The sequence below is a fragment of the Salarias fasciatus genome, chromosome 15, assembly GCF_902148845.1.
Source record: "Salarias fasciatus chromosome 15, fSalaFa1.1, whole genome shotgun sequence".
Lineage (NCBI taxonomy): Eukaryota > Metazoa > Chordata > Actinopteri > Blenniiformes > Blenniidae > Salarias > Salarias fasciatus.
The window spans coordinates 932,867-1,077,045 of NC_043759.1; the positions used below are offsets into that span (position 1 = coordinate 932,867).

At 45.4% G+C, this 144,179-nt stretch overlaps 3 protein-coding genes, 1 long non-coding RNA gene and 1 gene segment (V, D, J or C); 1 reads left to right on the forward strand and 4 right to left on the reverse strand.

Annotated features, from left to right (window-relative positions):
- Nucleotides 1–7,482: 7,482 nt before the first annotated feature.
- Nucleotides 7,483–14,290, reverse strand: LOC115402477 (uncharacterized). Its single transcript, XR_003933126.1, has 5 exons — nucleotides 14,237–14,290; nucleotides 8,151–8,307; nucleotides 7,971–8,035; nucleotides 7,707–7,759; nucleotides 7,483–7,582 (listed from the first exon to the last, which is right to left on the reverse strand). It is a non-coding gene; the product is annotated as an uncharacterized LOC115402477 (long non-coding RNA).
- A 16,919-nt stretch (nucleotides 14,291–31,209) lies between these two features.
- LOC115402249 (uncharacterized) lies at nucleotides 31,210–38,180 on the forward strand. The gene is made up of 5 exons (XM_030110762.1): nucleotides 31,210–31,260; nucleotides 31,551–31,698; nucleotides 37,427–37,528; nucleotides 37,599–37,956; nucleotides 38,159–38,180. The coding sequence occupies exons 1-5, from the start codon at nucleotides 31,210–31,212 to the stop codon at nucleotides 38,178–38,180; spliced, it is 681 nt and encodes a 226-aa protein (XP_029966622.1).
- A 131-nt stretch (nucleotides 38,181–38,311) lies between these two features.
- On the reverse strand, nucleotides 38,312–40,279 carry LOC115402454 (Ig kappa-b4 chain C region-like). The segment is given in 2 exon segments: nucleotides 38,312–38,689; nucleotides 39,659–40,279. Coding segments are annotated over 2 exon segments (498 nt in total).
- Nucleotides 40,280–44,828: 4,549 nt separating this feature from the next.
- On the reverse strand, nucleotides 44,829–64,108 carry LOC115402448 (uncharacterized). Of its 4 annotated transcripts, XM_030111017.1 has the most exons (7): nucleotides 58,322–58,414; nucleotides 58,132–58,157; nucleotides 53,286–53,477; nucleotides 52,778–52,980; nucleotides 52,473–52,530; nucleotides 50,817–50,932; nucleotides 44,829–46,890 (listed from the first exon to the last, which is right to left on the reverse strand). In XM_030111017.1, the coding sequence occupies exons 1-7, from the start codon at nucleotides 58,351–58,353 to the stop codon at nucleotides 46,870–46,872; spliced, it is 648 nt and encodes a 215-aa protein (XP_029966877.1). In that variant the 5' UTR covers nucleotides 58,354–58,414; the 3' UTR covers nucleotides 44,829–46,869. The 4 variants fall into 4 exon arrangements, with proteins under 4 accessions (XP_029966877.1, XP_029966876.1, XP_029966875.1 ...); XM_030111016.1 differs by lacking the exons at nucleotides 44,829–46,890; nucleotides 58,132–58,157; nucleotides 58,322–58,414 and adding exons at nucleotides 63,781–63,806; nucleotides 63,925–64,108 and having other exon boundaries at nucleotides 49,078–50,932; XM_030111015.1 differs by lacking the exon at nucleotides 44,829–46,890 and having other exon boundaries at nucleotides 49,078–50,932.
- Nucleotides 64,109–65,966: 1,858 nt separating this feature from the next.
- Nucleotides 65,967–117,080, reverse strand: LOC115402434 (eukaryotic translation initiation factor 5B-like). 8 transcript variants are annotated; one of them, XM_030110980.1, is made up of 10 exons: nucleotides 116,973–117,074; nucleotides 116,813–116,838; nucleotides 116,028–116,132; nucleotides 115,534–115,725; nucleotides 113,729–113,925; nucleotides 99,253–99,366; nucleotides 94,412–94,693; nucleotides 93,787–93,891; nucleotides 92,776–93,054; nucleotides 81,672–83,039 (listed from the first exon to the last, which is right to left on the reverse strand). In XM_030110980.1, exons 1-10 carry the CDS (start codon nucleotides 116,996–116,998, stop codon nucleotides 82,812–82,814), a joined length of 1,554 nt encoding a protein of 517 aa, XP_029966840.1. In that variant the 5' UTR covers nucleotides 116,999–117,074; the 3' UTR covers nucleotides 81,672–82,811. The 8 variants fall into 8 exon arrangements, with proteins under 8 accessions (XP_029966843.1, XP_029966847.1, XP_029966842.1 ...); XM_030110981.1 differs by having other exon boundaries at nucleotides 93,787–93,888; nucleotides 99,253–99,369; XM_030110979.1 differs by having other exon boundaries at nucleotides 99,253–99,369; nucleotides 116,973–117,072.
- Between the last annotated feature and the right edge of the window lie 27,099 nt (nucleotides 117,081–144,179).

The following is a 144,179-nucleotide window of genomic DNA, read 5'->3' on the forward strand; positions in this document are numbered from 1 at the left end:
TGTGAAAATGGACAAGTTGATGAGAAATGAATTAAAAATGCTGTTAGATAGGTAACTACACCAAATCCTTTCTCACTTGCATCTGCAAAATGATGCAGCGGGGCAGATGTTACATTTCCAAATGTGACTAGTTTAAAACATCTATCCACTGAAAATCCCTCAAGTTTTGTAAAATCTGGTACCCACAGTTGTGACTTGCGACTCAAATCCCTTGGAATATCCTCATCCCATGAAACTTTCTTTCCACACAGTTTCTGCAGAATCATCTTAGCAGGGAGAATAACTGGGGACAAAAATCTTAAGGGATCATGGATGGAACTCACCAAACACAGAATGCCGCGTCGAGTTTGTGTCATTAGTTTTTCATCAATTCTGACTTTGAGAGAGTCTGTTTTAATACACCAGTTCACTCCTAAAACTCGTTCATCTGGCAGATTGTAACGACAGAGATCTAAAGCCTTAACCTCTTATGCTCTTTCTGTTTTAGGAATGGAGGCCAGAAAAACTCTGCTGTTACTGTTCCGTTGTGTAAGACGAAAATCTCCATTTGCACACAGTTCTGTCAAACTCCTTCACTATAGTGCAGGCTTCACTTTCATTTGACACTGACAAAAGACAATCATCCACATAAAAGTTATTCTGCACCGCATTAATGGTCATGGGTACATGTCATGTGTGGCATCCTCTGCTGTTTTCTTCAATGCAAAGTTGGCACAACTTGGTGAGGATGTCGCACCAAACAAATGCACTGTCATTTTGAACTCCTGAAATAGTTCATTCAGTTTCCTCCGGGCCACCAGAGAAAGCGCAGCAAGTCTGTGTCCTCTGGCGGGACTTTAACTTGATGATACACAGCAGCTATGTCTGAAATTAGAGCAATGTTATCATGTCTGAAGCGAGTTAAAACTCTGAGTGTCTTCGTCAAATCAGGACCCTGTAACAATTCCTCATTCAGTGACTTGCCCTGAAATTATGCTGCACAGTTATAAACAACGTGGAGCTTTCTTTTCTGTGGATGGACTTAGCTAAATTAGTACCGGCATCATCCGAGATTTCTTGTTCTAAGATAGAAACTCTATTCCGATGTATCTCAATATCAATCTAAGGATACACACACGAGCAAATACCATAGAACAAAAAGAGCTAAAACAAGTATAGGTGAACTGAATAAGGGGCGAGATGGTCGTACTGCACTGATCTCTGATTCAAGAGGGATTTTCATGACATCGATCCCTTCCTATGGCACTGCTTATCTGACACATCCTGTGAATGATATGTTCTGGGATCTGGAAGATCTGATGGAAGTGATCCTTGAGCTGGCAAAGCTGGTGCCCGATGACTACTTGCTAGCATCCAAAGCGAGTGTCTGTGAAATTATTGGAGATCACTGTTGTACGTATGTACCCGACTCTTCTACTAACTATACTGCTGTCATGGATAAACTGAAGAGACTGTGAGGCCATATGACTGCGAGAGAGGATAAGGTTTTAACTGGACAAGTGATCCCCTGAGTTTGTTCATTAGTGGATCATGGACTTCTATCCTTTTAAAATACGTACCCCAGTTTTAATGATTCTTTTACTATTCTGTGTTTTCACCATATGCGTTCTACCTTGCATTAGATTAATAGTTTCTAAAATGATTACCGGATCAGTTCAGGATGTAATGATGAGTGATGAATTCCATACATTGCTTTCTCAGATTTGTGAACACTTTGATGATGAAGAAAATAAAAATACTGATGTGTAACGTAAAGGCCATTTTCACCTCTCAGTGTAAATCGATGAAGGTGCTATAAAAATGATCATGTTACAGACAATCGATAGAAGTTGTAACGTGTGACTATGAGGTTTTGGCATTCATCAATGATAAACAGGAGGGAAATGTTGGGAATATTATGTTAGACTATCATTGCTAAATGCTTCTATTGCTAAATGTATTGAAAACTCCATAGGAAACTGAAGGTTGACTCAGTGAGAGGTGCACAATGGATCAACTGCCTGCATTCGACAAAATGCTGACTGGGTGCGTCTTATCTATGCTGATGAGTGTAGGTTACCCTTTTCCTGTTGCAACTGATGCATCTGTTGCATTGTTTCCATTCAAGCAGGACATTAAAGGAGCTCTCCGTGATTCTGCACAGTTCTGAGCCTGACTTCAGTTTGAAATGTTGGCTCCGCCCCCGAGCTCTCTGACTGGTTCCTCACATTGAGAAAACCCTCCCACTCCCCCACCGCTCTGCTCCCGCTCAGCGTGCACGACGCTACGTGCACATCCCGTACGCGTGCACAATCCTCCGGAGGAAACACAGCAGAAGCCACTTCGACTCTTTTTTGTTCAAAATAAACGGCCGCTTCGTCTCAGTGAACCAGATGTTACCTCGTCACCACAGGTTGGATGCAGACAGTAGCTGCAACAATGAATTTGTAACAGCAAGTGGAGGTATCGGTATCGCCACTTCCCTGTTGCTCCTTCAGCTTCCATGCTGGTCTGTTTACCGCTGTCGTGCACGCGCTGCAGACGGCCTGGCTCCGCCCCCGCCCCGCCCCCCTGCTGCTGCTGCCAGTGGAGCAGAGAGGTCTCCCTCCCTCCCTCCGTTTATGCTGCTTTAAAATGTTTGTTCGGGTTGCTGGTGTTGCCACAGCAGCGAATTACCTTCCTTCACACATTATATGATGCAGTGTCTTTGTCTGAAACTATGAAATAAGTCCACGCAGCGCCTCTTTGTCCGTTCACCATCCTTTTCCTCTCTCTCTCTCTCTCTCTCTCTCTCTCTCTCTCTCTCTCTCTCTCTCTCTCTCTCTGCTCCGACACAGTGAAGAGCAGAGGGAGGAGGAAGCGGCGCAGAGCAGCTTAACAAGCGACTGACCACTGAAGTGAGCTGAGGGCCAACAGAGAAGCTGCGCTAACTCTGCCAGAGCAGAATTAAAAAAAAAAAAAAAAAAAAGAATCGATCTCAACGTGCTGGTATCGATCCGATACCAATACTAACTTTGGTATCGATACTATCGATATTTGGATCGACCCGCCCACCCCTACTCCGTAGTACATGATGTAAAAAGCATTTTTCTCGTCCTGGTTAAATCAAAGTCCCGGATAGCGCCTTTAAAACCAATGTTATCTCAAGAAACACTTGTACAGTAAGTCCTACCCTGAGTTTGTGAATTAAAGTTGGGAGAAAACTTGCTCCAACAGAGGAAAAAGAAGTGAGCTCTTGAGCGAAAGGGTTTTCCTCTTCTGGCAAGTAATCTTGACTCTGCCTGATTCATTCTGTGTTCGTGTCCTAATTGTCTTTAACTATTTAAAGCAGAACTATGCAACTTTTGCTCTCGTGCTCCCCCTGCTGGTCTCCTGTGAAAGCTCACTGTCGTAAATGTTCTCCGCACCCCCTCCCCCCCCCCCCTGCAGAGAGCGTCGCACTCCTCTTTCCTTTTTTTCCGCTTGTCAGACAAAGGCTTTTTTCTGTCTTTTTGGTTCTGCCATCCTTGATCACCTAGGGGTGGTGTTGCTAACGCTAGCGAGGGTTTCATGTTTGTTTTACGTGCTTTTATACTTGTACTTCCGTATGAGTGCCGTAAAGACATGTGAAGCATGGACGGGCCTTAAATCTTGTCGGTTAACGGTTATTAACCGGTTAAAGGGCGTCGGTTATCGGTCATAGAAAAAATCTAAAATGTGCATCCCTATTCTTTATTAAGCAAAACAAAATGCATCTGTAATTTTGATACTGCTGCATTATTTTTAATGCTCTGAGAATGTAGGTATCAGATTGGATCGGTATCTTCAAACCACATCATTCAAAAAATCAGATCGAATCGGAAGTCAACAATTGTGTATCGGGACATCCCTGATACACACACACACACGGTAAACACTGCTCATGCTCCTGTGGTAAAGTTCCAGCTGTTGGTTCACGTGTGTGTGCTGTAACTATAACTGCAGCAATGTCCCGTCGCCCCCCATCACCACCACCATCAGTCAGTCAGTAAGTTTATATTCACATTCAGGAGTTTCTCCTTTCTCACTGCTTCAAAATCCTAGCCTCATAAACCAGCCCCGCCCACTCCTCATCCTCATCTGGATTTGGAGTTAAGCTCAGTCTGGACAGGAGCCCATTGAAACTTCTTGCAGGGGGCGTCGGTTACTCCTTTGACTGACAGGCACTTCAGCTAATCAACGCTTCAAAACAAATACGTCATCCAAATGCATTAGCTTCTCTAAGGGTTAGCATTAGCTCATTAGCGCTAGTTTCCCAGACACGCGAAAACGTCTTTTCCTGTAAGAAACTCACCAGGCGCAGACTCTTGCTCTTGCTTGACTGTTGTAATTCTTGGTGTTTTGGCCATAACTTTACTGATTGCAGCTTTCAGACGATGGTTAAAGTTAAAGTCCGTCATCTCCGCTACGCGCAGCGATGGCGTCACTTCCGGTTTAGCCACCGGAATTCGCCAAAAAAAATTTGAAAACAAAACGCGGCAACGCTGACTGGCTCGGCTGTTTCAAGACTGCGTGAAATCCCCTTCTTTGAGCTCCGACCCAGACTGAGCTCAACTCCAAAATCCAAACACCGATGAGGAGTGGGCGGGGCTGGCTTACAAGGCAATCAAAATCCCTCATCACACACTGAACCGTATAATTGACCATTTCCTGCCCAAACACAGTCGGTACACACTGGAATGGATGAAATGAAATAAAATCAGTTTTCTTACTTTGTGTCTGAAGGTCCAGGTTCTCCACTGAAGGTTATTAGCAAACCTCTGGACCGGTCACTCTTCAGAGACAACCTGAGAGTGAAACAAGAGGATTCAGAAACAGCTGGAACGGTTCAGTCACTTCACTGTAAACTCAGTGGCTGTAAAGAGATGAACCGTGACAGGGGTCAAAGGTCACACCCTCACAGCCCAGTCAGGAGTTTCAGATGTTCTGTTGGCTCGTTGCCAGATCAGGGAGGTTCTGACAGTTTACACACATTCATTCAACATGAGAGACGGACATGTCCAACCTTTTTTTTTCTAGTTTTTATTGCAGAAATGAACAAACAATACAGACAGAGACAGAGACATGTAGCACGACAAGTTACATAACAAAAAACAGAGGGGAATTAAAATAATAATAAAAAAAAAAAAGAAACAAAAGCGAGAGGGGTCCAGCTGCAGACCTCCACTCTCAGGACCCTTCCCTGCAGACAGCTCACCTCCGCTCTCAGGACCGGAAGTTGATACGAAGCCTTTCAAAATAAAAGCGAGAATATCGGAATCGTGTATTCGTACTTCCCCATGAAAATACGGTTTATTTCTTGTGGTTTTATTTTTATGTTTGTAATGTAAATATGATTTAAAAGCAAGTAAACTAACAGTCTGGTTGCAGACCTCCACTCTCAGGACCCTTCTCCGCAGACAGCTCACCTCCACTCTCAGGACCGGAAGTTAATAGAAATATGAAACGGCATGACTATGATCATGAGTACTGTCATGATCCCCTTAAAACAGTATTGTTCTTTGCTGCATTAGTTTACTGCAGATAGTATTTTGATGTAATTGACTATACGGACAGCTGTTAGACTGCACTACATACTTTTTGAAACAATACATCTGTGTAAATGAAAAAAAAAACTCTTCTACACTGAAACCTATTTGAGTTGTCTTTGCTTCAATAGCATTATTGTAAATGTACAGCTTCCTGCAGTGTTGCAGCTTTTAACATTGTTTTAATTCCACTAATTTCATATAGACATATGTTTATACGTATATATATTTTGTATAGTGTTTACAATTCTTATACTTCATAATTCATCTAATAAGTCCTCCATATTGTTTGTGCTGTTCTTACCTTGTGTTGTTGGACCACATGGATTTGCCACTAGAGGATGTGAGGACTGATTAAGTTGTGTGTTCAATTCACTGGATTACTGAATATCTAGTTACATGATCTAGATTGCCTATAATCCCTGTTCAGGAGAAAACAGACACAAAACAAACTTCCAAGTTGTTTTATTTTTCTTTGCGCTCGCAGTTTGCTATGCACCCTCCTTTGTCCATGATCTCTTCACAAAAGACACACATATCTCCAATGTTGTATAACAAAAACTTAAAAAGCTCCAGAATCACTTCTCTTTCCTCTTCACCAAAATCCAGGGTGGCGTGAAAGAGGTTTTCCAGCTGCTGCACAGCCTCCTCAGTAGGGATGGGTACCTTTCACATCTGAATCGATACGATACCGATACTCGGTACCTGCGAATCGATACCGGTATTTTTCGGTACCTGTTTTCGATACTTTTTTTTTTGGGGGGGGGGGGGGTATGCATTTGGTAATTAAAGTTATTTTGTATATTTAAAAAAATTGTCAAAACTTCAGAATTTTAAACATTTATGCTTCAATAGCATCAACTTAAATAACTCCAACATAGAACTTGAGAAAAATGTGTTTGGGGATAAAGTAAATAATTTAAATAAATAACAATAATAAATAACATAATAAGAATAGACTCAAAATAAATAGCTGTAAGAAATGTTTCACATTTGCACCTGCTACCCATACAGTAACAAACAACTTTCAAAATAAATAACTGTATAAAATGTTTCACATTAGCAGCACCAGGCACCTCTGCAGTAAACAAATACTGAAAAGTATACTGGAGGATCAGAATTGTCTGGTTCCAACTCGTGATCGGGCAGTCATAATGCCAATCAAAAGCCACGTGGGACCGCTTTTGCGTGATGACATATCATGTCGAGTCGCCGCCTCATGCGCGCTCTTGTTTCGAGCCGCGCATGCGCAGAGCATTGTTTAGGAAGTGACATGCAGCGGGAGCGACCATCGCAGAAGCAGAAGCCGCAGAAGCGGCTCGTTCCTCCCGCGAACAACTCCGAACAGGGGCGGGGTGGCCATCGGGAGGTTTCCCGAACGGCCGGTGTGTTCCAGGCCAGTGGGGTCTATTCCGGCCGGCAGCCACGAGCGGTCGCCCGCCTCCCCCCCCCCCCGCTCTCACGGCCCGTGTGTGTGTCCGCTCTCCCGGTACATTATATATTCGCTCCCGGTCTGCGAGTCAAAATACTCCGAAGATTTTGGACCCACGTAACCGCGTCACCGTGTCCTCCGCTCTTGCCGATGCATAATGTCAAGGTGCGTTCAGGGTCAAAAAAAAAAAAGAAAAGGTGCGTTCAGGTACCGAAATGTGGTACCGACGGATTTCACGTGAATCGATACTCGGTACTTAAGCGGGAATTCGGTCGGTACCAAAAAATTACCGAAATTCGGTACCCATCCCTACTCCTCAGTGCATGATGTGTCGTCCATGCTCAGACCGTCAGGCAGCTCCACCCTGCTGCTGACAGCTGTGGGTTCATCTCCACCCATCCTGCTGCTTTCCTGCAGTGCTCCACAGCTCGGGCCACCACACTGGTCTAAAGAAAATTAAAAGCGTCAAGTTTTTGTGAAGACATGAAAGCTCAACTCACAAAATGTAACAACATGGAAGTGGAGGTCAGGCCCACCTCTTCTTCAGTTGTCTGCATCCCCTGCACAACTGGAGCAGCTGTTTGACGACAACTTTTCTTCCTCTCTTCAGCCTTAAAAGGCTGTACTGCATTAAATAAAAGCATAGCTCACAAAATCAGTTAATGAATCATGTCCAGGGATGGGAAACCTGACATAACATTGACTAAAAACAACAAATAAATACTGAGACAAAAGGAATGCAGACTGACCTCTGTCATGTCATCCAATTTTCCCTTCAGGCGAAAAACTGGTGGCACCTCACCTGCCAGAAGAGATTTCAACTTGAATGTTAAATGAGCAAGCATCTTGCCATGGCTATAACAGTAGGTAAAACAATTAAAATTACACATGCTGCCCTGAAATTAGTCAATTGTGGCAATAAGTAAGAGAATGGGAAGACAACAGGACAGATGACGACATTTCAATGTGCAAATCATCAATCATATCAGTTCAATCAAATTATGACATCCTACCTTCCAAGATCAAAGTGTTCCATGAGCATGACACGCCGCCATTTTCACAGAGTTCGCTTGTTTGCCTACAAAAACTTCAGACATATTATTCCATATAAATCAAACAATCAATTAGGTTACTTTTCTGAATAAGCAGGTGAACAGTGTGTACAAACACACTGACAAATATAGTATGCTTACCTTTAAATGAAATGCCACCTTTTTTATGTGATTCTATGTGGTTCTGCAACTTGAACACTTTCAGGTTTGAACTTTAGGCACAGTGGAGGTGAAACTGCTTGCAGCAGGTCCTGCAGCGTTCGGTTTCTGAGTCCACTCTGATAACTGAAATATGCATCTGTAAGAGAAATGATGTCGTGATCAGTAAAACAAAATTTAATAAAAATATATGGTGACTCAGTTTTCTTGGCTTTCTAGCAGGAAGACTGCATGATTAAGTGAGCACGACCACGAACACAAGACAACTTCGACATGTTATTAATATGCCCCGGACAGAATCATTTCTATCCAAATGCTATTTGCAAACGGCAGTGAAAGCCTTCTGATGTAAAGATAATCACATAGACAAATATAAATAATACACACAGTGCTTTTGTGCTTTCAGAGGCTAATAAAATTACCGTGGTCAGCGCTAGCCACTGTTAGCCTAACTACCATTACGCTACAAATCACGGTAAAGTGGAAACTCTATGAGTTCACGGGGCAATGTACAGTGTGCAACGTCACGTTCTACTGAATAAAGGCAATTTTTGTTTTTGTATAACGAAAAGGTGTCGCTTGATATTTCATCTCATCTCGAGTGGCGGGGGGCGGCCGGCGGCGAGCGTTTCCAGCGAAAGAGTCGCGCGCCCGTCGTTTTTCACACCGTCAGCGAGTAGCGTGGCGAGGGCGGCCAAATTCAGCGAACTCAGCTGAGGCCGCTCCACTCTCGCCGCTGAGAGAAGACACTGAAGTGATCAGCGCACGGCTAGAAACCAGTCAGATGCTTTGTCCAAAGTGTGAAACACTTAAGGCCCGCCCAGCTCGCTCTGATTGGCTAAAACTCCTGAACATTGAGCATCACTGGTAGTTAGAATGGTCACTTAATGACGGCTTACAGAGAAGGAAAAAAAAAAAAAAACCTAAAATATCTCCACGCCGGATTTCCGGCACTGTGCCGGAGGTCTTCAAGCCCTGCTAATGCACAGACGGAGCAGCGTCTTCACTTCCGTGTGAGAGAGAAAAACGGGATAGAAGGTATGAAAACTGTACAATGTCGCAGTCAAACTGAGAAATGAAGAAGTTGTTGATACCATGCTCCGAAAATTCCGTTTCAGAGAGAAGAAAAACCGTCGTTGAAGCACTTTCTGGCCACGTTTCTCCTGAAAAAACCATTGGTAAGCTAGCCGCCATGTGTTTCAATGTGTGTGTATGTGGAGATGTCACGAGGCGACCATGCTGTTTCAATTAAGGCTGTTTTGTACATCTTAAGTTGTTTTTGTTTCATGTTTTGCACTTAAAAGCATTTCTATTAATGGATTGATGGTGAAATTTGACTGGAATGAGCACATTATGAGAGTTTTGCTGTGTGAAACGCCTCATCTTTTGCACATGTGATGGGAAGTTAAAATGTGTTCAGGAGTACAAGAAGTCATTTTAAGTTCATTTAAGTTGCATAGAAGCAGCAAAGCTGTAAGGTTATGAGAACTGATGTATTTCAGTGAAAATCTCTTCTCTGATGTTAAAAAAATGAGAAAATGAGAGAAACACGAGGAAGCACATGTTATGCCTTCATGTAAGAATTAATTGAATGAAATCTTTAAAACATTATTCCTTTTGATTTGAATTGATTAAAATACATTTTGACATGATAAACCCTTTATTGTTAAGATTAATTATGGTTTTCAGCAGTAACCCATAGTATTTTGATTCCTGTTTCATAAAGATTATCAGTGTTGTACAACCACCTTGAACTGAACATTGAGGTGATCATTTGAAGAGGTTCTATGCATTGAATTGGATTGTAAACCTGTTTTCTAAATACAGGTCAGGTTCTGTTGTGATGCTTGGAAAGAGTGAAGCTTCAGCTTTAGTGTCTGACGAAGCTGATGAGCGATCCAACTGATGGCGAGCTCCCAGTCCACCTTCGGTGCTTCAAGCAGAACTTTTAATTCCGCCACACCATTGAACGGATGAAGTGGTAGGATTTGTGTCAGTCCAACTGACCGGCACCAACGAAAGCCTTCCTGCGATATCCTCGAGTCTTGACTTTTGACTTTGACTTTTGGATCCAAACCACCGAGGAACACTCCCATTTGGACATTTATTTTATTTTATTTCTTAGTTTATGGGCCCAAGGTTGTAATGTTATTGTGTTTTGTATTGTTAAGATCTTTGTGGAACTAAAGAGTTTCAGATCATTCTGCCTCTGTGTCCAGTGGTTATTGTTTCACTCCTACGGCTCCTACGAATCCAGTATGTGACGTGTACAGACCCTGAAGTGGGTTACATTTTAAAAAAAAAACAAAAAAAAACAACTTTTTTTTTATATTTTATGTCGGTAGTTTGTATTAGTTTGTGCTTCTCTTTTCAAGTGGTGTAAAGAAATTAAAAAAATTTTTGGACATTCATATTTTTGAATTTTATTTAAAAGGAATTGGTTTAGATTACAGTACTACTGGTTAAAAAGGAGATCAGATTAAAAAAAATTTAAAATACAGGTTTGTGGTGAATAATTAAAAAATTGCAATGGCTGCATTTTTATTCAAGTATCCTATACGTTCAATAGACGTCTACAAGACGAGTGGTTTCTGTAAGGGGTTTAAATTTGGTACAAAAGTAAACGTCCAGCAAACGTCTAAATTTATACGTCTAAATAGACGTTCATTAACGGTTATTTAAACATCTAAGATCAGAAGAGGCGTATAAAATTGGTATATAAATGAACGTCTAATAAACATCTAAGTTTAGACGTATATTAGTGGTTATTTAAACATCTAAGATCAGAAGAGGCGTATAAATTTGGTATATAAATGAACGTCTAATAAACATCTAAGTTTAGACGTCTACAAATAGACATATATTAGTGGTTATTTAAACGTCTAAGATGAGACGAGGCGAACAGACTTAGACGGCTAAAAGACGGCTAATAGACAGCTAAAAGACGGCTAATGCTTAGACGTCTGAAAGACATCCAGCTGAGACTGCTAAAAAACTTTCATTTTTAGACCACTGGTGGACCAATTTTAGACTAGACGTTGAAGAAACATTCAGACATCATTTAGACGTCATTTAAACCGAAAAATGCTCAGTGGGTATAGAGAGAGGTGCAGTAGGCTTTAAACAGGGCCACCTTAACATTGTTGGTGCACATATGAAACTTTCGTGCCAACATGTTAGCCTGTGCGTACAGTTTGCAGTACTGCCTCTGGATGTCATTGTCATCACTCAGGTCATCACTGAGAATGTGACCGAGATATTTGACCTTGTCAACCACCTCTAGGTCGCCTCCAGCCAGATGAAAAACAGGAAACAGCCTTTAGGTGCCCTTTGGCTCTCACTATCATCACCACTCTATTTTTAGAGTTAAATTTGATGTCATATTGCTCTCCATACTCAGAGCAGACTCTCAATAACTGCTGCTGACCAGCAGAGTAAGGAGACATAATGACCAAGTCATCTGCATACAGTAGGTGGTTCAGTAGTCTCTCTCCCACCATGCAGCCTGTCTTTCACTGACTAAGTCTCTCAGATAGCTCATTCATATATAGATTGAAGAGCAGAAAGGACAGAATCCCACCTTGCCTCACTCCATTTGTCACATGGAACTGTTCAGAGGTGACAGATCCCACCTAACTTGCATAGTTTGGTGAGTATACCGAAAATGCAGAGCTCCGATTAGATAGGTAGGAGCCCCCCTTTGTTGTCATCAGACAGTTTGCCGTGATTGATGCGATCGAAAGCTTTAGAGGCATCCAAAAAGCACAGAAACATAGCGGAGTTCTGCCCTCTGTACCTGCTCACCACTTCCTTTAATGTGTAGATGCACATATCAGTCCCATGTTTACTTTTAAACCCAAACTGCTCATCAGAAGTACCAATATATTGCTGGAATTGCTCTAGAATGATTATTTCTAATACCTTTGAGATCACACTGGCTAGAGCTATGGGCCTGTAGTTATCAATGCTGAGATCTTGCCAGTTTTATCCTTAATTACAGGTACAAGTAGAACAGACAACATAGTAGAACTCGGCAATGTCCCATGCATTAGCATAGCAGTGAAACAGCAGTATCCCCAGTCTGTGGCTCGCATATTTCAAATGCTCTGCAGTGATCTTATCCAGGCCACAGGATTTACCTAAGGCCAGTTTCTTAATTGCAGCAACAACATGTTCAACAGTAACAGACACATTTTCACAGGACACATCAACAATATCAAAATCTGCGCTCTTCACACAATTGAATAGTTCACTGTAATGTATTTTCCAGAGTTCAACAATATTATCCGGTCCAGCAACCCCTTCAATAGTAGAAGGCAGAGGGATTTTAGAAACATTCATATTGTGTACTTCTTTCCAAAACTCAGTAACGTCCTTATGTAGTAGTTTTTGGGCTAAAGAATTAGCACTGAGGGTTTCCTCATTCCGCTTTATGAATCGAACAACATTTTTTAATTTTCGACCAGCTTGCTTCTTTTTCTCACACTCAGGACCCCTCCTGGGCCTACCAGCAGAGACCCATTGACAAAAGGCCTCCCTGGCTTCCTGGTCAACTTTACTCACATGGCCACTCCATCCTGGTCTAACCTGGTGATCCTGATTTGGTTTGAGGAGGAGTGAGATGGAGGCTGTGTTCATGTTTGGAGGAAATCTAGAGTTCTGTTGTATTTCAGATAACATGTTCTGGAAAAATGGGGCCAAGATGGACCAGAAGTGTTTGTAGAACTCAGCAGGGAAACCATCAGGTCCAGGAGCTTTATTGTTGGGCATTTTATTGAGGGCAGAGTGTATTTCTTTATTTGTTAGGGGGGAGTCTAGTGTATTTTTTTGTTGATTAAAAAGCTGATTTTCTTATTCAATATTTGGTTAATTTCTTTTTTATACTGTCTTAATTTCTTCTCATTTTCTTTTGCTGGGTTAGTTGCATTGGTGATTTCAAGTTGTTTGATTTTTTCTTCTAACTCAGATTCTTGTTGTCTTTCTTTCTTTTTTTTAAAGGCAGAGTATGATATGATGATTCCTCTTAGGGCAGCTTTACCTGTTTCCCATAAAAGTGTGGGTGATGTCTTTGAGGAATCATTTATTTCAGGAAGGATGCCCACTCTTTTTCGATGAGGTTGTTAAATTCATGGTCTTTCAGGAGTGATGGGGTGAAGCGCCATCTGGGGGCTGGTTTGTGTGGTCTTGGGTGATTCCATTTGAATGATACTGGGGCACGGTCAGTGATGATAATGGAGTGGATACAGTGTTCAGAAATGTTTGGAATCATTGAATTACTGGTGAGGAACAAGTCAATATGTGAGTATGAATGATGTACTGGTGAGAAAAATGAGAATTCTTTTGCTGTTGGATGTTTAAGGCGCCAGCTGTCACCAAGACCAAAATCTCTCATGAACTGGATTATTGTTTCTGTAGATTGCCAGGTGCGTTTATTTCCGGATGTATTGGATCTGTCTATTGATGGATCTAAAACTGTGTTGAAGTTGTCGCCAATTAATATTTGAGAGTCAGAAAAAGCTGCACAAGGATGAAAAGAAGTTATTAAAAAAAAGATGGGTCGTCAGTGTTTGGGCCGTATAGATTACCTATTGTGAGGGAGCTATTGTTGATTGATATGTTAATGATTACGAATCTTCCTTCTGGGTCAGTGATGGTGGAGTTATGGATGAATGATATAGATTTGCTAATTAAAATACAAACTCCTCTTTGTTTTTTATTGTAGTGAGATGAAAATGAATGGGTGAATTGGGATGATAGTAGTTTCGTGTTGTCTCGTTCTGAGAGGTGTGTTTCTTGTAACAAACATATCTGCCTGGAGCGAGGTGAGGTGACTTATCTGGACATGACCAACCTGGAGAGGAAGGTTCACACACACACACACACACACACACACACACACACTTTTGTCTTTCTATCCTCGCGGGGACCTTCCATTGACTCCCCACGACCATACGAAAACCCGCACGCACACACACACACACGACAGCAACATCAGAAGAGTCCGTTTCCTCTGTGGCGGCAGGAAGACACACTGAGAGACACTGAAGAGGACAGCTGACGGCTCTTACCTGTCCACACCTGATCTGCCCTCCTCTTCATCCACACCAGACATCTTCAATCTCTGAGGCACGCACACACACACACACACACACACACACACACACACACACACACAGAAATTAGAATAAATTATCGATTTTCATTTCAAATCCAGTGATTTAGTTCTGACCCCTTAAACATTGGACGTCGTATGGACGTCCAGATCATGTCCATATTGCGTCCGTCCGTCCAAGACCAATTATAGACCTATTTTGGACGTCCAAAATAGGTGAGGTATTTGGACATCTTATTATTACCCAATTTCGAGATGAAGTTGAAGATCTGGACGTCTAAATTAGGACCCAATGTCGACGTCTACATGCGGTTGAACATTTGAAAGTCGAGGAAACTTTATGTTCCTTGATTAAAAATGTTTACCATCTGAACGAGATGATGAATAACGTATTATGTATGAAATGGGTTTTGATGTATTTTATTTTTGTTTTATTTTGAAGGGCAACCGACAGGAAGTTCTGTGTCTGTGTTCACTTATTGGCTGCTATTCACCTTATTCAGGCCCGCCCACTTCTCTAGGGGCGGGACTTCCGCTTTGTGTTTGCACTTCCGGTTAGCGACAACTGCGGTGTAAACAGACGAGAAGATGGAGTGGGGAGAAACTAAAATCTCTCTTAAAATCTCCAATGAAACAAGTCTGCCTCATCCGAGGCTTTTAACAGAGAGGGAGGAGGACATGCGGAAGTGGTCTCCAGTCCTGTATGGTGATATTTTTAATGACTTTGTGCATCGCTGGGTGTGGATGGTTCAGCCTGGAGGAACTACAAGAGCAGGAGAGCTTACAAATATCTTCACAGTGGGAAAGTCGGCTGTTTTTTTTTTTTTTTTTAATCATCAACAGGGCTATAGGTTTTTAAAGCCAGTGTTAGCCCCAGTCAGGCCAGGACCTCTTCATATTTAGCAGGATGTTGGTGACAGCTGACAGCGACAGAGAGCCTTGGAGACCATGATGCTGCTTTTATCGCAGGGTTGGAACGGTCCTGAAAAACTACTGAAGTAAAATCTGGCTCAAAATTCAGAATGAGGTAAGAGCTGAGTACCTTCTTTGTTTTTATTTTTATGAATGAAGTCCTCTGTCGTGCACTGTCGCTGTTCGATAGCTTAGCATGTTAGCCTGTGGTGGCTACGAGCTACTGTTAACCTACAACCCTGAGTTTTAAACACAACAGAGACATATATGTTTGTTTTATCTCTCAGAAGACATAGTTAGATTTGTTGAGGAAGGAGGAGCGCCCTAATCCAGCAGCAGAGGTCCTCTTCTTCAGACGGAGGTGGGTGCAAAGTTTGCTGGCCCGCAGCATTCAGACCTGGGTTTCCCCTGCTCTAAACAATTTTGAGAAAGCGAAAGCTTCATCTTCTTAAAGTTGTTGTGGCGTTCATGGACGGAGCAGATGAGGCTGGTCATGTTCAGACTTAATAAAAGTGAGCAATCTAGCAGGTGAACTCGCTGTCAACACAGCGCAGAGCCGGCAAACCGGAAGTTGCAACACATAATGGCGCCGCCCAGCAGCACTTCCTGAATAAGGTCAATAGTGTCATAGATATCATATAAAAACTAGATGCCTTAAGGCGGAGTCAACAACGTCGTTCACTGGCGGCCATCTTAGGACAGTGGACCACTCTGGGGCGCTCTGTGTAATCTAAGGGAAGGTGAGTGATTTACACTAATTAAAATACTCAACTCACTGAATTCTTCATGGATTTACAGACAGTTTGATTCATTACTAACGTTACGTTGCTATGATGCAGACTAAATTTTAATATCACAGCTTTTCTTTTTGCATGCAGTTAAATGCCTACATGTCTGACGTTTATAACAACCCAAGTCGTTTGAAAATCGATTGAAAATTGAGCAATCTATAGCTATTTCAAAGTTGACGCTCAATTGACATTAATGTGATGAGTGAGTGAGCGGCCCTGTACCAAGATGGCCGCCATGTGACGACGTTAGTCCCCATTGGGTTACAGCGCGCATGAGCCATCTAGTGTTTCTATATATATCTATGAATAGTGTATATTAGTTTGACTGAGTGAACCAGGAAGTGGAGGTGTGTCAGATGTGAACGCTTTACTGCGGAAGCCACGGAGCGGGAGACGCTGCTGTCGGGCTAATTAAGTGTTTTTTCCTTAATCGCTCGTCCAGCGGTTGTCGGGGAACCCTGATTCCTGTTTTGTGGACCGACGGTAGTCTGGATCCACCTTGGACCGGCCGGTCTCAGTCTCTTTTGAGGGCCATCAGCACCATGGCAGGCTGACACTGTGGAACACCAACAAATAATACTGTAGCGTTACGACACTGAAGCAACTACTGGGAACTACTTTTTCTTTTGAGATCACTACGCCCAGACGCCATGTTTAGTAAGTAGTTCCGTCTTAGCAATCTTTGCATGAACAACTCAATCTGGTAATTTTGCATTAATATTTCACAGCGTAGTGAATGTGTGGATTATAACGTGTCCACCAAAGTGTTTTGGGGTTGTTGGATTGTGTATTTGATGAGTTTGACGAGGGGGAACAAAAATACCGTCCACTTCCATTGTGTCCGTCCTGAAAACCTTCCCCGACTCACCTCTGAATAAACAACAGCTCGCCTCACAAAAACAGTAAGTATGCTGTTAGAAGTGACTAAGGAATTGTGCTAAATGGGCCAATTTGCCAAAATGTTGAAGTATACCTTTAAATTTGTGATTTTGTGTTGATTATAAGTTCACCAATGATGTCATTAATCACAATTAATTGTGTAGATTAATGAGTTGAAAACATTTAATCAGCTGACAGCACGACTTTGTTCACATTGACAGCTCTTATTTTTCCAGAGTGGCAGTTTTTAACATTTGAAAACCTCATTCCAGACCGACGACTGCTGGAGATTCTGCTTCACTTTGACACATGGACAACTGTCCCTGTGGACAGACAGCCGGAGACACAGAGAGACAACAGAGACAACAGTGAAGACGCACTGACAAATAGTCCTGCTGCAATAACACCCCCATAAAAATGGGACACAGCGAACTGTCCTCCTCACAGCGATGGACAGAGACGTCTTCTGTGTGTTCAGGACGTTTTGCTGAAGAGTTCCTGACACTGAAACTCCCAATCTGAGAATATCAACCCCCCTGATCAGACCCCCCCTCCAGCCACTTCTGTCTCAGAGTCCATGGAGCTTTGTCCACAGAGACAATCAGTGAATTCTGGTTCTGATGTCAAACTTCCCTCCAACACAAACTCTGAACGTCCTCAAGCCTCCAACTCCTGATTCCAGCAGGAAGTCACCATCCAGTCATTTCTACACCAGGTGTGTGTTCAAAGGTCTCAGCACAGAGCGGAGGGTCACCTGATCACACTGAGCTGAAGACTGACGCCAGCATGAGCCAATCAGAGTGGAGGAGGGCTGAAGCCCCGCCCCCTGCAGAAACTAAAGCCTGAACAGCAAGAAGTGAAGAAAGCAGCGTTGAGCTGTTGTTAAATATTGGTTTAAATGTTAGTCCAGCAGGTGGAGGAGGAGACAGCAGCTGTCAGGTCTGTGATGGAGTGAATGAAAGAGAAGAAGAGAAGTGAAGAAGTCTCTGCTCCGCTGTGGAAGCTTCTAGAGAGCTGACAGATTCTCACCTCAACTCTCTTCACTTCTTCTTCACACTCTTCTCCATGTGAGGAAGCTGGAGGACAGGAGAAGCTGCTCGGTGTCCCTCTCAGTCCGTCTCTCACCTCTGATGAGGACAAAGTCCTCGTCTCTGCTCTGACTCACCCAGAGCAGCCAATCACTGACAGAGTCTGTTTACAGCCTGTTTCAGGACCTGAGTCTCAGCCAGAAAGTCAAGCTGGAGTTTTAACATCAAGTCTGAACATTTATTTGGTGTCAGAAGTTTTCTCTGATCACAGCGGTGTTCAACCTGTGACTCTGGAGCCCAGAGGGACTTCAGAGCCTCCAGAGAAGGACAGGTTTCTTCCTGCTCCTCCACTGAAATGTTTCTGGCTCCTCCTCTTCCTGCTAAACAACAGCAGCTGAGGAGTGAGGAGGCCGCTGCCCTCCATCATGTTTCCTCCTCTGAGTGAGTCAGAGGGGAGGAGGCGGAGCTGCAGGTGTCACCAGGTAAAGTGTCCTGCAGGGCTGCAGGGACAGTGTTGAAGGTTCCTCCCAGAACCACAGCCTGCTGCATGGGGGGCGAGGACTGAGGCCCCCACGGCCCCCCAACGCCCTGATCCTGAGACAGAGGTCTGGAACCTTCAGGACCACCAAGAGACTTTTTTCTGACTTTCCACCAAATCAAACTGACTTTTAGCCACAAAACTTGTTGAAGCTTTAAAACGCAGCTGATCAGGTTTCATGTCTGGTCATGATTCACACACAGAACCTGAAGCTGATGCTGCTTTCGTCACGTTTCAGTCAGAATTCAGGACGGGAAACATTTCACTGCCAACTGCTTTTCAACCTGATTTTAATGGTTTCATCCTTTTTCAGCAGTTTAGAGAGATTTTCAACATTTTACCTGTTAAAACCTTTTTAGCTCATTTCTGAGCAGCATTGCTTTTCTTTTTCAATTTCAAACTTCTGTTTTTAAATTCATTCTATGATTGTTTTAAACTAATTTGAATTTTTTTTTTTGTTTTACATGTTTTTATTTGTTTTCCCGTTTTAGTGTGTGTGTGTGTGTGTGTGTGTGTGTGTGTGTGTGTGTGTGTGTGTGTGTGGGACTGAGTGGTCACCAGGGGGGTATTGCACAAAAGTAGGATAAATACATGCAGGATAAATGAAAATGCACGGCTTCAGCCTAGTCGGTGTTTTCTCGGATTAAAGCAACATTAAGGAACTTTCAGTTTTCGTTGATTTTGGCGGCACCAGTGGACAAAAGCGGTAGTGTTTTGCCTGAAGGAATACTACAGTTCCCATGAGGACTAGCTGTAAAATGAGGTTGTAAAATGCTGCTCCCGGTGGCATGCTGTCGGACTGAACTCGTTTTCATTTGTTTCCAGTGGCTGTGTGAAGGACCGATAGTGATGAGGTCATGAATCTAATGATGGCTAAACAATGTTATATCATGATGTGACGCATGCCGTAAAGCAGTCCGCACATTTGGAGTTTTTTAGTGTGCAGGGTTCCTACCACCCTCCTCACAGCTGCTTAGTCCAAGTGAAAGCAATACTGACGCCCTGGGGCCGTAACAGAGGGGTCATTCAACTAGTTGTAAGTCAATGAATCATCACAAAAGATATTAAAATGTTTTATTAAGGTTGAAAAGTTCCTTAGTGTCGGTTTAATCGGTTGCACGTTTGCCGAGCCAGGATGAAAAGACGCGGCTTCCTCCAGCCAGGTGAGGAGCATCAGGATCAGTGGCGTCACGGCGTTCTTCAGAAGACCACGACATCGATCACAGAATCACAGATTGAAGATGGAACAAGGACGAGCGTCTTACTTCACAGGGACGAGCAGCAGTGTGTGGACTGTACCGCGGCTGCCGGGGGGGGGCTCACCTAAAAGGTGGGTGCCCCAGAGCGAGGACTTTACACAAAACACGTCCATTAATTTCACTCCATATATTCCAGCCTGTACGTCTGCTTTAAGTGACGTTTAAGGCACAGCGCCCCCACGCTTCAATGGTGAGGACAGGTACTGCACGCAGGCCGCAGCTTTATTACAGTGAAACAGTGACGCTCAGATCAGACACTAAAAATGACCTCATTCTGCACATGATCCATGATTATGATCATGCAAAAATGATAATTATAAAATACAGGAAATACACGGGGGAAACAGCATTTTGCCAATATTTAGGATATTTAAGAATATTTCACCTCTGTGTCGTGTTCTCTATTGAATCAGCTGTTCTCCTGCTGTGTTCTGTTTCATCCTCATCTGTCATGAAGAACAAACCTGTCGGCCAGAAAAGAACCTGCAGCAGGTGAAAACCAGACATGAATATATTCTGCAGTCTGGTCAGTTACTTTAGTGTAACCCAAAGAGCAGTTATCACATGAAGTGATGAATCTGTTTCTTCTGAGAAAGAATTTCTGTCTGATTTTAGCCGTTAAAAAAGTGAAGTCAGAATGATGTGGGACCGTTCACTCCTAAAGCTGGAGTCCTGAAATAGGAGGATTTTCCTATTTTCAGGAGACAGTTCAGACAAAACGATGCTGTCTGTTATATTGTGTCCATTTCAGTGGTGTGAGACATTTATTTTTCCTTTGTTTCTCATTTTACTCATTGTGCTGCTTCAGGGTTGTTTTATTTTATTTTTTATTCTTTATTTTTGACATCAGTGTGGTTTAGTACCAATTTCATTAAGGTTTTTTTTTCCATTGTCTTTACAATAATTGTGAACCTTTTATTGTAGGACTTGTATTAATAAAGAAAGGATTCTGAAACGTCTGTGTTGAAACTTATGTTGGTCTTCATATAATCTGAGCAACAAAATAATCCTAAAGTCAACCAGACCCTGCAGATGCAATGACTACAGTAGTAAGATTTGGCTGCAGAATCATTAAATGATGTTCTGTGTCGTAAAATCCAGGAAATGCTGTAAGCCACGCCCACTTCTCACATTGCTGACAGCAGTTTAATCTGATCCTGGTAGTTATCCTGCTGTGGAGCAGCGAGCTGCAGAGGATAAATCACCATGGTGACTGGTCCGGGATAAACTTGGCAGCTTTTGTGCAATCGACTTGAGGCTAACTTCGTCCAGGATAACCACAGGATCACCACAGGATCACCACAGGATCACCACAGGATCACCAAAGGATCACCACAGGATCACCACAGGATCACCACAGGATCACCACAGGATCACCACAGTTTGCCGGCTTAATCCCTGATCCTGGTTTTGTGCAATAGTCCCCTGGACGTCAGACAGAGCCTCCAGATCAGCCCCATAACAAAGATGGAGCCTCTCAGCAGCTGCAGGACTGCTATGGAAACACAGACGGGGACATGGTCTTCCTCCAGGACCTGGAGACGTCCCCCTCAGCAGGACTTGGCTCCATGAGACACTGAGTCAACTCCGTCACAGAGGACGAGCACATCCAGGTGTTTCTACCCAGAAGCCCCGGATGAACAAGGAGGTCCAGGAACTGCTGAGAGGGAGAACCAGAGCCTTCAGGTCTGGGCTCAGACAGCTGGACAGGTGGGCTGGAGCTGCCCTGAAAAGAGGCCTCAGCAGGGCCCAGAGGACTCACTAGTCTGGATTAACCCTCCCCCTAATCCGGGCTGTCAGGAGGAGCGACATCCCTGCTTGCTGATTAACCTGCATACTCTGCCCCCTGCTGGCTGCGCAGGGAAACAAAGCAACATGGCCACGAGGGAAGATGCTGATTGGACAGAGCTGACTCATGACTGATCAATTAGGTGCTTCTTATTTTTTATTTTATTTATTTTTGTTGTTTATGTAACGAAGCCTTACAGATCAGTAGAGTCTAATAGGATCCAGTTTTCTATTGAACTATATTTAAATGTCCTGCTCTGAGGCTGCAGCCGGATCATCCTATTGGTTAATCCGCTCCTGTCTGTGAGGAACATCAGCCAACAGTGACCTGTATGAATGAATGAAGAGGATTAATCCAGACCCCGCCCACACAGGGGCTTCAGCACCGCCAGCCGTGGACAGCGCCCAGACGCCTTCCTGGTGGAGCGGGGCAGCCGAGGCACACGGTCAACACGCGGCTTGATCATGTTACCGTGACGGGAGCTCGGACCACGGCGCTGGTCCGGGGGGAAACCACCTCATCCTGATCTCCAGACTGGATCCTCACCACGTGAGGTCCACGATACCGAGCCCGGAAGCTGGAGCCAGGCTCAGGCAGCAGGACCAGCACTCTGTCTCCGGGTGAGGACTCACCATTCTTGGCACGTCTGTCAAACCACGTCCTCATCTTTACCTGCTCCCCCTCCAGACTCTGGTCAGCGATCTCGCTGCCCGGCGCAGTCTGGACACAAACAAGGACACACACTCCAGGAGGTTTGGTTCCTGTTTCAGCCACTGGTCTTGGAGACGCTTCAGAAGACCCCGGACTGTGTGACTCAGGACCTGGTCAGGGCTGGAACACTCATGTTCCACGCTTCACCATTTCATGACTTAGGCAAAACAAGGAGACATGAAACTGGGGCCACGGTTTGGACCACCTGAGGCAAACCAAGCAGTGAAAGAAACTTCATCAACGCCTGAACAATAGATCTGCGCTGTAGTTCTTTGCAGGGGAAACATCTCAGGGAATCCAGTGGACGCACATCACCGTCAACAGGAGCTTATTCCCACATTTTGGTGGTGGGACAGGACCCACCAGTGGCGTCGTTAGGCCTATTTTAGGGGGCTGAAGCCCCCTGAAAACATTCTTAAACTCCCCCTAAATAATTTGGTGCCAAAAAAAATATAAAAAAAATTCTACATAAAGCGGTTTGAATATGAGGTTAAATTAATAATACCAGTTCATTATTTACTTAAATATGATTGATAATCTGTCCGTTTCCCCTCACTTCACAGTGTCAACTGGAGCCCTTCTATGAATCCATTCCACTGGTTCACATGGAGAACGACCACGTCACTGAGAATCCAGTCCAGGTTTTCTCTGTGACCTTACAGTAACGGCTCCTGCAGGCTGCAACACAGAGGATGGATGAAAGATGAAGATGAGAGTTTTTCAAGACAGTCAGTATCGATCACTGCTGGTAGTAACAGCTGGTTTGCTCCAGATGACAGCAGAAAGTCCATGTTAGTAATAAACCAAATGATTTTTGTCTGACATATAAAAACCTGGTTCAAACATCTTAGACCAGAGTTCTTAAACATTTAGGATCCAGGAACCTCTTCAGGGGAGAACATTTTTCAAGGACTCCTCATAATCCTCCTGTTAATTAAACACAATATGCCATTTTTAACCCCAAATGCCAAATGGGTTATCTAATTGTTGAACACTGAAATCGAAATATTGAAGATCTGTGCAGGAGAAATGAACATAAATGTCAATACAATTTCTATCATTTTAAACACAGGCCAAGTCTAACTGAAGCTACATGCTCACTTCACAGCATTTAGAATCTACAGATACTCCAGCTTTCAGAACAGGAGCAGTGCTGTAATGTGGATGTTATGTTCCAGTCAGGCAGGTCAGAGGTCAGCTCTCATGTTCCAGTGGGGTCCTGGAGTTACAGCAGCTGCAGGGAGTTAAGGAGTGAACCAGGTAGTGTGAGCAGTGAGGTGTGCTGAGCAGCAGCTGGTAATAAAGTGTGGAGTTCTGGAGCTTCATTCCAGAGTTTCCTTCATCTTCAAGTCAAACAGTCTGAACTCTGAACCCATCCTGAAGAACAAACAGCTCAAAACCTCTGAAGAGCTTCAACACTTATCACCACGCCTCTGAATCTCTGGCAGAAAACTGACAAACATAACAGAGTCATCCAGTAAATACATATATGTAGCGGAGGAAACTTGGTAGGGGTTAGGGCTAGTCCCGGAATTATCTCCCGTTCATGTCTGGTGTGTCGGCCAGAACACCGCTTGTGGCCACTTCAGGTGAGGAGTAATGAGGATGGAGGCAGATTGCAGATGAAGGCTTTTACTCATAGCTCAGCAGGTCTACAGACTGTACTTGTGAGCGTGGATGTGTGGGTGTGTGAGTGTGTGTGTGGTTTCCTAACCAAAGGAAAGAATAAACAATTACCAAATGACATTGAGGTGAATACTATTTAAAATGAACATCAAGTTACAGCATCCACCGCACTACAGGAAATACAATAAGAAAAATAAACCAGCACCCGTGATTACATAGGCACGGAGCTTTAATGTGAAGGGGACCGGAAGTCGCATATCGCCGTTAGCCCGTAGCTTGACAGTCATCCCTGGAGATACTGAATCGCTCTGTACACGTAACAATTAGGAAGCGATCAGGCCATGTTCTGCCAGCCATGCAGCATCTGAACCTGCGACCGGATCACCGTTAGCAGACAACTAACAGATGGCAGGGGACGGCGGCCCGTCCGCGCCGTGCTACTAGTTAGCCACGACATGCCCGGCGCTAACCCGACTTCCCACCGGAGCCGAGATGCGCCCGGCGCCGGGCCAACTTCCTGGTTCAGATGCAAGTCGCTCAACAAGCAATCCGACGCACTTACGCTGACAGGAATCACGGATCATGAACCGATGGCAGTAACAAGGAATGAGTGAACTTACTTTTCACTGACGCACACAAACTTCACGATTGATCCTTTCACGATTGATCCCTTCTCCCCGTGCACCGCTGCTCGGTCGTGTCGGCGCTTAACGACAGGTAAGGGGGGCGTGGCGGCGTGACTTAGGCACCTCCGTGAACTATAACCCCGTGGCAACCGAATACGCCCATTCTAAACATATACAAACTATTAACAAACTTTGTGGCCTTTTCTACAATATAACTAGTCTGATCACAGTCATCTCAGTCACTCTCACCTCTAACAGTTTGAAGTAGTGAGAAGGAGAGTCTGTTTCTCTCAGTTTGTCTGTTCTGGACTGATGGTTGTAAAAGAACAAAGTGAAATAATAAAGAATAATTTGTCTTTGTTAGCGGTTTGTAGAGTTGTGTGCTACATTCGCTCACATCCTGAGCCTCTCCTGGGGCTGAGCCCCCCTGCTGATGCCCCTGAGGTTCAGGATCAACACCTTCAGTTTGTGCCCAGATTTCAGAATCCATGGCCAAACACACTTTAGAGAAAAACCAGGAACAAACAGATCACTCTGTTCCTGGAAACACAAGTTCACTGAAACACCGAAGCAAACAGAAATAATTCAGAAGTTGTTTCAAAAGTTCAAACCCCCTCAGAAACTCTGTCCCTGAAAATAAAGTCTCTTCTCTGAAATCAAGTCCTGGACTGGAAGTGAAGCTGATTTCAATAAACTCAGTTCATTGGTAGCTTCAGTATCTGTGTGCACACTGTGAGTTCAGGCCAGACTGTGTGTGTGTGTGTGTGTGTGTGTGTGTGTGTGTGTGTGTGTGTGTGTGTGTGTGTGTGTGTGTGTGTGTGTGTGTGTGGTGCTACCGGTTCCTCCTGGACATGATCTCCTCTCAGAAAGCTGTACTCGTCTGTCCGCTGCTCCGATATCCAGCAGATCAGCTGATTCCGTCCATCAGGTCCTCTGTTCTGATAGAAAAACTTCAGCCAGTGTGGACCACCTGTCATCACCTGAAGCTCATCACCTGTGTGCTCCTGAAATGCATCCCCACACATCCTGCTCCCCCTAGCGGTCAAACCATAGAAATGATCAATGGCTCCTGTGGAGACACGCATTCTCACCTTCAACGACGTCGCTCCGTGGGTGCCGTTTCAGAGATCCCGGAAGTGCAAATGTAGACTGACCGATATTCTGAAGAAAGATGTGATTATTATCCAAAGCAGTGCAGCCATCCGAGGCAGACTGTGTAGCAGTGGTCTGAGCTTCTGCTGAGTCAAAAAGCACCCTGAAATATCAAGTCTATTTTAAGAAAACACGTTTTATTGTCAATGTAACATCACGGAGAAGGACTACAATACCCATAATCCTCATGTTTAACAGCAACGTGTCTGATTGGTCCAGCCTGCAAAAAAAAATAAAAAAAAATTGAGCTTTTATCTTATTCCCTTGGTCCTTTTTGTTTTCAACATTGATTTTTCACTTTCTAATTCAATGAGTGATTTTTTTTTTTTTTTTAATCTGAAAAACACTGGCGTTTCCCGTTGCCTAGGTAACGCTGTCTGCGTATCCGCATGGGGTGGTGACAGAAAGAGAGCGAAAAATTTATTTCCTGGTCGGTCCCGGTCATTCTATGTTCTGAATTACACATATGATGTTTGTGGAGTTAAATGATAATTTGTCGTGTTGAGAGTCTGATGGTTTGTTGCTCTGATTGGTTCCCTCCACTCGCTCGCGCTCGGTGCAGGACGGTCGGAGCATGACGTCACATAATGCCGCTTGGAATTAGTTTGTCTTTTCCCTCAACCTTTTACAAAGCGATCGGCGAAGCAAACTTCAAACTCTCAACGCGAAAACGGATCATTTAATCCCACAAACATCATGTGTAATCCAGGATATATAATGACCGGGACCAGGAAATAAATATTTTTTATTGGAGAGGACCCATGGGCTCCAGCGGAAGGCTTCGCCACTCCCCGTTTTCACCCCGATTCAGACGAGGGCTGTTTTGGAGCTAATAATACCCTCCTGATGGATTTCTAACATACCTGTTTTTCAGGGGATTTTTTTTTTTTAGAGCGACTCCAACATGATCTGCCACCAGAGAAGACAGCTGCAGCTTCTCCCACGCTGCACTGCGCGTCTTGATCTCCATGGAAACCAAGACGCGATTCTGGATCATCTGGAAGTGATGACAACATTATGGTTCTTAGCTGTTGTTTATTTCTGACAAAATAAATGTGTATTTTACCCTGGCAGTGGGCTGCATGCTCCTCATTACTTCCACATCGCGAAAAGTCCTTCAAAAAGGACCCATAGCTCAATAATTCATATACAAATATTAATTCATGATCCAGATGATCAAGAGCTACATTTTAAAATCAAGTGTCTCCTATTGGTCATGTAAATATTACCGGAGCATCACGGACTGAAGGAGTGTTTTTCTTTTCGCTCTTTTTTTTTTTTTTTTTACAGAGGGCGTTGCTCTGAGAAGTAGTTAGTTTTAATAAATGTACATTTTATCTTCATATTTTCCTCTCAGTTTCTGGATGTGATCTGTAGTTTTTTTGTTTCAACGCACAATCTGTCTATTTTGCCTGCTGAACTGCCGTCAGATTGGTTGTTAGACTGTTGCTCGGGACTCTGACCCCCGAACCGGAAGGAAGTTGATGTGCGTCACAGGCTGCATTTTTTTTTAACGGAGCGAGTTTTTGCTCTTAAACTAATGATTGACCACAAATGCGCCTCTTTGCATTAAACTTCAACAAATTGCGTGATTATGGTGACTGACAGGCTAGAGGTGGATAATGTGCCTGCTTGCTGTTCTGTTTGAACTGGTTTGAACCGACGATCAACCAGGCCGCAAGGTATTGTAGCAGTCCAGGAAAAGGAGGCTCAGACGTATATCCAGTTTGTGGCTAGTTTATTAGCACAAGTGGTCCAGTTAAAGGCGTTTCAGTACATGCGCGTCGCTCGCGCCCGAAACAGAGCAACAGGAACTAACTTTCGCCCCGGAAACCCCCCTACCCCAGAGTCCTTCCACAAAAGTTCCAGGGGAATCCGCCTCTCAGGGAGGCCCACTATATAAGTCCGCTGCAGCAGCCGCTACACCTCGGAACAGATGTGCATATGAGACGCACGCGGTGGATTATTATGCGTGGGACCACCGGTGTTGCTTTGACTACGATTCCTATAATACTGTAGCGGCTGCTGCAGCGGACTTATATAGTGGGCCTCCCTGAGAGGCGGATTCCCCTGGAACTTTTGTGGAAGGACTCTGGGGTAGGGGGGTTTCCGGGGCGAAAGTTAGTTCCTGTTGCTCTGTTTCGGGCGCGAGCGACGCGCATGTACTGAAACCGAGGTGGGAGAGGGAGGCCCACCCCGGTAGGGGGCCAGTCTGTCTCTGTGGAGGGCCACACTCCTCTTCCGTGGGGGCAACTGCACTCGGTACACAACCTCTCCCAACCTCTCCAGCACCCTGCAGGGACCTGTCCACTTGCAGTCCAGCTTGGGACTACGGCCTTTCTTCCTCACTGGGTTGTAGACCCAGACAAGCTCACCCACCGTGAAGTCCCTTCCCCGAGACATCACGTCATAGTAGCGCTTCTGTTTCACACCGGCCTCCTGCAGCCGCTCCCGAGCAAAACTGTGTGCTGAGTCCAGACGGTCCTGCAGTTTCCTTGCATATTCCGGCCCGGCGGGAACAGCCGGGGCATCAGGTGGGCGACCGAAGGCCAGCTCAGCCGGGGTGCGCAGCTCCCTGCCCAGCATAAGGAGTGCCGGCGTGCACTCTGTGGACTCCTGTACTGCAGAGCGGCAAGCCATAAGCACGAGTGGCAGATGTTTGTCCCAATCTCGCTGGTGGCGGGAGGTGACGATGGCCAGCTGGTCTCCGAGGTTCCGGTGGAAACGCTCCACCAGTCCATCACTCTGTGGATGCAGTGGGGTGGTGCGAGTCTTGTGGATGCCCAGGCGTTCGCACACAGCCGTGAACACCCTGGATTCAAAGTTCGTACCCTGATCACTATGTAGGGACGCCATCACACCAAACCGACTTATCATGCCTTCCACCAGGGCATCAGCGACTGTCTCGGCTTCCTGGTTTGGGATGGCGTACGCCTCTGGCCACTTAGTAAAGTAGTCAATGACCGAGAGGACGTAGCGGTTACCGTCGTCAGACAGAGGGTACGGTCCTGTGATGTCGATTCCCACCCTGTCCATGGGGCATCCCACCGGGAACTGCTGAAGTGGTGCCTGTGAACGCCCAGTTGGACCTTTGCGGGCAACGCAGGGGTCACAGCGACGGCAGAAGTCCTCCACGTCTCTCTTCTGCCGCCCCCAGTAAAAGCGTTGACGCAGGCGCTTCAGTGTTTTGGTGACCCCAAAATGTCCACAGCCGCCTGACCCATGCATGGCCTTAAGCACCGCCTCCTGCAGGCCCCTCGGCACCACCACCTGCCACTGCTCCTCTCCCGTGGCCGCCGTCTTGAATGCACGCTGCAGCACACCTTGTGCCACCCTCAGTGAGTCAAACATGGCCCATAGACCTCTGGTAGCCTTGGAAAGTGGCGCCACTGCCTCCCACAGAGGACACTGCCGGCACTCTACCCACTCCAACACAGGCAGTAGGTCTGCGTCGCACTCTTGTTTTTGTCTCCACTCTTTGTCCGACACCGCCTGCACTTCCCTACAGATGACCAAGTCGACTTGACTGACAGCCGCACATTCACCTCCCTCCGTCCGCCGCTCCTGCTCCCGTGTCTCCCTGCGCTCGCAGTATCCGCATCCTTCTGCTGCACACGGGTGGCGCGAGAGGGCGTCGGCGTTGGCATGGCGAGCCCCAGGTCGGTGCTCCACCTTGAAGTTGTATCCTTGCAGCTCTTCCAACCACCTGGCGACCTGCCCCTCAGGCTCCCGGAAAGTCATCAACCACTGTAAGGCAGAGTGGTCAGTCCTTAATAGGAAGGGGAGGCCGCATAGGTAGTATTTGAAGTGTCTGACAGAGAGCACCACCGCCAGGAGCTCACGGCGGGTGATGCAGTAGTTCCTCTCTGGCTTTGTGAGCCTCTGGCTGAAGTATGCGACTACCCTCTCCCCCCCGGGCCATGGTTGGGATAGGACACCTCCCACCCCCGTACTGCTGGCATCGGTATCCAGCATGAAGGGCAGGGCGGGGTCAGGTGGGGCGAATACTGGGGCCTCGCACAGCGCCCGCTTCAGCCCGAGGAACGCCTCCTGGGACCCCTCCGACCACACAAAGTCTCTGTCTTTCTCAAGCAACCGGTACAGGGGCGAGGCAATAGTGGCGAAGCCCCGCACGTGTCTCCGGTAGTAGGAGGCCAGCCCTAGGAAGCTTTTCAGCTGTCCCTGGTCACGAGGGGTGGGCCAGTCCCTCACAGCCTGTACTTTCTCCCTCATGGTGCCGATGCCATCCGCGCCCAGGACGTGCCCCAAGAATGTCACTGTTCGTCTCATAAAATGGCACTTTTCCGGATGTAGTTTCAGGCCTGCCGCCCTGATTCTCTCCAGGACCCGCCTCAGGGACCCCAGGGCGGCCTCGAAGGAGCGCCCGTGTACGAGAATGTCATCCAGGTACACCAGGCACTCCTGGCGGGGGATATCGGCCAACACCTTGTCCATAAGCCAGGCAAAAGTAGCTGGGGCATTGCACAACCCGAAGCTGAGGACCTTGAACTGCCACAAGCCCCGGCCGGTACAGAAGGCGGACTTGGGGCGGGACTCAGGGGAGAGAGGCACCTGGTAATATCCGCTCTTGAGGTCCAGAGTGGTGAACCACGAAGAGCCGGACACCAAGTCCAGGGACTCGTCAATGCGGGGTAGGGGGTATGAGTCCTTTGTGGTCACATCATTCAGCCGTCTGTAGTCCACACAGAAGCGCCAGTCTCCAGCATTCTTCTTCGGGACCATGACCACTGGTGCCGCCCAGGGGCTGTCAGATGGCTCGATAAAGTCAGCCCGCAGCAGTCCATCAACAGCTTTGTCACATGCTTGCTGGCGAGCAAGGGGAATGCGGCGTGGGTGGCCCTTGATGGGCCGCGCTGACCCAGTATCAATGGCATGTTCCGCCAAATGGGTTCTACCCACCTCGGTCTCGCTCATTGCGAAACTGTCCTGAAACTCCCCCAGCAGCTGTCTCAGCTGCTCCTGCTGCTGGTCTTCCAGGTCTCCATACTCCTCCCTCCACACCCCCGCCACAGGACGCATGGTGGCAGGCTCGGTAGCGGGGGAAGAGACAACAGGGGACGGATGAGGGGACAGGGGCACTGGCCCGGAGGACAGGGCTGTGAGGGTAGGCAATGGGGTGAACACAGGGGCCAGGGGAGACAACTGCTGAAAGGGGGCGGGGCTGGTGGGGGAAACGGGCCTCATGGAGGGGGGCGCAGGGGCGAAGGAGGTCAGGGAGGGGTCCATGGGAACAGCAGACTTCGGGGTTTGGCTAACCACGGGGGGGGTCGGGGCGGGAGGAATGTTCAGGGGCTCTCAGCGTCTGGACGAGCCGGGCCGAGGGTGGGGGCCCAGGAGCTAGGGGGCCCATGGCAACTGTGGGGCCTCCTGGAAAGCTAAGCACACCCCTGCCTATGTCCAGCAGACACCCAGTGTCCTGGAGGAAGTCCAGCCCCAGGATGCAGCAGTCCTGAACATCTGCCACCCAAACCGGATGGTGGACACACAGGCCTCCCACACACAACCACAGGTACCCCCTCCCCGCCGTGGGGGCCAACTGGCCCGTGACCGTGCGGAGCTGGACTGTCGTGGGTTCGAGTTGGGTCCCCCTGGGCAGAATGTCTGGTGTCACCAGCGTCACCGACGACCCCGTGTCCACCAGGCCCACAGTCGGTACCCCCTGGACAGAGACAGCTCCATGGCAGGAGCCCCCGCTTCCGGAGCTCCCACGAACCCACCCCACCACCACCGGTGGGACACCGCCATCGTCTGCTTCTGGGGGGATGGAGCCCCTCCCCCCTGGCTGGGCCGTTGGGCTCCTCCCACTGGTTGACGGGTGCAGGTTAGCGGAGTCGGGGTAGCGGCGACGACGGTGGTCCGCATGTCCCCGCCAATGCGGACCCAGCGCCGTTTCCCTGCTCTCGACGGGTGTTAGGGCATTCTCTGCGGATGTGGCCAGGCTCACCACATCTCCAGCAGACCCGCACTCGACCTGGGCCTGAGCCCGGCGGGCCCTGCAGAGTCACTGCCCTCAGCAGCTCCGTCATCTCAGATGCCCAAGCCGGCGTTTCCTCACCAGCTGGGCGCCCTGACACAGACCGCACCAGGTGAGCCCCTCCTTCCTGTCCACCGCCACCGGCTGCACTCTCCAGGCTCTCCCTCTCCACAGCGGCCTCCAGTGCCCCCTGCAGTGACTTAGGGTGCAGGAGCTGTACCTGTATACGCAGGCTAGGCGGGGAGATGGCTCCGATGAACAGGTCCGTGGCCAGCTCGCTTCGTGTATCCGCGGACAAATGACCATATGCGCGCTGCACCTGGCCCTCGATGTCATTAGCCAGCCCCCGGAGTGACTCTCCGGGTTTTCTGCACCTCCCCCTCAGTTCATTTTTTAACAACGAGGGCTGCGACCACCTCCCGAACCTCCTCCCGAGGGCCCCCACAAGGGCATCATAACACTGTCTCTGAGCAGGGTCGAGAAGCAGCAGACAGGACAGGGCATCTCCCTCCAAGCACAGAGCCAACTGCAGCGCTTTATCTTCTCTTCCCCACTGTCTAGCATCGGCCAAAAGTTCAAATTGAACGTGAAATGATTCCCAGTCCGACCCACCGGAGTATTTTGGCGTCCTCACCGAGTTAGCCGACGGTGGCGGAGGCGCGTCGCCATGGCAACCGCCCGACGCCGAGGAAGCAGCGGAGGATAGCGGTGTCGTCCCGACGTCCCCGCGGATCACCGTATCACTCATGCGTGGGTGGGAGTGCGGCTGCTCAACGATCACACAGTCCAGAGCTGCGTCTCGCGGCTCGGCTTTAATCTTCGCTCCGGCGCTGCTAAACATGCTACCAAACTGATAGCCTGAAGCTAACTGGCTAGCGGTCGAGGCGTGATGGGATCTTCTTACCGCAACAAAGTCTCTCGTAAGTTTTCCAGTCGCAACTTTTTCTTCTGACACCAATGTAGCAGTCCAGGAAAAGGAGGCTCAGACGTATATCCAGTTTGTGGCTCGTTTATTAGCACAAGTGGTCCAGTTAAAGGCGTTTCAGTACATGCGCGTCGCTTGCGCCCGAAACAGAGCAACAGGAACTAACTTTCGCCCCGGAAACCCCCCTACCCCAGAGTCCTTCCACAAAAGTTCCAGGGGAATCCGCCTCTCAGGGAGGCCCACTATATAAGTCCGCTGCAGCAGCCGCTACAGTATTATAGGAATCGTAGTCAAAGCAACACCGGTGGTCCCACGCATAATAATCCACCGCGTGCGTCTCATATGCACATCTGTTCTGCAGGTGTGTGTGCCAAATCATCCGTGCTTCCACATCTGCCTGGGACGCTGCGCCACAATCCTCTTTTAGACTGTCACTGGACAAAAACCCACTGATTCTGAGAGCGGGATTGTTGGTATCGCGAGAACACAAGATCTCGCGGGAATTGCAGCATCTATCAGTCACACAATCGCTGGCAAATCAAAGAAATAAATCCAGAGCGATGAACTTTTTCATACTCAATTCATCAGACACGCATTACACTTTGCCAGCAGTACGTGTTGAGCTGTTCATATGTACGGAGCCCCGGACATGACATGGTAAAAAAAATTTTTTTTTACCATGTCATGATGCGAGTGGAGGGAACCAATCAGAGCAACAAACCATCAGACTCTCAACACGACAAATTATCATTTCATTCCACAAACATCATATGTGTAATTCAGAACATAGAATGACCGGGACCGACCGGGAAATAAATGTTTCGCTCTCTTTCTGTCACCACCCTAAGCGGATATGCCGACGGCGTTACCTAGGCAACGGGAAACGCCAGTGTTTTTCAGATTTTAAAAAAATAACCTTTCACTCATTGAATTAGAAAGTGAAAAATCAATATTGAAAACAAAAAGGACCAAGGGAATAAGATAAAAGCTCAATATTTTTTTGCAGGCTGGACCAATCAGACACGTTGCTGTTAAACATGAGGATTATGGGTATTGTCGTCCTTCTCCGTGATGTTACATTGACAATAAAACGTGTTTTCTTAAAATAGAGTTGATATTTCAGGGTGCTTTTTGACTCAGCAGAAGCTCAGACCACTGCTACACAGTCTGCCTCGGATGGCTGCACTGCTTTGGATAATAATCACATCTTTCTTCAGAATATCGATCAGTCTACATTTGCACTTCCGGGATCTCTGAAACGGCACCCACGGAGCGACGTCGTTGAAGGTGAGAATGTGTGTCTCCACCACGCCACGGATTCTAATTGACTTTGAGTGGAGACTGCATGCGTGGTGACAGCACGCATTTTCAGCACTTTGCGTGAAATAAGCAGCAATCTGGGACCCTCTGGTTCTAACAATGCGTGCTCATTTCACGCATTTGTGTGAGATCAGGTTGGCAGTGCGGCTCATTGTTACCGGGGCAACCTAAGGCTACACACGGTGCTTTTTTTTCCCCAGTGTAGTGTAAAATGGACGGATATCTTTCGGATGAATATGTTGTGGACGAGAACTTTGAATGATTTTCTCTTTAGCAAAAGCAGCATAAGCATTTCGTATTGGCAGTCGAAAAAACACACACACAACACTGCGGCTTCCATAGCTCTCGTCACACTACCGGCTAGACATATAGACATAGATATCTAGATGTAGGTGTCTAGATACGCGTGGACGCCAGGTAGTACATTCAAATCGAACATATATCTGCATATATGACATATCTCGCGACACCGGACTGTCGTGGAGGAGAGGCGTGAGCGGACCATGATGAAATATTGGTGAAACTAATGAGTTTTTGGATGATAGGAGTGGCTATACAGAACTATAACAGAAAGAACCCTGATGGGACAAATGCAGCAGGTTATGCAGTCGTGACAAAAGACAAAGTCCTTAAAGCAGCCCCCCCCTCCCCGCCTCTTCGGACAGCCGAACAGACATACAAGCTGTATGGCGTGGCAAATGAGGGCACCCCAGCGCTCACACCACTAACTTGATATGGAAATGAGAGCAAGTCTGGAATACTGACGAGTTTTTTTTGTTTTTTTCCACATCGGATTAAAACACATTTGCAATCATGTCGGATTCTTCTTCCAATCATCCACAAGAATACGATCCGGAAAGTAATGTCTGTTTATGCAACAGAAACACATTTGAATGGGATAATCAGCAGGTTACCTGTCCAGCAGAAACTTCCCCACGTCGTGATCAATCCTAAATCCCTTTTGTGCTTTGAATGTCCGCCACCTCGTAAAGGAATCTCCGAGTAAAACACGGGTTTTGCCCTTCTTTTCTATGGCCTCTCTTCTATCCTCTGTCATTTCAAACAATATTCTTTTTTTGTGGCTGCAGTGGCGATTTTAGGGGGTGGCCTGGGGTGGCCCGTGCCACCCCTGAAATCTCATGGTAGCATATGCTTCCAGTACTCCTAACCCTAACCCAGTTTTTTTTTTTTTTTTAAAGAATCTTCTTGCGTCTTCCTCTATTTTTTTTTTTAATCAACATTGTGGAGGAGCATATTTTGATAATACAATACATATAAAACACATCAAAACTAGCTGGAATTAATGATACGGGGGTATTTGGGGTGAAAATGATTAATTCGTGCACTGAGTACTGGGAGCAATATCTGATGGCGTGCAAGTGAACTATAAAAATTTGCTCCTGCATAAAAGTACTGATAAAACATCAAAACAAGCTGAGATAATTACACAGGGCTATGATATAGGATGCTGGGACATATAAATTCCAGTTTTATAACACAAAGTACTTAAAGGGCAACTCCGGTTTTTTGACACCTGGACCTTATTTATAGGTGTGTCATGCTCATTTACTCACTCAGACAAACATCGTGCAGCTCGGAGTCCTTCAGAAGTTATTTAGATCCAAACGATGTAGCCGCACTAGCGGGGGCCACAGCAATGGAGCATTCGCACTGGACATAATCTCTGCAAAGTCGCTCATTTTGGCTCTATTTTTCCTCCATCGGCGCTGGGGTGCCTTTCGGTCGGAAGGGGGGCCTCCGGCGGTGTCCCGCGGCCTGGCTCGGAGCGCGCATCCGCCGGGGAGCAGAGATACGCTTCCTCCCGGCGAGGAGAGACATCCAGCGGCCGCGCGTGAGCCGTGCGTCTTCGCCGGAGCCTCCGTGGAGCAGCTGAGGGCCGTTTTCCAACTCGGCTCCTGGAAGTCAGACGCCGGGGCACCGTGACAGCCGAGGCCGACTCAAAGTGCCTCTCTGCTGGGGAGAGGAGCGCCGCAACGTTCCCACCCGAGCTAATTGTGGCTAAGTTAGCGAAAACTGTCAGCTCTTCAGATGACCCACCTGAAGACGGTAGACGAGCTGACTTTATGATAACACTGGCGATGGATGAAGAAATACAGCCGAAATGAGCGACTTTGCAGAGATTATGTCCAGCGCTAACGCTCCATTGCTGTGGCACCCCCGCTAGTGCGGCTACATCTTTTGGATCTAAATAACTTCTGAAGGACTCCGAGCTGCACGATGTTTGTCTGAGTGAGTATATGAGCATGACACACCTATAAATAAGGTCCAGGTGTCAAAAAACCGGAGTTGCCCTTTAACAGTTCTCTGAGAGCTCTCCTGTCCTGCTCACGATGCTCACTCAGCGTGAACTCCGACAGGGAGCAAATAATTATGGGTGTGACTTTAATGACGTGGAACGCATGTGCAAAGCCGCAAAGTAGCAATTTCTGATGGGTAGTGTACAGCTCTTCTCCTATAGGGCTGCTACACTTTGAGTCCTTTGAGGGTGTGGAGGGCGAATCGTCTTGGACCCGTGCCCACACAGCGAGTCAGTCAAATCAAATATCACGCTTTCGCCGTTTCGGTGCGGTGATCCATTTATTCTCTTTTGGTGCATACACACATCCACCGTCCGCACGCCGCGTAGAAGCAGGAAAGCTTACACATACAGTTCAACTTCCCTAAGCCGGACACACACCATCAGACACGGTGAAAGACTGTTACCTGTCCCTCTATGCACACCTCCCTAATCACTTGTGTGCTCCTAATGTACCTCCCCATGCTGCTCCCCCTGGCGGTGGATTAAAGAAATGATAAATGGCTCCAACAGGTAGCAAAATCTGACAGAACACCGGCGCAGAGCTCAGAGAGGCGGACAGAGCAGCGTGGGACACCCGGAAGTTCTGACTCGCGGTTGATTGTTTACCTTCCGCTCCCAGAATGTGAGCATGCGCAGTAGCTGTCTGTGCAACAGCGCCGCCTGCAGGACCGGAGGACCGATCAGAGCCAGAGAAACTGAGAAGAGTGAGAACACGATGAAGGCATGAATCCAAGAGAACAGATCAGCGTGAGGAACCTTGATTTGTTATTGAAGAAAATCCCAGATTATTGTCTGATTTCTGTTTTAAGTAAGTTTGAAAACGAGTACGTCACGTGTTCTCCTGGTCTTCATTCAGAGGTTCTGCAGGTTTCATTTACATGTTCTCCTGGTCTTGGTGGTTCTCCCTCAGGGACTGTCACATCTTTATCTGAGCTCACAGCTGGATGTGAGAACTACAGGGTTTCAGTTTGAGGAGGAACATCTGGACAGAACGGTTCTCTGAAGCACTGAAGCAGAACAGAGTAAATCCAAGGAGCCGGTTCTCCTGTTGTGTTCTAGATCCATGCGAGTGTTTCTGGGAGGTGACTTTGTTCTGCTGGTTCTTTGGGGAACAGAAGGTTCTCCAGTCTCTTTGGAGCCTTCAGCCTGTGCAGTGAGGATGATCCTGATCCAATGTGGATCTTTAGTGGTGAAACCGTGTTCTCCCCCGAGAGGACCCGGCAGCTGCTCCACGCTCCACTGACCCAGAACGTTTTATATTCCCGCCGGCTGCAGAACAGCGGCTGTCCGAACGACAGGAGTCTCCGGGACGAGACGGACAGCAGACAGACATGTTCCTCATCGCCCTCATGGCCGCCGTCCTCTGGTCGTCCTCAGGTACGGTTCTCACGGCCCGGCGCCGTCCACGTTCCACCCGGTGCTCACAGTGTGTGTGTGTGTGTCCTAGAGGTCAGAGGTCGGGTCACCGTGGTGCAGCCGGCGGCGGTCAGCGCCCCGGTGGGGGGTTCCGTCGTCCTGAGCTGCGACGTGGAGCCGGAGGTGTTCGATAACATCCGGATGGCCTGGTACTACCAGCAGGCGGGGGGAGGCGTCCCCCCCCGCCTGCTGGTGCTGCTGGCCCGCCAGCGAGCCGACGGCCTCCCTGAACGCATCGTCACCGGCGGCAAGAACCGCCGGTTCCACCTCAACATCACCGACGTCCAGCCGGAGGACGCCGGAGTTTACTACTGCCAGAGCTACCACTACAGGGACCGGCAGGACCTGTTCCCACGGCGGGAGGGGGCCGCACAAAAACCTGCTGCTGGGTGGGGTTCTTCATTTGACACTTCGTTGTTTTCTTCTTCTCTTTTGATCAATAATCAATTATATTATATACAGTACATATAAACATCTTTTTGTGTTTCTCACATTTTCTATAATATTGTACATGTGTGTCTGTCTCAAATTTAAATTTATTTTTCTATGTTTGGCTTTTTAAATTTCAACTGTGCTTCTGAAACTCTGCAGTTCCCCTACGTGGAACAAATAAAGGACTTTACTTCAATTCAATTCAGTTCAACAATCAGCTTCAATTCAAGTTTTCAGCATTTCAGGAGCTTCAGGAATCATCGTCACGGAAACAGATTTGAACACCAAAGCTTTTATTTTGAAGGTAAAAAATAAAGAATCAGGTCCTGCTGGGCCGGGTCCTGCCGGATCAGGGCTGCTGGCACTGCTCCCTCCTCAGGGTCTGTCTGACGGGGGTCTGGGAGCCCTGGCTGGCCTGGCAGGTCACAGAGACCGTCTTCCTCCAGTGGACTGCTGGGATCTTCAGGGTGCTGGTCCAGGTGTAGAGGCCGTCCCCCATCAGGGTCCCGGGTCCAGAGACCTCCTCCAGGCCGCCGCTGCCGCCGCTCACCTGGAACCCGTCCACCTCCCAGTGCAGGGTCCAGTCTGAGGGGAAGCCCCGCTGGGCCAGGCACAGCACGAAGACCTGGTCCTGCTGCTCCAGGGCCGAACCATCAGGGGGCAACACGGTCAGGGATGGGGGAGCAGAACCTGAGGACCAGAGCCAGGACCAGGACCAGAACCAGAACCACAAACAGAACCAGGAAGGATCCTGTTACTGAACGTCAACAATCACTGACGGCTTTTCCAGAGAACTTCAACACTCAGACTCACAAACACACGAGGACGAAAAATCTGTTTACTTCATGTTCACTGAGAAAGGAGGGAGAGAGCGAGAGAGGAGAGTGAGAGAGCGAGAGAGGAGAGAGAGATGAGAGAGGGGAGTGAGAGAGGAGAGGGAGAGAGAGAGAGGAGAGAGAAGAGAGTGAGAGATTAAAGAGAGAGGAGAGTAAGAAGAGAGGAGACAGAGCAGAGAAAGAGAGGAAAGTGAGACAGGAGAAAGAGAGAGAGAGAGGGGAGAGAGAGGAGACGAGCGAGAGGAGAGAAATATAAGAGCATGATATGAGAGGAGAGACGCCTCCCTGGGGAGGAGTTCCGGGCATGTCCCACCGGGAGGAGACCCCGGGGACGACCCAGGACACGCTGGAGAGACCATGTCTCTCGGCTGGCCTGGGAACGCCTTGGGATCCTCCCGGAGGAGCTGGAGGAAGAGTCTGGGGACAGGAAGTCTGAGCATCCCTGCTGAGACTGCTGCCCCCGCGACCCGGCCCCGGATAAGAGGTGGAAAATGGATGGATGGATGGATATGAGAGTGAGAGCAGAGAAAGAGAGGAGAGAGACAGGAAAGTGAGAGGAGAGCGAGAGAAAAGAGAGAGATGAGAGAGAGAGGAGACGAGAGAGGAGAGCGAGAGAGGAGAGAGAGGAGCGGGAGAGAGGAGGGAGAGAGAGGAGAGCAGAGCTCTCATTTCTTGCTTTCCTCTCTCTTTCCTTCCAATTCAATTCAATTCCTTCCTCTCTCACTCTCCTCTCTCTCTCTCCTCTCTCCTCTCTCTCTCTGAATCCTCCTCTGGGTTCAGAAGCTGAAGCTGATAATAAAATGTTCCAGAAAGAGAAACTTGCCTCCAACGTCCAGCCTGGTTCCAGGACCGAAGGTGAACCACAGTGACTCAGAGAGCCTGAGGAGCCGTACAAGAACCCGAGAGCAGGAGAACCCAGGAACAGCTGGAGAACAGCTGGAGTCACAGTCCAGCGAGCAGGAACCACGTGAGGAACACATGTGGAGACCCGGTCTGGACCATTGGTCGTGTAAATAATGGATCCAACATGTGACTACAAAACATCAAGCCAACCCGGAAGTGTCAAAAACTGTCAATCTCACAGTGTCCACCAGGGGGGGCTCCAGAAAGGCCGTGATTCCATGAACTCCAGGTCAAAATGAAAGATCAAAAAAACTGATCGGCGGAGTTTCTACAGCTCAGAGTTGTTCTTTTCATTGCATTTCATCGTCCTGAACAGGGATCTGAAAACATATCAATATAGAGTGTTCAAGTTTTCATAATGAGGGGGCGGGGCTACGTGATTGACAGGTCTGCCCTGTAATGATTGACAGATCCTTCCAGCGGATTTCAGGAGGTTTACATTAAAGGTGCATTAAGGAGTTTGCACGTTTTATGCGAAACAGCGCCCCCTGCAGGCCTTGGGCGTAACTGCAGCTGAGGTCTGTGCTGGAGCTGCAGTGCCAGAAGCTGGTCTGTTTTTACTTTCTGGAAGATCATCCTCAATACTGCTCAATTGTTGCTCGCTAAGCATCTGGCGGAGTAATGGCGGACAAAACGAAACCTAACTCATCAGGCCAGCCGGAGCGCGCATTACGTCACATCATCTCAAATTCTCCCCAAAAAAATTCTGGTGCCAGACCAGCACTGCAACTTTCAAATGACAATTTAGCGCTGTTAGCGGTACTTACAGTGAACATGTCAGGGCACATTGTACACACCATTGAATATTTGTAACATATTTATGGTGGAAAATAAGTATTTTTGAAGTTGAAAGACTCCTTAATGCACCTTTAAGGATCTGTCATTAAAATTAAGTTCTCCCATGACTGTTATTTTCCACAGTGACTCAGTTTGTTGACTAGTTTTAATAAGTTGTTGATTCATTGTAACCATGACTAGTTCCTGGATTAACGACTCAAAAAGACCCTCAAAAGATTCTGTTATCCAGCTTTTTCTGTAATTTTTGCATCTATATATAGTATTAACAGTGAATATGACGTGTTGTGTTCACCAAAACAAATCATTTTTCGGAGGTGCTGGGAGAAAGCAGCGCCAGCAGCCAGAGAGGAAGCACTGTTCGCGCTGGCTGGCCGTGCTGGAGACAGAGCGCCGCTTGCAGCTGCTGTCAGTGCCGAGCGGCGGCCTGGCGGCGCTTCCCTCCATGAACCCCCCAGCCTGTGAATCCCTGAAAAGAGCCAAGATGCTGCTAGCTGCCGGCATGTTCCCGGTGTTGCTTGGGGTTCTGGTCAAATGAATAAACACTGTAGACGTTATTATTGACAAGTGATATGAAAAACCATGGAAGCAGTTTACACCAAACCATGACACAGTCCTGGGCTCTCAGTCAGCCCCGCCCCTTGTCGCTCTCTGCCCCCCGCCCACACACACACACACACACACACACACACACCCGCTGTCTTTTTTTTCGTCTGTGGCTCCAGAATTCCATCATGTCAGCCTCCGAGCTGGACTCATTTGATGATAACAGAAACAAACGGGTGACGACAGGAATAGTTGCCACTTGGTCTAGACCCAGTCTGGACAACGTCTAGACCCGGTCTGAACTCTTGACCAGGTCTTGACCCGGTCTGGACTCTTGACGCAGTCCAGACCCTGCCTGGACCCGGTCTGGACCTTGACCCAGTCTAGACCCGGTCTGGACCAACCTGGTGCGTGGAACATGGATGGAGAACCTTCAGCTGTCCCATGAGGTCCCTTCAGACCGTTTGGCTTCTACACTGATTTGACTCTGTGTCCTCTGCTGGTCCAGGAACCGGGGGAACCAGGAGGAACCGGGAGGAACCGGGAGGAACCGCTGGAACCAGAAGAAAGTGGGAAAATCCAGGAGGAAGCGATTGGATCTGGGGGGAACCGGTTCTGTTTTTCATAAAGTTCTCTGCATCCCAGTTCTCCAGTTAAATCCTGAGCCCAGGAGAACTGGGCTGCAGAACGTCTGTGGGGTCTGAAGGTGTTCCGTTTCCCTCCTGAAGGAAACCAGCAACCGTCGACTCACCAGCTCATTTCCTGAACATCTGTTCTTCTGAAACTGTCGAGAACAAGAAGAGACCCGAGAAACAAACCTGACTTTGTTCCTTTCAGCAGAATTTGACTGTGGTGAGAATTTACATGGAGGGGCCCCTCACCTTCCTCATCATCATCATCATCATCATCATCATCTTCATCATCACCACTTTTGCTCTGTTTTCAGGTTTTCTTCTTTGCATAACAAGGATGCGGAATCAGGTCGCCGTTTATACCTTTTTATTAATCAGTACACCAACTTCCACGGACCGCTGGAGGAGAACTCCAGACACTTACTACACTACCCATAATGCCTTGGGTGCACCTTCACTACAACAGCCTTAGTTGTACAAAATACCCAACTAGAAGGAGCGTGTGTGTGTGTGTGTGTGTGTGTGTGTGTGTGTGTGTGGGGTGGGGGGGGGGGGTGGGGGGGGGGGGGGGGGGGGGGTGGGGGGGGGGGGGTGGGGGGCCTGAAGTGTGTTCATGTTTTACTCACCTTCTGCTCCTGAGCCCAGGGGTGGTGTCCACTGCCCGGCCATAAGATTCCCCCAGGCTCCGGACGCCAGTGAAGAAGGTTCCGGACTGGCCTGGCATCTGGACTAGAGGATCATATCGGGGCTCAGCATTCTTCAAAACACTGTTTCAGATCTGTGAGGTTTTGTGTTGAATTAATGAAAGTAAAACAAGACGAAGACTGAATGAATCCCGGTGACTGATCTCCTCCATCACGGAGCGGTCCTGGTCCTGGTCCTGGTCCTGGTCCTGGTCCTGGTCCTGGTCCTGGACTACAGCTCATCAGAGCAGGGAGCTCATGGTGCAGAACTCCAGCTGTGTTCAGGAGGAGTCCATGAAAAGGTTCAGCTTCACACAGTGAGTTTTAATTAGCTGTTAGAGGGACGATGGGGTCGAGACAGAGCTGAGAGAGAAACAGGAAGCTGTGGTTTAAAAGCAGCGTTTGATTGGTTGGGGCCGGTTGTTGCGGCTGTCTGGTGGCGGTGGGGCGGGGGCTCCAGGGGGTCTGGGTCGGTGGGTGCCGGCTCATGTCTGTTTGGCCGGGGTGTTCTGGGGTGGGTGTGGCCGGGGACCCTGGGCCCTGGTGCCTGGGAGCTGTCCCCTTCCAGGAGGGTGGGGGGTCGGCCTGGCTGGGGGGTGGGGGGGGGGGTGGTTGGCTAGGGCGGGCTGCCACTGGCCTGGGTCTGGCTCCAGGTGTGAAACCCAGCTTTTCAGAAAACCTCCTTCCTGGAGAAATCCCTCAGAGCATGTTTCTCAAACCTTTTGAACCAAGTACCACCTCAGAAAATACTGGGCTTTCCAAGTACCACCGTTATGACCCCCCACCCCAAAAAAACAATGAAACAAACCAGAGACTGGAGATCCATCCTTCCATCCATCTTGTACTGCTTTTCCAGGATTTTTCACCCTCAGAATAACTTGTTCATATCACCACAACCATCCTGATGTCAAACAGAACGGTCACATGATCAGAGAGAGAAGCAGTGAACTGAACTCTGAACCATCATGGAGCTCTTCATTCAAGCTGCTCTGCAGACTTTTGGCCACCAGGTGGCGCCACAGAGGACGGTGTAGAGACGCTTCCATCCAGGCTTCAGAGCTTCAGAAAGCTTAATTTGTCCATCAGGGTTAAAAAGAGCTTCACTTCCAGCCTGGCAGCAGACTGACAGACTCAGACTCTCAGTCAGACTCTCCTTCAATCAGTCCAGCTGAGACCAGACTGGTCCAGTCAGGACCGGCTGGGCTGGACCAGAAGACAAACGACTGTTTGAAATACAGAAAATGAACCTTCACCTAATTTCAATAGAATAACTGGATATAAGTTCAAAGAAAATAATGTGGAAGTCATCAGAGATGGATGTTCTTCTGTTATTGTGCCTGACAGAGTAACCTCTATCCGAGCAGCTCCGACTCCAGGACTGATCATTCCATCCAAACACACACTCCTCATTGCCTCCTCTCGTCCTGATTCCTCTGTAACTCACTGATATATCAACATGTCCTAAGTTGGAGGGTAGGATCTTGATTCTATACTTGGTATGAAAAATGCCAAAACAGCTGAATTCAGATTAATACCATTTATTCAAGTATAGCCAGATGTAACGTTCAGCGCTGGACCTTATGGGGAAAAACACACAGGACAGTCCCCTGAGTATTCCACCCCAAAAGGATCCTGATCATTCATGCAACAGAGCTTTTATTCCATGTTCTTCTGGGCGGAGCCCTGACAGATAGGTTGAACTTCATTTGCATTTGGGCAATTTGGTGTGGATGTCAGCTGCCAACCGAGAGCTGACATCTTTATCGAGTGTGTCTGAGACACTAGTGTGTGAGTGTTGGTATCTCCGGAACATCTCAGAAACTTGGTGCACTTTTCCCAGGAACAAGTGTCACAGTGACCTGAGGTGCAGTTAATACAGCTGATCCCTTCACTTCATCATGGCAGTATTGGTAACAAAAGTATATACCCAACAACCCCCCCTTTGATATGATTTCATCATATCACTCAAAAAAATGAATATATGTGAGTGTGTGTGTTGATGTGTATGCCAAAGGACGTAAACTAGCCTGTCATCGATCCTCCATGACGTAGTACCGCCCCCTCTCGGTACATTCCGATCTCAGACAGGATCCCTCACCAGTCTCAAGGCATCGGCCGCCATGTGTACGCATGTTGAAAATGTAACTAAGAGCAGCAAGCGTTTTTCATTGCTGTCTGTCTGGGTAAAACAGAAACAAAACAAAACTAGCAAGCATTCTTCATTGCAATGTGGGTGTGTGTGTTTCAGCGTGTCTAAGAAAAGAGAAAAAGAAAAGCAGCAAGTGTTGCTTCACTGATCTGGGCCCCTGTACCTACGTACTGACAGAAAACCTCCAAACCCTTAACGACCACAGATCACAACTCCAGCAATTTGCAGATTTTTTTTGTTGCACAAGACAAGCACGCAATTAATTTTTGTAATGTAACTATGGAAATTCAAGAAGTCTTCTTTCTAATTATTAGAAGTATCCAAAAAATGATTTTAGTCTTTTTTTTTTTTAACAATCATTCTAATAAAAGGTGATCTAATATAGCTATGCAATTTGGTCAGTATTTTTTTTTCCAGATTTGTTCTAACAGTTCTTCACAATCCTTCTACTATTGGTTAGTTTTTAAAAGAAAAAAGAGAATACATCTAGTATTATCATTATTCAGGTAATAAAACATAATTCTGCCGGCTGTCTTCTCAACTGATTCCCTTCTGTTGTGTAAACTAATCTATAAATAAAAAAATCAACATATTACAAACCCGTAACTCAATCAACCCATTTTCTGATCAATCTATAAATCATCATTACAATCATTCTGAAAGCAAAAGTCTACGTTCCGGAGTGTATGCCTGTGTGCAGCGAGAATATATGTAAATATGTATTAGCAGTAGCAACGCAAATGTTTTAATCAGACAGCGAGGCGACCTTCATCAGACCCGTCAGCCTCTTCTTCAGAGTAGATCCGTGGATTCTGAAGTGCGTCCACTTGGTCCTCATCCGGGTAGTCGTCTTCTTCAGTGTCAGAACCTCCGGGCTCAGAGGGAGACACCAGTGGGGCGATTTCAGTCATTTCATAAGGTGGTGGTGGATTTCGAATATAATATTAATTTATGGCGAATCGATGCATCTAACGCAGAGTGCTCTGAAGGAAGGGATACAGCAGCACCCGCAAATTGGCAGAACCAATATAATTACAAAGAGCGGCACCAGGAGGGCTGTCGGATATGTTTTCCATTTCCCAAAGATTTTTTCAAACCATTCTGCCACAGGTTTGTCTACTCCAGAGTGTTCAGCCAATTCCTCTGACATGGTTCTCAGGATTTCAACAGCTCCTGTTCGAGATCCATCTGGCGCCGTGTCATTTGGAATAAAAGTGCAGCAAACACTGCCAAACACGCTGCACACACCACCTTTTTCAGCCAATAGAAAATCCAGCGCCACCCGGTTTTGGTATGCCATGAGGGAAGTCGCCCCCAGTTGTTGGCGAGTCTCCTTCGTTGTGTCTCTTGTCAGATTGTTCAATCAGTCTTTGGACATTGTAAGGTACATAATTCATCCTTTCTGCGTTTTTTTTGCCGGTAATATATATACATATACATATACATATATATATATGTATATATATATATATATATATATAGTAAGGCGTATATTTCCGGGATGCATCATAGAGTGTTTTTGCAGTTGCCTGGAAAACTCATGGGGGAGATCAGTGACACTCGTCCGCATCTAAACACGTAATTACAATCTGTGCACAATCGTGGGTTATAGTGCTGTACATACATATACACATCGTATTTTGTCCAGCTTTTGGGGTCTTTACCGCAGTTTATCACGTTGCATAGGTCGAATTGGAAGCTTTGGGTCGTGTTTGCTTTTGTCTTTATTTCTAATATGTTTGCAGAATTACTTTGGTCCACGGTGCGTTGAGTCTTCAGGCATGCTTGTATTTCGCCTAAACCGGTGTGCGATTTGCTCTTCCTTTTTGGCTGCCATGTTGTCATGTTTTTATGATCTATGCTCACCTAGTTTTGCCATTCCCACCAGACTGGGACTGGGAGCGGATAATCCTCCTCACATTATGGTTAATGCGAGGAGGATTATTGCTCCCTGTGCTGTGCTACAACCGAGTCGTGTAAATGTCCAGTCTGGTTGTGGTTTCCAGTATTCGGAGGGTCGGTGTCCAGTCTTTCACGTCGTCTAGTCTGCAGCAGGTTGGGTGTTGGGCTGTCAGTCATTTTCGTTGTCGGAGTCAGCTTTTGCCGAGTGCCATCTGATTTTGGTTGGGAAAGTCGGTCTAGGCGCACTGTATCTTATGCCACCAGTTTCTGAGTCTCTGAGCGTCCAGCTGGACTTTCACACTGTAGTCTGTTGTTTGAGTCACCTGGACTGGTCCCAGCCAGGCTTGTTCGAATTCCGTCGATGTTTCTTCTTTTGCACCAACTCTCTGACCTGCACCGGTATGGGCGCGCTGTCGTCAGGCTCCTACCGCAGCGCCTCCTGTACCTGCAGAGACAAACTGTTCATGGCTGCGAGGGATGTCCCGATCAGGTATTTTTGCCATCGAGTCCGAGTCCGAGTCCTATCATTTTGAGTATCTGCCGATTCCGAGTCCCGATCCAATTCTTTTCTAATATAGTAAAATATGTACATTATCTATCTATACATATACATATACATATATATACATGTATATATATATATATACATACATACATACATATATATATATATATATATATATATATATATATATATATATATATATAAATATATATATAAAACAACACAGCAATATGTTGCACATACTGCTGTCTCTCTGTAATTACATCTTTCTGTATCACGGAAAACCTAAATACATCTCATTTAAGCCATTAAAGCCGGGCACGCATTACCGCTTCAGTGTGCAGCAGTGGCCAGAAACGTTCAATACAAAGCTACGAGGCAGTGCAGCAACACGATCTGGACCCGGAAACAGGACCAGTTATACATATGTGCGAGTTTGATGCATTTCATTGCCCAAGAAACAGCTGATTAGCGCAAAGAAGAAGAAAAAAAGACCCGCGTCAATGATAGAACTGCGCAACAACGCCACTACTGTAAATGCGTCCCAGCTTCAACGGGTTAAAAAGGAAATTAAAGAAAAAATAAACTTATGTATCCAACCGAGTCCAAATGGGAAGGAAACTTCCGATCCCGAGCGAGTCCGTAATCACATGATCAGGGCCCATTTCCGATCACGTGACATCCCTAATGGCTGCGTTCAGTAACCTCATGTAGTCACTTATTTCCTCTGCTTGTGTTTTTAGTGACATGAAATCTTCAGTCGGAGCTGTGGAGACGGGACAGGGCATTTTTCTTCCTGCCAGCCCCTCGTGTGGCGTTAGCCCATGAGCTGAGTTAGGTTGAGATCTCATGTTAAATAGCACTATTGGCAGTGCTTCTGGCTGTTTTATTTTACTGGCCCTGCATATTTTTGCAAGCTGTTCTTGGATCGTTCTGTTGGCTCTTTCCACCAGGCCCTGCGAGGCCAGGGGGTATACGGATCCGAATTCGTGTTTAATCCCAAACAACTTTTCCACTTCTTGAAAGTGTTCATTCGCAAAGTGTCTACCGTTAACTGATCTGATTACTGGCAGACTGAATTGTGGGATTATATCATTTATGAGCCACTTGGACACTTCTCTTGCTGGTTCCCTCTTTGTGGGTTTCACTTCAGCCCATCCAGAGAAAGTGTCAGTGGCTACGAGGATATAGCGGTATCCTCCAGACCTGTGATCTGATCACATGTCCATGAAATCAATCACGACTTCTTTCCATGGTGCATTTGGCACAGGAAATCCACTCTGTCCTGCTTTGGGTGTTGGTCTGGTTTTATACTTCAGACATATCTCACATGCATTTACAACATATTGACAAGTGTCCCTCAGGTGGAGATGCTACCGCTGTTGTTTAATCAGCTCCTCCACTCGTCTGTACGATGAGTGTCGTCTACTACACACTTCTTGGCATAATATATTCAGCAGTCCAGCCGGAGCTAGGAACTATTTCTCCTGTGTGACTTCTCCAGATTCCATCTATTGCTGATGTAGTTGCACCTCTTTGGAGCCATGTTTGCTTTTCTAGTGGAGCAGCTGCTGTTTGTAGGTCTATTATCTCAGCAGCTCCTCTCGCGGAAGGGACATCACTTTTTGGTGCGGGTGTTTGTGTCCTGATTTAGTTTGTTTTAGGTCGATAAGCAGCTTCTTCTTTCGATGCAGCATCAGCTGCGTTATTTTCTTTGGTCACCACACTGCCCCCCTATTGGTGTGATGCACATTTTATAACTTATTTTTTCAGGTAATTTCAAAGCTTCGTTTAAAGCTCGGGTCGACGACCTTGGAAAACTAGCATGTAGCACGAATGTAGCATCTCCCCAAGGCTCCGCCCAGCTCCCACCCCATTGGAGGAGCTCCCGTTGGGAGCGAACGCACCGGACGCGGAAGCGCGCAGAGTTTGTGATTGCCTCCAATGTTATTAACCTTTCTGACTGCCGCACACAACGCGCATAGCAGCGCAGCACGCCGCTCCGCTTCCTTCTATTTTTCACGCGAGCCGCAAGCGCCGAGAGCTCCTTGGCAGCTCGCGCGCACTGAACCAGGGCCAGTGCACGCCATTGAAATGTACGCGCAGGGGGCTGGTAGAACGGCGAAGGGATTTGATTGGTTTCTTAAGAGCGGTCTGCGCGATATGATTGGTCGGAGTTTTTACTGTCCTGTGGCCGCTACAGCGGTCAGATTTTTTCCGCACCTTTTTCCGTCCACATAATGTATTGACGTCTCCCAGGGGGAAGGAGCGTTTCACTCAGTATGACTAAACGTGCTTTTGGACAACATCGTCTACCCGAGCTTTAACTCCTGTATTTCATGTATGTGCTTGATAGGTTTTCCTTGTGAAGTTACAAAACTGTTTCTCGGCCAGGCTGGCAGGTCTAAGTGCACTGCATGTGTAGCGTAAGCTGAGTTAGTGGAAATGTTTACTGTTTTTCCTTTGGCTAATCTGCACGCTGCTGTTAATGCTTTTGAATGATTTCCTCCGTCTGAGCTGACGCTGGAGGAGGAATGACTTCTGCTATTTCTGTAACCATTTTTTATCCCTGGTCCAGTTTGACTACAGCTATGGATGCCACGATCCCGATCCCGGCTGTGGCTGTGTCCATCTGCAAACAAAGTCAGGTCAGGTCTGGTGATTTTACTCGTGGTTAAATTAATGTGTGTCTGACACTCTTGCTGTGTGATTGATTTATTCACGGTCATGTGGCTCACCCTGTTTTATCCCCAAGGCCATGTTATTGTTACTGCCTCAAACTGAATGTTAGTCTGATCGACGATGCTCTGTAGCTTCCTCGTCCTCAGCGGTGAGAGTGAAAATCTTTGGCTTGTAATAAAACTTGTTCCCGTATGGTTTGCGTGTCACCAGGAAAGAGGAGTGAGAGATGGGATCATGGAAAGACAAACCCCGACACAGCATGTAGCACTGACAAATGGAAAAAGTAGCAGACATAGAAAGAATATACCAGTGGCTGGAAAAGACAGGACTGACAGACAGAACAGACGCTCTGATCATGGCTGCTCAAGAACAGGCCCTCAACACAAGAGCAACAGAGGTCAGGGTGGACCACATGAGACAAGACCCCAGCAGTGACAACATGAGAAAGAAGGAAGAGGAACAGCTGGAGAAACGCCACGGCCTGAGAGAGCAGCCAGAGAAGATGTGGGCTGTGAAGGCAACAGTGGTGCCAGCAGTGATGGGGACACTCGGGGAAGTAACCCCCAGGCTGGATGCATGGCTCCAGGAAATACTGGGAACATCTGAGATCTCCGTCCAGAAGAGCACAGTGCTCGGCTGAGGGTTACAGTTCGGGTTAGGGTTAGGGTTAGGGTTCGTCTGCCTCCTTCTCTGACCACCTCCACACAGTGGATGATTATTTAGAAATTCTGATGAAACTCATCACCAGATTCCATCTATTCAGCATGTGCAGAAGAACCATTTACTGCGACAGTGAAGCACAGGCTCTGCAAGTGTTTTCTCATGTTTCCATGGAGACGGAATATTTTGAGAAAGTTACATTTTCTCCCATTTCCATGGAGACCGAGCATTCTCAGAAAGCTGCCTTTCACCCAGCAGAAACTCATGCAATTAATCACAACTAAACCTTTTAATCATTACCCAGCACTAAATAAACATGACATTTACCACAGATGAGCCTCGGTTATAAGAAATTGTGTTTTTGTTCATTTACATTCAAGCATCACAGAACCGAATCCTGATGTTCTTCTTTATATATCTACACAACCAATCCTACTAAGATTCAACCTTCAATCATCGCTATGAAGCTCTTTACCCACGAAAAGATCAGAACCGTTCTTCAGTGATGAAGTGTTGTACATTACCTTGTTGGATTCAGACGCAGACTGTATCTCCACGGTACTGTTGGTTGAGGTTCCATGATGGAAGCAATAATGAAAGCTGATGAACACGATGATCATTATGATCAAACAGATCACACCTGGAACACAAAGAAGCAAAGTGTTGTTCAGTTCTAATAATCTCTTAATCTTCAAACATCAACAAGCAGATTCATTTTCACTGAGCACAAAACCATGAAACATTCCAGACAAAGGAAGTGAACCTTTACACTGATGATTCCATGAAGGCTAGATTACAGCCAGCTAGCCAATCTGCTAGCTTTAGCATTATTTTACAATCTAAGTATTAAAGCATAAGGTGAAGTCTCAGGTCTCTTCTATTTCTAAATGGTGGAAGTCTAAGTTTAAAAACTTCAGAGCAGACAGTCTCACCAGGTTTGGATTTACTTTAAATGTTTTGAAAGGTCCAACAACGACCTTATTTACACGTTTTTGTTTTTTTTTTTAATCCAATTGAAAACAATTGTATTCATGGATCTGAAGACATGGACACCAAACAAAGTGATCCTCATTCAAGCCATCGTGGGCTGTGCTGCCGGTAGGAAGTCGCCATGGACTGCTCCGTCTGGGAGCGGCCCCCTGTGGGCTGTGCCCCCCAGCGGATGCTGGGCACAAACTTTAAGGTTTGTTATTGCAGAAGTTTTCAACCACTTCCCCTGATGATGCTTCAGATCGTCTCCATCCTCTCTGAGTGTGACTTTCTGAACTATTACAGTGAAGCCAAACACTGTCGCTAAGGGGAGGAGGGAGTAACCAGATTCAACAGGACTGAAGCATGGTGGAGGAATCAACAGGACATTGGCTGCCTGATGGCCTCATGGCATTGCTGGAGACATCAAACATTTAGGTGAATGAACTAAAGAAAGGAAAGAAATCCTCCTGGACTGATATAATCCAAGTTTAGAGAAACATTTAACCCTAACCCTAAACATTTCAGCTTCAATCCAGTTCTGAGCACAACAGTCTCCATGATGGAGGTGGTAAAGTGGCGACAGTTCACCACAGTTCTCCAGCATCCTTCTAGAAGTGGACAGAGTGGAACAGAAGACAGACGGATGGAAGAATTCATCTGAAGCCACAAAACATGTCTGACCTTTAAAATCAGGCTGACAGTTTAGAAAGTTTCCCAAATAGTTATTTTTCAGAGAAGTTTAACATTTTCCAATAGAATAGGAATATTCTATTCATCTCTCTCCTGGTTGATTTGATTATTTTTCTTCTGTCAGATTTTGGAAACATAAAAAAAGTGCTGAAAACTCATGATTGGTATTGTGTGGATTTTCTTCATGATTCAGTGAGTCAGTTTAGGAAACAATTCAGAAAGAAAACTAAAAACGTTCTGCTCAGCACATAAGGTATGATGGTGAAAAACAGTCAGTCATCAGTCATTAACATAACGAGTCTTCATCAGTCGATCAGCGACTTTATTCAGACTTTAACTCTGACTATAATGACCCCCCACCCCCCACCCCTCTCTCTTTCAGACACACAGCCAGTTTGATGATAGTTTGACTTTGTTTCATTCCTCTTTCAGTCATGTTGACCCATGTCCCAACGCTTTTAGAAATGCAAGGATGAAATCAGGAAATCTACTGAGAATGTGACAAATGCAGAACTTACATTTACGGATGGACCAACTCTGAAGCCAGAGTCCAAGAGATGCAATGAACAACCACACCTGAAAACCACAAGTCAGAACAGTGAGGAGGAACAAGTTCACCTGAAGCTCCGAATGTCTGTTTCCACAGTAATGATTTCAAATGAAAGCCCAGGAAGCTTTGTGGAACCCCATGTTCTCCACTGTTAATGCTGAGAGTGTATTGTTCTGTGCGGCGTGTGTGTGTGGAAACAATGTTAAGAAACAATACAAATTTTCTCTGTAATAATGATCTAAAAACCTCCCAGTAAAGCAGTGACTCTGTTACCAGTGACTCAGAGGCTCTGAAGAACTTCCTGATGTCGTTCTCCATGTTCCTGTTGAGTTCACAGCTGAGCAGTTTGTTCTGGTGGAACAGACAGTCCAGAGTCAGTCGGACTCTCTGGTCTGTCACCAGTCTGCGGCTCGGAGGAATCACTTGTTCGGTGTTGAAGGTGTGATGCATCACCACCAGAACGGCTGCTTTACCAGCTGGAAACACAGAACACGGTCTGATTAAAGTCCAGGTTCCTGAAGGAGGAACCTCAATAATCCTCAACTAACTCAGTCCTCCTGACAGCAGCATGGAGCACCGTCACTGTGAACAACATTAGCATTAGCTTGGAGCACGAGTATTAGTTTTTAGCATTAGCCTTTACATATGTATTAGTGTTTAGCATTAATTAGTATTGAGGTCACAGAGCTGCTCAGGAAATAAATGATTTTTCTTCAACTTCCAACAATTTTTCTAAATGTTCTCTGATCTGATCAGGAACGTTCCTGAAGACATGTCTCACCAGGAAGATGCTCCATGGCCTCACTGACGTCTGTCCCAACCCGAGAAGAGACGGGACAGAAAACCAGACAGTAGTCAGCGTCTTCAGGAGACCTCGCCTCAGTTTGACCCACAGATTTAAAGGTTCTAACAACAGATTGATGAGCTCCGTTTGTTCTTCCTGTCAGGATGGTGAAGAACTTCTTCCAAGAATCTAGAAACAAAAAAAGTACTGTTAAAATACAGAAACTCTATAGTCAAGGTTCAGACCTTAGAAAAGGCCAATGATTCTTTAAACGCATATGAAACAGCACAAGAGCAGCTGAAGACGACTAAGAGCAACAAGAGAGGCCGGGTCTCTTCTGGCCAGGCATGGGAAATGACATGACTGCCACAGGTGAGGAATCTCTATCATGTCATTCAAGGTGCTCATCAGTGACCAAAGAAGCCCTCATATCTCTTCAGACCCCAGAAAGACCATGGCAGGTGGTGGCGTCAAGAAGTGGGAAGCTACAGGAACCAGGAAGAAGTGACTAGTTACAGGAACTATGAAGCACTGGCGAACTGCAGGAACCAGGAAGGAATGACAGGCTGCAGGTACCAGGAAGTAGTGACAAGCTATGGGAAGCAGGAAGAAGTGACCGGTTACAGGAATTACAAAGTACTAATGAGCTGAAGGGACAATGAAGTATTGATGGGCTACAGGAACCAGGAAGTAGCTGCTGAAACCACAAACTAGCAACGGAGTATAGGAACCAGGTAGTGACAAACTATAGGAACCAGGACACAGAGTCAGGCTTCCAGGAACCAGAAAGTAGTGACTAGTTACATGAACAGTTCATGTAACTCGTCACTACCTTCCTGGTTCATGATGAACCATGACAGGCTGCAGGAAGCGGGAGGTAGTGACGGGCTAAAGGAACAAACAACAAAAAAAGAGTGACTGGCTATAGGAACCAGGAAGTATTGAGTAGGTACAACAACCAGGAAGTAGTGACAGGCTACAAGAAACAAGAATTACTGTGTATCAAAAAGAAGCAGTAAGTGCTCATGGGGTACAGGAACCAGGAAGTCATGATGGGATACAGTGAACAAGAAGTAGTGACATGCTACAGGAACCAAGAATTAGTGACTGGGTATCGGAACCATTAAGTAGTGATGGGCCACAGGAACTAGTAAGTAGTGATGCAGTACATGAACTAGGAAGTACTGACTAGTTAAAAGATCCAGGAAGTAGTGACGAGCTATAGGAACCAGGACACAGAGTCGGGCTGCAGGAACCAGAAAGTAGTGTCTGGTGAAAGGAACCAAGAAGTTGTGATAGGCTATAGGAACCAAGAATTAGTGATTGGGCATAGGAACCACAAAGTAGTGACAGGCTGCAGGAACCAGGAAGTAGTGACAAGCTACAGGAACCAGGAAGTAGAGATGGGGGAAAGGAATGAGAAGTAGTAACACAGTTAAAGGGACCACAAAGTAACTAAGAGTTACAGGAGCCAGGAAGTAATGAGTCAGTGTAGGAACCAGGAAGTGCTGAGTAGTTACAGGAACTAGTGACAGGAACCAGGAAATCATGACGAGTTCCTGATACCAGGAAGCAGTGATGGGCTACAGGAAATAGTGAGTAGTTACAAAAACCAGGATCTAGACATAGGATGTAGAAACTTTTAAGTATTGTCTAGTTACATGAACCAGGAGGTAATGATGGGCTACAAGAACCAGGAAGTAGTGATGAGTCACAGCAACCAGGAAGTTGTGGCACACTATAGGAACCGGGAAGTAGTGACTAATTACAGGAATTACGATGGAGTGATGGTAAACAGACTACACTTATATAGCGCTTCCTGCACTGCTACAGCAGAGCTTTACACTGTATTGTCACATTCATCCATTCACACACGCATTCACACACCAGTGGAGGCAGCTGCCATGGAGAATCGAAGCAACAACCTCCCGACTGCAAGAGGACTGCTCTCCCAACCGAGCCACAGTCAGCCCCCTGTGATGGCTCCAAGAACCAGGAAGTAGTGACTAATTACAGGAACTAGGAAGCAGCAACCGGCTGCAGGAAATAGTGACGAGTTACAGGATATAGGATGTAGTGAGTAGTTACAACTTTTTAGTGATGAGCTTCAGGAACATAGAGCCCGGGATCATCAAAGTAGATAGAGATACAGCCATAGAGCCCTGATCATTACAGCAGACAGAGATACAGTCATAGAGAGGCCTGGTCGTTCAAAACAGCTTTTAAACTAACACCTATTTCAACAAATGTATGTCAGTAGATGTAGAAACACTATCCATCCATTCATCCATCCATCCATTTTCTGCCGTTTGTCCTTATCAGGGTCGCGGAGGGCTGGAGCCAAGCCCAGCTACTTCGGGCGAGGGCGGGGGTCACCCCGGACAGGTCGCCAGTCTGTCGCAGGGCCAACACAGACAGACGTATCATCCATCCAACCACACCACATTCACACCCAGGGCCGGTCCGTCCTACAGGCGAAACAATTCCCTGCCTGGGGCGCCACGTACTGGGGGGGGGGGGGGGGGGGGGGGGGGGGGCTGTGGCCGTACAAGGGGCGTCCCGACGGTCAGTGTGAGCCCCACTCTGCGCCGGTTCATGTGAGCAGCACACTTCTCGGCATCACTCGGAATCGCTCGGGATTGTTGGCGCCCCCCCCCCCCCCCCCCCCCCCCCCACACACACACACACACACACACACACACACACACACACACACACACACACACAACTATCGGCACGGGCTGCCCGTGTCGGGCTCGCCTAGGGCGCTGGAGACGCCCGGACCGGCCCTGTTCACACCCAAGGGCAATTGAGGGCGACCAATTTACCTGACATGCATGTTTTTGGACTGTGGGAGGAAGCCGGAGTACCCGGAGGGAACCCACGCACACACGGGGAGAACATGCAAACTCCACACAGAAAGGCCCCGAGCCCCAGCTGGTACTTTAACCCAGGACTTTCTTGCTGTGAGGCAAAGCGCTAATCACTGCGCCAAAAGAAAGAAGTGATAGAAACACTATCTCTTGTTATAAATGAAACTGACTGGTGTCTTGTCTCAAATGATCACAGAGCAGCTCGTGTCCGGAGTTTTGAAAGACAGTTTTTTTTTAATCCATTATCTCAGGCTCCGCCCTCCCTCTGCTTTCATGAGCGACCAAGCCACGCCCCTGTAATTGTGCACGTGTATTATCCGTCGGGTGAAAATGAGAGCCTCCAGTCCTGCAGCATCCTCCATGTTGAGCTGTTTACGGTGGATGTTCAGCAGACAGTGGATATATCCGAGGTGAGCGCGGCGGCTGCTGCAGAGCTAACTCTCCTCTGCTGGGCGAGCGGCCGTGCTCTCTGGCTGCTCCACATGCTGATTGACGGCACGACAAGGCGGAAGCTCGAAATCTATTGGCTGAAGCTGACCGGCGCTTTTTCAGATAACATGGGGGTCTATGAGACGAAGGCGGGGCTCATAAATACATTTTTATATTGCTTTATGCTAATATTATATTGTAGTATCGAACCAGACTGACACATTTAAGCGCTGTTGAAAAATGATTCATACATTGGAAATGAACGGAAACTCTGGACACCAGCTTTAATGTAGTGTTTCCCGTTTGTAATTAATTCTGTCAAGAGTCCATTTATTTTGTTAAATACATATTCAGCTTTCTAAAAAAAAAAAAAAAACAATCAAACATGCATCTTTAAAGGGGCTGTATCATGCAAAATTCACTGTTTGTATGTTTTAACCTTGTTATATAGTCATGTTCTCACCAAAAACTCCTCAAAGCGTTTTTTTCCTTCGTGCCTGCATGTTTGAGCTTTCCTCCTGTTTGTGCTGCTCAGACAGGCCGCCCCTCCCCCACCTGTGAAAACGCTCTGTTTTCCCACGTTCACGTCACACAGTGAAGATGGCTCCCCTGAGCCCCCCCCCCCCAGGCCCTCGGCAATCAGCGTTGCCGCTTTTTGTAACTCCGATTTTGAGGATAAACTTTGACCATCGTCTGAAAGCAACAATCAAGCAGGAGCAAGAGTCTGAAGGGTCTGAAGGGTCTGAAGGGTCTGAAGGGTCTGGAGGGTCTGAAGGGTCTGGAGGGTCTGAAGGGTCTGGAGGGTCTGGAGGGTCTGAAGGGTCTGAAGGGTCTGGAGGGTCTGGAGGGTCTGAAGGGTCTGAAGGGTCTGGAGGGTCTGGAGGGTCTGGAGGGTCTGGAGGGTCTGGAGGGTCTGGAGGGTCTGCGCTTGGTGAGTTTCTAGCAGGAAAAGACGTTTTCGCGTGTCTTTGTGTAGAGAAGCTAGAGCTAAAGAGCTAAAGCTAGCCAGCGTATTTGTTTTGAAGCTCTGATTGGTTGAAGTAGCTGTCAGTCAAAGTCCACAGGGGGAGAGGCGGGATTTTCAGTGAAACGGAGCGTTTTCTCTTCCGGGTTTCAGAATTAGCCCCAGAAAATCTTTTATTTCACACAAAATGACTTTTCCTTAGCGCCAAAAATAAACTATTACCATGTTAATGCCATTTCTAGGGTTTGGACGAGCTAAAAAAGCAGGATGCAGCCCCTTTAAGTTCAATTCAGAAGGGATCAAAAATATGACCTTTTGTAACACGTGTTGCTCTAAAATAATTCAATTGTTATTTGCCCAGTAATTATCTACTTTTAAAATGTATCTCAGTTACTTTTTGATGACCAGACGAGTAACTATAACAAATTACTAGTTAAAAGTAATTGACTCTAAACTGGTGATAACAGGGACAGCAGGGGCGGCAGTAAATGGTTATATAAACACACACACACACACACACACACACCCTGTTGAACTGGTTCTCAGTGTGATAAAAACAGAGTTAATGATTTCTCACCTGGAGCTTCGTTTTCTGACTCGTCTCTGAAAACACACACAGGAAGTTGAAGAGAACTCGGTTCAACACAGTGACAGGAAATGAAACACTTCGTTCAGGAGATTAAGCATTATTACACATTATCAAACATTAACACACATTAATACACGTTAAAAGACATTATTACAGATTATTGAAGACCTTTACTCACCGGAGAGGTTGATATCTTGCTCGTCCTGCCATGGCCACCGTCTCTCAGAGGAATGAGTGTTTGTCCTCCTCTCTGAAAGTCTTTCACTTTCTCTTTCAGAGTGAGGTTTGGCGGAGGAGCTGCAGGGGAGGAGTTTAATGATGCAGAACTATTTCTCAGGGTGTGTTTAGAGCCGTCAGTCTGCAGCTCAGACTGACAGGCTCCTTCATCCTTCCCCTCAGTCGTTCCTCCTTCTGCAGCCACCAGGTGGCGCTGTGCTCCGCAGCCTCTGAGCAGGATGGGAACCAGAGCCCACTCAGGGAGAACATGTTCAGCTCTGCAGGGTGTTTAAAGGTTGAGCTGACTGCTGAGCCTCCGGGAAGCATCAAGCCCCGTTCTCTCTAACCTCATGTCGCCCTTCTAGCATGTAGGAAAAGCTCCCCGAGTCCTTTAACCAGGTTCAATCAAGCAGTAACTCAGTTCTATAGTGTATATCGGTTCTGGGCTCTCCAGAGAAAATATTGACCAGTTCCTGTTGTCCTTTAGTAATGTGAATGCCGACCTTCACAGACACTTCATGAAAGTAAACCATTTCCTACTTTACCCAAAATAAAATGTGTAACAACCAAAAGTCAACTTTACGCTCGGAATCAAACACAATCAATTAAATGGTTTTATGAATAAGTTGAATAAAGTAAAAAAAAACTTCACTCCATCTCCAGAAAGAGCAACTGAAGTCCAGCTGGTTAGTCTGAGAGCCGAGAGGTGAACCGTGAGAACTCATCCATCAGCGGGTGGTGGAGATGATGTGGGATGCAGGTGGAGGGGTGAGGTTCTACAGGTGGGGGGGTGAGGTTCTACAGGTGGGGGGGTGAGGTTCTACAGGTGGGGGGGTGAGGTTCTACAGGTGGAGGGGTGAGGTTCTACAGGTGGGGGGGTGAGGTTCTGTTCTCTCACTGTTCTCTCTGAGCAGCTGTTTCAGTTGAAAAGTTCTTCACTCTGTTGGAGTTCTGAAACTGAGCAGTTCATCTTTCCCACAATCTGCAGACTCCAGCTCATTCACTCACTGTTCGTTCACTGTTTCACCAGCTCCACCCTCCTCTGCTCCTCTCAGTCTCTCTCCCTCAGCAGACAGGTGCAGCAATCAGCCTCACCTGAACCTTCACTCCCACTTGCTGGCCCCGCCCCCTGCTCCCTCTTAGCCAACCAGCTGCTACCTCACTCTTTCAGGTTCAGGTAAACAACAGAGCAACAGCAGAGATGTTCCATGTTGCACAAAGTAGGATTCATTGATTCAGGATCACTGACTGATCCAGGCTTATCCAAACCAGAACCAGGGGCTTCAGGATGACTTGGTTCCACTAAAAAACAACGAGAACACAGGATTCATCCAGCAGGTGAAACTGATCCAGGATCAGATTCCTTCGACACACCCCAGCAATCGATCACAGAGTGACTGATGACAACCAGATTCACCAGGACAACCAGAGTGGAGTCCTTCTCTAAAGCGGAACAGGAAGTTCTCCTGGAGGAACATGAGGAAGCCAGACCTCTCCAGTCTGCTCTGGTGAACTGTGGAAGTTCTGTGATTAAAAAAAAAATCTATTTAGAGCCTCATTTTTTATTAATCATACTTTATTAGTGGGTGAAGAGCATTGGATTTACAGACAGCGTAACAGACGATAAAACAGGAAATACAATTAAACCATGACGAAGCAGATTTGTGGGTCAAATCTCTTCATCCTGTTAAAGGGACGGTGGACGGTTATTTAGAAGTATTGACAGAAACAATCACTGATCAACAAACTGTTTCTCACTGAAAACTGGCTTCAACACCCTGTGTTCAATTCATTCATTCATATGGAGGCATTTCTGGTGAAAAAAGGCTTGAGCACCCTTAAAGGTACAGTGTGTAGTTGTGTATATTTCTTCACAAGTTTTGAGCTCTTGTAAAAGCAAACTTTGGAGCTGTGTCAGGGAAGTTGTGTACTTGTAGATTTTTTTCTCTTCACAAATACATTCTTGTCGGTTGTCTGTGGTTCTCGCTCTGTTGGTATTGATGGTTCTCAACCTTAAATCGAAGAGGGACAAAGCAGTTGGTCAAGTCATCTGAACAACCTTCTAAAGTTCTGTCTGGCTGTGATGAACTGCTTTAGGTGATGAGTGGAACTGTAGTGGAGGTGTTGGTGGAGCAGCAGCACTGTGTGTGGCTCTGAGAAGGGAGCAGATCCTAATGCTGAGGCACGGTGGAGGTATCAGCAGGACTCCGGCTGCCTGACCAGCATCAGCAGCAACAGAAGACGCTCGTCAAGCAAGCGAAACACTCCTGAAGCAGAAAACAGAACAGATAGAAATGCACTGTCACTTTTAATTTCACTGATTGTGATTAATTAATGGAGGGCTGTCAGCGATTAATTTTTCCAAATTGCAATTAATAGCAGAATTAGGGTAAGGTTTAGCAATTGACGGCAACTGATTCACAGAAGCCCCCGCCCCCCTCATTATTTATGGTTGCTCACCAGACAAGCTTGTTGAATCCGACGGCGGGGAGAAATACCGGTGCGTGTCAGTTACTTTTTATCGGAGGAATACCAGCGCAGTATCCTCCAGATTGAGGTAAAGGGTTTGCAACATGCAGTGGAGGGGTATATTCAAAATGTCATGTCAGGAACTACGGAAACACTGCGACTATCGAGGCAAAAACATGCCGGTCAATGGGAGGATGACGTGTCCACATCCTCCATGAGAACGTTAGCGTTATGTTAGCTAGCTGGCTAAACTTAACGGACAGGTGCTCCAAGGCGAATGCAGCCTGTTCCTGTAGATCAGGACGCCGTGTGCTTCAGGAGGACGTTGACTGAAATATTGAAATGAATGTGATAGTTACCAACAGGTTACAGCTCTGGTAAAGTTAGACAGCTGGTCAACATCCTTTGAACTGTCCTGATGTGTTAGCCTGGATAGCGTGCTAACGCTACAGCATTAGCCTAGCCTAGATTTACCTGGGAGCAGCCGTATGATTCTTTCCAAGACATTGAGCAGGGAGTAGAACCCTCCACCCTGTTTGATCCACTGCAGCGCCGCTCCTGCTGTCTTGGGCTTTGGGAAGGGAAACAACTCGAGGACTGACTGATTTACAAACGCCATCGACACGTCGCTTCACCATTTTGCTTGTTGGAGGTCCTCAGCTTGATGGACCTTGTTTTAAGTAGTGACGGTTGCTAGGATGTGTGATTGGACAATGACTATTCAGGGGGCGGGGTTTGTGAAAGGTCAGTTGGCTCAAAGAAAAGAAATCAGAGAGAAACTAATTTTCCTGTCTTTGGGATTTAGTTTTCTTCCTCCCCGTTTAGTCCAGGTGAATTATGAGGGTTAGATTCTTCATTTGAAGCTTCAAAATGTTAAAAATATCCTTCTGTTGCGTCTGTGTTCAGGACTGTTCAACTTTCAAGAAGGAGAGAGAAAATGGGACTGGCCTTCCCTTGAGAATCTCAACTTTAAAACTAATGGTTCAAATTCCACATTTGTGCCTGTGTTCTTATGTGAAACTGTGAAACATTTATTTTTTTAATTGACTGACACCAGGAATTGAAGGATTTGACATTCAGTGACTAAAGTCTTGAAGAAGTGAAAGTCCTTGACTAACAACACTGTTACCTTTGACCGGGAGGCTCTGAAGAACTTCTTGATTTTAGCCTTCATCTTCCTGTTGAATTCACAGCTGAGCAGCTTGTTCTGGTGGAACAGACAGTCCAGAGTCAGTCGGACTCTCCGGTCTGTCACCAGTCTGCAGCTCGGAGGAATCTCTTGATCAGGATTGAAGGTGTGATGCATCACCACCAGAACGGCGTCTTTACCAGCTGGAAACACAGAACACGGTCTGATTAAAGTCCAGGTTCCTGAAGGAGGAACCTCAATAATCCTGAACTCAATCGGTCCTGCTGACAGCAGCATGGAGCACCATCTGTGAACAGCGTTAGCATTAGCCTGTGGAATTAACCTGTAAAATTAGCATTAGCCTTAGTCTGTCGCAATAGTTCTAGCCTGTAGCATTAAAGGTGCATTAAGGAGTTTTTCAACTTTAAAAATACTTATTTTCCACCATAAATATGTTCCACATTTTTAATGATGTGTACAATGTGCCCTGACATATTCATTACCAGAACCTCTAACAGGCTAAATTGTCACTTGAAAGTCACAGTGCCGGTCCGGCTCCAGAGTTTTTTTTGGGAGAATTTGAAAGGAATGAGGTAATGCACGCTCCAGCTGGCCTGATTTCCTTAAGTTTCGTTTTGTCCGCCATTACTCCGCCAGATGCTTAGTGAGCAACAACTGAGCAGGAGCTTCCAGGAAGTCAGAACAGACTGGCTTCTAGCACTGCCACAGCTCCACACAGACTCCACCAGGTAGGAGACACTGAAATCTTACTGGAGCGCGACTAAAAGAGCGAGGAAGGAGTTCCTCTCTTCCGTGCACGCGAGCCACAGGGACGAGTTTTTCACTAAGCTGCATTACGCCCAAGGCCTGCAGGGGGCGCTGTTTCGCATAAAACGTGCAAACTCCTTAATGCACCTTTAACCTTAACGGTGGTATTAGCATTAGCCTGTAGCACAAATCTTAGTCTTTAGCATTAGTCTTTAACATTAACATTAGCCTGTAGCATTAGCATTACCCTATTAGTATAATCCTATAGTAATGTCCAGGTTCCAGGTAGATCAGAAAGTTCACACATTCAGTCATAAATGTTCTAGTTTTACATTTATTCAGACAGCGCATCACTCACACACCTGCACAAACACAGTCAGACGGCCAGGTACAGTATTAATGACGGCGTTCGAGACTCAAATGTAAACATGGAAAAAAATCACTGGATCAGTAATAACAAGAAGAACCTGATTGGGTTTATAGACATTTCATGGTTGTAGGAATGTCTGGGAATGTACAGCGAGCTTCTTCTCCAAATGTTTCTCTCTCATCCGAATAATCAGGAAGGTCAGCTAAAGGAAGGTCACTGCAGACTGTTCTGGAGTCCAGTGACCTCAGAACAGACTCTAACAGAACACTGCAGGAGGTTTAGGCTTCAGACATGTCTCACCAGGAAGATGCTCCATGGCCTCACCGACGTCTGTCCCAACCCGAGAAGAGACGGGACAGAAAACCAGACAGTAGTCAGCGTCTCCAGGAGACGTCGCCTCAGTTTGACCCACAGATTCAAAGGTTCCAACAACAGACTGATGAGCTCCGTTTGTTCTTCCTGTCAGGATGACGGAGAACTTCCTCCAAGAAGCTGCAAACAGAAAAAAAGATTTGCTAAAGCTTATTGTCCCTCTGTGCTCACTGTAGATGGAGTTGTACTGAGGCATGATGGGATATTTTCTATTCTTGTGAGTTGTTTTATGAAGGGACACACACACACACACACACACACACCCTGCTGAACTGGTTCTCAGTGTGATAAAAACAGAGTTAATGATTCTCACCTGGAGCTTCGTCCTCTGACTCGTCTCTGAAAACACAGGAAGTTGAGGTGAACTCAGTTCAGCACAGAGACAGGAAATGAAGCTGCAGCGTCTCAGACGCCTCGCTCACTTTTCTACAGGACGGTAAAACACAAGATCAGATACCTGAGAAGAGGCTGGTCCTCCATGTCTGCCGTCTCTCACAGGACGAAGGGTGTTTGTCCTCCTCTCTGAAATTCTTTCACTTCAGAGTGGCATTTGAAGGAGGAGCTGCAGGAGAGACGGGACTGACTCAGCACCTCGGGACGGCCGGCCTCTGCGAGGGGGTTCAGGTGTCTGCTTGGTCTCTCGCCACACTGTTGTCTCGTACTGCCGCCGGAAGGGGTCTGGTCCCTGCCTGCAGTCTGGGGCCCCGTCTCTGACTGGGGGTGGGGGTTCCCCAGGTCTCAACGCTCTGGAGTCTTTACGCAAATGGCTTAAATAACAGGAGTCATGTCTTCAAATCCGGAGCTCAGAACGATTTGAGCAGAGACCATCTCCACTCAAGCTTCTTTTTTTTTACTTTTTAGGGTGTGATTTTATTAAAGTTTGCATCCATGTTTTTTTTTTTTTTTTTAAATCCACTCAAACTTCTGTCTCCACAGTTCTAGAACGAGCAGTCGACAATAAACTAAACGGCTGTTTAGACATCATAGTCCCATCCCATGGCTTCAGGAAACAAAACTCTACCTATATGGCAAGACTTGATCTAACTGAGAAAAAAAACAATGAAGCAGTTGTTAAAGGTGGCCACAGTACTGGAATATTCCTCAACCTGTCTGAAGCTTTTAATACCATCAAACATGACATCCTGATGACGAAACTCCACCACGGTGGTATCAGAGGCCTGGATTGGTTCACAGGTTACCTGTCTGGAAGACACCAAAATGTTCATGACAGTGACCACAATTCTTTATGTAAATCCACGAACCACGGGGTCCCCCAGGGTTCTATATCAGGACCACTATGGGGTCCCCCAGGGTTCTATATTAGGACCACTACTCCTCATCGTGTACATAAATGACTGTGTCAGCTCCTCTTCTGTACTACACAAAGTAGCAATGAAAACAGAGTCACTGGAAAAACAACAGAAACTAAAATGGACCAGCTGCAGTATCGTTTACAGAGGACCACAGATCTGGAATGAACACGACGAAATGATGACAAGATCATCTTCTCCCTCCACATTCAAAACAAATGTGAAAATGCAGCTTCTATCACAGTGTGTTTCATGATATAATCACTGCTGGGACTGTCTGTTCCACGGATGTTTATTCACTTGTCACTGTAAAGATATCTGGCCAATATGTTGCCTGCTTTGTTTGCTACCACTTAAATGAGGACACCACCACTACCACTTTACAAAACACACACACACACACACACACACACACAAAGAAGCCTTCTGCTGACCTCCAGACTCATTTCAGTTTAACACGTCCTCCTCCTGACTTACAAACGAGTTGCTGACGCCCCTCCTGTCCTGGGAAGTGACGCTCACTGCTCTTCAGTTACTCCATACTTGACCCGAGACCAGGTCCATGCCAGGTCTGAGCAGGGCCTCTGAAGGCTTTTACTCGGGAAATCAGACTACTGCACCAGGCTGCAATTAGATAGAACTTTTTAATCAGTAAACAGCTTTAAATTTACATACATCAAAGACAGTTAGTTCTGTCAATACGTCATGCAGACATTGTTCATCAAATCACTTCATCCTGTTCACGTCTCTTTTTTCTTTTCTTTTGACAGAAATGATCACTGTTCAATAAACTGCTCCTCACTGAGAACTGATTAAATACATGGTGTTAATTCAGTCAAATCTGGATTGGAACCCCCCCCCCCCCATTTCAGGTGAACCCCAGAGCTCCGTCCTGGGGCTCCTCCTCTTCAGCATCCATCACCCAGCTCCACCTCTCCACGGGACCCAACTTTTCTAGAATCACTTTCAAAATCCTCCTGAACACTTTCAAAAAACATCCTCAACTTCCTCCCCCATCAGTCTGATCTCCCCCACACCACCAGCCCCACCCCCTGCCTCCAGCTCTCTCTCCCTCAGGTCTTCCTCCACCTCTCTCTCCCTCAGGTCTTCCTCCCCGCTTCACCTTTGGTAGCACCACCTGACATCCAGAACATTAGCTCTCCACCTCTTTTCAAATCCAGATTTAAAACTCATCTCTTTCAATCTGCCTTCACATTGACCCCATTTATTTGGTGCTTTTTTTTTTTATTATTCTAATCTGATTGAAAACAATCATATCAGAGGATCTGAATAAACGGCCACTGCATGAAGCAGGCCTCTTTCACATTCATGGAGCAGCTGAGCTAGATTTTTTTCAGTATCTGATATGAGCTAAAGGTCTCTGCCACTGATCAGGTTCTCATCTTTAGTTTTGTCGTCAGCTGTCTTCAGTCAATCAGTATAAACATTGATAAATGTTTTCATTAAAATCTCAATATTGTCTCCAAATGAATCTGCGTTTTGTTCCAGGTTAGGATTCAGTCAGTCTTTCTGTAGACCTGAAGCTCTGATATCATTCACAGAAACAGTGATGAAGCTTTGTTGATTAATTTGATCCCTTCTGACCCAGACACGATGCATTGTGGTCCGTGCTGGTTGTGTCACTCTCGCTGATCGTCTGTGGTTCTGGAGTCAGTTGGTAATGAGGATTCTCGACCTTAAATAAAAGAGGGACAAAGCAGTTAGAGGAAAAAGAAAGCACATGACTGACTGGAATGTGTTTTTCTAGACCAACTGTTGTACAACTCCATCATTGTGAGCATTATTTTTAATAAAACAATCCATGTTCACAGTTCTTTCAGACTTGTTTCACTGCACTGGTCTGTTTGATTTGAAGAAATCGAACCTCAACACAGCGAGCTGAGAGTCAGGTCAGCACTGTCTGTGCATGCAGACTCTGGTCAGAGCGTGAAAGGATGATCAGAGGTGAGCTGCAGCTTGAGAGCACTCCTCTAAGATAAGTTATTAATAGTCTCTAGCCCGGTCAGGCTGGACATGTCGTGTTTTTGTTTCAGCAGCTGGTGGAGTGAAGCGTTCCACGAAATGAATAAAGGAACATCTGGAACATGAGTGTGGTTCTAGGTGGAGTACAGTGTTTGTGATTTAGACACAGTTTAGAACCCACTGTAGAACAGTTCCTGTGGAGAACCTGGACTTTTCAAATGGTTTGTAGCTGTCGGTGTTATTTGGTTTCACTCACGCCAATGGGGCAGGTATCATTACTGCTGTTCTCCATGAAGCAGCAGCGGCAGCAGACCTGGCAGGTTGCGCTGCAGCAGCGACGAACGCCTTCCCTGAGGCGAGCAAACCAATTCTGAAGGAGAAAACAAAATAATTCAGGTTCAGCCGGTTTCTCCAGTTTCCGGTTCACTTCCTGCTCCAGTCACTACGGCGGCGATATGAATCAGCATCAACATAATGCTGTCAGTGCAAGAATGAAGACCAAATATAATGTCAAGGAAGCTTTTGAACGTCAGAAAACGGAGGGAGGTTCTCCTGAGAACTGCAGTGTTCCACATTGTGCGATTAAAGTCTCAATAACAGCAGACTGAGGTTCCTCTGCTGACCAGAGAACATGGCACTCCCTGTGTTTGTTCAGTACATTTTTATATGAGAGATTTAAAGATGAAATAAAGAAGAAATCTACTGTGAAATAACTCCAAAAAGTTTCAGTTTGTCTCTTGTTATTGAGGAAACATTCCCTTTGAGTGAAGTGCGGCGCTCACATGGAGCGTCAGAGCGGCGCAGAGCGGCGCTCACACGGAGCACGGAGCGTCAGGGCGCCCCTTGTACGGCCACGGCGCCCCCCCAATACGTGGCGCCCTAGGCGGCCGCCAAGTTCACCTATGCCTAGAACCGCCACTGCTGGTGGTTCAGCTTATTCCTCACACTAAACAGAGTCAAAATCCTTGTCAGCATAAAAATGTGAACAATCAGCCACGTCCTGCCTGCTGGTGTCATTCTTGCCGATCGTCTGTGGTTCTCGCTCTGTTGGTATTGATCGTTCTCAGCCTTAAATCACAGAAGTACAAAGCAGCTGGTCAGGTAGTCTGAACAGCTGTCTAAAGTTCTGTCTGGCTCTGACGAACTGCTTCAGAGGATGAGTGGAACTGTCGTCGAGGTGTTGGGGGAACACAGCAGCACTCTGAGAAGGGAGCAGATCCTAATGCTGAAGCACGGTGGAGGTATCAGCAGGACTCTGGCTGCCTGGCAGCCTCAGCGTCCGGCTGGCTCGCCATCGTGGAGCTTGGAGGACATGTTCCTCAGAGTCCTGCTGGAGGACTCAGGGTGGATGTGCAGCTTCAGGAGCTCAGAAGATGCAGAGGTCAGAATGTTGAGAATGTGGTGATCAGAACACTTGGACATGTCGTGTTTTTGTTTCAGCAGCTGGTGGAGTGAAGCGTTCCATGAAATGAATAAAGGAACATCTGGAACATGAGTCGTACTCTGTGTGGTTCTCGGTGGAGTACAGTGTTTGTGATTTAGACACAATTTAGAACCCACTGTAGAACAGTTCCTGTGGAGAACCTGGACTTTTCAAATGGTCTGTAGCTGTCGGTGTTATTTGGTTTCACTCACGCCAATGGGGCAGGTATCACTGCTGCCGTTCTTCATGAAGCAGCAGCAGCAGACCTGGCAGATTGCGCTGCAGCAGCGACAGACGCCTTCCCTGAGGCGAGCAAACCAATTCTGAAGGAGAAAACAAAACAAACATCGATACAGTGAATGAACTGACATTCAGTTACATACGCCGCCTGTCTGTCGGCCGTCTTGGAGATGTGCTCTGAGCTCAGATTCCCCACATTTCCAACTGAGGTTTGGCGGAACAATGTGAGTGGGCGGGACTAGACGTCAGTACTTCCTGGATCGGGAGCCAATTGTTTGTGATTTCTCAAGCTTGTCAAAGCAGCAGTGCAGCGTTCTTGACTGAACATCTGCGCCACCTGCTGTGCGCAGTCAGCTGCTGGTTCGACACCCCTAAACGGTCCAAACATACCAAAACCTTCTCTTGCGATGTGACCCAGTGTTACTTGTTGCACCTTTAATTAAAGGATGAAGAGAGGAGTCGTCCCTCAGGGGGCACCAGCTCACACGTCTTTTTATTTTCATTGAGCAGAATAAAGAGTCAGTCACCTTTGTGTTGTGTCTGAAGAACGTCTTGATTTCAGCCTTCATCTTCCTGTTGAATTCACCGCTGAGGAGGTCGTTCTGGTAGAATATGCAGTCCACAGTCAGTCGGACTCTCCGGTCAGTCACCAGTCTGCTGCTGGGAGGAATCACTTGTTCAGGATTGAAGGTGTGATGCATCACCACCAGAACGGCTGCTTTACCAGCTGGAAACACAGAACATGAGTAAAGCTCAGTTTCCTGGAGGAGGAGAATCAACAATCCTGAAGAGAGCAGAGCATTAGGCTGAATTAATATTCATTAGCTCATCTTTCAGTGTGTTTTTGTGTCAAAACTGCCAGTGAGCAGTCTTGACTTAAAGGTTATATTATAAATTAAACATCAAGAAGCCAAAGGTTTGTAGGTGCAAAGATTGAAAACATCTATTTTATATATATTAGGGCTGTCACTTTGATGCATTAATTACATTAATTAATTACACCACAAATTAACACATTAAAAAATTAATCTAAGATTAATTATAGCACACTTGAGTTGCAATTCAATGTGATTGGAACTGTTGTCTTATTTAGAGGCATGTTATACTTGTAGTATTCCTTTTGAATTGCTGTATTGAGTTAGCTTTAGTATTCATTTTGAATTTAGTTTGCTTCAGTGGCTGTTTCAGACTCAGCCTTATTTTATTTCAAAATTGTTTTATCTATATTTGTACTGCATTTCTGAATAGAGCACCAGGCCAAATTGGTTTGCTGGGATGTATTTAAACTTTTTTCTTCTTTTAAATTTCATTCATGAAACAAACTGAAAGTTTTATTTGAGTTGCCTGATTGGGCTCAGAATTTATTTTGGACTAGACGTCCTGACTTAGCTTTCATTCATCATCAATAAAAATGTGGATTTCAAATCTTCTCTTCGCAGTTTATTCATTTGATCAGTCATGCACGACAATTCTGTAAAATCCTAGAATTCGAATTCTTCATTTGGGGAGATTAAAATGTGATTAATTAGATTAATTAATTACAAATCCTGTAATTAATTAGATTAATTTTTTTGATCTCATGACAGCACTAATATACACACACATACATACAATTTTTTTTTTTTTTTTTCACACCCCCTTGTGTCTGGGGACAGGGAAGTCTGGGCATCTCTGCTGAGACAGCTGCCCCCGTGACCCAGCGGTAGAAAATGGATGGATGGATGGATGGATATATTTTTCAGCTTTGAACAAGAAGTATCCCGTCCAAAATGATCCACACCTTCCTCGATTATTAATAGAAAAACCTTCAACTGGCCCCAAAAGAAATCAAACTCTTGTGATAACAGCTTAGCAGCTCTTTTCTCGTCTCCTTGTCCTGCACATCAGCGTCCTCTTAGGGGCGCTGTCTGGCTGCTTGTTGTGTCTTTCAGGTGGGCGGAGCTGGAGAGGCGTGGGACCGGCTAATTACTGGGATGGTTTCAGCTGCTATTGTTGACGCCACTACTGAAGTGGCGTCCTGACTGGATGTCAGCGCTGGATCGTAACAGCTACTATTGTATGTTAGATAAGCGTTTGTATGTTCAGCGTTTTTCTGCCTTGTGCGTTAACTTTGTTCTCAGTCTGGAGAAGCGCTCACAGCTCGCCATCTCGCCCAGCCGCCTCCTGCCTTTCCAGACTGACTGCCACCCGGTTCTGACCCTGGACTGCCCCCGAGCCTCGCCTTGGACCACCTTGGTTCTGCGACCCTCTCAACCCGCCGCCTGGACTCTCCGCCTTCTGGATCTTTATATAAACCAGCTCGGATCACATCCATCTCCGTCGCCTGAGCCTCCGTGCTGCTCCGTAACGCTCCTGTGGCTTGTTGGAACATTCATGCTCAGCAGTGAACTCCTTCAGGGTTCTGGGTCTTCAGCTCCTCACTCAGTCTGAGACTGATTCAAGTCAGACTGGGTGGCTGCACAACCTCCAAGTGATCAGGTTCTGGTCTACTGTGATCAGGTCCCCTGATTGGTTGGTCCCTGTCTCCAGTCTTTTTTTCTCCACACTTCCTGTCTCCACACTTCCTGTCTCCAGTTGTCCCTGTCTCTGGACTTCCTGTCAGGGAATCAGGAATGTTAGTTAAAACATGTCTCACCAGGAAGATGGTCCAGAGCATCAGTGACGTCTGTCCCAACCCGAGAAGAGACGGGACAGAAAACCAGACAGTAGTCAGCGTCTTCGGGAGACGTCCCCTCAGTTTGACCCACAGATTTAAAGATTCTAACAACAGACTGATGAGCTTCGTTTGTTATTCCTGTCGTGATGACGGAGAACCTCTTCCAAGAAACTGGAAACAGAAAAAAATGGAAATAATTGTGAGAATGATTCAAAAAGAAATCAGGAAAGAGAAAAATAAAATCTGACTCAGTTAAAACAACACACACACACACACACACACACACACACACACACACACACACACACACACACACACACACACACACACACACAGTGTGATAAAAACAGAGTTAATGATTTCCCACCTGGAGCTTCGTCCTCTGGCTCGTCTCTGAAAACACAGAGGAAGTTGAAGTGAACTCACTTAAACACAATGACAGGAAATGAAACACGACAGAGTTCACTGAACGCTGCTTCATTCAGATTATTTCAGATTATTTCAGATTAATCAACACGGGTACTCACTCGATCAGGTGAGGCTGGTCAGCCATGTCTGTGGTCTCTCAGAGGAGGAAGTTTTTCCTCCTCCCTGCTGAATTTCTTTCACTTTCACCTTACAGAGCGACTCCAGACTATTTCAGTCACAACCAGTCATGATGTCATTTCCTGTTCCTCTCAGGTCGGACATGTTTTCCTCTTATTGGAGCGTCTGAGCTTCTTGTGCCTGTAAAACCTTAAACCTGAGCTGAATAGTTCTGCATCTGACTGAGCTTTTTCAGGTCAAGTTGAGCTTTCTGAACATGTCAGCTGCAGGAGGGTCACTTGAATGTTTGAACAGTGATTCCACCTTGAAGAGCAAATAAAAAATAAGAGTTTAGAACAAGACAGGAGAACAGAAAAATGTTCTCTATCTATCTATCTATCTAAATCTATCACACATTCAGATAACTATTAAAAAACATTTTAAAAACAGTCACTGGTCAACTTGACCCAAAATGCAATAAACATTTATTTTGGCAAGAAGACACAGGAAGCGGTGCACTGCGACTGTCATCACAGTTTTTGACATGTCCCAGGAGAGATGTCTCAGCCTGTAGAAGAGGTAGGATCACACCGAGCAGCTGCGAGAACGGCACAGCTGTTCGCTTTCCGTGGAAACAAACCGGAAGGTTCTACAAGACGCTGTTAAAAAGATACGGAATGTTTGACTGGACTGACAGCAACGTGAATCAAGTCTGCAGGATGAACGTCTTTCAACTGTAATGAAACATGTTGAGAGACTCAGAGAAAGAGAGAGAGAGAGAGAGAGAGAGAGAGAGAGAGAGAGAGAGAGAGAGAGAGAGAGAGAAAGAGAGAGAGAGAGAGAGAGAAAGAGAGAGAGAGAGTCATGAGCAGCTCATTGGGAAAAGGGAAGTAACAAACATCCAGATGTTAGGTGGTAAATCTGAGTTTAAACCTTAATAAAAATTTTTTAATATCTTTTGTGTATCTTGGGGTCTTGTTCACAGTGGGGGACGGATGGAGCGTGAGATTGACAGGCGGATCGGTGCAGCGGCTGCAGTGATCAGTCGTTGTATCGGTCCGTCGTGGTGAAGAAGGAGCTGAGCCGAAAGGCGAAGCTCTCGATTTACCGGTCAATCTACGTTCCCACCCTCACCTATGGTCATGAGCTTTGGGTCATGACCGAAAGGACAAGATCCCGGATACAAGCGGCCGAAATGAGCTTCCTCCGTAGCGTGGCTGGGCGCTCCCTTAGAGACAGGGTGAGGAGCTCAGTCACCAGGGAGGAGCTCGGAGTAGAGCCGCTACTCCTCCACATCGAGAGGAACCAGCTGAGGAGGCTCGGACATCTGTTTAGGATGCCTCCTGGACGCCTCCCTAGGGAGGTGTTCCGGGCATGTCCCACTGGGAGGAGACCCCGTGGAAGACCCAGGACACGCTGGAGAGACTATGTCTCTCGGCTGGCCTGGGAACGCCTTGGGATCCTCCCAGAGGAGCTGGAGCAAGTGTCTGGGGACAGGGAAGTCTGGGCATCCCTGCTGAGACTGCTGCCCCCGCGACCCGGCCCCGGATAAGCGGTAGAAAATGGATGGATGGATGGATGGATGGATGGATCTTTTGTGAAGATACATCGACTTCCAGCCAGCTGAATGACCCTCTGTCACGGGCTGAGGGTGTCAGTATTGCTTCACTTGGACTAAGCAGCTGTGAGGAGGGTGGTAGGAACCCTGCTCACTGAAACACTCCAGATGTGTGGACTGCTTTACGGCATGCGTCACATCATGATAGAACATTGTTTAGCCACCATTAGATTCATGACCTCGTCGCTATCCGTCCTTCTCACAGCCACTGGAAACAAATGAAGGCGAGTCCATTCTGACAGCACGCCACCGGGAGCAGCATTTTACCACGCCGCTCGCTAGGCCTCATGGGAACTGTAGTATTCCTTCAGGAAAAACACTACCGCTTTGTCCACTGGCGCCGCCAAAATCAACGAAAACTGAAAGTTCCTTAGTGTTGCTTTAAATTTGTATCTGTGTATCGTGAGTTGTGTACTTGTATTTTTTTTCCCTCCTCACAAATACAACACAAAACTGTGGAATCACAGGAGCGCTAAAATACAATACAAATCTGTTAAAACAGTAAGGAAATACACGTGTAAAAATAAACAGGAATAAATTGATTTTGTCTTAGTTTTTCCCTTTGTTTTTCCCATTTTGTCATTTCTTTTTCCTTTTTTCCTTTTCTATTTCCATTTTGCTTTTGCTTTTACTGATGGACTGAGCTGTCAATCAAAGGGCTATGGGCGGGGCTTTCTGTGCAGGGCCACGAGTCAATACCTGATGGTGGGATTCCTGCTGACGTCTAAAATGAAGCGATATCACCTGAGAGGAGCGACACACCGGGCGGTTTGAGAGCTCACTAATGTGACACTGTGAGCAGATCGGACCAGCTGGATTTCTCAGTCTGGACTCTGCAGGATGTGAAGAAGTCAGTATCTCAGTGGCTCAGAGAAGAACTAGAAACTAACTAGAAAGTGCACTGCAGGGCGATGAAGACAGCTGTTTAGCTTCCGATGAGGCAGATGAGAGAAACTGAAACACGTTTAGTGAAAAGTAAAGAACATGCAGCTGGAAGCTTCTGGTAACATTTCCTATCTTTGCTTTCCTCTGAAACTTGAAGTGACGAGACTTTTCCTTCCATCCCAGACCTGAGATCAGTTTCCCTTAACTATTCCCTTACCTGTAAGCTGAAAAGCAGACCTCAGCGCCCTGCAGTGCACGTTCTGGTTATTTTCACTGTAACTCAACAAAAAGAAGGACTAACTGCTCCCGATCAACGGGTCTCTTGGTGACAGACTGTCGGTGACGGGGAGGCTGGATGTCGCTGCTCGTCAGCCTGTCAGCTGCTTCTGAGAGCGACTGAGACACTGACCTCTGAACGTCACACTGCAGCGTCCGGACAAGAGGAATCAGCTGCTCCAATCTGCTCAGTGGCACAACAGTCGGGGGGGGAACTGGGCAAACAGGACAAATAACAAATCAGCCCCGGCATCTTCAACCCACAGCAGCATCAGCTGACTGAGTCAAGCACTGACTTCTAGGTTTCAACTTTCTGTTTTTATTAAAATAAAGAACAGTGCAATAGAGATGTGCAGTAGAGTGAATAGAATGCAAAACAATGAATAAGCAACACGGAAAAGGTCATTTCCTCCCACCCCAAGCTCTGAGTTTTGAAATAAAAAGAGGGAAAGTGGAAGAAAAGTGACATTTTCAGAACAATAACTGTGAAACGTCTTTAAAGACTGATTGAAAACTGTCAACATTTGCTAATTTTTTATTTATTTATTTATTTTTTGGTTTACAATTTGTTCCAAAGGTTCTAGGTTGCATTAAACGGCTGTCAAACAAACAAAACAATTTTCTTCAAAAGCAGCATCCCGGGTTGAACTTTAAGCCACATAAATAAATGAGCTCAGGAGAGAAGATGATAAATGTGACCTCCTGTCACCGTCGCCCTCTGTTTGGCGAGCTGCCCCTCCCCTCGGTTCTGCCATGATTATCATTTCCATGTCACTCATCTGGTTGCAGTCTTATCTGTCATGAAATGTCCCGAGAGGTTAGGGGGTGTGGCTGAAGTTTCAGAGACAAGCAGGCAGAAGAGAGACTCATTTAACTTCTTTGCTATTTTATTAGATAATCCGGTAACACTTAACTTGAAGCACCCCTGTATAACACATTATAAATACATTATAGCACTGTATAACAAAAGTTATAAACACTCATAAATGATCACAATGCTTTTTAACCCACGATAGAGCATAGGGTTAGGGTTTGGTCCTGATGCTATGAAGCATTATGATCATTTATGAGTGTTTATAACTTTTGTTATACAGTGCTATAATGTATTTATAATGTGTTATACAGGGGGGCTTCAAGTTAAGTGTTACCGATAATCCTTTGTAGGTTGAAACATATATTTATGAACATATTGGTTAATATCTGTGGTTGAAAGATGGCAAAGTATTACCATAAATCCTCTTATAGCAGCCGGGGCTTTCATTTCTCTCAACTGTAGCTGCACCAGGCTTTTAATGGAAGGAGGCATGTATAAGAGAGAGGCTTGTATTTTAAAATTTTCAAAGAGAGCAGGAAGATCTTTAGTTTCAATTTTAACCCAGTAAAATGTCCTGAGCTCATTTATTTTTTCAATCGATGTAAAAAAATTAAATTTCAACATCGAGTTTAATGTTTTCTGTCCCTCCACAATTTTTACCAGACGCGTGTAATACACACAGTCGCCATACTGGGAGGACTGGCACTGTAGCACAGACTACTGTCCGTACAGTGCCGTAGCGCTTCACAGAGAAAAAGAAAAGAAAAAAAACAGGCTTATATTTGGAGGCGGCTTTTACGAGATTTCTTCAAAGACGCGCCCGGTCACTAAAGGAGACAGGCTTTTAATGGAATACAGGTCATTATTAGAGGATTTACGGTAAATTGTCAGTTGCTCCTAAATTCTCCTCCCCCTTCTAGAGAAACAGCAGATCCCACTGGGTCAGTCCAGGTGGGAGGATTGTGGGTAATGGAACCTCAAACAAGACAATGCTTTTCTATTTAAAAAAAAAATGCTTATTTGACAAACTATTGCCTAGTACCAGGTTTTCAGCTGTTCAGTCACTCAACAGATTACATTAAATGTACTTTTCACATGTTCTCCATGTCAGCAGTGCAGTCACAGGCTGGTAGGAACCTTTGTCCCTGTTATGTTCCTGCGGGACAGAATAAAGTTGTTCCGACTTCTCTTGAAGATGGCGTTGCCTGGTCTGTTACGAACCAGCTAAACCACAGAACATGGCGTCAGACGTGGTGCCAAAAGGTTCCAGAGAAGAAGAGACGAATGGGATAGCGCAAGTCGCCAGTGCACAAGACTGGTTCAGTCAAAAATGACCTCAGTCAGCGGCAGCTCGCATTGAGCCAATAGGAAGGAGCGAACGTCAAACGGCTCGTCAACATGGCGCAGTGTCAAGAAAAAACATCCAAAAAGTTTTCATTCAGGGCAGAAGGCTGGAGCAAATGGGTGAAAAAGCTTTGAGAGGTTCCGAACCGTGCCGGGACCGAAACCCAAACGGGTGAAAACGAAGTAAATGAGCTGATTGGATGAACTTTATGGGAGAAGAAGCCGAGGACATTTGGGTCTCTCTTCATCTCACCCAGGACAGGAGACTGAGGAGGACACTGTCAAACTGAGACCAGATGCTCATTTTGTGGCTCAGAGAAACATCATATTTGAAAGAGTTGAGTTTAATCAGCGGCAGCAAGAGATGAGAGACAAGACATACAAACACATAAATATCTATGACAGCTCGAGTTCCTTTTCTTTAGTTTAGTCATTTACTTAGTTTCATTCCATAATAATTGTTTCACTAAACTGTTGTTTGTTTCTGTTGTGCTGCTAATTGTTGGTTTTTAGTAAGCAGGTATTTTAAGTTGATTACTCAGATGAAGTGAAGGGTGGGACAAGATAACTTTCCACTTCCTCCCACTCCATTTTTTTTGAACATGGATAAAACATAAACTAATTTCGATTCTCTCATTGTTGTTGTTGTTTTGTTGTTCGATGTTTTGTGTCTTTAGCTTATAGTCTGGTTCTATGTTTAAATGTTGTTTGTTTTCAAAAAAAATAATTTAAATAAATAAATTGGGCGAGTCGGCTGACAGTTTCATCTCCACCCTGTGTTGTTTAGCAGAAGATTCCATCTGTGTCTCCATCTGGCAGACCAACAACCGGGTCCAGACTTGGTGCCGATCAGGACCTCGGACCACACAGGACACGGGACCACCGCCTGCCATCCGCTGCCGGTGCTGCTGGACCGAGACCGGCCGTCATCACGGCAGAGATCCTGGAAAGACAAACAGAAATCTGCCGTGACCGGGCTGGAAGGAATCAATAATCAACAATACACTGAACGAAATTAATGACAATTTATAGAAGTCTGAATAAAATGTGTGACTAAAAGTCCTCTGTCTGGATTTAATCTCCCCTCAGCTAACATGCTATATCCAGGCTACTGGCATCACATCACTGATTAAATGAATCATTTGCTAAACTTCAGCCTCTACGTGTCTGCCCTGTGACAGACTTCTTACAGAAACCAGCAATACGTCTCATAAACAAAGGGAATTATTTTGCTCACAGTACCATTTGCCAAATCACATATTCTGAAACTTAATGACTTTTCTTTCTTTTATTTCTTGCGTGGCTCTCGGAGGAGGCGGATGCTCTCTCTAAGCTCCTCCCCCTCCCTGGTGTCTCTGTTTGCTGCCAAACTTTGTCTCGTCTGTTTGACCGGAGCAATCGCTTGGCTTTGGTTTTTTTCTCAAATAAATCAACAAACCAACCATGGAGTTGATCAGCTGGTCTCTCAACACAATTGATACGATCATTACAACAAAGAGCAGAGGAGCGGGGATCCTTCCTGCTCGGATGACACCGGCATGCTGATCGGCCTGAGCTTATGGAGAATGGGCCATTTTCACAGCTCCACTACTTCCTGAAATTAACTGTGCACATTCATTTCCTGTCTTGCATTATTGGCCAAAATGATTAATCCAGGTGTGTCTTGTTGCAGCAGTCTAAACCAGACACACCTGGATTAATCAGTTTGGCCAATAATGCAAGACAGGAAATGAATGTGCACAGCTATTTTCAGGAAGTAGTGAAGCTGTGAAAATACCCCATTGAGATGACAGCCACCGTATAAGACGTCCAACGGCTGATGGTCTTTACAAACAAACGGGCAAAAGCTGACACTGACCGTTCTGGCAAACTCATTTAGAAGATGAACAGTTTGATTGGGGTTGTGGACGATTTGAGACGCAAGTTGGAAGTCATCATCACCAAGACCTGCTGTCTGAGAAGCTGAGAACCAATCAGAGGAAGGCAAACGGCTCCTTCCACACCAAAACAAGATACCAGCTGATTGCATTCTGGAGCCCCTTGGAATTCCCCTTGGAGTCTCCAATCGTGTGGTCCTTCTCTTCAGTCCAGGGTGTCCAGTCCTCACGCATGTCGTGAGCAAGATCCTTATTCTGAGTTCAGCTTTCATTGAGTCATGTGGGAAAAGGAAGGGGGTGGGGGAAAACCTGACCTGCACATCAGGTCAAGAGCAAATAAATCACTTCGTCTAAATAAACTAACAAAATAAACATAATCACTGTGACATGCAACAGTGCTGCTGCTGCACATTCAGACCCATCGTCTGCTGAAACACTAACATTAACTTCTCTCTTTACGTCTCTCACATCCTTCATTTCACTCAAAGAAAATAAACATATGACGAAGGTTATAAGGTGAGGAAAGAAGAAGTGCCCCATGCTTCACTCTGCTAGCTGTTAGCATTTAGCTCTAGTGGCATGGCTGTCTCGATGAACAAAACCAAAATAAAATCTTAAAACTCACCAGAGCTGCTGAGGTTCACAATCCTAAGTTTCCTTGAATCACAGACCAAATGAATATCCCTTCACATGTCTTCCAACATCACATATTTGCGCTCTCTTCTTGACTAGCTGCTAGCTTCTCTCTCGGCTTTCAGCTGCACTGAGCTGCAACTCTTTTTTTCCTCTGACAACTCTGAATTATTAAACACCAACAGAGGCTGCAAACACTTTTAAAACATCTCAAACGATGATAAACATATGTTTTTAATAGGGCTGTCAAAAATAAAGCGTTAATTGCATTAATCAATTTATGTAATCAATCTCGTTAAAATTTTTAATGCAGTTTAACGCATGCGCATCATGACAAGCCTCACCTCTACCAGCGGGTGGCGGTAGTGCACCCGCGTGGAATGCAAGCTGCCTGCAAGCTGCCAGCGACCAAGAAGAAGAAGCCTCACCTCAGCCTCGGCTGATCGAGAAGCTTTTCCGGCACTACACACTGTTTATCTGCTCCTTTATTACGGATTATTTAGAGAAAATTAAGCACATACACTGTCAGTACCTTATCATTAAGTATTAAAGTTTATTTAGCCTTTTTTTCTGTTTCTGAATCGCGGGGCGGCACCGGAGCGATTAGTTACTTTCACTTCTGTCTGCAGACCTTCTCCTCCCTCCAGACAGAGTCTCTCTCTCTTTCCATGAGTTTTTCACTCTTTTGGTGTCTTTAAGTGGAGCCATCAGGCTGGAGCTCCGTCTACTTTCACTTTTACCGTCATGTTTTGTTTGCCGTGGCGCTCTGGCGCAGGCGTAGACTGCCGCGATAGCGCTACGCGGTCTCAAAATCTAGCTGTTGCGCGGACGTCCGCGGATCGGTCCGCGGACCCCAGCGGACAGGAATCCATGACGATGTTTACGTCACGCGGACCAACGCGCAGCGCACACCCACGCAGACATGTGAAGCTGGACGGGCAGCAGACAGGAGGCAGAGGAGGCCTGGCGTCAACTCATTTATCAAAACAGAAGAAGAAAGCAATATGGAGGGAGAGAAGCCACTGGCCTCATGAATTCTACTGGTTTGATTAAAAAATGTTGAAGCAGTTTTCTGTTTTCCACACAAAAAGGAACACTGGCTCAGAATGCCCTGTTTAATTGTGAAAGAAAAGTGTGGTATCTCTTAGTTTTACTTTTCTTGTGGTTCTACAGTTGTTACAGACCTAAAAATGTAACTGCTGCCAAAAGCCAACTTTAGAGGGACTGCAGAGGGAGCGCTGCACACACACACACATTATGTTATGGTGTGCATGTTTTAGTTTTTTGAATATTTATTTTATTTGGAGCCTTAAATATAAAACACATCACGTGTTAAATATATATAATCACGTCCTGTCGTTTTTTTGTTAATGCAATACAGGAGAAAAGGGTATATTTCAGACATAGTTGTAGTCGAACCTCACACTGTGCCGACGATACCGGGAACCATTACCGCGGGAAGTAGGGGTGCTGGGGGGGGCTGCAGCACCCGGTCTTTTGTCACGCAGTCACACCACATATTGTATTTGTCACGATGAAAAAAAAATCCTGGTACAGTTGTCTGGTGCACCGTTGTTGCGCCTGGTGTCCCCTTTGGATGAGGGCGCCTGTGCCACGCTCGTGCCCCCCCCCCCCCCCGAATAAAAGCGCATCTGAGGCGCAGCACCCCCTGTTGACAATACGTTCCTGCGGCCATGCCGGGAACGACACTGTAACTCCTCCGGAGGTGTTATATATGTTGTACCACTGAACAACATGCCGGCCAGCTGGACCACAGAGCAGCCATCTGAGCTTCATTCACACCTGAACCAGATCGACCTGGATGTGAACACAGCACCTCAAACACCTCTGCAGAAAGAATCAGTCTAACGTAACACTCCACTGGCAAAATAAATGAAATGAAATACATTTAAGCCTTTAACCGTTCTCATGTTCTTTTATTGTAAATAAACTGAAAATACGTATTTAAATCATTGTTTTGAATCCATGTTTAAGCTTCTATTCATTTGCATACTTAAATTTCCGTGAATGTTTCCCACTGGACCACATCAGTATCATCAGAGGACGACAGTTTGGTCAAATCTGGATTTAATTTGAGGTGGGATTATTACCTGATTACAGACATGGTGCATTCAGACGGGACTAAAAACACAGATGAGATTATTACAAACCACCAGAGGTCCTGAGGTCATCCTGATCCAGTGTGAACTGGGTTTAAGACCAGATTTCAGACCCAGACATGAACGTCAGCCTCAGCTCCATCACTCAGTCCCTCCAGCAGCTCCACCCTTCAGGTTGAAGAGGATTCCACATTCACTTCATCCCTTCACATCCACATGATCCACATGTTGGGATTCTTCCAGCTTTGGTCTCTCAGGACGATCATCTGTGTTCAGAGCTGGCCTGTAGCATGGGCAGGAAAATGCTCAGGAGCATCCATCAGGGGGCGCCGCTGCACCAGCAGCACCAATGGTAAATCAACAACAAGGTGTAACTTTTACTAATTTACAAGTGTTGTACTACATAAGCAAAGACTATTAAATAATCACAGTAGTGTACAATATTATTCACTGAGTTGTCTGCACCCCGCTGCCCCCCTCCCCTAAAGGTCCCCTCCCCGATTCGCCACATGATCGTTTCTGGACGTCCCCCATCAAAATATCAAGATATGATGACAAAATGACCAGAACTGTCTGGTGTCCAGGGAAGAAAAAAACAAGAAAAGGAGGAGAACAGAAAGAAAGACGGAGGTAATGTTACATGTAATGGTTTCTCTGCTGCAGAACGCGACGGTAACCTGGATTAAGCTACATGGCTGCTAATCACTAATCAGTAAATACCATGCTAGCTAACTGTTTTAATGCCAGTCAGTCTTGTCGAGGGGCTTCTTGTTATGCAACATAATTTAGACCATGTAGAAAACTACTGGTTCTCCCGCCTTACAGTCCTCAAGAGATTTAGATGAGATCGTTTCAGAAGGTGTTTACATTCTTCTTATTATCATTATTATTGCTTTTGATTGCCGTCTGGTTAGCTAACCTGCTGGTAACAGTCACTTTTCCACCCATATCTGATAGTTGTAAGCCGAGTTGTTGAGGCTCATCATTAATGTTGAATCAGTACCACATGAGAGGGAACGCTGCTGTGAACATCAGCTCTGCTGTCATTCAGTCAGATCAGTATTATAACCTGAATACTGCAGTTTACTGCTGCTTTACATTGTGCTGCTCAGCATTTCACTGTAATGACAATAAACTGGACATCGAATCTGCAAATCAGAAACAAATGTAATGCATGCTATACATGCTTTCTATAGTGAGCATCATACGTGTATCTCTGTTTGGTGTTTTTAGTTTTTATATTATTTCATTTTATTCTTGGAATCTTATGTTTTTATTCTTAGATACTCAGTGGAGTCACAGACTCTTAAGACGCCCTGCTGAAGTTTCTAAATCCTCTCCTGGATCATCTGCTGCTTCACTCCAGAATGTGGGCTACACTCTCCTCCACACTTCCTGTTCCAGTGGCTGCTGCTGAAAGAAGCTTGATGTTTGATTTTGTGAATAATTTATACTTCATGTTAACTATACTTATTTCATTGTTTTTTTGTTTTTTTTTATTTATTGATCTAATACTTATGATCTTGTTGACTAAGCTGATTGGGGAATTTGCTTTCTTTAAATAAAAAAAGGTCAAAGACAAAGCTGTCAAGTTTCTTGTGAGTATACTGGATCCGCTGGGGAAGCAAAGGGGGCGCCACCTACAACCTCGCTGAGATCTCTGGACTGGTCGAGGCCTTGTCGGCCTCTGTTTTCATGGATGTCTTGTTTTCTTCACCGCCTTTGGTATGTTGACTTTCACTGGACTGGGATTGAACAGGAGTCTCAGGCTGCTTCTTCTGCTCTGTCGGTTTGCTCTGTTTGTTTCCGTCTTCCTTGTTCTGTGGCTTCTCTTCATCTTTCCTGGAGGTGGTGCTCTTTGGACCAGACTGTTGAGATTTGATTGGAATCATAAAAAGAAAAAAAAATCTGTGAAAAACAAAGTAAACCACTCGTTTCATCATTTGAACAAAACTGTGAAAAACTGAACCGTTAAAACTGTCGGTATCACTGAGACTGACAAGCAGGAAGTGGGCGTGGCTTAATGGAACCAACAGAGTGATGGATTTTAATGAATAAAAATAAAAGTAGTTGGAGTTCTAGGAGATCTAGAAGACGTCTTGGTGTCATGTTTTTCTTCTACAAGAACTTTCTCATTGCTCCGTTGCTTTTTCACATTTCAGGTTCAGAGATATGATGCACGGAAATGAAAAACTGTCTGTCCTGAACCTGAGAAGTGTCATTTAGCCTCCTAAAGCAGAGTGCCTGCATTTTTATGTCATTTATTTTGCTGCTTATCTGCTGTTTTATTACAGATTATTGACATAAAAAGAAGCATGTACATTGTTGATTATTATCATTTAGTCTTATTTTGTCTTATTTTTTTCCCTGTTTCTGAGTGTGTGTGTGTGTGTGTGTGTGTGTGTGTGTGTGTGTGTGTGTGTGTGTGTGTGTGGAGGGGGAGCACATCATATTTAATCAATAAGTAATCCATACACACACATACTTGATCTCTAATCCAGTCCCCAGTGAGAGGTCTTCCACAGTACAGGACAGTCTTTCATTGATGAGCATCAGAACTCTGAACCACAACTGTGCAACAACACTAAGAAATAGAAATAACCTTCCTCTCCTCTGTCTGTGGGCCGTGGCAGCAAAACACGGCAACGCAGAGAAAAAAGTATTTAGTCATGTCTATAGAATAAAAATTGCAACACAACAGTGTTTTGACCAGAATTTGTCCTGAAATGCATCTTTTAGAAATCGACCCATCTGAGATGGACACACAAGTCACTGGTGATCACGACAAAACGGAGGAACAATAAAAAGTAGTTTTAGGGCTTCCTGGTAATGGTATTAAAGCTCTAACAATTGTGCATAATAAAAATAGAATGAAGCAATGTTGTGACCCGAGTGGACGCATGCGTCCGGGTTCATATCTGGCTGTAATGACTGTTAATTCCAGTAAAAATCAGAGTTCTCCTGTCCTGTGTGAATGCAATGAAAGAAACACAGACGTCAGGGGGAAATTGACAAATGACCAGAGGTCACAGGTCATTCTAGTCAGCGCTAAATGCACATTGGTGTGTCGATCAGGTAAGAATAGATGTCTGGCCTCTGAAGTGTGGAAACTTCTTCTCCTCCTTCCACTCAGCTGCATCTAATGCATCTGACTCATTAAGATGTATCAGATTGACCAATGCAGCAGAACTGATTTTATTACTGGCTGATAAACTGTTGTAGAACACGGATAAACTCAACAACTGGGGCCTATTTCACCAAGCAGGTTGAAAAAACTCTGAGATTAATCCTGAACTCTGTGTTGATCTCCTCTGAAGGGAAAACGCTGGGTTTTTGGTTCCACAACAGCTGATTTGAGTTGTATTACTCAACTTCAGGTAGTTTCACCTGGAGTTTAGCACGTGCACGACAACTATAAAAAGCCAGCATTAATGGAGCACCGATTCAACGAGTCACCATGGCAACAGAGAAGCGCAGAGCGACATATGGAAGCTGGAACACATTTTTTGAAAAAAATGCAACACCGCTGCAGCAGCGAAGGAGAGGGAGACGGCGTGGCAGAAAGTTGCTGCCCGTGTCAATGAGTAAGTTTAAAAGTAGCCCTTTATATCAGAATATTATTGAATATTAAATATTATTACAGGGAAACTGTTTGAATGGTTACCAATTAAGGTATTTCATTTAGGTGTAATCCCGCGGGGAAGAAACGCAGCAGCTAAAGATGAAATACAAAAACATTGTTCAAAAGACCTCGGCATGATCTCACTGAGGTTCATCATCTTAAGCATGTTTAACATTGTAAAGTAGCATAAATACTAAGTGGCTGATGGACTGTGCAGTTGTTTTATGTCACACATCTATATCATGTTATGTTAAATAATTTATCCTATTTAATCTCATATTATTATCTATAATTTGAGTATAATATTTAAAAAATGTTATTGATACAAATATTTATTTTGTCTTTCATGTCCTTTTCTTCTTTTGGCCCAGACTGTGAAGGTTCTCTCTGCTGCTGGAGCCCCTTCATGCTACAACCAACCTGAAGCTGTCAGCAGGAAATACTCACAATATTTCTGCCAAATGTTAGTTTGGAAAAATATACGCAAATATACTGAAAGATGTTATTTATCCAGGATGAGGAGGATGAAACGTGCCTGCTGCCTTCACAGAGGATCCAGACAGTCATATGGAGGTACGTTACTGATTGTTCTCTTCCCATTAAAACTCTGAATACTCCTGTGGAACATAGAGCTCGACATTTAGCCGACACTGAAATATTCAACATTGTCATCCTTTTTAACAGATCATGGCTGGTCAGCAGCAGGATGGTCCCTCAACTCCCACATCACAGATCAACACTGTGAGATGATGTTCAGTAAACACCAGAGGCTCATTTCATTCAGTTCATGTGCAGCTGGATAATTTCATGTCCTCTATGTATTCCCAGTTACCAGTCAAAGACATTTACAAAATCCACTGACTTAACAAGACAGAGAAATCCCTTAAAGAACAGCAGCATCTGGACCTCCAGATGAAGAAGACGAAATTGAGACACTGGAGCAGAAGCTGCAGGTGGGTTCATGGTCACAGTGAATTATGTTCACTACTGGAACATGAACTAAACCCTTTATTTTTATTATTATTATTATTGTAGGAAATAAAGAAGACAAAATGAATTGTGTGTCATGTCTTTTATTTGCTGTGGTGTAATGATGGTGGTGATTAAACTCCTCAGCGCTCTGCATCTCCAGTGTTATATAAAAAACTCCCATTTGCAAAGAACCGCAGCACAACACACAACATCTGCTGGGATGTGAGAGCACCACTACATCTGGTTATGTTGCAAAATATGGATGGAAAACATTGTGAAATGCAGTGTATTGATTGAGACGTGAAGCACAAACAATCACTCAAAATTCTAGACAAGAAGCCACGCCAATACCACCATTACACAATCCTTCAAAAATACAAAATGTTAAACTTCAACAACATCCAGAAATATGCCTCAATTAGAATGACACACAAAATATTAAATACTCTGCACCCGCACCTCTTCAGAACTTTATCAAGTACACCTCGGCAGTAACATCGTGATCCACACGAGCTTCTACCACTGGGCAATGTCATATACCAAGACTTAAAACAACATATGCCCAGTCAGCCTTCTCTTACAAAGCTATTAAACTCTGGAATGACCGGCCGACTACTCTGAAAACTCAGATTATCTCACCTTCTCCACAGAACTTAAAAAGTGGTTGGGGAATAACCAACACTGCCAACACACACTGGGTTATTAAGATCTAAGCTATGAGCCCAAGCACATATGAACAGAACTGAGATGGTGTAAATGTGCAATATTTTATATGTAAATATGGGTGTTTTTAACTTTTATTGTGACATTGTAAATGATATGTGTATGTAAATTGAACATGGATTTGATTGTGTGTCTGGGTTGTTATGAGATTGTGTGGACAAATGTTGCATGTGTGAGTGCTAGGGTACTGAGAGAGTGAATTTTTAACTGCTCGTATTGATGTATTGTAAGTAAATTTTATCCTTGTAACCAGGGACTGCAGATGGAAACTGGCTGTGTAGCTCTAATCTGGTGCAGAACATCTCTGTCTTGAACTTAATGTCTCTGTACATTGTCCCGTCAAATAAAGACTAAACTAAACTAAACTAAGCAGTACTGTTCAAAAAGATAACTGTCCGGAAACGCCAAAACATCTCTGCGCGGTCTGTAAATAATCTACCGACGAATTTTCAATTCACGCTGCAGTAAAGCCGCTCCTTCATCTACAGGATCGCTGATAAAAGGACATGATATTTTGACAGATACACAAAAACTCACCAGCTGACTGAATGAATGAGGAAATGGAACAGCGGTGTGGCTGAAAGGGGGCGGAGCCAGAGAGAAACTTCAGGGTTGACTGAGAAAAACCTGCTTCCGACCAGGTTAGAGTCACAGAGTGTGTTACTGCGGTGACTGACCACAGTTTCAGTTCCCTCTCCTGGTGGAACAGGCTGGAGAAACTCCTCTCTCTCTGGTTTGAGTTCTCTCCCTTTGTGGAATGGAAATCTCAGAGTTTCCCTCATTTCCGGGTTATTGAACACAGTTTTCTTAAAACCTGCTTGGTGAAATAGACCCCAGGGGCGGCTCTTTCTGCAGTCAGGTTGCGCTTTGTTGGTAAACCAATAATCCCTCTATAGACCCTGATGGCTGGAACCTCTCCTATCTGATCAAGACTCCCACAAGCCTGTATCCCAGTCCAGAACATGTTTCTGTCAGACTAATAAATATGAGGACACTCTTGTCGCTAGCTTAAACAGCCAAATATTGCCACATGAGGTGAAAAGGAGGATTGGGATGGGGAAGTCTCAAGATGTGGAAGTCTGGAGACAGGCACATCTTCCTTCACACCCTCCTGTTCTGATTTGGGGAGAGGCAGGTTCCAGTTTCTCTGTTGGGGCCAAGTTAATGTGGTCTAAATGAAGTGTATCCAAGGATCAACTCTTGGCTTCAGTCTCTCCCAGTAGAATTTACTGGCAGTTACTTTGAAAAGTCCAGATAAAATCCGGATCCAAGCAGCTGAAATGAGTTTCCTCCGTAGGGTGGCTGGACGCTCCCTTAGAGACAGGGGGAGGAGCTACGTCACCAGGGAGGAGCTCAGAGTAGAGCCGCTACTCCTCCACATCCAGAGAAGCCAGCTGGCTCAGCATCTGTTTAGGATGGAGCCTCCTGGATGCCTCCCTGGGGAGGAGTTCTGGACATGTCCCACCAGGAGGAGGCCCCAGGGAAGACCAAGGACACGCTGGAGAGACTATGTCTTTGGGTTGGACTGGGAACACCTTGGGATCCCCCCGGAAGAGCTGGAAGAGGAGTCTGGGGACAGGAAATCTGTGGACAGGAAGTCTGGGCATCCCTGCTTACGCCAGGAACGCACTGGACGCGGAAGCGTAGCGGAGGCGCCACACGCGCCGCAAACGTCTCCGCACCGGCGCTTGACTGTTCGTATTGGAGGTGTATCTGCTGCCTGCGCTCTCCGCGCTGGTCACACATCGACTGCACTCGGCTGGATCCGTCTGCTCTCGGTTTTCACTTTTTGTCTCGTTCTGCCAGGATGGATGTGTGTGTTTTGGTGACCTGTGGAGAGACTTACGGCCCGAACGCACTGGACGCGGAAGCGCCGATCGCCTCCCATGTTAACCTCTCTGACCGGCCGCACCGAACGCGCATTGGAGCGCCGCGCGCGCCGCGGCTCACGCTCTGCAGCGCGCCCGCTCCGCTTCGTTCTATTTTTCACGCGAGCCGCGAGCGCCGGGAGCGCCATATGTCAAGCTGGATCAAGCAGATCGGACCAGACAGGAAGTCGGAAACAGAAAAGGCAAGAGAATCCGGTCATTTTTCAAAATATAACAAATTAAATGACGATTAGTTACGGACGGTGTTGCTCGTCCGTCTATAATTTGTCACTTGGGTCTAATCACAAGAGAGATGGACACACAAACAGACATACACATGTACGCACCCAAACACACACACACACACACACACACACACACACACACACACACACACACACAGCGACAGACATTCACGTGATGCAGAAAAAAAGAGGACAGGAGGAGAAAGTCTCTCCACAGGTCACCAAAACACACACATCCATCCTGGCAGAGCGAGACAGAGGGAACAAACGTGAAAACCGAGAGCTGACGGATCCAGCTGAGTGCAGTCGATGTGTGACCAGTGCGTTCCCGGCGTTTTTCTCCTCCTGTCCTCTGTTTTTCTGCATCATGTGAATTTCTGTCGCTGAGTGTGTGTGTGTGTGTGTGTGTGTGTGTGTGTGTGTGTCCATCTCTCTTGTGATTAGACCCAAGTGACAAATTATAGACGGACGAGCAAAACCGTAACTAATCGTCATTTAATTTATTTTATTTTGAAAATTGACCGGATTCTCTTGCCTTTTCTGTTTCCGACTTCCTGTCTGGTCCGATCTGCTTGATCCAGCTTGACAATTGGCACTCTCGGCTCGCGTGAAAAATAGAACAAAGCGGAGCGGGCGCTGCAGAGTGCGAGCCGCGGCGCCCCCCTGCGCGTTGTGTGCAGGCAGTCAGATACGTTAACATGGAAGGTCATCAGAAACTCTGTGTGCAGCGCTACCGCGCACGGCGCTTCCGCATCCAATGCGTTCTCCCCGTTAGCCTGATACCCCCAGGACCCGGTCCCAGACAGTGCTGCTGGTCTCAGGTTTCCTCATTGTTCTATTGCTAATCTACATTGAGTTTGAGGCTTCTGTTGCTCTGGACAGGTTTTACTCTCCAAGGTCAGCAGAGGGATTGACTACTGGGGGAAGGTCATGAAAAAGTAAATGTAAGATGTGGATGGAGGAGATGGAGATTTGTGTCAACTCTGGAATGATGACAAGAGACCTGAGGGTGAGGCTCATTTAAAATACTGCGTCCATTTTACTGGACGCTGAAGCTTTGGACTGAAGGATCCAGCTGGATGCTGGAGGTTCTGGTGGAACTGGAGGTTCACTGGTCCATCAACCAGGACCAGTCAGGATTAGAGGAAGGGTCATAGTTACTCCATCAGGTTATTGAAAGGCAGGTGGTGCTCTGTCCAAAGCTTTGTTTTAGGAGACTGTACAGTAGGGGTTTGACGAGACACTCAGCTCACGAGACGAGACGAGATTTCCACGTTACTTTCAATAAAACTAAAATTACCAAATATATGACTGGAAAAAGAGACTTTTCTTATTTAACCATCACAGAACAATAGAGGTGCATTTTGTAAACATGTCTAATGAGGGTAAACCCAAAAATTCAAGTGGTAGTGTCCCCTGGAGACAGATGTCTCTTTCAACGGACAGGCTTTGAGGACTAAATGGAGGACAATTTTAAAGCAAGAGTTGGAGCTCATTTTTGAAAACCAACACTCAAAAATAGCAGTGGAGACATGAAACAAGCTGCTAGGTAATTATAGAAAGAATTTGATTGCTGTAATAGCTAATGAAGACTTTTATATTGATTATTGAGAAGTCGGTAAAGCATTTTGGACATGCCACTTCAAATGTATATAAAAGCATCGAAAAATATTTTTTCCACAATGTGCTTCTTGTGAATCATGCTATTAACTTTTTCGCAAATACATGTATCATTTCTGGTAAATAAAATTTGAAAAAAAATTGGTTGAATAAATTCAAATTCAATTCAAAAAAACTTTATTTGTCCCCAAGGGGCAATTCAAAATGCATGCAGTCAGTGCAACAATGGCAAAATAGAATATGTACTAAATTAAAATTAAATTTAAAGTGACAAATAGCTTAGTATCATACTACAAGTACTATACTAGTGCAAATATACAAATGCTGTCGGTAATCCCAAACAGAGTGAAATAAGGCTGAGAGGTAGGTACAGTAATATGTCAGTGCAGATATAAGATATCAGAGTGCAAAGTGGCAGAGATCAGGAGGTCCATGTTAAAGTCTGTGGGGTGGGGGTTGGGGGGGCTGGGGTGGGGGGTGGTAATGAGTTGAGCACTAGGACTGCCTTAGGTACGAAGGAAGCCCTTCTTCCTCTGAGTCCTGCAAGCAGGGCAGCGAAGCCGTCAACCAGAAGGGAGCTACTTGAAAGCAGAGAAGAGAGCATGTGAGGGGTCACTGATGATCCGGCTCGCTAGTCTGCATGTTAAATGTTCATACACTGGCTCTGGTTGCATTTCCTGATAATCTCCTCTGTTAGAGGAGAAATTCAGCTGTCTTTCAAAGATGGTACCCAGATATCTGTACTCCTCCACCAGCTCAACAGACAGTCCATGGATGGTGGTGGTGACAGCTGTAGCCAGCGTCATCTGCCCATCTCCTTGGTTTTTTTGATGTTCAGCTCCAGACAAGAATCATCACATTATAAACATTATAAACGCCATAAAAAACACTCCTATGAGTCGGCCGGTCAGCCATAGGAGCAGCGGCCTGGAACCGGAACAATGTCAACAGTTATCAGTGACTTTTAATTTAAAGTAGCTTTGAGCCTAAATTTGTCTGGAATAGGAATAATTTGGGGCTTAAATGTGTCGGTGTCATGAAAACGACTCAAAATGATATAGTTCATATGCCAGGCCTTTAGGTGGCGGTGTGGCAATGTAACTGTGCAACTCAGCCGGCTATTCACTGGAGAAGAAGACATGCAGCTCCACACTCTGCTGGGCTCTGTTTAACAAATGCATCACAAGAAGATGGTGCATTCTTAAACCAAAAAACATCAGGAGCTTCTGCAGGACACTGGAAGACGGACTTGAATTGTATTTTGACCACATTTTGGCCATTTTCCTGTCCAGTTGGACTGGAATTTGCCAGATAAAATAGTCCCTTGTCCACGTTTGGCAAGGTGTCCACTCCGTTACATGCCTGCTCACAGTCTGACAGCCTTCTGCCCGCGAGACAGATTTTCATTTAAACAATAAATATTATAGCGACCGCGGGGGTCACTAGGGGTGGTGGAGGGCCACTGCCCTGTGGACTGTGTTGTGCTGCAAGGCACCCTGGGAAACGGGACTGAGTTTGGGGCCGTTCCGGGCCTGTTTATGTGTGTTTCGTGGGTTATTTGTGTTTCCTTTTATTGGGGTTGTGTTCTGGTTTATGTTTATGTGCTGTTGCTGTGTTTTTCCTTTATTTTTATTTTCTTTATGTGTGCACCGTGGGGCAGGGAGACCTCTGAGGGAGTGACACGGCCTACGTGCTGGCATTATTAGTTGTCTCTCTGTGGTGTGTGAATGTTCCCATGCTTGGTTGTTTTCACAGTAAAGCTTGGTTGAGCTATAGAGCAATCTCCGCCTCGTCTTCTTGCCACAAGTCGCAGCTCGACGCTACAATATCATCATGATTTAATCTCGCGAGATTTCGTTGCACAAAAAAAGTAGTGAAAAGAATAACATAGAAATACATCAAATGAGAATAAAAGGAGTAGAGTAGTGGTGTTATTAAAGCTAGGGTTGGCGATCTTGGGAAACTAGCATTAGCATGTAGCATCTCCCCAAGGCTTCGCCTAGCCAGCTCCGCCCAGCTCCCACCCAATTGGAGGAGCTCCCGTTGGGAGCGGAGACCGTGCGCGGTGCTTCCGCGTCCAGTGCGTTCCTGGCGTAACCTGTCCTCAGCGCTTCGCTTCTTCGTTTTTCTTTATTTGCACTATGCCAAGTTATGGCGCACTCAACGGCAAGTAAACCCCCAAACATTCTTCTCCGCCATTCTGCAACGACGCTCCGTCCTTCTACGTGCACTGAACCAGGGTCAGTGCACGCCATTGAAATGTACGCGCAGGGGGCAGGTCGAACGGCGAAGGGATTTGATTGGTTTAAAAAAAGGTGTCCCCTCAAGACTATTAGTTGCTGTTTTTCCCGTTTTACTCCTGCTGGAGATAGCGGATATTTTCCAAACTACTTTAAACACACGCTATGAATTGTTTCCCATCAGGTCATAAAGATCATTTTAACCAGTATTTAAAAAAATGTATCTCATTCAGATCGCCAACCCTAGCTTTAAAGACCTCAGTGTGGAGGAACACTGGAACGTTGTGGTTCCTCCAGAAAAGAAGATTTCTTACCGTCATGTCAGCATTATTCTCACGGTCCATGGATCCAGGTTCTCCTTTACTGTTTGTACAAACTGAAACATCACTGGACGGGGATTTGACAAAAAGAGCATCTTTCTGCGTCTGCTCTGCTTCTTTCTGGAATTTGGCATTTTGTTTTTCCAAATCTTTTTCTTGAGCTTGTCCAGCTTGTACTTCAGTATTTTGGCTTTTTAGGCTCTCTGTGTCTTCTTTCTGCTCCTTCTGCTGTGGAATGACCTCTGACCCACTTGGACCTGCCTGTGGAGATGTCTGGAATCGTAGAGTGAAAACAAAACAACACCAAAAAAAAGTAAATACAAACCTAAGTAAACCACTCGTGTTGCAGACAAATGTAAAATATGAAATAGAACAGCTGAACCGTCTGTCACTGACTGACAGCCAAAAAATGAAAAAAAAAAAAAAAGTTAGAATAAAACATAAATGGAAAAAATAAGTACAAATAAAGAGCACAGATAAAACACAAGAGATGAATTTAATGAGAAAATTCATGCTAGAAAAAAAAACAAAAGCAAGGAAGGAGATTCGAATGAAATAAAAGATAACAGAGAGGAACAGAATGGAGACAAACATGAAGTGGAATTCAACATATAAAACAAGAAGATGATAGAATACAGAAGAGAAACAGGAACAAAAGATGTGAGGGAACAAAAGAAGAAAGTGAAATGATGTAAAATAATACAGTGAAAACAGAGTGGTGAAGAAAATGTGAAAGTGAAAAACAGGAAACTAGAAGACAATTTAAAGAGTGAATTTGACAGATAAAAATAGAATCACAGTCAAATAGTTTAAAAAGCAGAGAGGCATCAATACCAATGTCAGTATTGATTATTGGATATCAGGTCTGAAGCTGCAGGAACTTTCTAAAAGCTCCTCGATGGGACCAGACCAGAGAACATCTGTCAACATCAGCAGCTATTAACAGACCTCAGTGTGGAGGAACACTGGAACCCTGAAGTTCCTCCTGGACAGAAGGTTCCTTACCTCCGTGGTGGAAGCAGCTCTCTGGTGACCTTCTTTCTTGTCTTTCGGAAATATCTTTGTTTTTATTGCTTTTAGACAATTTGTGAAGATACTTTTACTACTCTTCTTCGTGTTTGGACCAGCCAGTTGAGATGTGTTTGGAATCATAGAAAGAATAAAAACAATGTCAGTGAATCCCAAAGTGAACCATTCATCATGTGTAATGTAGTGAAAAATGGACTCCGCCCCTTTCAGAGACTGACGTCTCCGTCTGTTGTCCCGGTGTTGTTAGTCCTCCAGACCAGCAGGGGTCAGAGTGGACAGCAGAGAGTGTAACAGAGTGTAATCATGTGTCTCAGTGTTCAGATGAACATCCAGAGCTGTCAGGACGTCACGTTTCTACAATATGAACAAAACTTCCAGAAACTCTACAGATCAGCTGGGACTGATAACCAGGAAGTGGGCGGGGCTTCATGGAAACAACAGAGTGAATAATTTAAATGACTCAAAATAATAAAATAGTGAAAAGAATAATGTAGAAAAGCACCAACTGAGAATAAAAGGAGTAGAGTAGTGGTCTATTGAAGACCTCAGTGTGGAGGAACACTGGAACGTTGCGGTTCCTTCAGAACAGAAGATTTCTTACCGTCTTGCCAGCATTATTCTCACGGTCCATGGATCCAGGTTCTCCTTTACTGTTTGTACGAACTGAAACATCACTGGACGGGGATTTGACAGAAAGAGCATCTTTCTGCGTCTGCTCTGCTTCTTCTTTCTGGAATTTGGCATTTTGTTTTTCCAAATCTGTTTCTTGAGCTTGTCCAGCTTGTACTTCAGTATTTTGGCTTTTTAGGCTCTCTGTGTCTTCTTTCTGCTCCTTCTGTTGTGGAATTACCTCTGACCCACTTGGACCTGCCTGTGGAGATGTCTGGAATCGTAGAGTGAAAACAAAACAGCACCAAAAAAAAGTAAATACAAACCAAAGTCACGGCCCTCGATTGGTTTCGTTCGTATTTGGGCAACAGAACTTTTTCTGTCTATATTGGCCTCAGCCAATCCAAGCCTGCTGCCCTGAAATGTGGTGTTCCTCAGGTTTCCATTCTGGGCCCAATTCTTTTTGGCATCTATTTATTACCCTTGGGATTGATTTTTCGAAAGCACAATATTTCATTTCATTGCTATGCAGATGATGTTCAAATTTATGTGCCTTTTAAGAATAATTCATCTTCCTTCGAATCTCTGAAAAGTTGTCTGAAAGACGTCAAAGACTGGATGGCTCTGAACCATCTGCATTTAAATGATAAAAAAAACTGAAGTTGTAGTGTTTGGTGATCCGGCCTTTCTCGAGGGTGTAGACACTGCTCTTGGCCCTTTATCTTCTTTTAAAAAGCCTTCTGTGAAAGACCTTGGCGTTTATTTAGATTCTGCTTTTAAGATGGATAAACAAATCAATGCAGTGATGAAAAACAGCTTTTTCCAGCTGCGACTGCTTTCAAAGTTAAAATCTTACTTGCCGGCCAGAGACTTTTAGAGACTATGTTCATTATATGTTCATTACAGCTCGCCTGGACTACTGTAACTCTCTATATTTTGGTTTAGACCAGGCGTCTATGGGAAGACTGCAGCTGGTCCAAAATGCTGCAGCTCGTCTGCTGACTGGAACCAAGCGTCAGCAGCACATCACTCCAGTCCTGGCCTCACTGCACTGGCTCCCAGCTTTTTACAGGGTCCAGTTTAAAGTTCTGCTCATTGTGTTTAAATGCCTCAATGGCCTGGCTCCTGATTATCTGTGTGAGCCGCTGTCTGCTCACACCTCAACAAGAACCTTGAGGTCATCCTCCCAGCTATTATTGGATGTTCCCAGGTCCAAACTGAAGAGCAGAGGGGACGGAGCCTTCTCTGTGGCGACCCCTCAGCTCTGGAACAGCCTCCCTCTGCATGTCAGAGCTGCACAGACACTTCAGCACTTTAAAACTTCATTAAAGACTTATCTTCTCTCTTTGGCTTCGACGAGTTGAGCTGAGCATTCACTGCAGTCACTGTCTTTTAATTTTTAATGGATTTTTTTCCCTTTTAATGTCATTTTATATTATTTTATTGTTGTATTTATATTGCTTTATTTTTTTTTATTGTGAAGCACTTTGGGCTTTCAAGTTGAAAATGTGCTATACAAATAAATTTGACATTGACATTGACATTTGACAAAGTAAACCAATCGTGTTGCAGACAAATGTAAAATATGAAATAGAACAGCTGAACCGTCTGTCACTGACTGACAGCCAAAAAATTAAAAAAAAAGTTAGAATAAAACATAAATGGAAAAAATAAGTACGAATAAAGAGCACAGATAAAACACAAGAGATGAATTTAACAAGAAAATTCATGCTAGAAAAAGTAAAAAAAAAACAAGGGAGGAAATTCAAATGAAATAAAAGATAACAGAGAGGAACAGAATGAAGACAAACATATGAAGTGGAAATGAACACATAAAACAAGAAGATGATAGAATACAGGAGAGAAACAGGAACAAAATATGTGAGGTGACAAAAGAAGAAAGTGAAATGACATATAATATAAACTGATACAGTGAGAACAGAGTGGTGAAAGAAAGTGTGAAAGTGAAAGAAACAGGAAACTCGACGACAATTTAAAGAGTGAATTTGACAGATAAAAATAGAATCACAGTCAAATAGTTTAAAAAGTAGAGAGGCATCACGATCAATATCAGTATCGATTAGGGGTGTAAGAATACATGTATTTGTACTGAACCGTTCCGGTCCGGGCCGTTCGGTTCGGTACAGGACTGTCCCCGGGTGAGTTCACGGGCCAAAGTTTGTTTTTTTTTCCCCGACTCATGGGCCGGATGGTGCGTGTGTTTACGTTCTGCGGCTAGCATGTGCAGCGACACCTGCAGCCATGACTGCTGCTGCTAGCAGCTTCGTCCAGGCTCCACATGTCTGCGTGGCGCATTGGTCCCTGGAACGTCATGAACGTCATGAACTTCTGTCCACGGACGTCCGCGCGCAGGACAGATTCTGTGACCGCGTTGCGCGAATGCGCCCATCACGCCGGTACACGCATGCGCCAGAGCGCCACCGCAAACAAACCATGACAGACGCTGACTGTGAAAAGTGAGTCTGTGAAGCGAACAGGCTGCAACTCCATCTGAAGAAACTCAGAGAAAAGCTGGAGGACGGAGAGAGCAGACTCTGTCACATATTCCCTCCTCGGAGGGAACATGTCTGCTTTAAGTGACACTTAAGGCATAGCACCCCCACGCTTCAATGGTGAGGACAAGTACTGCATGCAGGTCGCCATCTTTATTAAAGTGAAATAGTGATGCGCAAATCATCCATTAAAATTGGCCTAATTCTAAGGTAAGGTAAGGTAAGGTACTTTATTGGTCATTATACAGTGAATGTACAACGAAATGTGTTCTCTGCATTTAACCCATCCATCGATGCCACTGAAGCATTCCATATGGAGCAGTGGGCAGCTGCGGGGAGCGCCCGGGGACCCATCTCCAGATGGAGAGCCAGGCTAATGGTCAGATCACCTGACTGGAGGATTGACCTATGGTGCATGTTATCGGTTGATGAACCCATCCAGACACGGGGAGGAACATGCAAACGCCACACAGAAAGGCCCACATGGTCCGGGGCTTGAGCCCGGGACCTTCTTGCCGTGAGGCAAGAGCGCTAACCACTCATCCACCACGCTGCCTTTTTTTCTTTTTTTTTTTTTTTTTTTTTTTAGTATTTTAATTCTGCATATAATCCATGACTATGATCATACAAAATCGATAATAATAAATTAAAGGAAATACATGGGGGAAACAGCATTTTTCCAATATTTAGGGCCCCCCCAAAATTTCACAAATCATGTTTTCAGGGGTGCTCATGTCTCATCAAGGGGGGCTGAGACCCCCCTGGCCCCCCATAGTTCGAACCCTGAGTGAAAGTATCTAATTGCTCGGGCGCCGAGATTCATAAACAGAAAAAAAAGGCTAAATAAACTCTGACACTAAATGATAACGTACTGACAATGTATGAGCCTCATTTCCTATAAATAATCTGAAATAAAGGAGCAGATAAACAGTCTAGAGAGCCGGAAAAGCTTCTGGAGGATGCGTGGATCAGCGCGCCTGCATGGAACGTACACAGCTGAGCCCAAATGTACCAGGAGAGAAGAGCGTTGGCGTCGGTGATGTGCCGCAAAGCCGACACAGACACGCGGACATGAGAAGCATGGACAACAACAAGAACATTTAGGTTTTGCCAGAGGGGAACCCTCAGGGCCTTCTAGGCCTTCAGAGAAGGACCAAAAAATATGAGTTTTAACTAAAACTCATATTTATTGGATGAGATTATATAATGAGAATATATATATTATATAATCTCATTTAGTTTGATAAAATACAGTTAATACAAGTATAAGTACATCATATAAGTTTAAAGTTAAGTTTACTTTAAAGTTCTCATCAGCAATGAAAGGGTTACTGTCCAGACACATGTCATCCAATCAGAAACGTCCATCACTGTCAGAGCCCGGTTAGCTTGCTCATTTATTGGTTAGGACTTCACGAATCCCGGGAAGACCAGGCTTTGTGTTTTGGGGTGGAGAGAGATGGAAGAAATTGACCAATCACTGTTTGTTTTTAAGTGGGCGGGAGAGAAGAAAAAGATCGTAGTCCTTCGTGAAGTCAAACAGTGGTCAGAGATTCATTCACCAAGAGATACAGTAGGTGGCGGTATGCACCTAAGTTGTTGGTCGCCAACCGCGATTATTCCAAAGAAGAAGACTTGAAGAGAATCCCACAGGGCAGCTGGACTTTCAGCCCTGGCTTTATGGGACTGAAATGCACGGATAATCTATATAACAGAGCAGTTGAACTCTTTTTGAGGAAGGAAAGGAGGATGGATTTTGTTTCCAAATAATCGGGATTTTGGTGAGTAAAATGTTCCTCTTTTCCTAAATAATATTGCTGTTTTATTAAGTTGTTGATGCTCATTGTATGTGCACAGATGTAGTAGGAGAATTGTGCACTTCAGCAAAGACATTTATTCTGGCTGCACAAGTATCTATCTGCTGTGCAACAACTCTTTATGTGCATATCTGCATAATAAGATTTTTTTATAGACATGAAATAGTTATTGACAGGTGGATTGGTTCAGGCGGATCTGTTCTGAAGGCCTTAGTGTGAAAAGCACAGCCCGCCACTGGGTTTTGCATTTTGTTCCCTACTGTATCGGAATGAACCGAACCATGGCCTCAGAACCGACGTACGTATCGAACCGAAATTTTTGTGTATCTTTACACCCCTAGTATCGATTATTGAATATCAGGTCTGAAGCTGCAGGAACTTTCTAAAAGATCCTCGATGCGACCAGACCAGAGAACATCTGTCAACATTGGCAGCTATTAACAGACCTCAGTGTGGAGGAACACTGGAACCCTGAAGTTCCTCCTGGACAGAAGGTTCCTTACCTCCTTGTTGGAAGCCGCTCTCTTGGAACTCGTTCCTTCTCTACTGTCATTCCCTGGTTTCTTTGTGATCATTGCTTTTAGCCCATCTGTGAAGATACCTTTACTGCTCTTCTTCTTCTTTGGACCAGCCGGTTGAGATGTGTTTGGGATCATAGAAAGAATAAAAACAATGTCAATGAATCCCAAAGTGAACCATTCATCATGTGTAAAGTTGTGAAAAATGGACTCCGCCCCTTTAAGAGACTAAAGTCTTCGTCTGTTGTTGTCCCGGTGTTGTTAGTCCTCCAGACCAGCAGGGGTCAGAGTGGACAGCAGAGAGTGTAACAGAGTGTAATCATGTGTCTCAGTGTTCAGATGAAAATCCAGAGCTGTCAGGACGTCACGTTTCTACAATATGAACAAAACTTCCAGAAACTCTACAGATCAACAGTGACTGACAACCAGGAAGTGGGCGTGGCTTCATGGAAACAACAGAGTGAAGACTTTAAATGACTCAAAAAGAATAAGATAGTGAAGAGAATAACATAGGAAAGCATCAAATGAGAATAAAGGGAGTAGAGTAATGGTGCTATTAAAGACCTCAGTGTGGAGGAACACTGGAACGTTGTGGTTCCTTAGACAGAAGCGTTACACTCTCACTACTTCCTGGTTCCAGAGTCAAATCAGATGTGAGTTCCTGAAGTTGTCAAACAAGCAGTGCAGCAATCTGTATTTTATGACGGTGCCATTATGGGATTGTAATATTACTTACTGCACCTTTCACAGTTGTTGATGTCGGTGTCTGATATGATCGTCTCTACAAGCAGGAAGTGAAAAATCCCATCTGATCATTTTCCAACAGAAACAGTAATAATGTCTGCACACTGTTTTCTGTTGAAAACAGACTGATCAGACTGATGAAGCCCACAACATCCTGCTTTTCACTGTTATGATGAGAACAACACCAACAATGTGACACGAGCGCCCCGTGGGAGCGCGCGGGGGGGGGGGGGGGGGGGGGGGGGGCAGCAATGCCGAGCGATGCCAAGCATTGCGGTGCCCCCCCCCCCCCCCCCCCCCCCTCGCCCACTGCTGCCACCACCCCCACCCCAATCTCCCTCCCAATCTCACCCCCAATCTCACCCCCAATTTCCCGCACACCCTATGCCTAGAGCTGGCCCTGGTGTGTGGCGATGTCGATGTGTGCCGACTTCCTGTCCCGTCATTTTAACCTTCTAGCTCTCACAAACTGGTTGACAGTTAAGATCTGCATCCTGCTGCATTGATTCTCTCCATGTCACTGAAAGCTTAAAGTCAATCCCGACATCTGGGTATAAATATTGAATTTTAACAACCTGAAAAGCTTTGACTGAATCTGCCTCTCATCTTCTGGAAAGCAGAGTCAGAATAAAGATTGTGCACCTCGGACAGAACGGGACAGGTTCTCAGGGACGGACGGTCCAGTTCTCTAGTGAACTGTGTGAAGGACGCCGTACACCGGTGGTGCATTCAAGTTCCAAAATGAAAATCAGGTTCTTTTCAGTTCAAAAGCCTCATGAAACATTCCTCAGTCCACACTGCCAGCGCGTCTCTTTGTTCGCTTCAAAGGAGAAACAGTCATTCACTAAACCGAAATGGTACAAAACTTCTGACAGTATTTAAAAAGAGAAAATAGTTTGAGGGATTTCTTTTCATAATGTACTTTCTGCATTTCACATATTCATGTCTTTCGTCAGACAAACTTCTCGTTGTGGGAAAGATTTTTAGATCCATTGTGATCTTATGATGGCAGAGTCTGTACAGGCCATGAAAGACAGTCTGTGTAACAAGTCGGAGATTAAAGACAGCAGCCACATGAACACCAGGATGCTGTTACCAGATATTTCACAGTTCAGCTTCTAAAGTCTCACACTGAACTGTTGTCAAAAGTGGAGAACCCTGTCTTTATCCCGCCAGAAGGGTTTGCGGTTATGACAGAAGTAATGGTGCGTTCACACTGGACGCGCTGCCAGCGTCACGGCGTTGCTTTTACATTCAAAGTCCATGGTGGACGAGCTTCAACGGACCTAACGCGCGTCAGGCACTTTTCGAGCGGCGCTTTCCGAGCGTTTCGAGCGTTGGCGTTCACGCGTTGCAAGCGTCAACACCTGAAGTTGGGAAAATTGAACTTTGGAAGCGTCAATGCAGAGCGTCATCCAATCACAGACGAGCACTCTGGGGAAGACGTCCCTCCTTGTGACGCACTTAAGCTCCTCCCACTCCTGCCAATGAGCTGCCGCGCGTCGCGAGTGTTGCAAGTGTCGTATGTAGATTTGAACACGTGTCTAATTCCACACTTTACATGTGTCAACTTTGAGGCGTCAGTGACGCCCGTGAAGCTTGCAATGCGTCTGGTGTGAACGCACCATAAGTCTGTGACTGTTGGTGGGTCTGTTTTGTATCTCTGGAGGAGATTTGTTGTCAAATATTTCAGGGACCTGGCAGCCTTGGCCAGTGCACTGTCAAGCTAAGCTAAGCTAAACTAAGCTAAGCTAATGCTCCATGCTATATGCCAGGGGTCGGCAACTTGAGTTGGCGACAGGCCAATTTTTGTTTGGGCACTTGTTTGGGATTTGTGAAGATGCTGTCTAAATCAGTGCATGAAATATTTACGTTTTGTATTATATCCTGAACTACCTTGAAATACATATTTTTGCCTTCTACTGGAAGTGATCTTTTGTTGTTGTTGTTGTTGGGGAAAATAGACATATCTAGTTTGTTTTGTTCTATGTTAAGTAGTTTTTCCCCCAGCCCCTTATCAGTATTATGTCTCAGTTTAGCCGTTTTCTTTATTGACTTTTGTTTGATTTGTTTTTTTGATTATTGTACTAAAGGATTTGGCAAATTTAGGGGGAGGAATAAAAATAGCATATAGTGGAGTGGTGATGGTTTTTCGCCATTCTTATTTTCAGTTTTATTTGTTGTGTGTGTGGAGTGTGTCTGTGTCTGTTTGTCTTGTTGCTCCTGTCACCTCTTCCCACTTTTCTCCATTTCAGTTGCTTGAGCTGGGTCACTTACGATGGAGACTGCTAAGGGACTAAAAATTGTACATCTTAATATAAGAAGTCTTAGATCCAAAATTGACCTTTTAAGAGTGTGGGTTCTTCAACATAAGCCAAATGTTATAACGCTGTCCGAAACTTGGCTACATAGTAATATTTCTGATGATGAGGTGAAACTTGATGGGTATATATTATTTAGGCAAGACAGAGGCTCTAGAGCTGGTGGTGGAGCAATTTATGTTTCTTCAGAGCTTAAATCTGTGCGTATTACTCCATCTATTGAGCCGACTGACTTTGAATGTTTACTTATTGATGTTGTTTTTCACATTAACAAAAAATTGCTCATTATGAATATTTATAGAGCTCCTCCTGTTCCTACTGACTCTATGAAATCTATTCTTGCAACTCAAGGTTCTGTCATAAAGCAAAATGAAATTATAATTTTGGGAGATTTTAACAGTAACTGGCTGCATCGCTCATCATCAAATGAAAAAAAACTTAGTAAATAGTGCTGGCCTTACACAACTAATCAAAGAGCCTACAAGAGTTGGTGATATTTCTTCTACAGTTTTGGATTGGATACTGGTAACCCACCCTGATAGAATCTCTGTTTCTGGTGTTATGTCTGATTGCATGAGTGATCATTCATTAGTTCACTGTGTCTGGAAAATAAAATTGCCAAAAGCTGCTCCTAAATATATAACATTTAGACAAATCCAAAATATTAACAATGACCAATTTGTTTACAATCTAGTAATCAATCTATTAATTGGGATAAATTCCAACTTATACCATATGTGGAAGATGCATGGAACTATTTTTTTTCTGAAGTATCCATAATAATCAATAAACATGCTCCTCTAAAAACTCATCGTGTTAAAGGCAGACATCTGCCCTGGATTGACTCTACATTGCTTGATCTCTTCAGAAAAAGAGATCAAGCTTGGGCTAAGTTTCGATCCTCAAATGATCCTTCTGCTTGGGAATATTACAAATTACTTAGAAATCAGAGTAAAACAAAAACAAGGAATGCAAAATCAAATTTTTATAAAGACAGCTTCTCTCAAAATGTAAACAACCCAAAACAATTTTGGCGCCAGTTGGATCAACTTCTTCACAAATCTGAAAGTAAAATTCGGCAGCTCATTGTTAATAATGAACCTACGATTGATCCTGTTATCCTTTTAATCAACACTTCTCTAATATTAGTAGTGTCTCCAATAATCCTTCTGTTTCTTCAGGGGGCTTTACCAACGAACCACGTACTGGACCCTCCTTTTCTTTTCGAAATATAACCCCTTTAGATGTTTTTAATGCACTATGTGGATTAAAAACTAATAGTAGTGCGGGCCCTGACAGTCTTGATGCAAAGTTTCTTAAAATGGCTGCACATGTGTTAATGTTTCCACTAGCTGCTCTGTTTAATCTGTCCATAAACACCTGCTCATTTCCTTCAATATGGAAGACCGCTAGAGTTACTCCTGTCTTCAAAGGAGGCGATTCGACTGACTTAAACAATTATCGTCCAATTTCTATTATATGTGCTGTTGCCAAGGTTTTTGAGAGAATGATATTCAATCAACTATATCAGTACCTTAATGCATATCATATTTTATCACCAGTACAGTCTGGCTTTAGAGCTGGATACTCAACAACTACAGCTTTGCTAAAATTTTCCAATGACATATTCTCCTCCATTGACCAGGATCAACTTGTGGGATCCATATTTTTAGATCTGTCCAAAGCTTTTGATTCAGTTGAGCATTACTTGCTTCTTGGCAAACTTTATGCAGCAGGCCTGAATAAAGAGGCAGTTTTATGGTTCAGCTCTTATCTGCACAATAGGAAACAGTATGTTAGTTTTGATGGTGTTCAATCTGAGAAATGCACAGTTGAAAATGGGGTACCTCAAGGTTCCACCCTTGGTCCTCTACTTTTTTCTATCTTCATAAATGATCCATGTTTGATTCTTATAAACAGGCCAATGATGATCTTGCTTACCTTTACATGTTTCGGCTGTCAACCTGCAGCCTTCCTCAGAAGTGTCACGTGATGTTGTTGTGATGTGTCTGGTCATCTGATTTATACAGAAAATGGCGCCAGCTTCCTACTGGGTGCAGTAGGATGACAGCGCCATCTGCAGTCCGACTTCTTCAGCACAGTGTCCCAGGTGTGAGAAAGTTGATATGCCCCCTCCGCCCGGTTCACAGTCTGGGGGGCGCGTCAGACCTGGGACACTGTGGCGCCAAAAGCTGGCGCCAAAATCTGTGTAAATCAGCTGACCAGACACGTCACAACAACATCACGTGACACTTCTGAGAAAGGCTGCAGGTTGACAGCCGAAACATGTAAAGGTAAGCAAGATCATCATTGGCCTGTTTGTAAGAATCAAACATGAATACAAAAAAAGGCCAAATGAACCTCATCGGACTTCATAAATGATCTCCCGCAAATTATACAGAACTGCTCAATAAATTTGTATGCTGACGATACAGTGCTTTATAATGCTAATTCCGATCTCACACAACTGCAGAATCAGCTGCAAGCAGATTTTAATCTGATTCAAAACTGACTTCAAAATAATAAATTAAAGCTGAATTTGAAGAAATCGTGCTGCATGCTTTTTGGTTCTCACTTTAACTAACTTACGTCTCTTAACCTACATATTTCATTTAGTAATGGTTCAACTGTCCAAAACGTTGACTCTGTTAAACATCTTGGACTTTGGTTTGATCCTGAACTCTGCTTCAAACCTCATGTAGATTACATCATAAGACAAACATATGCTACTTTAACTCCTCCTTTTCGGTCTGCAAACTGTTTTACACAAGAAGTCAGGAAGCAAATAGTTACTCAACTTGTCCTCTCTGTTGTGGATTATGCTGACACAATTTATCAAAACACTCATGACTTGTATCTCAAACCTTTAAATGTTCTCTTCAATTCTCTATGTCGATTCATACTCAAATATCTGTATAGAACTCATCACTGTATTTTGTTTGAGAAGCTGATCTGGTTGCAACCATATGAAAGGTGACAATATCACTGGATACTATTCATTTTCAAATGTATTTATCTTTATTGTCCTCTGTATCTTAAGTGATTTTTGGTTCCAGTTACTTCTGTATATTCTTTGAGAAGCACTCATAGTCTTACTTTTACTGTTCCACGTACAAACAAAGAGAGTGGTCGCAGAGCCCTCCAGTACAGGGCTCCATTTGATTGGAATAGGTTACCTTTATCCAATCACGATAGGGCTGTCGCGGTAAACCGGTATTGACGATAATCGTGGTAATAAAAAATGAAATTTCAATATCGTGTTCAAAATGCGCACATGATAATATCGTAAAGAGGATCTAGTGCCACTTGAAACGTGTATTTTCAAAACCCGCTCCTGTTCTTCCGCCCTGCTTCGTCTCCCTCCTGCAAATCCCCCCCCCCCCCATATAAACACAGCAGAGCAGCGGTAGCGGCATGGCTCCTAGCTAGCGCGGCTCCCAGTTAGCGAGCGTCACGAGTGAACGAAACATGTCGGCAGTGGCCGACAACGACAGCGAGACGCTCCATCCTGACCCGAAAAAAGCGTGTTTAGCAACACTGACTGCAGGTTGATGCAAGCCGGGTAGCAGTGGGGCCCCATTAGGTAGGTTCCAGACGTGTCATTGTAATGTGTCCGGGGGGTTTCAAGTTGTGTCGCTGATATCCGCCGTCTTCTCCGCCGGCCCCCTTCTAGCAACTAACCGGTGAGTCCTCGGAAAAGGGCCCCATGCGGGAGATTTTCAACACGTTGTCGTTGCAGCGTCTAGTGTAGCGCCTTAAATCTGTCATTGAAATTGACTGATGTCAGCCGTCCCTCGGGGCCCCCTTCAGCTCGGGGCCCTAGCCAGCAGCGGCGCCTCTGGCTGGAGAGAAGCAGCTGCTGCTCATTCCGCCTCGATTTAAACAAACAAACAAACAAACAAAAATCCTGGGCAGTGTGGTGGTGGGACAGGATTTCACCCCAACAGGCCCGAGGGTTTTCATAACCCACCAACCCGACGTAAATGACGCCTCTGCTGTGGATCCTCTGTTCATCAGTTCATCAGATTTTAATTAGTGGAGTGTAACTACACTTTCTGTATGCAGCGGTACAGTTACTGTTCTCATATTGTTTCAACACCTCATTTGACAGGTATTCTGACTGTAATTCATCTGGGAAAAGAGAGAAAACAAACAAAAATAAAATTAAAGATGAATCTAAATGTTTGTACCATTATTTTTGCTGATATCGTGATAATATCGTTATCGTGATATTTTTTGCCAACGATAATCGTCAAGAGAAAATTTGATATCGTGACAGCCCTAAATCACAATGTAACATCTTTGGGTCTATTCCAATCCTCATTATTTTCACACCTTAAAGCCTCCTGCTTATGTTTTTAGGGTTTTTTTTTTTTCCCCCTTTGAACTTCCGTCAATGATGTATCACCTGTTCTAGAACTCATGGAGGATTGGGGGGTGAGGGAACAAAGGAGCATGTCTGTCCTGTGTGTGTGTGTGTGTGTGTGTGTGTGTGTGTGTATGTGTGTGTGTGTGTGTGTGTGTGTGTGTGTGAGTGTGAGTATGTCTGTTTATGTGTAAATGTGTGCATTTATGTATGTTATTGTAAATTGTGTTATATATGTATGTGTTTATGGACCCCCTCGAAAACGAGATGCTACAACTCAAGGGGCATTCCATTAATAAACTTTAAACTTTAAACTTTAACTTGTATTGCAGGCCGGAATGGGGGGGGGGGGGGGGGGGGGGGGGGAAGATATTTTTTTTCCCCTATCTAAACAACTATCCAATCTTCAATTCTGATGGTCACTGAACATCAAGATGATGAGAAAACAACAGCAGAACAGCAAACAGCTAGGCTAAACCTAGGGGTGTCCTCAGAGATTCGACGATTCGATGATTCGTTCGAAGGGGCCTGAATCGACGGCCAATCATACGGTCGAAGCATTGAAAAAATGTGGTTATGAAATGAGGACCATTCCATTCCAGCTGTATGGGGGTGCTGAATGACTGATTTTACATAGAATTGCTTGTTTTTTTCCAAATAAACATGATATAAAGCCTATTTGATATAAATGTTAGCCTATCAAATATACTGTGGAAAAATTTACTTAACTTGTAGTTTTATTCAATATTCTATCTATTTAGTGTTTGTGAATGAACCACCATGGAGAGTGGCACAATCCGATTTTGCGCAGAGCTCCGTCACAGAGCAGCATCTCGGTGGTGATTTGTCTTAACTTTAAAAGGCTCAAAATGTCGGAAAAAAACTAAACTTCAGACCAAGTCAAAGATAATCTGTGTATAATCCGTGTATCATTCGTTCAATTGATATTCAATTAAGAATCAAAAAACAAAATATTGAAAAATGAGTCGTTTTTCCTTTTTTCGTTTTTAAAATGAAAACAAATAAATGAAAATTGGTTCGTTTTTCAATATCCCGTTTGTTAAGACAGATCAAATAAAGGAAAGTTGAAATACGGCCACAGAGCAGACTTTAATGTGATTTTTCAATTTCTTCGATCTCCGTGACCCGGAAGTTCTATCGTCTGTGTTTTGGTTTTTGTCGGCGGGAAAGTGGGCGGGTCACGGGACCCTGTGGGTCAGTTTAAGGCCATCACACACTACAGAATGATCGGGCCGAATTTTGTCCCGATCTTCTCCTCCCGACCGAAGCCGACAAGGTCCGACTGTCGGGAGCATGCTAGTGAGTTCGGTCCGATCTTCGTGTAGTGTGCGGGGAGATTCATGGAGATTTTTTCCGGTCGGAGCCTCTCGGGAGGCGTCGGAAGGGGAGATCGTAGATAATGAACATGTTGAATATTTCCGATCGCAAATCCTGTGGTGTGTGGTGCTCTGAGAGGGTTGATCAGCTCCGAGCTGACCTGTCCACACCCTCGAAATAAAGCTCCCCGATAGGCTGGTGCTGCTGTTTAAAAAAAAAAAAACCCTCTCAGCTGTCAGAGAAGGAGATATATGTTTGTGAAATATATTCTCGACATGACAGTGAAAGAGAAAAGTCAGAACGAATAATTAAACTTATCCAATCAAAGCTCAAGGAGTTTTTATTCTGGTGTAAACTATCCAATCTGGGGACAAAAAGAATGATTTAAAATATTTGGTGATTTAATAAAGTAGGGAAAAAAAGGAAAGGGAAAAAACCACAAAGCCGGCTAGCTGGCTAGCATGCCCTGGCCAGCAACATGCTTGCCTGTCGGAGCCGGAGTCCAAGGCGCGCCGGCGAGCGCACCTAGCGACAGGTGTAACGAGGTGAGCGAGCGAGAGAGAGAGAGAGACCGGACGACGACCCCGAGCGCCGCCTCCATGCTGCTATTTATAGCGCGGCGGCGCGACTCGCGCCAATCAAAACCGAACAAAAAAGGAAAAGGATAATTACTTCAAAAAAGTAACAAAACACAAAACAGGATAAATATTCCCTAAATATCTGAAGGGGAAAAAAACCAAACGAGAAACTGTACGAAAAAAAACGATGTGCCTGCAGCACATCACAGGAGGCGTCGAAAGGGGAGATCGTAGATAATGAACATGTTTAATATTTCCGATCACAAATCCTGTGGTGTGTGGTGCTCTGAGAGGAGCCGGTCAGCTCCGAGCTGACCTGTCCACACCCTCAAAATAAAGCTCCCTGATTGGCTGGTGCTGCTGCTTAAAAAAAAAAAAAAACCCTCTCAGCTGTCAGAGAAGGAGACATATGTTTGTGAAATATATTCTCGACATGACAGTGAAAGAGAAAAGTCAGAACTCCTAAACTCAGCAGTGCAGAAAGTGAGAGGTTAATCCTCAATAACTGGGTCGCTTCTGGATAAACTGTATTTCCTCCATTCAGACCCAAACTCCGATCTGCTCATTCATCTGCATCGCCAGTCCTGCAATAATCCCAATGTTTGAATTCATCTCCACTATTAACCATCATGGAAAAAAAAAAAAAAAAAACTTTCCCTGCCTTCAGAGAGATGAGCGACGCATAATGAAATTTACCTAATCAAAGCTCAAGGAATTTTTATTCTGGTGTAAACTATCCAATCCGGGGACAAAAAGAATGATTTAAAGTATTTGGTGATTAAAAAAAGTAGCTTTGTCAGAGTCTGCTACTGCTCCACTAGGCAGTACACTACAGGATTTTTTCAATCTTCCCCTATGCAGAGGCCACACACGAGAAGACCCCCCCCCCCTCCCCACTTGTCAGAAAATTTAAATGTTCCAGTACTGAAGAAAGAAACATAGTTTGAGATCATTTTCATATAATTTACCCTCCACATTTGATGATTCAGCTTATTAATGTGTGCGTTTTTTTTTTTTTTTTGTTTTTTTTTAACTTGTGGAGCAGTAGAATAAAGTTATTAGTAGCAGTCTGTGGTACTTTTTTGAATCACCAAATATCTTAAATCATTCTTTTTGTCCCCGGATTGGATAGTTTACACCAGAATAAAATCTCGTTGAGCTTTGATTAGGTAAATTTCATCATGCGTCGCTCGTCTCTCTGAAGGCACGGAGTCAGGATATTAAAGTTTTGTTTTTTTTTTCATTTATTTTTTTCCTCAATCTTCCGTGATGGTTAATGTAGGACTTGCGATGCAGATCGGAGTTTGGGTCTGAATGGAGGAAATACAGTTCATCCAGGAGCGACCCAGTTATTGAGGATTAACCTCTCACTATCTGCACTGCTGAGTTTAGGAGTTCTGACTTTTCTCTTTCACTGTCATGTCGAGAATATATTTCACAAACATATATCTCCTTCTCTGACAGCTGAGAGGGTTTTTTTTTTTTTTTAAGCAGCAGCACCAGCCAATCAGGGAGCTTTATTTCGAGGGTGTGGACAGGTCAGCTCGGAGCTGATCAGCGCCTCTCAGAGCACCACACACCACAGGATTTACGATCGGAAATATTCAACATGTTCATTATCTACGATCTCCCCTTCCGACGCCTCCCGAGAGGCTCCGACCGGAAAAAATCTCTCGGAACACACCGCACACTACACGAAGATCGGACCCGAACTCATTAGCATACTCCCGGACCTTGTCTTTGGTTGGGAGGAGAAGATCGGGGCAAAGTTCGGCCTGATCCTTCTGTAGTGTGTGCTGGACTACAGGTTGACGTGACCCGCCCACGTTTCCCGCCGGGCAAAAACCAAAACACAGACGATAGAACTTCCGGGTCAAGGAGATCGAAAAATCACATTAAAGTCTGCTCTGTGGCCGTATTTCAACTTTCCTTTATTTGATCTGTCTTAACAAACGGGATATTGAAAAACAAACCAATTTTCATTTATTTGTTTTCATTTTAAAAATGAAAAAAGGAAAAACGACTCATTTTTCAATATTTTGTTTTTTGATTCTTAATTGAATATCAATTGAACGAATGATACGGATGTCCTTTCATATCACTTCACAACAACATGGCTTTCCACCTTAAACGGGTAAGTAGCCAGATAATTGGGCTAATAAAAGACGGTTCTGTTACTCAATTCTCATTTTTAATGCTGACTTTTATTTCATTTAATTGTAATGTTTTAGGTTATTATTATATTATTATTTATCTAAAAGGCTAATTCTATTTAATTTAGTGTTTGTTTTTGCGTGGATGTTGCGCTGCGAAACGACCTGACACAGTGCAATTAAGCCTATTTCATTTAATTTGAGCAGATAATGTGAGAAATTGTTTAGCCAAAAAATGTGAGCTTATCTGCAGAAATTATAGATACAAATAAATGACATGCTGTAGCCCGTTTGTTAGAAGTGGGTTTGGTTCTGGTCATTTGAACTATACTTCATTTGTTTGATGTTTAGAGTCAACGACACTTTGTTCCAGTCTGTGTTTCAGTGTGTAGGGAAAAAAATAAGTGTTGTTTACCTGCCTGTGCTGTTTTTTTTTTTTTATTAGTGCAATCACGCTTGTCCAATCACGCCCCCACCCCCCCAGCTCCGCCAAACAAGATGATAAATTCGACTATTGGAAGGATCAGACGAATCACATTCGACTATGGAAATTCTTAGTCGGGGACACCTCTCGCTAAACCAGAAATTAAACCTACGAGAACAATGATTCCCTCGTTCTCTCCAAGCCGCCACTACGCCATTCAGATACTTCCTCTCAGAACTGAACTGTCCGTCAGTAATAACTTTTCCTGTTCTATCCAAGACGCTCAGCTTTTAAATCTTCTTTCCACCTTCTCAGAAGTTGAGATGTGTCCTGTCGACTGATGTTTTAGCACGAAGGAATCATTCAAATCCAGCTAGTTCGTTGGTGGCTAACAGCTAAGCTAACAGCTGACTGAGACGCCTAGCAGCAGGATGCTTTTAGGAAGTGTCCCTGAACACAGCACGGTGCAGCACGGAGCTTCGCTGCTCAGGTTGTTCACTGAATCAGAGGGTTTCAGGTGTTTTACAGGTAATGAAGGCGGTTTAGGAGGAGATGGGTACTGACAGGTTAATGGACGGTGTTACTGCCTCCGTGAAGCAGGTGCCTCACATTCTTAAAATCATCTGGCAGGCCAGACATTATCGTAAATTGGCCCACGGGCCACCAGTTGCCTACCACTGCTATGTGCGGTGCGGTGCAGGCCTGTGCTTACTGCATTGTAGGTAAGCTACGTGTGATTTGTTAAATGACAGTCTGGCTTGTTATAAGTGCAACAGTTAAACTGTTTGTCATATATTTAGGTAATTGAGTACTCCTTTCAGTTACTTGTAGGAACCATACCCTCCTCTCTGTTCAGTCTAATAATGTTCAATACGTGCAGCTAAACGCCACCAGGTGGGTGGGTGGTGGGGGACGGGGGGTTGGGTGGATGGGGGGGAGGGGGGAGGTCTGTGTGTGTGTGTGTGTGTGTGTGTGTGTGTGTGTGTGTGTGTGTGTGTGTGTGTGTGTGAGTATCAGGGTTGGGACGGTTACTTTTAAATTGCAATCTGGTACAATTACAAGTTACTTGTCAAAAAATGTAATCAGTAAGTTACACTAATTACTTCAATTAAAAAGTAACGTACCAGATTACTTCTATTTACTTTTAGAATACTTCGCCAGCAAACAAAAAATAAAGACAAGTACAATGTGTCATCCTCACAGTGTATTGACAACTCTACACAGTAAACACTAAAAGCTCGGCCAGGGGGGGGTTGGCTCTTGGGCTCTTGGGCCTTGGGCTCTCGGCTCTTCTCACCCTGGGTGCCCCGGGCCCAAGGTGGGCCGGCTCCTGCTGGTCCCAGCTCCCTGGGGCCGCAGGGGTTCTCAGCCAGGGCTTTCCTCTGTCCCATTTCTGAACCGGAGCGTGGGCGTCTGCCTGGGGGGGCGGCTTGGATCCGGGCTCTGTGATGACCGCCGGCTGTCTGGGCTCTGAGGGCCTCTCTGGCCTGCTTCTGGCCCTCTCAGGGGTCAGAGGTCATATATGCATGAGACACTCTCACTATCACATTTGCATGATCTTGCTGATCTTTAATCACTCTTCACATTCTACCTGTGGACTCAGTTTCCTTGTCTTCTTGTGGTGGTTAGACTAATGGTGATCTGTAGTAGCCCTCTCTTGATGCTCCTTTGTAATTTACTCAATCTCTCAGTTTGCACGCCCCCAGTTTACTACTAGCTATATTCTCCAAAAAAATAATAAAAAAAAAGGTTTGTGGTGTCCTTGCACTTCCTTCCTTCGCTACACCTCCTTTTGTTGTTGTGGCCTTGTCTGTTCACTTGTTTGTTTCATCGACTTTTTGTTTCTTCCACTTTTTGGGGGATATCGGTTCTGATTCTGTTGGTCTCTGTGTTGGTTGTCGGATCTGTTTTGGTGTTGTTTAGATTGTGGTTTGGGATTGTTCTCTGTTGCATGTGGTGCGTTGACAAGACTGTTTTGTATTGTGAATTTGTATGTATGTTGTGCTGCCTGCCCCCTCCCCTCCCCCCCCTCACCCCCGTTCCCCCTCTCTTTTTCTCTCTCTTGCTCTCTGAGCGTTTCCGTCCCGGTCCTGTCTGGCAGCCACGCCAGATGCCAGTTTCAAATAAAGGCAGCAGCAGGAGGAGATTCAGTCTCGTCCTGCTGCTAACATTAAAATCTGTTCGGATAGTAAAAGGCTTCAATCATACAATATTGCATGTCCCAGCTGCTGAACAGGACAAGGGAGAAAAAAAAAAATAAACAAACACCAGTCTCTGTCTCATCATTGTCTTCAGTCGGGGTCGGTTGGTACGGACCCTGTCCTTCCTCAAGTTCCACCTGAATATCCGTCCTGGCTTTAAGTCGTGTTCTGACCGACACTCCAGGACGGCCACAGCTGGAACGACGTCCCAGTCCGTACAGTCCATACAGTTAGAGCCTTCTCACCAACAATCCTCAACAGTCTTCAGTCACTATCGAAGAAAAATGTTCCTGAAGCTGAAATAATCAAGAATGAAAGTGGAAATAAATCTGTTACCTTTGAGATTTTGAAGAACGCCTTGATGCTAGCCTTCATTTTCTTGTTGAATTCACAGTCGAGCAGTTTGTTCTGGTGGAACAGGCAGTCCAGAGTCAGGTGGACTCTCTGGTCTGTCACCAGTCTGCGGCTCGGAGGAATCACTTGATCAGGATTGAAGGTGTGATGCATCACCACCAGAACGGCTGCTTTATCATCTGGAAACACAATGACGTTAGCTTCAATCTCTAAGAGCCTTCTGCATGATGCTTCTTCTTGTGATTTATGTTTCTTCTGGAAGAATCAACATCCATGATATATAGCAGGGGTCAGCAATTAGATTTGGTGGCGGGCCACTTTTTTGGGGGGCACTTCAATCGCGGGTGGGCCAAGGGGTCTCCGGCTTGCGGACTGGAGAGCGGGGTGGGGGGGGTGGGGGGCAGCGGACTCGTTTAATGCGACTGCATTCGCGCGACAAATGACACCATGCCGCACTTAGACGCCCGACTTTTATCGCTGGTGTGTGAATTCATTCGCGGGACTCATCACGCTAGTACAAATATGCAACACAGAACATCCTGCAGAAACATCACCACTCCTCATCACCGCCTCCTGCAGCAGCAGTGGACAGGATTCTGATGTTTGTCCCACAGTCCTGTGTGCACCTGGCTTTCTGTGTGTGTGTGTGCGTGCGTGAGCGCGCATACTGATCGATGGTGCGGGTTTTGTGCTTTTTTTTTTTGTTTTTATGACTGTTTTTACTGTTCAGCACTTTTATGAATATGATAAGTGCTTTTACAAATAAAGATTGAGATTGAGATGCTCCGCCTGCCACCATCGCTGCTCTCTAATTGGCATGAGGAAGTCAGCTCCGGCTGCGGCGAGGCGCCGGCATTCTGGCTGCATGCTGGCCTCCGGAGGCGGACTGAGCTCGGTGAGTTCCACCGTCTTCTGCAGGAGCTGCGCCCAAACGGCCGGTTCCAGCGCTGCTTCAGGCTGATGCCCAGTTTCCACCAGAAGCAGTGAACAAGTGAGATGGCGCACGCCGCTCGCCTTGGCATCATGCCAACTGTTCTGCGTGGTCGGAGTCCTGCTTCCCTATGGCAGCATGTCTGTGAAGAGCTCCACGCTGACAGGCTGTCCTGGCGGCAATTCGCTTGAAAGGTTCAATTATTTCAACTCGAGTGACGAGCAATGGAGCGGCGGGTGGCGGGCGGCAGCGAGTGACAGTGCAAGTTGACGGGCGCGCGGATTTTTCCCTGGAAACGCTTGCTGCCGGCCGCTCGCCGCGCACTCACTTGCGCACTCACTTGCGCTCTATGTTCACGAGACGAGGTGCCACTCCTCTTTATTTTTCAGTGACAAACCGGAAACCACAACTAAACAACACATCTTTCAAAGATTGTCTATTGCAACACAATGACAGATATCGCACTCCAACAGGGGTGCGTGCGTCCGCTGGAGGGCCCGGGGTAATGCGTGGGTTTGTGCGCGCGCGTGTTGGAATCCTCTCGCGGGCCGGATTGAATGGTTCGGCGGGCCACATTTGGCCCGCGGGCCGCTAATTGCCGACCCCTGTTATAGAGCATCTTCCTCCACTAACATCAGAATATAGAGCATCTTCCTTCTCTAACTAACAGCTCAGGTAACAGTATTGTGGAATATTCCTTGAACCGACACTTGATCAAACTCTATTGATCTAATTCCATTGGTTTGAAATGTCAACAGTCTGGGATGATGCAAAAACAAGAGGAGACACAAAAAAGCAAATTCACAAATGTCTCAGGAAGTAACACATCAGGAACATTAGTGATGACATTTCTCACCAGGAAGATGCTCCATGGCCTCACTGACGTCTGTTCCAACTCGAGAAGAGATGGGACAGAAAACCAGATAGTAGTCAGCGTCGTCAGGAGACCTCACCTCAGTTTGACCCAATGATTCAAAGTTTTTAACAACAGATTGATGAGCATCGTTTGTTTTTCCTGTCAGGATGACGAAGAACTTCCTCCAAGAAGCTGGAAATGAACAAAACAAAACATTTCAGGACTAATTTATATCTCAACATATTGAAAGTGACGTCTGTTTATATGAACATGACAGAAACACTGAAAACAATGTAGTTCTCATGTTCTTCCACTAGTTGGTGCTGTTTGTTTTTCTCATGAAACCACTGAGAACAATACAATTAACAATGGAGAACACAGAGAACAATACACTCTAAACATTAACAATGGAGAACAGGGCCTTTAGTTTGGACAGAACATCATTTATGACTGTGACCTTCAACTCTAAAACTATGAAGTTCAGGAGAACCTACTTGGATCAGGACCAGGAGAAACTGGAATGGGAGCAGGACCAGAGGAACCTGGAGTGGGACCAGGTTCAGGAGATTCTTTTTTGACCAGGTTTGGTTGCTGCATTTCTAGGAAATGAGAAAGTTGTGTTTTCAGCATTTTAGATCCTTAGTAGTTTTGAAAAGTTTCACTTTGGGAGCGACTTTTAAAAAGTTGTTAGGCTCTGAGCAGCGTTGTCATGGAAACAGACACTGAAAACACTGTCAAGGGTTTCAGTTTCCACCAGACATCGTTACCATTCAGCCACGTCTCAGCCAATGAGATCAGTTTGTTTGTGGAAAGCCTGAAATAATCAATTTAATTAACGTTTTAACTTTTTGGATCTGAAATTCTTCAAATAGATTTTTTTTGACATTTTAACACCAATCACACACACACACACACACACACACACACACACACACACACACACACTTTGATTGAACTCTATACATAAAGAACTTGATAAACACAGTTATAAACAATCAAACTGCAGCACATAAATCAACATAAAAAACCTTAAACATGATATGTGAGCAGTAAAACCATAAAAATACAATAAAAAAATAAACATACACACAATAAAAGAAGGTCCAGAGTCTCAAACTGGGGTAAAAGCTAAGAAGCATAAGTGGCTTTTCCCGTTAGCTTTTAAATATTGAGCATGGGGGGGGGGGGTCTGACACACACTCATACCCCCTCCAACACACACACACACACCCTGTTGAACTGGTTCTCAGTGTGATATAAACAGTTAGTGATTTCTCACCTGGAGCTTTGTCCTCTGACTCGTCTCTGAAAACAGAGGAAGTTGACGTGAACTCAGTTAAACACGGTGACAGGAGATGAAACACAACAGAGTTCACTGAATGCTGCTTCATTTGGGAGATTAAACATTATTCCAGATTATAAATCCAGCTCACACTCACCCTTCAACTTTCTGTCCGCCTGCCATGTTCAGCGTTCCTCTGTTCTCACTGAAATGCTTTCACTTTGGAGATTGACGTGTCAGGAAGGAGCTGTCAGTCATTAACTGCATTCCTTCTTCCTCATTGCTCTTCACTTGCAGAGTTTACCGCCGTCCACTAGGTGGCAGTGCAGGGCTAGTATTGGGCTTCTGCTATGTTCTTCCTGTGGGAGTGAGTCAATGTTGTTGTTTTGAGAGAGTCCGGCTCTGGGAACGTTCTTACTTCCCCAGAATATATTCATGTTGATACATATTACTATTGTAAGTATTTCAAGTTTGTTAGTAGTGCAATCTATCAAGCCTAGCTAGTCCAGTATGTTATTTCTGTGACTTATTCTTGTCTTAGAATGACTAGTGATAGCTTGTTGCTTCCTGTTTGTATAGTTAGTATCTGTTCATGTTGTTCACAGGGCTCCCTCATCGTTGTGATTAAAACACTAAACCATCAACGAGGAGCGTATTTCTTCATCACTGGTTCCTTTCTCTGCAGCAGGGGCGTTACTTGGTTTTTAAATATTGGGGGTGGGGGGGGGGGGGGGGGGGTGGGGGGTGGGGGTGGGGGTGTGTGCACAGGATGTGAGCAAACGTAGCACAGAACTCCACGAACAGTACAACTACAAATAAAGGTTTGCAGAGTTACAATGCCTTTACAGCTGGGGTCTTTACCCTAGACCCCCCCAGGAGCCAGCGAGCCACAGCTTGGTGCTCCGTGAAAAATTTTCAAATATATTTATCATAAATAATATCATGCTGTATCAGTAAAAAAAGGCATCTCGCTACATATGGGTTTTCAATGCACTAATAAAACTAATTCCTTCCCATTCTGACATGACTGATACATATTTCTAGTATTTCTAGCTGGTGAGGATGGAAACATATTTAAATAAGTCTCTTCATCACGTGGTTCTCAGTCTAAAGTCTAAACCAGTAGAACGAGAAGATATCAAGACCTTTATCTGGAGGCTGGTTCCACTGAGAACAGAGACAGACTTATTTATCGGGGTTATCGGGGTTATTTTCGCCCCCGATTGACCAGTGATCTCTCGTGAATTACATTTCTTCTCCGCCGTTAGTGCCACCGGCGTGCTAACTAGCTTAGCGTGCTAACTAGCTTGGTCCGCCGGGACCGCTATGGCGTCCTCCCCTCTGTCTTCTTTTCTTTCCTGCTTAGTGTGCCGTATGTTGAGTCAGAACCCTGCCTCCCTTGACGATAGGGGTATTTGCGTAAAGTGCAGTGCATTGACAGCACTGGAGGCCAGGGTAACCGAGTTAGAGGAGCGACTGCGCAGATGTGAGGGGCAGGGCAGCGCTAGCTACAGCGAGGTAGTGGCAGGGCTTGCAGCCTGCTCCTCCAGTCAGAGGAGTGTTAGCAAGCCTAGCCCCACAGCATGTCCCGAGCAGCCGAGGCAAGACCAGGACCGGTTTGTGACGGTCCGGAGGAAGGCTAGTGCTAAGCACCGCCACGTAGCACTCCAAGAACCGCTTCACGTCTGCAATAGGTTCTCTCCCCTCAGCGACGACACGCCGGCTGAACTGGACACGCTGGTGATTGGCAGCTCTATAGTTAGAGACTTGGAGCTGCCAGCGGTGAAGGTTAGGTGTTACCCGGGGGCCAGAGTGGGTGACATCGAGGGGAACCTTAGGCTTTTAAAACAGGTAGATAGGAGATTCCGTCGAGTCGTGATTCACGCAGGCGGTAATGATGCCCGGCGGAGACAATCAGAGGTGCTCAAATTACAAGTAGCCTCGGTGTGTGAATTGGCTAAGTCGATGTCTGATGCCATAATATTCTCTGGTCCCCTGCCCAATTTGGTCAATGATGAAATGTATAGCCGACTTTCATCATTCAATCGCTGGTTGTCTAGATGGAGTGAGGAAAACTGAGTTAATTTGCTAAACAACTGGTGCACCTTCTGGGGAAAGCCTGGGCTCATCCGCAGGGACGGCATCCACCCAACTTTGGATGGTGCAGCCCTTTTAGCTCACAATATGGCTGATCGGCTTAGTACTCTAAATTGACAATTCAACTATGAGCCCCGGGCGCAGAGCAGTCGTGTAGAACGCTCCTCTGTTGATCTTGTTGATCCTGTCACTAATCCTGCTTCCAGATTTTTACAAGTCAAGCATGGAGGTTTACCTAGGCTAACAGAGACTGTGTCTGTCCATAGTGCTCAAAGCATTAAAAAAAAGTCCATGGGTAAAAAGCTTAACGCCTGTACGAGACAGAATAACTTTTCCAGTAGGAAATACATAAAATGTGGTCTACTAAACATTAGAGCAATCTCCACTCAATCTCTGTTAGTTAATGACCTTATCGGTGACAATAACATTGATCTCCTTGCTCTAACAGAAACTTGGCTTCAGCAAGATGACTATGTGAGGCTCAATGAATATACCCCTCCAACCTACCGTATTTTCGGCACTATAAGGCTCACTGGATTAATAGGCGCACAGTCAATGAATGGTTTTTATTAAAAAAAAAAATCATACATGGGGCGCACCACATTTTAAGCCGCATAGGATGTATAGAATAGTATGAGAGAAATACATATTGGCAGTCTAGGTGGTTACATTCTCTGTTGAAATGTGTGAGTAAAGTGACATATCAGAGCGAGTTTGACTGAGGATCGCTCCTCTTCACGGATGTGCAGCTCAGAGCGGCCACGACTGGTCTAACTCGCTCGGTCACCGGGGTTCAGCCAGCTGCCGTCTCCTGAGTGAAGTGCCCCACCGACAGCTCAGCTGCAGCTGACCAGCCGCTCCCGGCGTCCCGGCGGGTGGGCTCCCGGGCGGGGCCGGCCGTTCTCGGAGTCGCAGCGTGCAGGCTGCCGCCCAACATCCAACCGCTCCCCACATCGGCTGGCTGTGCAGCCGCGTGCTGTGCTCCGTTCTGTTTAAACTAGCTAGCTTAGCAGCTTAGCAAACAGGGGTTGTTTGCGCATATGATCAGGGTGATTACCGTAATTCCCCCAAAAAAGGCGCATCGAATTATAAGGTGCTCTGTTGGATTTTGAGAAAATTACAGGCTTTTACGTGTGCCTTATAGTGCGTAAAATACGGTCGGGACTTTCGGGCCCATCCCTCCTTCACCGGTGAATCCCTTTTCCCAGCGGAGCAGAACGGCAGGGACTCCCCTGGAGCTGACCGAAGACACCAGCTGGACCGCACCGCTACCGCTACAGCTCAGAGCTCCTCCGTTCTCCTCCCCACGCAGCCCACCAAGAACCAACTGAGGGCCCGGACCGGAGAACCGGACGCCTCTTTTCCTCCACGTGGACCCCTCCAAGAGCCCGAGGTTCTGTTGGACGCAACAGAACTCGATCGAGATCAGAGCGATGGCTTTGATCTCCCCGCCGAACACCTCATCAGCCACAGGACACACAGCGGCAGAGAGCCACTCGTTAAATTCCCATCACACAAGGTTTTTTTTTTTTTTTTTTCCCTTGTCCTGTTCGGCAGCTGGGGCGCGCAATATTGTATGATTGTAGCCTTTTACTATCCGAACAGATTTTAATGTTAGCAGCAGGACGAGACTGAGTCTCCTCCTGCTGCTGCCTTTATTTAAAGCTGGCATCCGGCATGACTGCCGGACAGGACCGGGACGGAAACGTTCAGAGAGCAGGGACAGAAAGAGAGAAAGATAAAGAGAGGGAGAACGGTGGGGGGGGGGGGGGGGGGGGGGGGGGGGGCGCACAACCTATGTACAAAGTCACAATACAAAACAGTGTTGTCGACGCACCACACACAACCAAGAACAATCCCAAACCCCCAATCTACTAGACAACACCAAAACAGAGCCAACAACCAACACAGAAAATTACAGAACCATACATACATTTTTTTTTTTTTTCGAACCATATTAGTGAACAGACCAGGCCACAAAAATAAAAGGAGGTGTCGGGGCGGAAGGAAATGCAAGGACACCACAAACCTTTTTGTTTTTTTTTTTTTTGAAAATAGCTAGTAGTAACTAGTAGTAAACTTGGGGCGTGCATCAAGAGAGGTCTACTACAGATCACCATTATTCTAACCACCACAAGAATACAAGGTAACCGAGTATGTGAAGAGTGATTAAAGATCAACGTGATCATGTGAATATGATGGCGATAGTGATCAGGGCATATATGACCTCTGACCTCTGAGAAGGCCAGAAGCAGGCCAGAGAGGCCCTCAGAGCCCAGACAGCCGGCGGACATCACAGAGCCCGGATCCAAGCCGCCCCCCCAGGCAGACGCCCCCGCTCCGGTCCAGAAACGAGGCAGAGGAAAGCCCCGGCCGGGGACCCCGGCAGCCCCGGGGCCCGGGCCCCGCGGAGCCACGACCGGCAGGAGCCGGTCCACCCCAGGTGCCGGACGCCCGGGGCGGGCAGGGCTGAGAGCCCGAGGCCCAAGAGCTCAGGAGCCAACCCCCCACCCAGGCGGAGGGCCGTGACCCACCCGGGAGAACCAGCCCACACGGGCGGCGACCCACCCCAGGCCAGTACACCCCCCAGCGCTCCGGCCACGCACCCCGAGATCCAGGGCATCACCCCCCCACCCCACCCCACCCCCACGACCCCCACCCGGAACCCACCCCCCCGTCCACCACCCAGCCCACCCCTCCCACCCCCTGTCCTCTCCCGCCTCACTCCCCCCCGCCCCAACCCAACACTCATACCCACTCACTCATACTGACACACACATATGCACCATGCACACATGCACACACACAACCACTCATCCCAAAACCAAACGCACACACACACACTCACATTCCAACACACTCACACACACACACTCTCACGCACACGCTAACAAGCACGTGCGCGCACACACAAACACAAACACACACACACACACACACACATAAACACACACACACACACACACACACACACACACACACACACACACACACACACACACACACAGTCCCAAACACACTCACATTCCCGCGTCATCCAACTGTCACATCCTGTGGGAGACACCCCTGGAAGGCAAGGGAACACCGAACCCCACATCCAGGACCCCCCGCTACCCACAACTGCCGCCCCCACCCCCCCACCCCACCGCCGCAGACAGATATGCACCCCCCAGAGCCAGCAGCCCCCCAAACCACAGCCGCTCCAAACCCCAGGCCTGTGGGGAAAACAACAGCCCCCCCTGCCCCACCCCCCACCAGAAGGAATCCGGAAATGGGGGCGCAGAAGACCCCATTGCCCTCTCTCCCCCCCCCCCCCGTCTCGTGAGTGTTGATGGAGTATATGTTGTTTGCGATTAAAATTTGAGGGGCAGTAACCACACCGTGCCGTGAGTGAGGCCAAACGAGCAGTCTCATCCACCTGAACAGCCCCCCCCCCCGACACAGCGCGCCAAGACCCCCCGACGTGTGTGTTTGTATGTATCTGGTTGTGTTAGATGACTAAGTGCAATTAAGACTGAGAGGCGAGCCACTGAAGGGTGCAGTGATTGGGGCCACTGAGATGGCCCCCTCCACCAAACCCAACTTGATAAGCCCGCCTCCCAAAGCCCTACATGTGTGTGCATGAGAGCGGGGGGAGAGGGGGGTCCGGGGACCCTTCCAGGAGCCCGAGGTTCTGTTGGACGCAACAGAACCCGATTGAGATCAGAGCGACGGCTTTGATCTCCCCACCGAACACCTCATCAGCCACAGGACACACAGCGGCAGAGAGCCGCTAAAAAGAATCTACTACATTATATGTCAAACGAAAGATTTATGGCCCCCCAATAAACCCCTCCCCTTGCCATTTGTCCACCATTTGTCCAGCGTATGTCCACTGCGCATTTGTTCCCTCCCCCCCCCCCCCCCCCCCCCCCCCCCAAACTTCCTTCCGTCTGAGGTCTTTTGAAGTTTTTACGACGGGTTTTTAAAAAACTGTTTAAAATACAAGAAAAGGTATAAATGAATAGTAAAATCCCTCAAAGACAGAGTCTCATTCTAAATATTCAAAATAAAGCCACACAAACTTAATCAGGAAGCGTAGACGCGCTTGAATAAAAACAGAATAACTGGTTGATAATTTTCATTCATTCATTTTCCACCGCTTTATCCCTTTCGGGGTCGCGGGTGGCTGGAGCCGATCCCAGCTGCTGTGGGCGAAGGCGGGGTACACCCTGGACAGTTCGCCAGTCTGTCGCAGGGCTGACATATATAGACGAACAACCATTCACTCACACATTCATACCTAGGGGCAATTTAGGGTGATCAATTAACCTACCATGCATGTTTTTGGACCGTGGGAGGAAGCCGGAGTACCCGGAGGGAACCCACGCACACACGGGGAGAACATGCAAACTCCACACAGAAAGGCCCCGAGCCCCGGCCGGTATTTGAACCCAGGACCTTCTTGCTGTGAGGCAAGAGCGCTAACCACCGCGCCACCGTGCGGCCGTGATAATTTTCACAAACTCAAATTCAATTTTCTGTATAAGAGACAATAATGATGTTGTCGATGTACGCCAAACAAAACCGAGTCAGCAGGTAATGTCAGCTTTGAAAGCTGCTGTCTCACAGCTGCAGCGTAGACGGTTGGACTGTCCAAAAAAAACAAACAACGTTAATCTTGTAAAGCGATATTGTTGGTCACAGAAGGTGAAACTAAACAAATCCAATGTATTCCTGTGTACAGCAGAATACAAATACACAACGGTGTACCATTTCGCTCTGGCTGGTATTGATACTAAGATAGCATTAACATCTGGTACAACCGGAGTTAAAGGAATGACGCTGACATTTATTTATTTTTCCTCGGGTCCTGTGCAAATCTGTACTTCTTTGTTCCTGGTTTCAAAAATGGGGTTTATTGGTGTGGTGTTTGGAGACAGACATGACACTCCTCGTTTCAGCAATGATTGAACCACTGGTCTGATCCCCATTTCTTTTTCCATTGATAAGAGATACTGTTTAACACAAACAGGATATTTCGCATAGTTAATTGTTGCTTGATAAGGTTCCACAGCCAGCAATCCTACATGATTTACAGTTACAGATTTTCTTCTCCTTTCTAACAAATCCACAGAAACATTACAAAAGAACAAAATATGACAACCCCTGGTAAGAGCAGCATTTATATCAGAACGAAGAAAGAACGAAATAAAGTGCTTAGATTAAGAAACAAATATAAACATCAGCTTTACATACCTTTTCCTGTAGCAATCTCTTTTCTGATCAGTCTCAACCAGCTGCACAAGAAAACAGAATATCAGCTCAATTTACATTTTCTCACTCTTTTTCTACTCTGACAGACAGTAATGCGCACAGCTTTACACACTCCGTGCTGCAGTTTGCGCCGCTGTTTTACATGATTTGCGATGACAGATTTTCTTCCCCTTTCTAACAAATCCACAGAAACATTACCAAAGAACAAAATATGACAACCCCTTGTAAGAGCAGCATTATATAAGAACAAAGAAGGAACAAAAAGTGCTTAGTTTAAGAAACAAATACAATCATCAGCTTTACATACCTTCTCCTGTAGCAATTTCTTTTCTGAACAGTCTCAACCAGCTGCACAAGAAACAGAATTTCAACTCAATATACATTTTCTCACTCTTTTTGCTACTCTGACAGACAGTAATCACTCCGTGCTGCAGTTTGCGCCGCTGTTTTAGGTGGTGAAAAAAGATTAGTTGTGCGTCAACTCTTGCCTGTATCTTGTTTAAAGCACTCCCTACATATAACGTGACTCTGTTGCTCATCTGATACTTTAAAACTGAACCATCTCCGAATTACTGAGCCACTGTTGTTTTTTTTTTTTTACTGAATGGGGTTTTTATTGGGGTGTTGTTTGGAGACACACAATGACTCCTCGTGTCAGCAGTGTTTGAACCACTGGTCTGACCCCATTTCTTTTTCCTCTGATCAGGGATACTGTTTTAACAAACAGGATATTCCGCATAGTTAATTGTTGCTTGATAAGGTTCCATACCCAGCAGTCCTACATGATCTGCGTGCTGCGTCCATAATTTAGATGGAACAGACGCTCAAACTGACGGAGGTTGTAACAACACATCCAGCTGAATGAACTTCTGCTTTCGTTGTATTTTGCAGGATTTTAATGAACAAAAATGCAAAGTGTCCTCGTCATACGACCAAACAATAACATTTTAGTTGCTATCTTCATCATCTGGTTGTCTATGGAGAAACTGGTAACAAATGTCAAGCATTTTAGTCCCAGTGATCACTTGTAACTGCACTTTGAAGTTTTTACGATGGGTTAGGTGTTGAGGAGATGAGTAGGAGCAAGACATACGGATAGAGGGGATGAATTTATATTGTACTGAGAAAAGCGTGCCATGAAGAAAGTTAGGGTGGAAGATGTGAAAGATTTTTTTTATCATCTCAAGACACCTGTACTCTGCATAAACCGGCTAGGGTACATTTTCCAAGGAACAGAGTTTTGTTACAAGACCTCTCAAACAGTTTCAGGCAGACCTTTGCGATAGGAAGACGGGCTCACCTTTCCTCCTCTCCTCTCTTTCATCCTCTGGTTGTCTATGAAGAAACTGGTAACAAATGTCAAGCATTTTAGTCGCTGACCCAGTGACCATCTGTAACTGCACAGATGAATGGTTCAATGTTTCCGTGCACATCTTTTAATAATAACATCAGTCCCTCTGGAGAGAGACAAACAGTATTTGTGGACTTTCTACTCTGTCTGAGAATGGTTTATCTACTGGTCTGCTTGACAGAACGCTAATGTTCTGATTCCCTCTATTGTGAACAGTCAAGTCACCACATCAACATTTAGCAAAACAGAGGCTGCTTTTTGCCAAACAGTGAAATACTGTCCTACCGTCTGATGTATGTTTGGAATGTTTTACTGTTACTCACTCTGGAGCACAAATTCTATATAATCTTAATTTTGATAGCATATCTTTTTCCTAAATCACAAACACATGTTGAAATTTCCAGCCATCTCTCTCGACCGGTAACAGTTTTGACAGCGGTTCTCTTGGTGGGACACCAGAAATGCTGACAGTTTGAACAGTGTCATTACTTCATGGACAGTATATCTCCTGCTGACGAATACAAGAGAGAAATGCACCTACATTTCTGAGAAACTTTTTTGGTTTCCCTTTAATGTTTAAACAAATCTTTGGTATTTTCTACCGCTGTATTTGAAACTTGTGCCTGAATAACCATCATTATTATTATTATTTGATCACCGTCAGCGTACCAGTTCTGTCGGCCGCTTCATTGTGTAGAAGTTTTTCTCCACAGAAAGGAAACTGCTCTCTGTTCTGGTGTAATGTTTGTCTTTGGTACTTGTTGAGTTTTGGCCTTGATTCAATACTTGTGGCACTCTGGTGGGTCTAGTTACTTTAGCTTCATCTCTTTTTTTTCCTTTGCTCACAGTCTCTGATAATGGCATGCATCATTGAGGTTTCTTCCCCCTTGCCAGTTTTTGATCATTAGTATTATTATAATAACGTCGGCCCCTAAATCGTCGTCGATTTGGTCTCATCCTGTCTCGTCCTCATCCTCTGAAGCCTGGTAGTGTTGATACAAACGGTCTATACTCTCCCAGAGTTGTGTACAGCATGAATGTTAGATTTTTTTTTTGCAAACAATCCAGTTGCATCTAATTCTCTAGTCCTTTTTTTTTAGTAATTCCACAGGACTCAATGAAAACACGTCAGGGGCTGCTAATTCTTTAAAGTATCAGCATCCTGTGTTCCCACTGCATTAATGATCATTGACACAAAGAAAGGTTCGGCTTTATGCGACACTTTTAATTTTACCATTTCTTTCCAACATTTAAGAAATCTTTCTGCATATTCAGACACCTGTTCATCAGTCCGTTCTTACAGTGAAGTTCTCGTGTTATCACATCTGCTAAAGTAAGAAGCTTTTCCATAACTTTGTCATGTATCGTTCACCATAAAGTCCACTCATTAGAGAACAGGAATTCCAGAGTAGTTTTTCAGCATGACCTATTTGCACAGGGGGGTTACTGACTCCATCGTAAGAATAAAGATTGCTTCACTAAGGAGCAGGGAGTGGTTGTAGTACAGGCCTGCAAGAATGCCCCGGAATACAACTGGCCCCCAAAAAACAGCAAAACGGGTCGATACTCAGATGCTTTAAAGAACATTCTGTGACAAGACACGGAACGAGGGAATCTAATCTAACTTATTTCTTTCATCCGTTTGTCCACTTCTCTGATTGACCTGACCAGACTAAATACACATTGGGAAAAAACTCTGTGGAAAACCACAAAAGCGTCAAGTGACGCAAACAAATGGCTTTAGCACCTCTGCATGGTGAGGCTGTAAGGCCTTGTTTGTTCTCACTTCCAGAATCAGCACCTGTAGCGAGCTTCAAACACTCACAGCCAGACCGAGCGTCTCTACAGGCCTGATGTGCTTCTCACCTCCAGAGAATCATCATCAGCGTCCAAGTTCCTTCAACTTCCTTAAATCAGACACAAAATACGCGTCTCTCTGCTTTTCTTTACCTAGACAGGACGCCACACTGTCAAATGACTTCCTCAGATCAGAACACACACACACACACACACACACACACACACACACACACACACACACACACACACACACACACACACACCCTCCCCCATGCTGACTCAGTGGAGGTGGGGGAAAGGAGAAAAAAATAAAAACGCTGAATTCCTGTGGGCCCTCCTCTCGCCCTCCCTATAGAAGGGGCTCTATTTATACGAGTCGTTAAATACATCAAGCCCGTGTTGGATCACTCCAATTAAAAAATACAGATTTTGGAAGAAAAAAAAAATGGCTCAGGAAAGAATTCACATACCGATCATCCGGGACACACCGATCATGGTGTACGAAGAGACGCCGATCATCCCGAATGCGCCCAAGAAGCATGTGATGCACCTGCTTCGGACCCAGCTCCGTCCATCGGAATCGTTGAAGGAAGAATGGCCGCTGAAACCGTACGGACGGCGCGGTGCATGGGGCTACGTGTTCAAATATACGACGGGGGAGCTTTGCCTCTATCAGCGAGGTGAGGGTGAAAAGCAGGGAGCTGTACCTTCTATAGCGATGCTGAACTCCAACGACTGGGGTGTACTGTATCACATGATTGTTCGACATTTTCGGGCAAACCCTGATGAAGGTGGCGCGAAGCCCGTCGATCCAACGCTGACACCAGGTCGACCTCTGAAGCGTGAGTCCGTGGAGGGTGATGCACAAACGGGGTCTCCTTCTTGGAAAAAAAAAGTGCTTTACAGCATTGCGTGGCAGTCCAGAGCGGGTGTTTCAGGCACTATGTGCTTTCGCGCCTTCATTTGTTGCTACGAAGGGAAAAAAGGCTCGGAGGAGTTTTTTTTGGAGACCTTTAATACCAGCTGCGGCATATTCCATACATTGCTAAATGTCCCGCTGGTCGCATGGAAGGAAAGGTTTGGAGGACCGGACGATAAAATCGGCTCACTTTTTCGCAGCTGCTGCTACTGGAAAGATCTTCTAGCGGTTAAAAAAACCCTGTTTCCTTCGGCCTCCATTCAGTCCTCCAGCTTTTAGTTCACCACGTCCACGATCCTACCAGTTTTTCTGCTTAACCCCGCCCCACGGACCTTCCTGCCACCCGTACACATTATAAAGACTGCGATCGATCATTCCACATCAAGAAGATATGGAGAACATCAGGAGTATCCGTAGAACCAGCTCTCGCGTCCTCATCGATCCGCTGTGAAGCAGAACTCCGTTGGTGGAGTACCCGATCAACATGTTTGCGGATGAATCGTCGAATTTGATCTCACCCGCCTCCCCGGACCCTGACTCTCAGCCGGGTCCCTCTCGATCGCTGTACACCATTCCCGAGACCTGCGACCCGGATCCAGGGTCCCTGGGAGATGATGAGGATCGAAGCAGGGAGGTGAGCGCTGACGGCGGAGACCTTCAAGTGGATGAATCCCAAATCCCCGACTCTGAGGATTTTGTGGAGCCGGAACCAGCATCTTCGCCTCCTGACACTCCAGAGGTTGAGGAATCCGAGGATGAGCTGGATGGGTGGATGCCCTCGGCCATCATCAAAACCGTCAAAACAGCGGTCGTCCATCTGCTGGACATTGTGACTCACAAGTACCGGGAAGAGCTTTGCTACGGATGTCAGATCAGACATCCGAATGAGAAACAGCATCCTTGTTTACAGCAGGTGGACGAATATTTCTATCAAACTCACTTTCGCCGTCTGATGGAAAAACTGTGTACCGACCGCTTCATTCCTGCTATTCAATGTTTGTTATTCATGCGCAACATTAAAATCGACGATGTGCGAGTCAAAACTGTGGCAGAGACTTTGCTGAGAGAGATGAGATCCAAAGAAAAGTTTGTGGAAACTTTTGCAGATGTGTACGACAATCTGATCGGGCTGGATGTTGTGAAAATTGGTGAGCTTGGAATTGTGAAAGAATGCTGGAAGGAGAACTGAGGCAGGCCTGGAGCTGTCCTGATGTGTTCAGTATTGTTTTTTCCATCTAATCTTATTTTTAGTTTTGCATGTCATCATTTCTTTGTAGCTGGGCATACTGTTCTTAATTTTAAAGAAACTTTAAGTTGTGTGTTCCTTTTCAGTTTCATGTCCGTCATGAGACAGGTTAGTTTTACCCTACTGATGATGTGTTGTTGCAATAGTAATCCTTCTTCCCTCCTGCTTGGTAGAAAACATTGCTTTGTGCGTGTGTGTGTTTTTAAATAAAACAACAACAAAAGAATCTGGTTTTCTTTCAGTGTTTCTGAAAAAAACATGACTGACAAACGGTGGTTGAAAAAAGCATTCTACCCCCCTTCATCGACCTGCCCTCATCTGCTGAACCGTTTACGACCCAACCGTAAGTGTGTGTGTGTGTTCTGATCTGAGGAAGTCATTTGACAGTGTGGCGTCCTGTCTAGGTAAAGAAAAGCAGAGAGACGCGTATTTTGTGTCTGATTTAAGGAAGTTGAAGGAACTTGGACGCTGATGATGATTCTCTGGAGGTGAGAAGCACATCAGGCCTGTAGAGACGCTCGGTCTGGCTGTGAGTGTTTGAAGCTCGCTACAGGTGCTGATTCTGGAAGTGAGAACAAACAAGGCCTTACAGCCTCACCATGCAGAGGTGCTAAAGCCATTTGTTTGCGTCACTTGACGCTTTTGTGGTTTTCCACAGAGTTTTTTTCCCAATGTGTATTTAGTCTGGTCAGGTCAATCAGAGAAGTGGACAAACGGATGAAAGAAATAAGTTAGATTAGATTCCCTCGTTCCGTGTCTTGTCACAGAATGTTCTTTAAAGCATCTGAGTATCGACCCGTTTTGCTGTTTTTTGGGGGCCAGTTGTATTCCGGGGCATTCTTGCAGGCCTGTACTACAACCACTCCCTGCTCCTTAGTGAAGCAATCTTTATTCTTACGATGGAGTCAGTAACCCCCCTGTGCAAATAGGTCATGCTGAAAAACTACTCTGGAATTCCTGTTCTCTAATGAGTGGACTTTATGGTGAACGATACATGACAAAGTTATGGAAAAGCTTCTTACTTTAGCAGATGTGATAACACGAGAACTTCACTGTAAGAACGGACTGATGAACAGGTGTCTGAATATGCAGAAAGATTTCTTAAATGTTGGAAAGAAATGGTTAAAATTAAAGTGTCGCATAAAGCCGAACCTTTCTTTGTGTCAATGATCATTAATGCAGTGGGAACACAGGATGCTGATACTTTAAAGAATTAGCAGCCCCTGACGTGTTTTCATTGAGTCCTGTGGAATTACTAAAAAAAAAGGACTAGAGAATTAGATGCAACTGGATTGTTTGCAAAAAAAAAATCTAACATTCATGCTGTACACAACTCTGGGAGAGTATAGACCGTTTGTATCAACACTACCAGGCTTCAGAGGATGAGGACGAGACAGGATGAGACCAAATCGACGACGATTTAGGGGCCGATGTTATTATAATAATACTAATGATCAAAAACTGGCAAGGGGGAAGAAACCTCAATGATGCATGCCATTACCAGAGACTGTGAGCAAAGGAAAAAAAAGAGATGAAGCTAAAGTAGTTAGACCCACCGGAGTGCCACAAGTATTGAATCAAGGCCAAAACTCAACAAGTACCAAAGACAAACATTACACCAGAACAGAGAGCAGTTTCCTTTCTGTGGAGAAAAACTTCTACACAATGAAGCGGCCGACAGAACTGGTACGCTGACGGTGATCAAATAATAATAATAATGATGGTTATTCAGGCACAAGTTTCAAATACAGCGGTAGAAAATACCAAAGATTTGTTTAAACATTAAAGGGAAACCAAAAAAGTTTCTCAGAAATGTAGGTGCATTTCTCTCTTGTATTCGTCAACAGGAGATATACTGTCCATGAAGTAATGACACTGTTCAAACTGTCAGCATTTCTGGTGTCCCACCAAGAGAACCGCTGTCAAAACTGTTACCGGTCGAGAGAGATGGCTGGAAATTTCAACATGTGTTTGTGATTTAGGAAAAAGATATGCTATCAAAATTAAGATTATATAGAATTTGTGCTCCAGAGTGAGTAACAGTAAAACATTCCAAACATACATCAGACGGTAGGACAGTATTTCACTGTTTGGCAAAAAGCAGCCTCTGTTTTGCTAAATGTTGATGTGGTGACTTGACTGTTCACAATAGAGGGAATCAGAACATTAGCGTTCTGTCAAGCAGACCAGTAGATAAACCATTCTCAGACAGAGTAGAAAGTCCACAAATACTGTTTGTCTCTCTCCAGAGGGACTGATGTTATTATTAAAAGATGTGCACGGAAACATTGAACCATTCATCTGTGCAGTTACAGATGGTCACTGGGTCAGCGACTAAAATGCTTGACATTTGTTACCAGTTTCTTCATAGACAACCAGAGGATGAAAGAGAGGAGAGGAGGAAAGGTGAGCCCGTCTTCCTATCGCAAAGGTCTGCCTGAAACTGTTTTAGAGGTCTTGTAACAAAAACTCTGTTCCTTGGAAAATGTACCCTAGCCGGTTTATGCAGAGTACAGGTGTCTTGAGATGATAAAAAAAATCTTTCACATCTTCCACCCTAACTTTCTTCATGGCACGCTTTTCTCAGTACAATATAAATTCACCCCCTCTATCCGTATGTCTTGCTCCTACTCATCTCCTCAACACCTAACCCATCGTAAAAACTTCAAAGTGCAGTTACAAGTGATCACTGGGACTAAAATGCTTGACATTTGTTACCAGTTTCTCCATAGACAACCAGATGATGAAGATAGCAACTAAAATGTTATTGTTTGGTCGTATGACGAGGACACTTTGCATTTTTGTTCATTAAAATCCTGCAAAATACAACGAAAGCAGAAGTTCATTCAGCTGAATGTGTTGTTACAACCTCCGTCAGTTTGAGCGTCTGTTCCATCTAAATTATGGACGCAGCACGCAGATCATGTAGGACTGCTGGGTATGGAACCTTATCAAGCAACAATTAACTATGCGGAATATCCTGTTTGTTAAAACAGTATCCCTGATCAGAGGAAAAAGAAATGGGGTCAGACCAGTGGTTCAAACACTGCTGACACGAGGAGTCATTGTGTGTCTCCAAACAACACCCCAATAAAAACCCCATTCAGTAAAAAAAAAAAAAACAACAGTGGCTCAGTAATTCGGAGATGGTTCAGTTTTAAAGTATCAGATGAGCAACAGAGTCACGTTATATGTAGGGAGTGCTTTAAACAAGATACAGGCAAGAGTTGACGCACAACTAATCTTTTTTCACCACCTAAAACAGCGGCGCAAACTGCAGCACGGAGTGATTACTGTCTGTCAGAGTAGCAAAAGAGTGAGAAAATGTATATTGAGTTGAAATTCTGTTTCTTGTGCAGCTGGTTGAGACTGTTCAGAAAAGAAATTGCTACAGGAGAAGGTATGTAAAGCTGATGATTGTATTTGTTTCTTAAACTAAGCACTTTATTTTGTTCTTTCTTTGTTCTTATATAATGCTGCTCTTACAAGGGGTTGTCATATTTTGTTCTTTTGTAATGTTTCTGTGGATTTGTTAGAAAGGGGAAGAAAATCTGTCATCGCAAATCATGTAAAACAGTGGTGCAAACTGCAGCACGGAGTGTGTAAAGCTGTGCGCATTACTGTCTGTCAGAGTAGAAAAAGAGTGAGAAAATGTAAATTGAGCTGATATTCTGTTTTCTTGTGCAGCTGGTTGAGACTGATCAGAAAAGAGATTGCTACAGGAAAAGGTATGTAAAGCTGATGTTTATATTTGTTTCTTAATCTAAGCACTTTATTTCGTTCTTTCTTCGTTCTGATATAAATGCTGCTCTTACCAGGGGTTGTCATATTTTGTTCTTTTGTAATGTTTCTGTGGATTTGTTAGAAAGGGGAAGAAAATCTGTAACTGTAAATCATGTAGGATTGCTGGCTGTGGAACCTTATCAAGCAACAATTAACTATGCGAAATATCCTGTTTGTGTTAAACAGTATCTCTTATCAATGGAAAAAGAAATGGGTATCAGACCAGTGGTTCAATCATTGCTGAACCGAGGAGTGTCATGTCTGTCTCCAAACACCACACCAATAAACCCCATTTTTGAAACCAGGAACAAAGAAGTACAGATTTGCACAGGACCCGAGGAAAAATAAATAAATGTCAGCGTCATTCCTTTAACTCCGGTTGTACCAGATGTTAATGCTATCTTAGTATCAGTACCAGCCAGAGTGAAATGGTACACAGTTGTGTATTTGTATTCTGCTGTACACAGGAATACATTGGATTTGTTTAGTTTCACCTTCTGTGACCAACAATATCGCTTTACAAGATTAACGTTGTTTGTTTTTTTTGGACAGTCCAACCGTCTACGCTGCAGCTGTGAGACAGCAGCTTTCAGAGCTGACATTACCTGCTGACTCGGTTTTGTTTGGCGTACATCGACAACATCATTATTGTCTCTTATACAGAAAATTGAATTTGAGTTTGTGAAAATTATCAACCAGTTATTCTGTTTTTTATTCAAGCGCGTCTACGCTTCCTGATTAAGTTTGTGTGGCTTTATTTTGAATATTTAGAATGAGACTCTGTCTTTGAAGGATTTTACTATTCATTTATACCTTTTCTTGTATTTTATACACTTTTTTAAAAACCTTCCCTCCTTTTGAGTTGTATTTTCAGATCTATATATTAGAACTTGTGTAGATGTGAAGGTTTTACAGTGATCACGTTAACTGGGAAACATCAGAGAATTTCACGATGCTTATCACAAACGACACGACATGTTTCAAAGTTTTGAGAGCAGTAACTTAAAATTTCAAGTTAGGAGCAGATTTGGTTATCTTCAGGTCACAAATAGAAACACTTTTGATTATTTGCTTTCGGACACCGTAAATACTTTGTTCGTGAATCTCTGTTCGTATTTTTTTTATCGAAGGCCCCTCACAACTTGGATATTCTGACAACATCGCCCACCTTAAATCCTGTCTTTAATTTTTGTTTGCTCTTGTCTCGTGGTGTCGGCGTACCGTACAGATTGTGATTTTCCTTACTCACATCAACCGGACGCATTTTTATACTACTGTGGTAAGTGTTATTATAGCTTTTTACTAAGTCTGGTAGGACTTCCACGTACCGTCTAGTGTTCTTAGCAGTGAAATATCTCCACATTCTGGTCTTTAACGTTCGGTTAAATCTTTCAACCACGCAGGCTTTTAGATCACTGGCTGTGGCAAAATGTACGATGTTGTGTTTCCTCATCAGAATCTTGAAACTTTTGTTGAAAAATTCTCTTCCTACATCAGTCTGTAGTTTTTCAGGCGTCTGGCTCTCGCGAAAGACGGATTCAAAGGCAGACACCACCTCAGCCGCAGTCTTCTTTCTCAAAGCTCGCACGTACGCTAATTTGGAAAACACATCGATGACCGTGAGTAAATAACTATACCCATCATTTTCATCCGCTAACGCTCGCATATCGCAAAGGTCTGCCTGAAACTGTTTGAGAGGTCTTGTAACAAAAACTCTGTTCCTTGGAAAATGTACCCTAGCCGGTTTATGCAGAGTATAGGTGTCTTGAGATGATAAAAAGTCTTTCACATCTTCCACCCTAACTTTCTTTCCCGTCTCATCTTGAACCGCTTTATGAAGCCGCTCTACCCCGCCGAAACTACCAGGATGACTCGGCTTGTAATATAACCTCTTCATGACACGTTTCTCCGCCATCTCAATATAAATTCACCCCCTTCTAACCGTCTGTCTGGCTCCTACTCATCCCTTCAGATGTGTCAACACCTAACCCGTCGTAAAAACTTCAAAAGACCTCCGACGGAAGGAAGTTTGGGGGGGGGGGGGGGGGGGGGGGGGGGGGGACAAATGCGCAGTGGACATATGGTGGACAAATGGTCCACAAATGGCGAGGGGAGGGGTTTATTGGGGGGCCATAAATCTTTCGTTTGACATATAATGTAGTAGATTCTTTTTTTATAACTAATTCGTGGGAACGAATTAGTAATTCGTGAGCACGATTTAATTATTTTGAGGGAACGAATTAGTAATTCGTGGCCACAATTAATTTTTTTTTTACCATGTCATGTCCGGGGCTCCGTATGTATCAGTAAAAAAAAAAAAAAAAAAGGCATCTCGCTACATATGGGTTTTCAACAGTGTTGTCACTAACGCGTTACTAATTAACGCGTTATTTTAATCTGATTACTTTCTTTCAGTAACAACCAATCTGACGCGTTCATTTTTCCAAACCAGTAATCTGATTAAAGTTAGTTTCCTAAGTGACTGTGCGTTACTATTTTGTTATTGCCTCATAATATAGCAGGGTTTACACCAGACCTTTCAGTCCGGGCGCCTGCGCTAAATTCTGCAGTGTCCGGACAACGGACAGGAAAAAAAAAATAGTAATAGCGCCGTGTTTGCGGCTGATTAGCAGTTGCGCTCAATCGATTGAGCTGGACGCTCCGCTGGGAGTGAGCACCGCGGAGCAGCAGCGGCGCGCTGAGTGAGCGCCGCCCCTCTGTGCCGCTTCGACGCTCCGTGTGAGCAGCGCACTGCTCGGCATTGCTCAGTTTACTATTGCAACGACACATCAGTAGGGTAAAACTAACCTGTCTCACGACGCCCTCCCCAGGCCACTCGCACCCCCCTGGCCAAACTTTTATCCTGCAGGAAACACTGTATATTGTAACGTTCTGCAATCCACGAAGCACCAGACGTCCCCAGGTCGTTCCAAATGGCTTTTTTATTTTACTGAGGCCAAGCAGACAATCAGTCAACACAGGGCTGCTGTTGGCCAGAACCCACACCAAAACTCTCCACTCAACTCTCTCCAACAGTCTGTGAACAAAACACCAACAGGCTGGCTTCAGCCACCTATCTAATCTTAGAGTGCCACCTTCAGGAAGAATGGTGCAACAGCACATTTAACTGACTATTGTTGACTCAAGAGTCATTACAAAATGTGAATTTCTAAGAGAAAATGTTTCTCTTGCGTTTGGGGTGACGTCTGTTACTCGCTTTTTGAAAAACGCGCATGCGCCAGACCATCCTGCCTGGTCAACAGCTTCTCCAGAGGAAACGCCTATGACTGTTCTCCGGGTGTGCACGGCTCTGTTTACAGTTTCTGCGATCGGCCTCGCTCATAAAGCTTACTTTCCGAAACAGTTACAGTTTCATGATGTCAGACCAGCCTGCAGGTGTAGCGTGTTTTACACCAATTTCTGTATTGTAAACCTATGAAACAGAAACAAAAAAACATGTTCATGTTTCAAGTACGTGCACTTTCAATAAAGTATTATTTAAACAACCAGTTGTCATTCTTATGTTGAGGCAGCAGAGGGAGGAAATCGGTAAAAAAGTACCTAAGTTACTTTTAAAGTAACTTAGTTACTTTGATATTGAAGTAATCAGTAAAGTAACTAGATTACCTTTTTGAAGAGTAATCAGTAATCAGTAATTGGATTACTTTTTCAAGTAATCTGTGACAACACTGGTTTTCAATGCACCAATACAACTAATTCCTTCCCATTCTGACATGACTGATACATATTTCTAGTATTTCTAGCTGGTGAGGAAGGAAACATATTTAAATCAGCCTCTTCATCACGTGGTTCTCAGTCTAATCCAGCAGAATGAGGAGATATCAACACCTTTATCTGGAGTTTGGTTCCAATGAGAACAGAAACAGATGTATTTATAGATATCTTATCTAGTGGAAGAGGAGGATCTGAGTCTGTGTGTCATCCATCAGTCCAGAATAGAGAAACTGTTGTGAGAAAAAGGCGTTCTCACAAATTTAACCTGTTAGTGATGAGAGTGACTAAGGTGTGTTTGATAAGACTAGCTAAATATATTCACTGAATGACTCTGGTATGATCTATGTTTGTCAGTTTTCAGGCAACGTTGATTGCCGAGGGCCTGCGGGAGGGGGGCTCAGGGGAGCCATCCTCACAGTGTGACGTGAACGTTGGAAAGCAGAGCGGTTTCACGGGTGTGGGAGGGGCTGCCTCTCTGAGCAGCTGAAACAGGAGCAAAGCTCAAACACGCAGGCACGGAGGAAAAAAAATGCTTTGGGGTGTTTTTGGTGAGTACATAACTATATAACAAGGTTAAAACATACAAAAAGTGAATTTTGCATGATACAGCCCCTTTAAATCCAGGTTTTGTTTTTGTCAAACACGCAGCATTTGTTTTATCTACATGGGACTTTCTGCTGTTAACTGGAGCTAACTAGCTGTTACTACCCGCAGTGATCAATACTGCAGGCTTGACTGACTGGAAGGTCGAAAAGTGCTATGGTTCTTCTCTATATGAACCAGTGGAATGGATTCTGCTGGTCACCATGGTTACCAGACGCCTCCTCGGTGTTCATCTAAACATCCGGAGCAGGATGAGCTTTCTTCAGTGTTTCAGTTCAGGTCTGTAAAGAGGAGACACCAGACCCTCGGTTCAATTCTGATCAGGGGATGAACAGTCAGAAGTCGTTACCAAGGAAACATCATGACCTTTCAGCACGGATCGGATTTATAGATAAGAGGAGGAGGATGATCGATTCAGCGACTTCTTGAAGCGATAGTGCGTAACTTCGGTCGCCCTCTAGCGGAATTCTGCATTCTTACAACAATAAAGCAGCGCTTCCACATGACGTATGCCCAGGTGCCCCCCCCCCGGCCCCCCCCCCCCCCCCCCCCCCCCCCCCCCCCCGCCCCCACTCCCCTCAACCTGCCACGGTGATTCGCGTTTCCACAGCGCAAATCATTGTTGGAAACGGATTTTATTCTGTGTGAATAAGGACAGCTGGTGAAAAAAACATGGACTCTTCTGAAGAGGTAATTATTGTTTTCCTTTTTTTGCCACAGAAACACATAGCTTATTACAAATGGGAGACAAGGTGCCTGCTAATTTGTAACTGACAGGTCAATGGATGAACAGACCCAGAGGTCATCAGTGGAAATCATTTGTTGTCCGTTGGTCTCCAGTAGCTGCTTCTTGATGAAAATCGCAGTGTTACACACACAAAGTACAGTGTTTCCTGCAGGAAAACAGTGGGGGGGGGGGCATGTGGTGTCAATGCTAACACTGCTAATGGCTAACGCTGCCGGTGTTAGACCGTCGGAGAGTTGGGTTTTTTTTGGTTTTTTTTCCTCCTCTCCGTTGTCCGGACACTGCACAATTTAGCGCGAGCGGGGCGCTCGGACTGAAAAGGTCTGGCAGAAACCCTGAAGTAGCACGTTGCTTCCTCGGTCTGCCTGAGACTGTGAGCTGAGCCTGTTGCTATGAGACCCTCCCGTCCTCCCCCTCCCTTCTTGTTGTGACGTAAAATGCGTAATTTCCTGCGCGCCAGCGCGGGAATGTCGCCGGTCGACATGCAAAGCAAGAATTATATATATTGAAAAATCCCGTGACGTGTTAGAGGAGCCGATCGGCTTAATCTGCATTTTGTCATCTCCACTAGTGGTGGCTGTGGTGTTATTGTTGTGAACTACGTTACCCAGCATTCCATGGGGTACAGGAAGTAGAGGCGCATAGCAGGGCCAGTACAGAGACGTCTTCTCATGTAAACAATAAATGCAGATAGCGTTCACGCCTCGTCTGATTATTATAAGAATAAATCAAGACAAAACATGGTGTCAGAAGTGGCTGTGAGCAGACATGGATGATAGTTTTGCCACGAGGGAGCCACGGAAAAGACAAAAGCCAAGTCTACAGCTGCGTGAGTGAGAAATGCTTGAGACGCAACATGCTAACAGTCGTAGCTGCAGTGTGGGATGGCTACCGGTAGCAGTAGAAGAGAAACGGGGGAAGAAGGACAGATCGAGCAGCCACAAGGCGATCTCGTGCCTGACTTAGAGGACAACGAGCAACAGGACAGGCCTGTGGAAGTCCCGGTACCCCAACGTGCAGTCATGGACAGGCGAAGTCCACCCTCTTCTATGCAACTGACCGGCAATCTGGCGGACAACTGGAAACGTTTCAAGCAGAGATTCAACATATATCTGGCTGCAAGTGGAGCAGGAGGTAATGATGAAACACTGAAAGCTCATATTCTTTTGCATGTTATTGGAGAAGATGCACTGGACATTTATAATAGCTTTCAGCTGGATGAAGCTAATCTGACTTTAACTGAGCTAATGACAAAGTTTGAAGAATACTTTGTGCCAAGTCAGAATGTGACCTTTGAAAGGTACAAGTTTTTCACCCATGACCAAAAACCAGGAGTACCTTTTGATCAGTACCTGTCAGAGCTTCACACATTAAGCAAAACATGTGAGTTTGGCACACTGAGAGACTCACTTGTACGAGATAGGATCGTCTGTGGTACTGTGGACAACACACTGAGAGAAAGACTGCTCCGAGAGACTGGACTTACATTGGATAAGTGTGTCAGTATGTGTAGAGCAGCAGAAACCACTCGAGCACAAGCTAAAGAGCTAAGGAGAAGTGAGACAACAGTGCACACTGTACAAAAAGAAGCAAGGACAAAGAAAACAGCAACTAAACAAAAAGAGAAACTTAAAGAGTTCAAATGTGGAAAATGTGGAGGCAGCCACAAGCCAAAATCGTGTCCTGCTTTTGGAAAATCCTGCAACAACTGTGGAAAAAGTAACCATTACGCCAAGTGTTGCAGAGCATCAACAAAACAGAAAGTTCACATAGTTGATGAAGATGAAGAAGATGATGATGGGTTCATTGTGAACATGGTGCAGGCTTGTACTACTGGAAAAGAGGAATGGATTGTGCCAGTTGAAGTGAATGAGACTGTAATTCCTTTCAAGTTAGACACAGGCGCCCAAGCAAATCTGCTGTCACTGGAGGACTACAAAACACTGACTGTGAAAAGCAAAATTCATCTTGTAAAACAAGAGTGACGGGATACACTGGAGAACGTGTTCCTGTGAAAGGTGGATGTATTGCAATCTTTAAACAGAAAAGTCGACAGATAAGAGCACAGCTACTGATTGTGGATATGAGTGTACAACCGAACCTGGGACTCAGTGCGTGCAAAAAGCTCAATCTAGTCAAAACATTGTTTGTAATAACGACACCAGCTAAAGCAAATGATCAAGACTCACTCATGGAAGAGTACAAAGACTGTTTCGAAGGACTAGGATGTCTACCAGGAAAACACAAAATACATGTGGATAAAAACGTCCCTCCTGTTGTGCATCCTTGCAGAAAAGTCTCATTTGCACTGCGGAAAAAACAGAGAGGAACGAGCACGGATGGAAAAGCTAGAAGTGATCAAGAAAATTGATGAGCCTACAGAGTGGGTCAGCTCATTAGTTGTTCTGGAGAAGAAAACAGGTGCCCTGAGAACATGCTTAGATCCAAGAGATTTAAACAGAGCAATCAAAAGAGAACATTTCAAGCTACCAACCAGAGACGAAATAATGGCACAGTTGGCTGGAGCTAAATGGTTCAGTAAACTCGATGCATCGTCAGGTTTCTGGCAGCTGAGCCTCGATGAGGAGAGCTCAAGGCTGTGTACATTCAACACACCTGAAGGCAGGTACAGATTTCTGCGTCTGCCATATGGAATCTTGTCAGCGCCTGAAGTCTACCACAAGACTATTCACATGATTTTTGAGCACATTCCAGGAGTAGAGACAATGATGGATGACATCATAGTCTGGGGGACTACTCGAGAAGAACATGATGCCAGACTGAGACAAGTACTGGACAAGACAAGAGAGGTGAATCTGAAGCTCAACAAAGACAAATGTGAGTTTGGAGTGAACACACTTACTTTTGTGGGAGATGTTGTTGGTGAAGAGGGGGTTAAGCCAGACCCGAGAAAAACATCAGCAATACAGAACACGGAAAAACCAAACAACAAAGATGAGGTCAGACGTTTTTTAGGGATGGTCACGTATCTTGCCAAGTTTGTACCGCAGTTGTCAACCATCTCAGCACCTCTCAGGAGTCTTCTTGAACAAAAGAATGAATGGGTCTGGTCCCATGAGCAAGAACAATGCTTTTTGAAACTGAAAGAAATCCTGACAAAAGAACCTGTCTTAAAGTTCTATGACCCAGAGAAGAGTACCAGAATCTCAGCAGATGCGTCACAGTTTGGCCTGGGAGCTGTGCTGCCACAGCAACATGATGAGCAGTGGCTACCTGTAGCTTATGCATCCAGAGCCTTGACAAGCGCTGAATCAAGGTACGCTCAAATTGAAAAGGAACTTTTAGCCAGCTTGTATGCATGTGAGCGCTTCCATCAGTACATCTACGGTCAAAACTTTGAGGTGGAAACAGACCACAAACTTCTGGTGTCCATCATGTCCAAACCTCTGATTGACTGTCCTGTTCAAATACAGCGTATGTTAATCAGGTTGCAGAAGTATGATGTGCACATGATGTATACGCAAGGAAAGTACATGTATACGGCTGACACCTTGTCTAGAGCTGTGGATAAGGAAGAACATGAGGACAGCGAGAAAAGTGCAGAAATACAGGCATACGTGGATATGATTGTGACCTCACTACCTAGAACTGCTGACAGAACAGAACAAATACGGAGAGAGACAAACACTGATGAAATGATGAAAGAACTCAAGAGCACAATACAGAAAGGATGGCCTCAAAACAAAAGGACTGCCCAGTGACAATACAAGAATATTGGAACTGCAGAGCAGAGCTCACTGTGGTGAATGACATTGTGATGAAGGGGAGCAAGTTTGTTATTCTGCCATCACTACACAAACAAATGCTGGAAAAGATTCATGAAGGTCACCTTAGAGAAATCAAGTGCAAGCGCAGGGCGAGAGAAGTAATGTACTGGCCAAGAATCAATTAACACATCAGCCAGACAAAAGCATCCTGTGAACTATGCTGTACTTACAGGCCCAAACAACAAGCCGAGCCGCTGATGACACATCCAGTGCCCCACAGACCTTATTACAAGGTTGGAGCTGATCTATTTGACTTTGAAGGAGAGTTACATAGTAGTCACAGACTACTTTTCAAACTATCCTGAAGTTGGAGCACTGCAGTCTACTTAAAGTAAAGCAGTCATCAGTTTCCTCAAAACTGTCTTTGCGAGACACGGCGTCCCATGTGAACTGTTTTCAGACAACGGACCTCAGTTTTCAAGCTGTGAGTTTGCTGCCTTCGCCAAAGAATGGGGATTTCAACACTCAACATCGAGTCCAACCTATCCGAAGTCCAATGGTTTGGCAGAAAGCTCTGTGAAAACAGTAAAGAATATGATGAAGAAAGCAAAGGACAGAGATGACTTTCAGAGAAGCTTACTGATCTACCGGAGTGCACCTCTACACAATGGACTGTCACCAGCCCAGATGCTAATGGGTAGGCGCATTCACTCTAACTTACCTGTTAGTGAAGACCTGCTGGCACCTAAAGGTGCACACAAAGTCAAACAAGCAAAGGAGGAACAAAAAGTAAAACAAAAGAAGCTGCATGATCGCACCGCAAAACAACTCCCTTTACTCAAGTCTGGAGATGTAGTGCGATTAAGAGACATCTCTACTGGCACATGGAGACAACAAGGGCGAGTGGAGGAAGAAGTCGCTCCACGCTCCTACAGGATTCAAACAGACAATAGACTGTCTCTGAGAAGAAATCGTGCAGATCTTCAACTACAGCCAATGGAAAAGGACACTGCAGCTCAGGAAATACTTCGTCAGGATTCAGCTGAGTCTGCAGAACAACCAAAAACTGACTCTGATAACACTCACAATGGTCTGACAGCAGCGTATGCATCACCCAGTGCTGCAGGAGCTAAATCACCAGATGCTGGGAGACTGTCTAGACCTAGGAGAGTTGTTCAGCCACCTAAACAGTTGATTGAGAGTTGCTAAGGTTCAAACTCACATCTTCCAAAAAAAAAAAAAAAAAAAAAGAGAAAGAAATGTTGACATAATTAAGTTGTAAGTTACAGCTTGCTATTGCACAACAGAGTAAATGTGTAAATGTGTTTGAATGTGTTGAAGTTACAGTTTACTATTGCACAGCAGAAGAAATGTGTTTACCGTATTGGCCCGAATATAAGACGATGTTTTTTTTCCAGAAACTGCATCCTCAAAAGTGGGGTCGTGTTATAATCGCGGACTTACGGTAGATGGTCAATACCCATCCACGCCGCTAGATGGAGCCAAAGTATCACTGACCCGAGAGCGAGTGGAGCGATGAGATGAGATCAAATGATCTGATGAAAAATGGCGGATCATCTGGAACAAAGGGGCTGAACGCTGGACAACTGAGCAACAACAGAGGAGAAGTTATGATACCAACTTTAAACTGATGGTGATCAACGCAGCAGAGTCATCAAACTACTGCCAAGCCGCCAGGAGGTCTGGTGGAGCAGAGCCTCGTTCTTATTGGAGAGCACAAAAAAAACGCCGATAGATGCTAACACTATTACCCCTTTCACACTGCAACTAGCAGGTCGACCCGTGTTTTCGACCCACTATTAATCACCTTTTGTGTCCTTTCACACCGCCTGCAGACCCGCGTCTCACCTCCTGCTGGCGAGCCGCGTCGCTGCGTTTTCCCGCGCTGATAGTGTCCCACGTTGATGACATCATCAGCGTGACGGAGCAAAGCGAAAGTAAACAATGCAGCGGAACACAGTCCCTGTTACCTGTAGATGAATCTCCTCTTCCCCACGGATCCAGAGCAGCTCTCTGGTCTCGCTATCTTGCCAATACTGGGTTATCTTGACGAAGGAAATCTCACGCTGTGTCCAGAAAC

Excerpts from the sequence above, each read along its gene's own strand:
- LOC115402249 (XM_030110762.1), top strand. The coding sequence starts at position 31,210 with ATGTCTGGTGTCACCAGCGTCACCGACGACCCCGTGTCCACCAGGCCC. Across the intron at positions 31,261-31,550 it reads CCGTGTCCACCAGGCCCACA|GCTCACCACATCTCCAGCAG; the intron begins GTCGGTACCCCC and ends GGATGTGGCCAG. Across the intron at positions 37,957-38,158 it reads GCACAAAAACCTGCTGCTGG|TTCCCCTACGTGGAACAAAT; the intron begins GTGGGGTTCTTC and ends GAAACTCTGCAG.
- LOC115402448 (XM_030111015.1), bottom strand. The coding sequence starts at position 58,353 with ATGGCAGGACGAGCAAGATATCAACCTCTCCG. Across the intron at positions 53,478-58,131 it reads GTCAGAAAACGAAGCTCCAG|ATTCTTGGAAGAAGTTCTTC; the intron begins GTGAGAAATCAT and ends TTTTGTTTCTAG. Across the intron at positions 50,933-52,472 it reads GAGTTGGTCCATCCGTAAAT|GTGTGATCTGTTTGATCATA; the intron begins GTAAGTTCTGCA and ends TTTGTGTTCCAG.
- LOC115402434 (XM_030110979.1), bottom strand. The coding sequence starts at position 116,998 with ATGGCAGGCGGACAGAAAGTTGAAGG. Across the intron at positions 116,839-116,972 it reads GGCGGACAGAAAGTTGAAGG|AGACGAGTCAGAGGACAAAG; the intron begins GTGAGTGTGAGC and ends CTCTGTTTTCAG. Across the intron at positions 113,926-115,533 it reads GGCCATGGAGCATCTTCCTG|ATGATAAAGCAGCCGTTCTG; the intron begins GTGAGAAATGTC and ends TTGTGTTTCCAG.